Source organism: Rattus rattus, chromosome 5 (assembly GCF_011064425.1).
Source record: "Rattus rattus isolate New Zealand chromosome 5, Rrattus_CSIRO_v1, whole genome shotgun sequence".
NCBI lineage: Eukaryota > Metazoa > Chordata > Mammalia > Rodentia > Muridae > Rattus > Rattus rattus.
The window spans coordinates 92,276,409-92,420,587 of NC_046158.1; the positions used below are offsets into that span (position 1 = coordinate 92,276,409).

Sequence of the window (144,179 nt, forward strand, 5' to 3'; positions counted from 1 at the left end):
CCACATGCATGTGCACACATGTTCATGTACACATACCTATGAATGAACACATACATACACATGCCCATATACACATGTGCACATATGTTCATGCACACATGCCTATGAATGAATACAAACACATACACATGCATGTGTACACGTTTGTATGCACACACTTATGAATGAACACACACATGTATATATATATACATATATACTTGTCCATACAATCCATGTGCATACATGTCCATGTACACACATCTATGATTGAACACACACATACATGGGCACACATTTATGTACACACAACTATGAATGAACATACACATATACACATGCCCATACACATGCACGTACACACACCTATGGATGAACACATGCATACATACAAATGACCATACAAAGAAAAGGAAAATAACAGTAAATCTAAGACACAGGGTAGTCTGGCTTGGGTACAAATATAACAACCACAATAATAAACACAATACCCACATGACTGGCAGAACCCACCACCAGCTTTCTTCAGTCCTCCGCCTCAGCTGCTGACTGAGTTGTGTGAGGACATCTTGTTCGTGCTTTTTATTGTCTCAGTGATATGAGTAATTCCTCCAGGGCTGTTTTCTAGCCATCTCCACTTACAGCATTGAACAACCAGTGCTCATGTCTCAACCCCAGCAGCTCTTGTTTGCCTGCTCTGCAACAGGTTCCTTCTCCATTTCCCAAACAGCTCTCCTCATGAGTCCCTATTCTCTGACCTTCGTAAGTAAGGATTTTGTGTTTCATCATAGGACTGAAGCCATGAAGACAAGTTGACTAAACACACACACACACACACACACACACACACACACACACACACACACACGTTAAAGTACTCCCTGTGTATTTTACCATTTGATGCTTTTCTTCCAGCACCCATGAAGCCAAGTACTTTAGCAGTACTCGGTAATGCTATAAACAGATGTGCAAGTGTTCAGCTCTTTCGAATAACTTCTGCATACTCTCCATGAGAGGCATACCCATTCCTAAGCACTCTACACCAGTCCACAGGTAACTTTTTTTTATTGGATTGTTTAATTTACATTTCAAATGTTATTCCTTTTCCCAGTTTCCCAGACATAAGCCCCCTATCCCATCCCCCTCCCCTTCTTCTATAAGGGTGTTCCCCCTCCCCAACTACATCCCCTTCCTGCCCCTCCTGTATTCCCCTACACTGGGGGTCCAGCCTTGGCAGGACTAAGGGCTTCTCCTTCCATTGGTGCCCCACAAGGCCATCCTCTGCTACATATGCAGCTGGAGCCAAGGGTCAGTCCATGTACAGCTATACAGATAGCTTAAGTATATGTATAAGTATCTGGGGATCCTAATTACTGAGGGAGGCAGGGGACAATAATGTGGAGAGTTTGCCTTTTCAAGAAGTTCCTAGCTGATTTGTGTGTGTGTGTGTGTGTGTGTGTGTGTGTGTGTGTGTGTGTGTGATGTACAGTGCTGATCCAAGAACAACACTCTGAGTGTAATCATCAGATTATATATGCTGACTGGAGGCCATGGGTGCCAACCCTGTACAAATGGTCAATTTGCTAGCTGTTGTGTAAGTCTTGCTATCTTTACTCAACAACTCTGGAAATCCTAATTAAGTTACCCTCACCCTTTTTTTTTTTTTTATCTTTATTAACTTGAGTATTTCTTATTTACGTTTCAATTGTTATTCCCCTTCCCGGTTTCCAGGCCAACATCCTCCTAACCTCTCCCCTCTCCCTTCTATATGGGTGTTCCCTCCCATCCTCCCCCATTACCACCCTCCCCAACAATCACGTTCACTGGGGTTCAGTCTTGGCAGGACCAAGGGCTTCCCTTCCACTGGTGCTCTTACTAGGCTATTCATTGCTACCTATGAGGTTGGAGCCCAGGGTCAGTCCATGTATAGTCTTTGGTCAACCCCCCTTTTACCTGACTCCATTGCCATATTTTGGTTAAAATACATGATTATATCCATTCTAGCAAAGTAAACTTCTACCCCATGCTCCTCACCCAGGGTTACAAAACATTTCTCCTGCCTATATCTTCTTTCCCACAAGTCCCTTATTCCCACATCATGCCCACTTCCTAGGTTGACTGCCCCTGGGTCCTCAATCCAGTTTTAACAGATTCTTTCGCATATATGCACCTTTAATTGACTCTATTTATATGGTGTCATTTTTCTATTTGTGTTCTCATGCACATAATAGCTTCTTCCATCCTCAAGTCTTTAAGCACAGCAGTTGTGACTTTTCTCACCATCTCCCCCCTGCTCTTAGCCAGGTGTGGAACCTGCCTAAGTCAACTCAGAAAGACAACACTCATGAATCTCTCTACCTGACTCCTCTGGAGTCTGGTCCTTCCTGTTCCTCCCTAAATCCTTCCCTGACTGATGCCACCCCCTCCCCCATCGTGCTGCAACCTTTTCTTTTTTGCAGGATGCCATCAGAAAGGCCAGCATCCTTGAGCTTTTTAGAGCTAAGTTCAGCCCTGTTAAGCATGCAAAAAGAACCACATTAAGAGCCCAAAGGTGAGGCAGATCTTCCTGGTCGCTGCCACCCCGGAGAGCCCGTGGGCAGAACCCCGCGAGCGAACTTGAGCCTCGGGACCACAGGTAAGACTAACTTATCTGCTGCAAGTGACTTGCCGGGTGGAATCGGAACAACAGAGGCAGAATCCCTCTAGGACCAGGCACGTCCTGTGTTTACCGGAAGTCCCACACACGCGGATCCTGGCCCGCAGCAGCTCTCTGCTCCCAGACGCCGTGGGAGAGAGACCTCACCGCCTGGTCAGGTGGGCACTCCTGAGGTGGCAGAGCAGAAGAGATCACCAACACTGCCCACCCCTGCCCACATCCCTGACCCAAGAGGAAACTGTGCAAGGCCTCTGGGTTCCTGTGGGGGAGGGCCTAGTGGCAGCAGGAGCCCTGCCTGAGACACCGCCGGAACCTGAAGGAAACAGACCGGATAAACAGTTCTCTGCACCCAAATCCCGTGGGAGGGAGAGCTAAACCTTCAGAGAGGCAGACACGCCTGCAAAACCAGAAGAGACTGCTCTCTACACACATTGCTGATTCCAGAGGAAAACACCGGAGGCCATCTGGAACCCTGGTGCACGGAGGCTCCCGGAAGAGGCAGCGCAGATCTTCCCGGTTGCTGCCACCGCAGAGAGCCCGTGGGCAGCACCCCGCGAGCGAACTTGAGCCTCGGGACCACAGGTAAGACCAACTTTTCTGCTGCAAGTGACCTGCCTGGTGAACTCAAGACACAGGCCCGCAGGAACAGCTGAAGACCTGTAGAGGGACAAATCTACACACACGAAAGCAGAACACTCTGTCCCCATAACTGGCTGAAAGAAAACAGTAAAACAGGTCTACAGCACTCCTGACACACAGGCTTATAGGACACTCTAGCCACTGTCAGAATTAGCAGAACAAAGTAACACTAGAGATAATCTGATGGCGAGAGGCAAGCGCAGGAACACAAGCAACAGAAACCAAGACTACATGGCATCATCGGAGCCCAATTCTCCCACCAAAACAAACATGGAATATCCAAACACACCAGAAAAGCAAGATCTAGTTTCAAAATCAGATTTGATCATGATGCTGGAGGACTTCAAGAAAGACGTAAAGAACTCCCTTAGAGAACAAGTAGAAGCCTACAGAGAGGAATCGCAAAAAAATCCCTGAAAGAATTCCAGGAAAACACAATCAAACAGTTGAAGGAATTAAAAATGGAAATAGAAGCAATCAAGAAAGAACACATGGAAATAACCCTGATATAGAAAACCAAAAGAAGAGACAAGGAGCTGTAGATACAAGCTTCACCAACAGAATACAAGAGATGGAAGAGAGAATCTCAGGAGCAGAAGATTCCATAGAAATCATTGACTCAACTGTCAAAGATAATGTAAAGCGGAAAAGCTACTGGTCCAAAACATACAGGAAATCCAGGACTCAATGAGAAGATCAAACCTAAGGATAATAGGTATAGATGAGAGTGAAGACTCCCAGCTCAAAGGACCAGTAAATATCTTCAACAAAATCATAGAAGAAAACTTCCCTAACCTAAAAAAAGAGATACCCATAGGCATACAAGAAGCCTACAGAACTCCAAATAGATTGGACCAGAAAAGAAACACCTCCCGTCACATAATAGTCAAAACACTAAACGCACAAAATAAAGAAAGAATATTAAAAGCAGTAAGGGAAAAAGGTCAAGTAACATATAAAGGCAGACCTATCAGAATCACACCAGACTTCTCGCCAGAAACTATGAAGGCCAGAAGATCCTGGACTGATGTCATACAGACCCTAAGAGAACACAAATGCCAGCCCAGGTTACTGTATCCTGCAAAACTCTCAATTAATATAGATGGAGAAACCAAGATATTCCATGACAAAACCAAATTTACACAATATCTTTCTACAAATCCAGCACTACAAAGGATAATAAATGGTAAAGCCCAACATAAGGAGGCAAGCTATACCCAAGAAGAGGCAAGAAACTAATCGTCTTGGCAACAAAACAAAGAGAAGAAAAGCACACAAACACAACCTCACATCCAAATATGAATATAACAGGAAGCAATAATCACTATTCCTTAATATCTCTCAACATCAATGGCCTCAACTCCCAATAAAAAGACATAGATTAACAAACTGGATACTTAACGAGGACCCTGCATTCTGCTGCCTACAGGAAACACACCTCAGAGACAAAGACAGACACTACCTCAGAGTGAAAGGCTGGGAAACAACTTTCCAAGCAAATGGTCAGAAGAAGCAAGCTGAGTAGCCATTCTAATATCAAATAAAATCAATTTCCAACTAAAAGTCATCAAAAAAGATAAGGAAGGACACTTTATATTCATCAAAGGAAAAATCCACCAAGATGAACTCTCAATCCTAAATATCTATGCCCCAAATACAAGGGCACCTACATACGAAAAGAAACCTTACTAAAGCTCAAAACACACATTGCACCTCACACAATAATAGTAGGAGATTTCAACACCCCACTCTCATCAATGGACAGATCATGGAAACAGAAATTAAACAGAGACGAGACAGACTAAGAGAAGTCATGAGCCAAATGGACTTAACGGATATTTATAGAACGTTTCTACCCTAAAGCAAAAGGATATACCTTCTTCAGCTCCTCATGGTACTTTTCTCCAAAATTGACCATATAATTGGTCAAAAACAGGCCTCAACAGATACAGAAAGATAGAAATAATCCCATGCGTATATCGGACCACCACGCCTAAAGCTGGTCTTCAATAACAATAAGGAAGAATGCCCACATATACGTGGAAACTGAACAATGCTCTACTCAATGATAACCTGGTCAAGGAAGAAATAAAGAAAGAAATTAAAACTTTTAGAATTTAATGAAAATGAAGGTACAACATACCCAAACTTATGGGACACAATGAAAGCTGTGCTAAGAGGAAAACTCATAGCGCTGAGTGCCTGCAGAAAGAAACAGGAAAGAGCATATGTCAGCAGCTTGACAGCACACCTAAAAGCTCTAGAACAAAAAGAAGCAAATACACCCAGGAGGAGTAGAAGGCAGGAAATAATCAAACTCAGAGCTGAAATCAACCAAGTAGAAACAAAAAGGACCATAGAAAGAATCAACAGAACCAAAAGTTGGTTCTTTGAGAAAATCAACAAGATAGATAAACCCCTAGCCAGACTAACGAGAGGACACAGAGAGTGTGTCCAAATTAACAAAATCAGAAATGAAAAGGGAGACATAACTACAGATTCAGAGGAAATTCAAAAAATCATCAGATCTTACTATAAAAGCCTATATTTAAAAAAACTTGAAAATCTACAGGAAATGGACAATTTCCTAGACAGATACCAGGTACCGAAGTTAAATCAGGAAAGATAAACCAGTTAAACAACCCCATAACTCCTAAGGAAATAGAAGCAGTCATTAAAGGTCTCCCAACCAAAAAGAGCCCAGGTCCAGACGGGTTTAGTGCAGAATTCTATCAGACCTTCATAGAAGACCTCGTACCAATATTATCCAAACTATTCCACAAAATTGAAACAGATGGAGCACTACCGAATTCCTTCTATGAAGCCACAATTACTCTTATACCTAAACCACACAAAGACCCAACAAAGAAAGAGAACTTCAGACCAATTTCCCTTATGAACATTGACGCAAAAATACTCAACAAAATTCTGGCAAACCGAATCCAAGAGCACATCAAAACAATCATCCACGATGATCAAGTAGGCTTCATCCCAGGCATGCAGGGATGGTTTAATATACGGAAAACCATCAACGTGATCCATTATATAAACAAACTGAAAGAACAAAATCATTTCATTAGATGCTGAGAAAGCATTTGACAAAATTCAACACCCCTTCATGATAAAAGTCCTGGAAAGAATAGGAATACAAGGCCTATACCTAAACATAGTAAAAGCCATATACAGCAAACCAGTTGCTAACATTAAACTAAATGGAGAGAAACTTGAAGCAATCCCACTAAAATCAGGGACTAGACAAGGCTGCCCACTCTCTCCCTACTTATTCAATATAGTTCTTGAAGTTCTAGCCAGAGCAATCAGACAACAAAAGGAGATCAAGGGATACAGATCGAAAAAAGAAGAAGTCAAAATATCACTATTTGCAGATGATATGATAGTATATTTAAGTGATGCCAAAAGTTCCACCAGAGAACTACTAAAGCTGATAAACAACTTCAGCAAAGTGGCTGGGTATAAAATTAACTCAAATAAATCAGTAGCCTTCCTCTACACAAAAGAGAAACAAGCCGAGAAAGAAATTAGGGAAACGACACCCTTCATAATAGACCCAAATAATATAAAATACCTCGGTGTGACTTTAACCAAGCAAGTAAAAGATCTGTACAATAAGAACTTCAAGACACTGAAGAAAGAAATTGAAGAAGACCTCAGAAGGTGGAAAGATCTCCCATGCTCATGGATTGGCAGGATTAATATAGTAAAAATGGCCATTTTACCAAAAGCGATCTACAGATTCAATGCAATCCCCATCAAAATACCAATCCAATTCTTCAAAGAGTTAGACAGAACAATTTGCAAATTCATCTGGAATAACAAAAAACCCAGGATAGCTAAAACTATCCTCAACAATAAAAGGACTTCAGGGGAATCACTATCCCTGAACTCAAGCAGTATTACAGAGCAATAGTGATAAAAACTGCATGGTATTGGTACAGAGACAGACAGATAGACCAATGGAACAGAATTGAAGACCCAGAAATGAATCCACACACCTATGGTCACTTGATTTTTGACAAAGGAGCCAAATCCATCCAATGGAAAAAAGATAGCATTTTCAGCAAATGGTGCTGGTTCAACTGGAGGTCAACATGTAGAAGAATGCAGATCGATCCATGCTTATCACCCTGTACAAAGCTTAAGTCCAAGTGGATCAAGGACCTCCACATCAAACCAGACACACTCAAACTAATAGAAGAAAAACTAGGGAAGCATCTGGAACACATGGGCACTGGAAAAATTTCCTGAACAAAACACCAATGGCTTATGCTCTAAGATCAAGAATCGACAAATGGGATCTCATAAAACTGCAAAGCTTCTGTAATGCAAAGGACACTGTGGTTAGGACAAAACGGCAACCAACAGATTGGGAAAAGATCTTTACCAATCCTACAACAGATAGAGGCCTTATATCCAAAATATACAAAGAACTCAAAAAGTTAGACCGCAGGGAGACAAATAACCCTATTAAAAAATGGGGTTCAGAGCTAAACAAAGAATTCACAGCTGAGGAATGCGGAATGGCTGAGAAACACCTAAAGAAATGTTCAACATCTTTTAGTCATCAGGAAATGCAAATCAAAACAACCCTGAGATTTCACCTCACACCAGTGAGAATGGCTAAGATCAAAACTCAGGTGACAGCAAATGCTGGCGAGGATGTGGAGAAAGAGGAACACTCCTCCATTGTTGGTGGGATTGCAGACTGGTACAACCATTCTGGAAATCAGTCTGAGGTTCCTCAGAAAATTGGACATTGAACTGCCTGAGGATCCAGCTATACCTCTATTGGGCATATACCCAAAAGATGCCCCAACATATAAAAAAGACACGTGCTCCACTATGTTCATAGCAGCCTTATTTATAATAGCCAGAAGCTGGAAAGAACCCAGATGCCCTTCAACAGAGGAATGGATACAGAAAATGTGGTATATCTACACAATGGAATATTACTCAGCTATCAAAAACAACGAGTTTATGAAATTTGTAGGCAAATGGTTGGAACTGGAAAATATCATCCTGAGTGAGCTAACCCAATCACAGAAAGACACACATGGTATGCACTCATTGATAAGTGGCTATTAGCCCAAATGCCTGAATTACCCTAGATGCCTAGAACAAATGAAACTCAAGACGGATGATCAAAATGTGAAAGCTTCACTCCTTCTTTAAAAGGGGAACAAGAATACCCTTGGCAGGGAAGAGAGAGGCAAAGATTAAAACAGAGACTGAAGGAACATCTATTCAGAGCCTGCCCCACATGTGGTCCATATATATACAGCCACCCAATTAGACAAGATGGATGAAGCAAAGAAGTGCAGAAGTGTAGATCGCTCCTGAGAGACACAGCCAGAATACAGCAAATACAGAGGCGAATGTCAGCAGCAAACCTCTGAACTGAGAATAGGACCCCCGTTGAAGGAATCAGAGAAAGAACTGGAAGAGCTTGAAGGGGCTCGAGACCCTATATGTACAACAATGACAAGCCACCAGAGCTTCCAGGACTAAGCCACTACCTAAAGACTATACATGGACTGACCCTGGACTCTGACCTCATAGGTAGCAATGAATATCCTAGTAAGAGCACCAGTGGAAGGGGAAGCCCTTGGTCCTGCTAATACTGAACCCCCAGTGAACTAGACTGTTGCGGGGGGCGGCAATGGGGGAGGGTCGGGAGGGGAACACCCATAAGGAAGGGGAGGGGGAGGGGATATTTGCCCGAAAACTGGGAAAGGGAATAACACTAAATGTATATAAGAAATATTCAAGTTAATAAAAAAAAAAAAAAAATAAATGTAAAGAAGAAATACCCAATTTAATAAAGATAGAAAAAAAATTGCATTACGATATAAGAAAAAAAATAAATGAATGCATAAGTCGGAAAAAAAAAAAAAAAAAAAGAGCCCAAAGGTGATCCTGTCATATTTCCGATACCTTGTTCATTCCTTACGTATGTGGTTTCAGGTAGGGTGTGTTGCCTCTTGAAAGTGATTTCTTGCTCAAAAGGGGACAGTGCTGCCAAACACTGGAAACACTTGTAAGAGTTAATGAAATAATTCATGGGGAAAACCTAATAAAATTTTACTACAGAGAGCAAAGCTGTTCACACCATCCTAAGAAAGTTACATAAGCTCTGTGACTTGTGGCTTTCTCATAGACCACTGTGAACGATAACACCAAGGTACCCATTGCATAGGGCATTTGTGACAATGAAAAGAAAGTGAACTCCATATAGGAGTGTAGGAGGAATGATGCAGGGATGTCTCTCGTTCTCCCTTTGGACAGATCTCCTGAGGCCATGAGAATATTCCTAGCTGTGGCTGCTTTCACTTTGTCCACTGCCCTCAGCTCCTGTTCCTTTCCTCTTTCTTTTCCTTCTGATGCAGACCCGTTCACTCCATTGACAATATGTGTGGAGTATGGACTATCACTGACTCCCCTAAAGCAGTGGTCGATGATAGGAAAGTGTTACAGTAATGATTAATCTCAATCGGGGATTTCTACCCAGCCTTTGACCATTCAGTTCCCAGATAAAAGACACAAGGCCTTTATTGTTAAAATAAACCTTAATCAGCACTGGAGCTTGGCAGATAGCTACCCTCTAGGCTATTAGTATCTATTTCCTTATCAATAACCCCAAGCTATGACTTGCTATGTACATCTGGGCCGCTCTTACTCTGACTGGCCAGTCTCCATAGACAATCTTGTGGTCATATACCCCATGGCATCTTCTCTTTCCTCCACCTTCTTTCTTCCCACTTGTGATCCTCCTCAGACCCTAAGTCCTGGAACTGAAAACCCACTATCTCTCTTCTGCCCAGCTCTAGGCTGTCAGAATCTTTACTCAACCAATAGTTTTAAATTAAGGAGTAAGGTCGCATAGCATCACTTGGTGTATGTGAGGATTCTCTCATCCCTAAGACAGCCAGAGCTTGGGGGCCAGCATCAGCATTACAGTGCACAGCAAAAGACCAAACCTCAACAGGAAAGACCCTGAGCTACCAGGTCCAGGGGCATAAAGACAAGGTGATGGCCACTTCTACATTAGCTCCTTACTGCTGCTGAAATTACTGTGTATGGCACAGATCAAGTGATATAGACATAGGCATTCCCTCTTGATGCTAACAATTCCACAAACATGAAGACAACAAGCAAACACATAAAAAATAACAAGATACCTTACTTTATGTGAGACCATTTGGTGAAAATTCAGTCTGAAACAGAAATTCCCTGAAGTTCACTGGCCAGCCATTCTGTGCAATTAGTGAGCTCTGGGTTTACTAAGACATCCTGCCTCAAAACATATAAAGTGGAAAGTCATAGTGGAGGGGACTCGATGACAACCTTTGGTCTTCACAGACATGTGTTCCATCCTTACACACACTTACACACACACACACACACACACACACACACACACACACACACACACACACACACTGCTACATATATAATCTTTATAAAAGATGGAATTGCCCAAGCTTTTCAGATTTTCAACCCAAATGCTAAATAGAGTCTTCTGGGAAGGTTTTTTTTTTTTTTTTTTTTTAACTTAACAAAACTTAACATCCACCTTGGCTTAATTAAATCTGCATTTCTAGGTATTCACATTTTTATACAAGCCTCAGATTCTGAGATGAACTCTGAGTTCACAGTCAGTCAGTGGCAGCAGCAAACACCACCTGTTAGGTAGAAAGGAAGAGTCCATCTTTGCTCGAGGCCATGTTCTCAACCTTTCCATGTCCTTCTGCCAAGGTATTCATTAATTTCCCAATGCGTCTGGCCCTCTTACTCCTGGTTCTCACAAAGGCCTTCTACATAGAATCTTTACCTTCTTCTATTTTTTTTTTTCATCCCATTCTAGTTCATCCCCAAGGCTCAGCTCAAGGAAAACTCAAATATAACTTTTGCTAAAATAGACTATGGTGGCTATGTTATTTAAAGTAAATAACATAATTTTTGTGTGCTAATGTAATGCTTGATTAGTTCCACAGTTCCATTTTATTCAATGTTCTGCTAGAAGGAGAGATTTTCAGTATGGTACCCAGAACAACAGCAGAAACATTAGCTGGGAACTTGTTAGTGATGCAAGTTCTTCATACACACTGAACAGGACTTCCTGGGGTGGGCCTAGCATTTCTGGATTTTAATCAGTTTTTAGGATGATTCCAGAAAACATTAAAGTTTAAGTCTACCTGTGATGGAGTCCCTATCCTTTAGGAACAGTCTCTCTCTCTCTCTCTCTCTCTCTCTCTCTCTCTCTCTCTCTCTCTCTCTCTCTCTCTCCTTTTTTCCTTCCTGCTTCCCTCCCTCTCTCTCTCTCTCCCTTCCAGCTTGCTTGCTTTCTTACTGCTATACCCCAGAGTCTACCTCAATATCCTGTGAGAAGTATGTACTCTATAAATATGTCTCGGATGATTGATAGAAGGGTCTAAGAATCTGACCTGGAAAGGAGTACATTTTGCTTAGATAAGCTGGTAGAAGCAGACCTTAGGGGGCTATTTTGGAGAGCTAGGGTTAAAGAGAATCAGAGGCATCGGTCAAAATAGGAGGTCTAGGGAAATACAAGAACTATGACATTCTCCTGCAGGCATGGGATGGGGAAGACTTTGGGAAGAGTCAAAGGGGTGTGTGTGTGTGTGTGTGTGTGTGTGTGTGTGTGTGTGTGTGTGTATGCTTGTATTTGTATATATGCATGGGTGCTTGTGTGCCACCATGCACATGTATAATTCAGAAGACAATTTCTATCTTTGCATAGATTTCTGGGATAAACTCAGGCCATCAGGCTTAATAACAAGCATTCTTTTTTTTTCTAAAATGAAATTAATTTTTTTTATTAACTTGAGTATTTCTTATTTACATTTCGAATGTTATTCCCTTTCCCGGTTTCCAGGCAAACATCCCCTAATCCCTCCCCCTCCCCTTCTTTATGGGTGTTCCCCTCCCCATCCTCCCCCCATTGCCGCCCTCCCCCCAACAATCACATTCACTGGGGGTTCAGTCTTAGCAGGACCCAGGGCTTCCCCTTCCACTGGTGCTCTTACTAGGATATTCATTGCTACCTATGAGGTCAGAGTCCAGGGTCAGTCCATGTATAGTCTTTGGGTAGTGGCTTAGTCCCTGGAAGCTCTGGTGGCTTGGCATTGTTGTTCATATGGGGTCTTGAGCCCCTTCTAGCTCTTCCAGTTCTTTCTCTGATTCCTTCAACGGGGGTCCTATTCTCAGTTCAGTGGTTTGCTGCTGGCATTCGCCTCTGTATTTGCTGTATTCTGGCTGTGTCTCTCAGGAGAGATCTACATCCAGCTCCTGTCGGCCTGCACTTCTTTGCTTCATCCATCTTGTCTAATTGGGTGGCTGTATATGTATGGGCCACATGTGGGGCAGGCTCTGAATGGGTGTTCCTTCTGTGTCTGTTTTAATCTTTGCCTCTCTATTCCCTGCCAAGGGTATTCTTGTTCCCCTTTTAAAGAAGGAGTGAAGCTTTCACATTTTGATCATCCGTCTTGAGTTTCATGTGTTCTAGGCATCTAGGGTAATTCAAGCATTTGGGCTAATAGCCACTTATCAGTGAATGCATACCATGTGTGTTTTTCTGTGATTGGGTTACCTCACTCAGGATGATATTTTCCAGTTCCAACCATTTGTCTATGAATTTCATAAAGGCATTGTTTTTGATAGCTGAGTAATATTCCATTGTGTAGATGTACCACATTTTCTGTATCCATTCCTCTGTTGAAGGGCATCTGGGTTCTTTCCAGCTTCTGGCTATTATAAATAAGGCTGCTATGAACATAGTGGAGCACGTGTCTTTTTTATATGTTGGGGCATCTTTTGGGTATATGCCCAAGAGAGGTATAGCTGGATCTTTAGGTAGTTCAATGTCCAATTTTCTGAGGAACCTCCAGACTGATTTCCAGAATGGTTTTACCAGTCTGCAATCCCACCAACAATGGAGGAGTGTTCCTCTTTCTCTACATCCTCGCCAGCATTTGTTGTCACCTGAGTTTTTGATCTTAGCCATTCTCACTGGTGTGAGGTGAAATCTCAGGGTTGTTTAATAACAAGCATTTGTAACCACTGAATCATCTCACCAGCTCCCATGTGAAGAAGAATTTGTTTTAAACCAGCAACAAATAAAACCTTATATCTTTTCTTCTAGTAATAGTGCATGAATTGATCTTGATTCTTGAGCATATATAATCCAGATCCAGTAGTGGTTCTTGTCTTCTTAACTTTCTGGATGTCTCCATCCAATAATGCATCTACTCCGTGTCTGATAGTATTCTAGTAACTTGGTTTTAAAATCTCTTTTTGGGCAAGGTGGAGGTAGAAAATGCCTCTAATTCTAGTATGCAGAGGCAGAGGCAGAGGCAGAGGCAGAGGCAGAGGCAGAGGCAGAGGCAGAGGCAGAGGCAGAGGCAGAGGCAGAGGCAGAGGCAGAGGCAGAGGCAGAGGCAGAGGCAGGCAGAGGCAGAGGCAGAGGCAGAGGCAGAGGCAGAGGCAGAGGCAGAGGCAGAGGCAGAGGCAGAGGCAGAGGCAGAGGCAGATACCTGAGCTTGAGACCAGCCTGGTCTACAGAGTGAGTTCCAGAATTGCCAGGGATACCTAGAGAAACGTTGTCTCAAGACAAAATAAAACCTAAATAGATAACTAAATAAATAATAAATAAACAAATGAGATCCCTTCTTGGCTCAGATTCTTATACCCAAGTATCCTCTGTATGAAGACAGATTTCCTTAATGATAACTGTCAAGGGAGAAAATCTTGTTACCACCTGCAGAGGAGGAGTCTTTTCTAGGAACGGCAGTATCAGGATGTCAACCCACTCCATGATTCAAGGTCACCAAGAAAGACAAGACACACACAGGCAGTGGATGGATCAATGCTTTATTCATATAAAGGAGATACCCATCCAGATCAGCTTCAGCAGTAGGCGTCCGCCTCCACACTGACAGCTGGTGCAGGGTGATAATCTGTCTACATGTACTCCTCCCACACTTTGAGTAAAAGACCCAGTTCCCTGTTGCCAAAAGTCAGTGCCATCATGGGGTTGCCCCGGTACCAATTGAGGTATGGGCTACAAAGGGCAAAATCATATATAATAAGGCAGGGAATAGTAATCCCCAAACATGATAAGCCAAACATAGACTATGAAAACTCTTAACGTTGGTAAGATGAAAATTTCTTCATTAAAGCTCATTTCTGTGTCCTCACAAAGAGACCGAGAAGCTTGGAGTTGAAGGAATCCTTGGGCTCATTCCTCTTACTTCTTTCCTCATACCAATTTGTTTTCGTCTCCTGTGTGTATCTGACTAGAGGTATCGCAGGTCTTACGCTCACATCCCAGTGAATCCACCCAGTTTTCAGCCTATCCCCATATATGTTTCAAGTTGCTACAAATTTAACATTTTTTTTTCGGAGCTGAGGACTGAACCCAGGGCTTTGTGCTTGCTAGGCAAGCACTCTACCACTGAGCTAAATCCCCAACCCCCAAATTTAACATTTTTAACTGCTGAAAGACTCAATGTTTAAGTAGACAGTGGCCAGAGAATATATGACCATAAAATTCCTAACCCAGTTCTTCAGCAACTAATCTTAGAAAAAGAACCCAAGCTTCCAGCAGTAATCCCAGAACAGTAGAGAATTAGTCAATGACTATTGGATTGCATGCTTTTCTTCAATTCCTCCTTCCAACTCAAAATGAAATAAAGAAGACCAAATGCTTTCAAATCAAATAAGATCCTCTGTGTCGTATAGAAACTCCACAGGAAGACCAACAGAGTCAACTAACCTGGACCCTTGAGGCTCTCAGAGACTGAACCACAAATGAAAGAACATACACAGACTGGATCTAGGACTCCCACACGTATGTAGCAGATGTGCAGCTTGGCCTTCATGTGGGTCTCAAACAACTGTATTGGGGCTACCCCAAAACCTGTTGCCTGCACATGGGATATGTTCTTTGAGCTGGGCTGTAATGTCTGGCCTCAGTGGGAGAGGATGTGCCTAACCTCACAGAGACTTGATGTGTGAGGGTGAGGGGATATCCAGGGGAAGCCCACATGCTCAGAGAAGAAAGGGCGGGGAGGTTGGGGAGAAGGATTGTGGGAAGGGGTGACTGGGAGGAAGGACAATGAGCAGGATGTAAAGTGAATAAGTTAAAAATAAATTCCCTGTGTCTGGTGAGCCCAGCCTAAGCCTCCTGTGCCAGTAGCCTCCACACAGGGCACACCTGTCACCTTTCTTCGCTCTACTAAGACGCTTCCACAGTCCTTCACTTGCCTGTGACTGTGATAGTGGATACTCTCACTTCTCATCAGCTCTGAATAAAAAAGCTCCATTTTCATTAGGATGGCGCTTTAAAAGTAAATTTATTTATATAATTTTGTGGTTTGGGGAACACATGCCATGGCAGGCAAATGCAGGTCAGAGGACCTTAGGGAGGGAGTTCGTTTCCTCCTACCATGGACTTGAGTTGTTGGCTTGATGGCAGGTGCCTTTACCCACTGAAGGGTCTATTTTTTCCTTAGAGGGATTTTATTCTTACATCGTAGTATGAGGTAAATTAAATTTGGAGTAATCTAGATATCATGGAGTGAAATTCATAATTAGAACGTGTGAAAATGATCAAAGGGGAGAAGACTATTCTGCATAATAGAAACTGAAGAAACATTTTTAATTTTTTAAAAATGAGACCACTATTCCTGACATCAAAACTAAACAAAGACTCAACAAAAAATAAAATTATGGACTAATATCCCTTATGAATATAGATGCAAAAATTCTCATTAAAATATTTACAGATTGGTTTAAGAAGACATTAAAAACATTATCCTCAGTGATCCAATTTGTTTTATCCTAGAGATGCAAGAATAATTCAACCTATGTAAAACAATAAATGTAATATACCACATAAACAGACTGAAAGGACAGAGATATCAGGATTGGCTCAGAAAATCATTTGACAACATCCAATAGCCCTTCATTATAAACATTCTGGAGAGATCAGGTAGGTGAGGGGCGTATCTCAGCATAACAAAGGCAATTTAAAATAAGCTCAAAAACATCATTTTTTTTCAATATCGCAATTTTATTTATTATCTGGGAATTTCATGTCATATACCCTGATCATACTCATTTTCCAGACCTTCCATTTCTGCTCCCAAAAATAAAAATAAAAATTAAAATTAAAAAAAATAGGGCTGGAGAGATGGCTCAGTGGTTAGGAGCACTGACTACTCTTCCAGAGGTCCTGAGTTCAATTTCCAGCGACCACATGGTGGCTCTCAACCACCTGTAATGGGATCTGATGCCCTCTTCTGGTGTGTCTGAAGATACTGACAGTGTACTCTTACATAAAATATAATAGATGATTCTTTTAAAAAAATAAATAAAAATAGCAAAACAAGTTTGATTTGTGTTATCTATATACTCACTGGAGCATGGTCAAACTCTTGGTGTCCTGCCCCATAAATAGAAGTAAATGTAGGAGATTTCTAGGCATTTCTACTAAAATTAGAGACAAGACAAATTGGCCATCCTCTCCACATCTACTCAACACTGTGCTTGATGTCATAGCTAGAGCATAAGACAACTGAAGGAGATCAAGAGAATATGAATAGGGAAAGAAGAAGTCAAGAAATCAGGGAAACAGTGCCTTTCATAATAACGTCAAAAACTTCTCTTGGAGTATCTCTAAGGAAGAGAGCGAAAGACTTGTATGATAAACAAGAACAAAATCTTTTTTGAGGTCAGAGGATTCATTTAGGTCCACAGTGTGATGAGACACAGTCCCCCATGGGAGACAGGGGGAGGTCATGGCAGCTGGAATGTGAGTAGCTGCTCGCACTGCTTCCCTCAGTCAAGAAGCAAAGCGAGACATGTGCACTAGAGCTCTGCTTTCTTCCTCGTTGTTTACTGGGGTCTAACAATCCAGCCCCTAGGAAGATGCTATCCACACTCAGAGCAAGTCTACCCTGTTCAGCTATGCTTTTCTGCAAATATCTTCATATACACACCATGAGATGTTTCGTGATGACTCTAGATCCTGTCAAGTTGATGGTGAAGATTAACCATCTCAGACAGCAATGGTAGAAGTTTGTTTTCTAGTTTCTTAGTTCAAGACACAGATGTGACTTTCACTTTTGTGATGATGATGATGATGATGATGATGATGATGATGATGATGATGATGATATAATTAGATCATTTCCCCTGTCCCTTTCAGTTCTCCTTTATCTCTTTAAAACCCATGGCTTCTTTATCATTAATTGTTCTTACATACATATATGTCATACATATATATTCCTAAATATAACCTGTTCAGTCTGTATAATGTTACCTGAGTGTATGGTTTCAGAGATGACTATTTTCATACTGGATATTGTCTCGGGATTTCTTGGTTACTTGTAGTTCTTTGTGTACGGTTCAGGCCTTCTGGGCTTTTCCCATCCACTTCAGCATTCCAGCCCCACTCATCAACTCTTCCCTTCTTACCTGCCCTTACATTGCAATGCTGTGGAAGCTATTGTGTGTCCCACTCCTTTACCTGCAAATGTTCATTGCAATGAGGCACTGGCCTGGATCAAGGCCTCTGCTACACTATCAATACTGGATCCTCACTGGGACTCCTCTTGGATATACTGTTGTTGTCCTGTGCTGCTTCGGATCTGCAGGACCAGCCCCTTCGAATGCTTCAGCTGTTCACTGTTGGGTAGATGTTGGGGTAGGCCAACTCAAAGCCCTGGATCTGAGTCTTGGTCAACCCACCAGTTTTCCTGCACCTATACTACCAGGGTGAGCTCTCCAGCACTGCCCACTAGCTCACTCAATGATGAAGCCAGCAAGGGGCGGGGACACCTTTGACCAGCTCTACTGTGCTGTCCAAGTGAGGTATAGGCCCTGCTCTCCTGCTTTCACGACTGCAGGGCCCTCTCTCTTGAATGTTAGGGTGAAGGATGGAACCAGTTCTACACAGCGTTCAGACATCAACATAGTCCCAGCTGGCAGCCGAGACCAGGGACGTCCACCTACAGCACAAGCCAGGACCTCGTAGTTTTAGATGGCGTCGCTGGCTAGTCACATCAGGCTGTCCCTTCTGCTTTTCTTTGTCTTCTATCTCCGCACCACTTGATTTCTCATTTTAGCAGCACCCAGGGCCTCTGGGTGTCTGGAGTCATCTCAGGAATGATCTCAAGAGTGTTATGCCCTTGCCATGCCATGTGGTAGGGGACAGGGTTGGACTTAGTCATGGTCTGCCTGACTGGGCCTGTATGTCACTGGACTGGGAGTTGTCCTGGGCATTGTCTCTGGAGGCATTTTGTAATTGAGATTTTCTCTTCTCAGATGACTTTATCTTGTATTCAGAAGATATGAAACTATCCAGCACTATGTTTTTGTATTTTATGAGACAAAAATGTATTTCCTAAAGTGTCAGATGTAGCTTTTCTCTAATACAAAGCTAACCATACACTTTCAAATGTTTGTTTGTTTAAAGTGCATGAGTGTGTTGCCTGAATGTGTATCTGGGTATCACATGCTTGTAGTATTGGCGAAGACCAGAATATTGTATCCCCTGGAACTGATGTTTAAGGCAGCTGGCGTTAGCTGTCACACGGGTTTGGGGAACTGAATCTGGGTCTTTTACAAGAACTATTGATCTTAACCATAGACCCATCTCTCCAGCCCAGAAGTTTTGTTTGTGTCATATGTGGGTACAAATGCTCAAGGAGTCCAGAAACTTCTAAGAAGCAAACCTGTGTTCTCTACAAGAGTAGAACATTCTTTCAACCACCGACCCATCTCTCCAACCCTATGACATACATTCTACATGACGACTTCTCTCAGTATCTTTTCTAAATGTGTTCTAGAGTTGAAAACCTCCCAATACAAGAAGTTCCATGTTCATACATATTGGGAGGATATTTGAGAGGAAAAGTGGCACATCAGTGAGCATTTTATTAGACATAGATCACATCTATGAAAGAAATGGAAATCATTCATGAAACAGAAAAACTGTCTTCTGTTTTAATACAAATGCTTTTTGGACAACCTAAGACACCCCCCTCCCAAAAAAAGATATATATGTTTTTATAAACATATAAAAATGATAAATTTTTTATAAATTTGTTTTAATAACAAATACATTGATAAATATGTTTTAATTTTTAAAACACATTACTTGTAATGGGATTAGATTGTCCAAAGGGGTGAAAGAAGTTGGGCTAAGTGAACAAAAAATTTACCCATTTTACAGGATTCGAGAAAACAAAGACGAAAAGCCGCAGAAAACCATTGAAAAAGAAAGTGAGTGAGAGAGCTTGTATTTGTGAGTATGTAGGAGGTCCTCGGCTTAACTACAAATACCAAAGAGTTTTCTTATAAAATATAAAAAAGTGGAAATGAAGAACTCATGTTTAAACCCCAGGAAAACAAACCTAACTTGCTCATCTTGCTTGGATGATCAAGCACAGTGTCTTACATATAGTTGATATCCAAATATTTATTTAATGATTATATTTTTTAAAGATTTATTTTTATTGTTTTTAATCATGTGTATGGTGAGTGTCTATGTCTAAGTATCTTCATGTGAGTGCAAGTGCCTGTGGAGGTCAGAAGCATTAGATTTCTCTGGAGCTACAGTTACAGGTATAGACAAGTTGCCTATCATAAATACTTGGCCTTGAATTTATATCTTCTGAAAAAGCATAACATGCTCTTAACCTTTGAGCAATCTTTCCAGCCTACCATGATTATAATTTTAGTAAATCTATTTCTCTGTCAAAAAGAGAGGATAATTTCAGTGCATAAAAAAATTTAGCCTTCAAGGCTAAAAATTTGCCTAGTATGCATATGAACTGTAACATGAATAGTTTTTCTGTTTGTTTGTTTGTTTGTTTTTAAATCTTCACTTCACACCAATGACCATGACACTAATAGGCAGACAAGGTTAAAAATGCTGGAATGAATGAAGTCTGAATATTGTATGTACAAAAGATGAGATTTGACCTCCTTCCTCAATATTCACTTCTCCCCTCTGGTTAAAACAGACTGATGACATACTTGATGAGTTCACTATTCATGCATTGATTTTTAGTACTAGTTTCAGAAATTGAGTCAATGAAGAATACATAGGACAAGAGAAAATAAAATATTGTTAAGATAATGTCTAGTCAATTTAAAGCACCAACATTAAGTAAAAAATATAACTGTAGTAGAGTGTAGGTGGTGGCTTTTATTACTTCAGTTTTTAGCACTAACTGCCCAAAATATCTACCAAAATTAGCATGCCAGAAATAATATCATATGGTAAAACAACTTAGCTTCAAGCCTTACTATTTTATACCTAAATGTGGGAGATCTTTATCGTAATAGTAAATAAAAGAAAATGGGTTGTGGAATTCCCTACAAAGAGCCAAATGACTATTAGAAGCAACAGGAACAATTGCCTAGATCTATTCATCATTTCTTGTTTACAAAGGTATGTGTGGTGGTTTGAGTGACAATGGCTCCCACTGATTTGTATGTTTGATACTTGGTCTCCAGTTAGTGGAACTATTTAGGAACAATTAGGACGCAAGATCTTACTGGAAGAGGTGTATTACTGTGGTGGGATTTGAGGTCTCAAAAGATGTGTGCCATTCCCAGTGTTTCCCTCTGCTACATGGTTGTGTCTCAAAATGTGAGCTCCCAGCTACTACTCAAGTGCCATGCCTGCCTGCCTGCCTGCCTGTTGCCATGTTCCTTGCCATTGTGGCTATGGACTCTAACCCTCTGAAGTTGTAAGCTCCAGTAAACGCTTTTATAAGTTGCCTTGGTCATGGTGCTTCATCACAGCAGAACAATTAAGTATGTGTTCTCCAGTGCAATCTAAGTCAAACCATTAAGCCCAACCCATATCTTCAAAACCTTCTAATAAAGAGGTAACTCTTAGCTTTTAAGCTGGCCCAGCCCCTTGCCTGCTGCAGCACTCATGAGAGTAAGCCCTGTACCTCCCATGGGCAGCACAATGGAGCTGGCTCTGGTAGTGTAGACACAGGTGAGTCAGTTCAAGTAGGCAGCAGCAGGCCCCTCGCCTTGGGTGAGCTAGTCAGGTAGTGCTGGCGAGCTTACCCTAGTAGTATGGGTGCAGGAGAACTGGTGGGATGACCAGCTCAGATACCAGCTAGACTCAGGTACTTTGAGTTGGTCCGCCCCAACATCTACACCATCAATGAACTGCTGGAGCATGTGATGGGCAGTCCTGCAGATCCAAAGCTGCAGGATCTCCATGACACAGGAAACAATAGACTATCCAAGAGAAGTCCCAGTGAGGATCCAGTATTGATCATGTAGCAAAAGCCAGAGGTCTTAAAGCAGATCAATGACTCATTGCAATGAAGATTGGCAAGTAAAGAAATGTGGACAAAAGGGTATACTGTGGGACATGCTGTGACCTACTACTGCTTCCAAAATATTTTTTTTTCTTCTGTTGGGGAGTTCAAGGGTGGAGGGCAGGTACAAAGGGACTGTGAGACAAGTGTGATTGGGGTGCATGATATGAAATCCACAAAAAAAAAAAACAATAAAAATTTAAAAATGAAAAGAAATGCCTTCATAAAATTGGGCTGTAGGCAAGCCTGTTGGACATTTTCTTAATAAGAGATCCATGGGAAGGGGTCCCCACTCATTGTGGATGGGGTCACTCCTGGGCTGGTGGCCCTGGGTTCTAGAATAAAGCAGGCTGAGCAAGCCAGGGGGTACAAACCATAAGGAGCTCCCCTCCATGACCTCTGCAACAGCTTCTGTCCACAGGTCCTGTTTCAGTTACTCTCCTGGCTTTGTTCAATGAAGAACTACACTGTAGAAGTAAGCCAAATGAACCCTTTCTTCCCCAAGTTGCTTTTTTTCATCACAGCAAGAGTTACTTGAAGACAGACGTATACAGCATATGTCCCACCTCTGTCGTCTGTGTGGGAAACCTCTATTACAGTAAGGGTATTGCAGTGTCACTTCCCGATTCACACATGCCATCCACAGAAGCACACCTCTCACATAGGAGATGTGACTTTCACAGTTTGGGTGCCATTTTCCCTTCTTTAAATATGTATGTGCAAATGAGGATTTTAGTGTGATGATATCATGGGAAGTTTAAATTTACAACAGTCAGGAAATTCCCAAAGTAGATAAAGAGCTTCTGAACATCACATGTGCACAAGATCACTAAATATAATTAGTAGTGGGTTCTAACCCTGATTTTCCTTGGGTTTTCCATGGCATTTAAGTCATCTCACAAATTAACTTGGATCCTTTTCATGTTGGCTCTTCTGATTTTAATTATTTAGGACCAAAGCATTCTAAAATGCAATAAACAAGGTAAACATAACATTTTCAGAAGAATTCAACATGGATGCTAATCACGAGAGAAAAATATAAGGCAGAAGACAAGGATACACAGGAATAGAAGATGGCATAGCCATCTGTCAGCCTCCCAGAGGACACGCTGGTTTTCATGTCAGTGTTTGCTTTCCTTTTCAATGCCTTCCTGGGCAGCAGTCGCTCAGATAGCATTACGCAGACACTGGATTAGGACATCAACTGATGATAGTTATGTACCTTTAGACATCTCTTTCCTATAACTTGGTCTATCTACCTACAGACTTTAAACAATGGTTTCTAAAACACAGGTGTTATAATGAGAATCTCCACATAAAGAAAAAATACACATATTTTCCTTTTCTAATGTTTACTGTTCAGAAGCAAGTTAAAAGCTTCTGTAGACCAAGGCCGTAGAGGAAGTGAGGACATTTGGTTCTAGCAGACAATACACAGGATGACTTCCAATTTTGTCCTCAGTGAAGGACTACACTATCCGCATCAAAGGGAGCAAGGCACATCCTTTAATACAGTTGATGGTTGTGTCCTCTAGAGACAGCAATCCACAGATGCTGGGGAAAAGTGGGTAAACTGAGAAGCTGCAGAATGTGGACAAGAGAGAGCTGTTCTTGAAAAGGTTACCTATAGCAGCAACCAAGCACCTGAGTGGCCTTTTTCCTTTTGTACTGACACGAGGCTCTGCAAATTTTCATTCAGAATAACAAATCTGATATAGGCAGAATTTACAGATTTAACTTCCAAAAAACGAACACTCCGTGGGTGTCAGAATTTTCAGTGATGGCATTCTGGTTGGTGCATGGTGCAGTTGTTGGAACTATGCTCACTGTGGAGAGGGTGTACCAACCGAGAAAATGTCTCCATCAGCTTGACCTGTAGGCAAGCAGCCTCTGAGGATTTGTTGTTATTATTATTGTTGTTATTATCATTATTGTTATTATTACTAATGATTGATATGTGAGGACTCAGTCTGCTTGGCAGTGCCACTCTGTGCGGGTTGTATAGGAAAGCAGGCTAAAGACACTGCGAGGATCAAGCCAGTAAGTAAGCAGTGTTCTTTATCATCTTTTGTTTCCGTTCTGGCTGTGGCTTTCTCTGATACAGACTATGGGCTGTAACCCATAAGTCAAAAGAACCCATTTCTCCTCAAGTTGCTTTTCCTCGTTTTTTTTTTTTTTTTTGTTGTTTTTTTTGTTTTTTTTTTTTGTTTTTTTTTTTTTTTTTAAATCACAACAGAAACCCAAGACAGATGGTCTACACTCAGTTAGGCAGTATAACAAAAATAGATCAGATAGTTTGTGAGTAATAGAAACTTAGTTTTCACACTTCTGGAGAAATACAAGATCAAGTTTGACCCCAATAGACTCAGTGTCTAGAGAGACATCTGCTCCATAAATGGTGTTATTTTGTGCACCCTCCAGCTAGGATGCTCATTCTGAATCCTTTAAAAGAGCATTAAACACACTCTGAAGGTAGACTCTTCATGATCTCATCACCTCCCACCAGCGCCTCTATACTACTGCACTGGACATTAAGTGTCAACAGAATAACCTTGGAGGCACAACATTATTCAGGGTATAGCAAAGGAGGTGGTTCTGCATTCACCTGTAACTAGGTCAAAAAAACCATTTGTTAATTCTGGGGAAATTTAAAGATAGCAGTGAAGTAATTTTCCTGAGCATGAGAATCCACTTTTAAACTTCAAAGATAATCAAGAAAATTTGATACCAGTCTCACTTTTTGCTTCTCTACAAAACTATAAGTAACTCGTCATTCGTTGGATGAGTTACAGTAGTTATAGTGGCTTCATCTTCATGGTAAAAACCATCACTGCCCAGGTCTTGTTGGCTTTTTGCCACAGGCATCGTATTTTCAAGATTTGGTCTCTTGGGGCTGGAGAGATGGCTCAGTGGTTAAGAGCACTGACTGTTCTTCCAGAGGTCCTGAGTTCTATTCCCAGCAACCACATGGTGGTTCATACCTGTCAGTAATGGGATCTGATTCCCCCTACTGATGTTCATGAAGACTGAGAGATTATATACCTAAAGCATATGAATAAATAAAACTTTTTAAAAAGACTTTAGTCTCTCAGTATGTATTTATTTAAATGCTGTCTTCAAAGACCACATTTTACAGGCTGACAGCTTCTCGTCTTCAATGGCACTTGGATCAGGCTCTTCTCTTTCTTTGAAGCTGAGGATGTCATATATTTCATTCCATTCTCATGAGACAACGAGATGAAAGGGCTTTAACATCAATTTTCTTTGTAAAAGTCTCTCCAGCTATAGAATACCTTGCTGTTTCCCTTACACAAGTTCTGTTTAACTGATTTACTTCCAAAGCTGTGTGAGTTATCATAGATGGTAGGAAACAGAGGCGTGTTATGAAAGGAAACAAACTCTCTTCCCCCTTTTAAAGGTGATCGTATTTTAGAAACCTTTTTTTTTTTTTACTTTCCAGACATGAGAATGTATGAATTAATTGAATAAGTGAATTAATGAGTGAATTAATGAACAAATGAAAACAAACTAACCACCTCAGAGAAGCTACGGCATCTGGGTATCATGTCCCTGTCTTTAAGAGTTTGATGTGTGTGAGTGTTGGGTGATCAGTAAATGACACAGTTTTATGGTTGCCACTGAAACTCATGTCAAGTTTGCATCTCTATTGAGGAGTCAAGGACCAGGTGTAATTTCTTTTGTTGTATTGGAGATTGAAGCCAAATCAGTATATCTACCAGGCAAGGGGTCTACCACTGAGTTATATTCCCAGCCAGCCTCAAGTGTGGTTATTCAAGGTGATTAATGAGTGTTCTCTTCTTGTACGGGTTCATCTATTTGTGGATGATGAATTAGTCGATTAAGGGGTAAATGAGTTATTGTAAGATTGGGATTACTGTAAAACCCAGTTTGTGTCTGTCCCTTGTATATGATACCTCTTTCCACCTTCAGAACCTACAGAATCCCCACCACCAAGAAGACCCTCACCAGATGCTTCTGAATTGCCAGACCTCAGATGGCAAGACAATGGCATTTTGTGGTATCACTTAGTTATAGCAACAGAAAATGAGCCAAGAGACTAGATACCAACTGACGTGAACCCTGAGTAACACATAGAGCTCCAGGACAACATCCAGCAAGTGCTCTGAAACAGGAATGGGATGGGTTAACTGTCCCTGGAGAGGTGTTGACTGGGACCTTGTTAAGCCTCTAAGATGTACAGAGAAGAAAGGCAGGTGAGAAGGGCTAGAGCTGGGAGATGGGAACGATGCAGAGCACCAAGGAAGTCTTGATCTGCTCAGCAGCTAACTTTATTGATGCTGCGGTCTCCGCAATTGGTATGGCTGCATCAGGGGCTGGCACTGGCGTACTGTTTGGTAGCTTGATTATCAATTATGCCAGGAACTGGTCTCTCAAGTAGTAGATTTTCTCTGCCATTCTGGGATTTACCCTGTTTGAGGCCACGGTCTCCTCTGTTTGATGGCCATCCTCTTCATCCTCTTCACCATGAGACACTGTAGGGTTGGTTGACCAGTTGTCCCTGCTATTTTGACTCTGTGCCAGTCTCCATGCTGGCATGTGCTAAGATTTACCATTAAACACAGCATTAAAACAAACAAACTAACTAACAATACCAAAACCAAACCAAACAAGACAAAATGAAATGCAGGTGACAATACCTTGGGAAGTGGGCCACCACCTTTAGAGCTTTCTATCAGTCCCCTCCACATTCAAGTATCTTTTCCATACAGGTACAGTATGCTCTTCGCTCAGTGGTCAAATGTTGGTTGTATAAATTAGCCTCCAAGGGCTCCAAGAAGAGTTAACCGTAGCAACTTAGACTGAAAGGGCCCTAGAAGGTCTGTGCTGAAACCAGGCACAGCAGTACATGTCCTTAAAACCAGCACTTGTGGGAGGCAGGTGAGTCTGTGTAAGTTCCAGGCCAGCCTAACATACACAAGGAGGCCTTGTCTCAATAATAACAACCCCCAAAAGGTCTGGTTCAAGTCAAGGGTGCTAGGATTTAGATTGTCTTTCTTATTCTAAAATGCCATTGCTTTTCTGTAATACATATTGAGAAGGCTAGGCTGACTCCATGACAGGCTTCAAATTGGCAGTTCAGGAGTTGAGGCCTAAATCTCTTTCCAAGAACTGGGCAAGTCCAGGCAAGTCTAGGCCTCAGAAACTGCCCTATCACTTGACCAGAGGCAAGGACACTGGGTCAGCAGCAGTTTCCAGACTTCCTCAGCAGCAGTTTCCAGACCTCCCCAGCAACAGTTTCTAACCCCCATACCCTGAAAATGGAATGTCCCCAGAGATGGAACAAAATAAAGGTCACCTACCCTAAAGCTTTAAATCAGGCTTGTGAGCTCTCTTGCTTGTCTCTCTATCTTGGTAATGGGAGATCCTGGCATGCTGGGCTTCTGGAGAATAAAACACTCTTCACATGTACATACTATTTAAGTCCAGGGCGTCATTCTTCAGTGAAGCATGGATCCTTACAAAGTTAAAGAAGAAAACATCTTATTTGGGAGGTGGAAGTGATGAGAAATGGCAGATTGCTCCATTCAGGAATTCAGAAGCAGTTTCATGAGGGAGAAAAGGGTCATTGAAGACAGAGAGGGGCTTGGGGTGGCTCTGGGGTAGGCCTGCGCTGGGGTTGTACACTGAGTATTGCTGAGCACTAACAGAATAGAATGCAAAAGAGAGACTGGGTCACAAACCAGAAGCAAGAGAGGCCTTGGAGCGGTTAGAACCCTGCAGCCACCATCTTACCAGGAGGGAGCCTCAGTGCAGATGCCTGCCACGCCTCCCTCTTGGCTGGTGGCAGTCACAGCTGAGTGGTGAGTCAGCACTGGGCAGTCATTCATCCTTCCTGTTGCCAAGTCTCTAGTCATTTCTCCAACAATCAAGAAGGAGAAGCTGGGTTCTCTTACCCTTCAGAACTCACATTGGGTGAACCCATCATTTGTTTTACTAATGCCATCAGCCTGGTCTTCAGTGCACTGTGGGCCGTGTGCTAATTTACGTAACATCAGTGCTGCTGTCACCAGTGGTGGCAGAAGGCAGCTAGGGCTCGCCTGGTGGTGAAGTGTAAGGCATTGTCAGCATCCACTGTCCACTGAAAATCCATCTCCAGAAGCCAAATGAACACTTTTACTTATCTAAGAGGCCAGAGTAAGTCGGCTCACCCACCAAACATGTCTGTGACAGCTTAACGTGGTTTCTATATCATGTGTGTTGCTGCAGTGGTCACCTTTCCACACCCATAGAGCTGACATGTGGTTCTTGCACAAAATCATACACAATAGTCACCATGTCTAGTCTGCACCTTTCTGGGAAAGATCACAATGTGTGACTCAGTCTCGCAGTGGGCTCTGTGCTCAGTGATGCTGTTACAAGGTTCTACTCTTAATTGGCTGTCCAAGCCAAGATACATTCTTTACACTTGCATATTGTCATTTGTATAACAGGCACTATCACAGGGCCAGGAGATCCCTATGAGAATCAAATGTGATCATCTGTGCGAAACATGGGCCACAGTATGCAATCCTGACTAAGAGAGTAGGAAATACCATCCGTGTCACCACCATGGCCACCACCACTACCATCACGTCATCCATTACCAACATCATCATCTGTGGTCTTATTTCACTCAAAATATACCTGTTTTATATTTTCCTCCTCCTGACACTGTTCTCTAATACTGGTCTGTAAAATGTTCATGTCACAAGCAGATTTGGATATTGTCAGGACACAGAAAGAAATACTGTGGTCAATATCAATTCTTTGCTATGAGGACATTCCAAAACTCAATGGGCAGGTATAAGGACAGCACATATTTAATTCACTGTTGTTTGTTCCCAGTGCAAGGTGTGATAAGGCAGGGACATGCTAAATTTTGTTCGTTTGCTTTTGAGAAATAGAGGATTTATAAATCTTTTCTGACTGGCAAACCAAGCCAGAACTGTTTCTTCATAGAAGGTGGTTTCTAATCTGTTTGAAACACGAAACAGGACAGATACTATAATATGGAATTACTCTATTCTAATGTGGAGGCAAGAACACCCAGAGGCATCTAACCACAGAGCCCTGTGGTGCTGCTATGGTCTAGAGGTGAATGTGAGCGGCAGGGTGCACTTGACTTTACCCTAATTGATTCTCCCATTGGACATATGTTGTGTTTAGATCGACACTTCAGAAAAATTAATTTTATTTGGTATGAACAGAAGAGGAAAATAAAATAGTATCTTAGTCACTGTTCTATTGCTGTGAAGAGAGACCATGGCAACTCTTATAACAGAAAGCATTGAATTGGGGGCTTGCCTACAGTTTCAGAGACTTAGTTCATTTCCGATCTTCAGAATGTAGTCCAAGAATGGAGTCCTTCAGGAAAGTCTTGTGATCTCAGTTTCTTCAAAAACAAAGAATTGCTCTTGGAGTGTTCTTTCATGCTCCTTCTAGATGTTTTGGATGGGATTAAGCTCACTTTAGATTATGCATTCCAGCTGGCTATTGTTACTTGTTTATAAGCCTCTGTGGAAAAACATGTTTTGCCAAGTGTGGTTTGCCCTTGTGATTGAACACCTTACTCATGATTCTTTTCAACCCCCAGGGGTTGAGAAGATGCCGTGAATAAAGTTGGGTATTGCATGAGAAATTAATATGTCTCATTTTTAGGCCCCACTCCCCCAGGTTTATGCCACCAACTAGAGCAGTAAACAGTTACGAGAAGAGTGTGGCGGCCTGCAGGTAGACACTGAGGCAGTAGCTGAAAGCTACATCCTGATCCATACACAGAGAGGAACATGCTGGGCTTGGTGTAGGCTTTTGAAATCTTAAATCCCACCTCCAGTAACACACTTCTTTGGATAAAGACCTCACCTACTTCAACAGGGCCACAACTCTTAATCCTTCTAATCCAGTGGTTCTCAACCTTCCTAATGATACAACTCTCTAATATAGTTCCTCAGGTTGTGGTGACCCCACATCAGGTAAAAGGGTCCTTCGATCCCCCCAAAGGGTTGAAACCTATAGGATGCTCTAATCCTTCTTAAATAGTGCTCTACTCCTATGTCACATGTCCCAGCACTAGTGTCACCATCACCTCATTCCTAGACCTTGGTGTGTAGGACACTGCTTCCCCCTCCCTGACACCATATTCTGTCTGGTTTTGCTCTGACATGATGCCACTTGACATTTTGCATTGCCTACTGGGACCAACTCTTGGCGCTTTTCCTGGTCCTCACTGATGCCTGCGGTCTGTCCCTGTACCTAGGAACAATCAGCTCATTCAGCCTTGCTTGAGACCTAGGGCATTGTCCATGTGTCGAACAACACATTTCCAGAATGGAAATGGACTTTTGTCTCTAGGTTGTGGGTCCTTGGCTAAGAAAACAACTGTGGATAACTTCTGCGCAACCATCAAACTTTAGCATTCTCATGGAAGTATCACTGCTGAATATTTAAAATAAAATGAATCTTTCATAATAGATTGTGTACAAAAGAATTAGGGCCTTCCTGGAAGGCTAAAAAACTAGAAACAATGGGTTATCTAACTGCACATGTAACACTAGCTATGTGCAGCTCTTTAAATTATCTATAGTTAAATTCAAGTTTGCTCTCACAGTCCCAGCAGCTACCTTTCAGTTGCACGTGTGGACACGAGGCAGCGTACACAGGAGTCCATCTTTGCCAGTTTTCCTGAGTATGAGCACTGGACAACGGGAGTTGGTGAGCATGTATAGAGGAGGAAGATACAGGCAGATCGAAAAGGCTGGCTCTCATAGTAATGTAGAGGGGAGTACTGGAGAGCAAAAACCATGCTGAGTCAGCTGACCTTTGGGAGACAATGGAAAGATCACAAGTTTGATAAAGAACTCAGAACATTCGGAGGAGAACTAGAATATGGGTTTTTATTTTCAGGAAAATAAAATAAGATACCTCTCAGTTTACATATTTGTCCAGTCCTCTGGCCTCCTCTCCAGCTATCTCCTACATTCCCTTGAAAGCCCTGGGCCAGGTAGGTCTTGAACCAGGACCTACAATGCTGCCCACTCGTAGCACACTCATCTTTTACCTCCTCCAGGTGCTTGCTCATTGGGGCCTTCCCTTGCCAGCATAGTTGAGTAGGAGATGGGGAAGAGTGACTATCATAGAAACCAATATGGAGGGCATGCTTAAACTGGTTAGCTCTAGTCAACTTGACATAAACTAGAGAGACCTGGAAGAAGGAATCTCAGTTGAGAAATTGCTTCTAATCAGACTGAGTTGTGGACATGTCTCTTAGGATGTTTTCTGGATTGCTAATTGATGGAGGAGGGTCCAGGACACAGTGCCACTTCCATGCGGTGAGTCTGAGCCCTGTTGGACAGATAGCGGAATGTGGAAGTAAGCCAGTGAGGAGCACTTCTCTGGGGCCTCTTTTAGTTCCTGCCCCCAGGTTCCTGCCTGGGGTTCCTGCCTAGGCTTTCTCCTCCATGCTGGATCAATGTGCCAAACACATCCTTTCCTCTCCAAGTTGCTTTTGGTCAGTGTTTATCACAGCAATAAACAAGCCGAGACAATGCCTCAGGCAGGCTGTAGTGGTTATGTTTTTACATTATCTTTTACAACTGAATGAAACTGCTGTACTGCACCAGCCCCCAGTAAGCAATAAACTTAGGAGATGCCTACAGCGATTTTTGAAGTACATTCAGTAAGAAAGGGGTGACCAGAACAATTCTTTGTGACTAGGTTTAACTTACTCAGAAAATTAAGTAGACTAAATGTCTCATCCCTTCACCCTCTGGTCTGTTGGTTATCATAATACTACTGTATAATGCGAAAATTTTCAAACAGAACTAAACCGAGGTCTATAAATACACATGATTAAGGCTTCAAATATAGCACTGCTTTCTTTTCATGGGGGCTATTTCTGTGTGGTGATTGCCTGGCTGATATGCAATTTCAGAACACAAGTGGCTTTTCTCCATAACGAATGGGGAAGTTGGCAGGGTGCTACATGCCCAGGCCCTCTCTTAGGAGAAGTCTGTTAAACCATGCTGAGTGTTCTCCTGAATTATATAAGCAGAGTGGACAAGAGGCACTGGTGCGACCACACATCCCATTAGGATGAAATAGTGCCTGTTTGGTTTGTTTCTTATTCTAGAAGGCTACTGGCCCTTCTGGTCATAAATCACACAATGGTCAGCCACAAACATGAGCCCAGGGCCTGTTGTATTCTAAATTAAATAGACTGTAGTGCAAATTAAGAATAATTTGCCAATAAGAATAAGGATGCCAATAGAGATTTCTCTGATTCTAGATTCACAAGCACTTTAAAGTTTAAATAAGAATAATGTAACTCATTTATAACTACAGTGATTAAAATATGAAAGGAGTGGCTTCCATGGACTCATTGACTCTCATGAGCAAAGATTGTCCAATGAGTTAGGTGACCATCCCATCCCATCCAACACAGAGAGGACTGAGGACCATATGGCAAGAGCAAAGGGCCAATCTTGTGCAACAATGCCAGGCACCTAGGTTTCAAGAGACTGAAAAAATAGAAGGGACAGAGTAAAAATACTGATGGGCCACCCAGATAGTAGAATTGTCAAAGAGGCTGAAGAAAATAGATGACGAGGTAAGAGTGTCACCCAAGCAGTAGAGTTTGCTAAACACACACACACACACACACACACACACACACACACACACACCACCACCACCACCACCACCACCACCACCACCAACAACAACAACAACAACAACAACAATAATAACGGTTGGGGGATTTGGCTCAGTGGTAGAGCGCTTGCCTAGGAAGCACAAGGCCCTGGGTTCGGTCCCCAGCTCGAAAAAAAAAAGAACCAAAAAAAAAAAAAAAAAAAACAAAAACAACAATAATAACAACAACAAGAAGCCAGAATGGTAATTATGGAGAATGAGTTCTAACGTCACATAGAACAGAGTTGAAGGTGGGCATCAATGCGTGTAAGACAGGTGCATGACGCATTGAGCAGCCAATGAAAACAAACCGCATCTATAAGAAGTCATGGAAGACTGGACGCCAACTTTTCCAAAGAGAAACCGAGATAAGGAATAAGAAATTGAAATGATGTTTTCAGCACTCAAAGATAACAACCAACCCTCCAGAATTCTAGAGGCAGCGAAAACACTTTTCAACATGAAAGGTAAAATAAAGACATCTCCAGAAATACAAAAAGCAGACATTGTCAGGAGTATACATGCACCACAGGAAATAAAGAAAGGATTTAATTCCTTATAGAGAAAGTTATTTCAGTCAGGTGCACAGAAAGTGTTGGAAGGGAAGAGAGCAAGCAGTGTGGCAAGTGTGCGGCTGGGAAATGAGAATTAAGTCAGAAAGCAATAATAATAGTTACATTTTAATTGAAACATGGAAATTTTTGTAGGGATAACATTTATATGACTTCTTAGGGAGGCGGGCCAATGCAGCCAGTGTTACAAGGACTTAGCATTATCTGGGAAGTAGAATGTGGTTAATTCTTCAATAGTCAGAGTACGTCAGCAAGAGCACCTCTGGCAGTCTTTGGGATAACTAGAAGAGTATGTTGACAGTGAGGCAAGGAGAAAGGGAAATTTAAAAAGTGCTCAATATACCAGGGAACATTGAAATATTGAAAACATCTAAATTTAGTAAAGTATTTACAGTTAAGTGACTTAATCTATTTGAAATATGAACATTGTCTGTTTACATGGACTGCTTTCAGAAGAAAACTCGAATATAAGAGCACAGAGTGATCTAAGGGATTGCAAAAAAGCTACATCAGGGAGCATGCGAGCAAAGGAGAACTGGAGGGGTTAAACTGGCATTCAGTAAAGCCAGAAACTTTGCAAGACTTAAGTCTGTTTCCTGATTATAAATGCTTCTCCAGTTGGAAAGGAATTGTAATTAGAAATCTGTACAATATACATAACAGATCCTTAAAACAGGAAGAGCAAAAAAAAAAAATGACAAAATTGCAAAGAGAAACAGATGCTGTCACGGCCACAGAGGACCTTTGCATGCTTTGCTTGCAGTTCCACCTCCCCACTGTGTCTGTGTCCGTGTCCTTGTCCATGCGTGCGTGTGTGCATGTGTGCATGTGCATGTGCACATGTGTGTAACAGAAGGCTGCTCTCCACCCAGGCATTTCTCGAGAGGGTTACATTTGCAGCAGGAAACTGTGAGGGATGAGGAAATGCCTCCCTCGGGACAAGAGCAGACAGACTTGGTGCTGTGCTATAAGAATGAAGGGATTCCCTTGCTTCTCATGATCCACTATCCTCATTCCTGTGGGTCTGAGGAGTGAGAAGAACGGACCCAAACACCGAAGCTCATGCTGCTTGGCTGTGAATGACACAGCACACTTTGCTGGTCACTTGGGAGCCTTCTGCCTTTTGCCAGAAATGCACTATTTATTAGCTGAAGAAGAGTTTGTCGCTCACGATAGAAGCCCCAACAAAAACACATGGGAAGGGTATCAAGACAGTAGGGGAAAACCAGATATGGAGTACATTTATTAATATATGACAAGAAACACTTAAATTAATGGGAGAATACAAAATAGCAGAAGAAGTCTATCTATTCATTAGTAAGATATACTTTTATAGTTCTATGCTTTGAACAAAAGCTACGGAATGTTCAACGAGAAATCTGGCAGGACTAAAATAACTGATGAACAAATCTATAATCATACTGGGATTTAAAATGTACACATGTTTTGGGAACTGGGAGATGGCTCAGTTGGAAAAGTACTTGCCCCGTAGCATTCGGACTGAGCTCAGATCCCAAAACTATGATTTTTTTTAAAAGTTGGACTTAGCAGCATATCCCTGTAATCCTAGTATTAGAGACTGAGATGGGGGATCCTAGTGGCTTGCTTACAGCCAATTTTACCTAATTGGTGAGCTCTAGATTCAGTAAGAAACGCTGAGCAAAAATGAAGCTAGCAGAGAGCTGGAGAGTGGCTTAGTGCTTAAGAACACATTATTTTTCCAGAAGATCTGAGTTAGTTCCCAGCACTCCACAGCAGATGACTCACAACTGGTTACAACTCCAGCTCTAGGGGATCTAACACCCCCTTTTGGCCTCTGTGGGCATGTGCATACATGTGGCATACATTCACCCAGACACACACACACACACACACACACACACACACACACACACACACCCACACACACATAGACACATACATAAAAAAATCTTATAAATATGAGGTTGAGTGATGGGAGATACTTGAATGTTGACTTCTAGGTACTTGATAATCACCCAAACATACAGGTGTACACACACACACACACACACACACACACACACACACACACCTCTCTTCTAATAATGGAACAAGTGGATAATAAAAGATATGAGGTTAGAACAGAGCCATACAAAAATATTATGGCACACACAATCTTCATATGCACAGGAAACATAAAATTTCAAAGGATTACCACTATTCCTGACATGCCCATGCTTACAGAATGGAGGCAGGAATGCCTAATAAAATGCTGAGACACTTAAGAACCGAATAACACACTCCTTACAAAGTAAAACCTTTGGAGGGAAATCCACACAACACTAAATTAACAATGAGTGACTTGTGCACAGCTGACTTTGGAGCCAAAGGGGGTTTGCCTGTTAAAGAAGACACACTTGGGGCTGGGGAGGCAGCTCAGTTGGTAAAACGCTTGCTTGCAGAGGCTCGTGAAACTGAGTTTGGTCCACAGCATCCACATCAAAACCCAGGAGTGGTGGTGTGGCCCATAATCTTAGCATTGGGAAGTGGAAAAAAATGAAGGTGGAGAGGGAGGTATCAAGTATCAATCTCTGGCCTCTTGTCATAGCTACACTTCCTCTTCGGTGAAGAAACAGCATGACAAACACAACTTATAGAAAAAAGTTTATTGGGGGCTTAGAGTTTCAGAAGGTTAGTCCAAGGTCATCACTGGGAGGAACATGGCAGCAGGCAGATATGACAATGGAGCAGTAGGCAAGAGATTACATGTTGAGACTCCAACCATGAGGCAGAGAGAGCTTGCTGGGCATGGTGTGGGGTTTTGAAACCCCAAAGCTCACTGCCACTGACACACCTCCTCCGACAGGGCCAGACTTTCCAGACTCTTCCACATACTCTGTAGCCAAGCATTCAAACCTGAGCCTATGTGGGCCTTTCTCAATCAAACCACATCACCTCTACAGGCATACACATGGACATCCCCCCATAAACATGTGCAAACACAAACATACACACGTTCATATCTTAAAGGGTTACTCATAAACCCTTTGCCTCGATTTCTGGGAGTGATACATGGGAGTTTTATGTGTTGCATTTTTCTTGCATGCACAGTGACATATGAAAATCATTATATTGAAATGTAAAGAACAATGTCTAGAATTTTCTTTAGAATTCTTTAGTATATATAATTTTTTACATAATGTGTTTATATATGTGGTGTGTGTGTGTGTGTGTGTGTGTGTGTGTGTCTGCATGAGTTCATGAGTATCATTTGCATATAGGAGACCCAGGAGGCCAGCCAAGAGCATCAGATGCCCTGGAGCTGGAGTTGTAGGAAGTTGTGAGCTGTCATGTGATCTTCGAGAGCAGGAAGCACGCTTAACTGCTGAGCCATCTCTGTAGCCCCTGAATTCTTTTTAAACAAGTTCATTGTGGCCATCTATTTTCATCGCTCGAAGTCAGTGTTTGATCCTTTTTCTTTGGGAAATTATCCAAAAAAAACATAGAGAAGCTAGAAGATGAAAACACAGATGCCATTTTCAGCAACACCAGAAAAGAGCTAACATCTGTAGACTCCAAAATAAGCAAGAAGAGCTGTCGGAAGCTGGGATGTGGCACGGGGTAGCAGGAGCACCAAGAGAGGTTTGGAGATGGGATTGGGACATGGAGACAAGATGCACGAGAGGAGTAGACTCAGCGCATCAGGTATCAGGAGAGCCAGAAGACACATGCTTGCTGCAAATGTGGGCTGCCCTACTTAGTGGTCGGACCGGAGAGGTCTCCTATACTCCCTTTGATTCTAATCAGCAGGGAGGCTGAAAACTAAATGGAGACACACATGCGTAAGTCATTTGTCCAGGAACTTGTGGCTACAGATGTCCTTATCTAGTGTCTTTTACAGCTACCTTCCAGGAACTCTCTAGGAAGAGCCAATCTCCTTCAAAGTTGAGTGATTCAAAAGGAAAGAAGTTGAGTGGGAGACAGATTGGCAGCAGCGGCCGCCTCAGAATTTATTTTTGTAGCTGAGAAAGATCATCTTGCTGGGAATTGTTTTACAAAGCTCTTGGGAGCTTTAAGGCACACTGACATACTTTTCAGTTAGCACACAAAGGGGTTGGGTTCGAGACTGAAGGTTGACCGTCAGCTGAAACAGTAAATGTTCAAGGGTAGTTGAAACCATAGATCTTGGTGAATGCTAATTGTCTCCTTAGTAGAACTCACACTCAGTTTGTTTTGTAACCCGCTCTGCCACTGCTTAAACAGAGCACGACTTTTACATAATTAATTAGCATGTTGGAAGCACAGAGGATGGCTTCGTAGGGCTTCTGTCCATTATGTGCTTCTCATGTCTGTCTTGAACCAAAACAAACACTAATTTGGCCTTTACCTATTAGTATAAACACTATTGATATCAGACCATCTTTCCTTCAGATGCATTAGTTCCTTCTGGTCTTTGTAACCCAGGCTCCTCTGGTATGCTAACCATGACAGCAAAACGTTAGTCCTTGTCTACTTAGGTGCAAAGGTAGAGTGCTGCCTTTTCTACTTGGAATTGTCTCAAGCAAGTGCATCTATACTGGGGTGTTTGCCTAGGTCTCAGTTCAGTTAATCACTCAAGGCCTTGGAGCGCTTATTTACAAACCACTGGCATTGCTACTGCTATTGTTGCCTGACACTCACAGGCAGCCAAAGAGAAACCTCTATCATCTTAGCTGAGACAAGGACAAAGGACTGTTAAGTCAGTCAAGGAAAAAGAATCACGAGAGCAGTTATCAACCGTGGGACTTCAACATGCCGCGTGCTATGTGTTAAAAATATTTATGAAAGGAGATTATATTCATCTCCATCAATTTTTTTTGACTAAACCCTACTAGTTGAATAATTAATTTTTATGTTTTTGGAATTTAAACTTCTTAAGGAAAAAGGAATGGAGTTGGTAACATGAGCTCTCATGGTAGGAATTAGGAAGAAAGCGTTGGTGTGAAAATTTGGAGCTCCAAATTAAAATGTAAACAGACTGCTCGGTGACCTTCTTCTGGAAAACTCACGTGAAGGAATATCATGGTACACTGGCTAAATTTTCATTAAAGTTGCATATTCAGGATGTTGCTAGTAATGTCACATGATAATGATATTGGATTATAACATTTTATACAAACCATTTCACCTCACTAAAAAGTATACTTGGGCTTTATTATGTACGAGTTCTACTGATACAGAGATAATGGTTCCCAAGCCACAGATTGAGGAAGTAGCTATATAAGGTAGCTTATTAAACAAACAAAAGCAAAAGTCCTTTGCTCTAATCTCAAGCTTGAGAAATGCTAGGTTAGAAGAAGTTAAATATGATTCTTTATAGCAGGTCTTTTCTGAACATATAATTAGCTACTAATGCATTGTGATCCTGTAAAAGGGGAATAATTAATTTTGATGCCCGAGTGAGTTTGACCATGGAACATGCTGTTCATAGTATTTTGTAAGGGTAGCATTTTCTGTAGTGTATGCTGAGAAATAGTGAGATCAGATATCATTGTATATATGGGCAAACATGGAACGTGCCACGGAAATGAATAAACCAAACAGTAGAGTGCTAACTGAGTAAAGCTGACTCGCTACCAGCCTTCACCATGGTGTGATCTGAGGCATGTTCTGGGGCACTGAGCTAGGGTTTCTTCTGAGGAAGAAAAACTAGAGCATCCACAGCTCCCATTTAATTAAAGCCCTCTGGGATGCTAACGAGCACAGTGGATGAAGAGAAAAGTCTCACATGTCTTCATTCCCATCCTCAGCTCAGCACAGCTCCAGTTCCATTATCCTTAAACATCTATTAACATGATTGCTTCATAATTACCCAGGCTAACCACCAAGCACTTTGCCAGGAAGCACGACACTGCTTATCTTTAAATGCTCCTCTGGCTTGTGCAAAATGGTCAGTCTTAGTGTTTTTTAAATCCTTTTGTATGCTCTTAATTGAAGAAACATCTCTAAAAATACTATGTGGGTGACTACAAGATAAGAAGAAACTAGCACGTGAAAGGCCCAAATCAAAGCAAATGAACAATAAATCCACTCCAAGGGCGGGGCAATACATTGTCCTTAGACTTAGAATCTTCAGCAATTACCCTGACCAAAAGCTCCATGTATCAGAAGCACAGTGGGACCTATCGATTTCCTTCTGGTCACACTGTGCTACTAGAATTTTAACTGCAGGACAGTCTATCCCATATGTTATGACGGACTCACACAGTTGTATCTAGTCAGTAGACAAATCTCGGATGAGTCTCAAAGGTCAACTGTCACTGTGTGTCTGCCTTCTCACCCACCCTCAGTGCTCCTCCGACTGGGGTTCAGACACCAGCAGCAGTCAGAGCTTAACTGGCACCAGCCCACAAGACACAAGGCTTTCAGAGAACTTGAGTTCATTTACCAAGTGAGTGGCATTTGCCAAGCATGTAAGTTACCAGATATTTTCATATCCACTATACAAAAACTATCAGAAACTCCTGAAAAACTTGTCATGGTTTGGTAGATTAAAAAAAAAATATCAGGGCTTAGAGAGATTGTATTTGCCTAAGGTCAGGCCAATGGCTAATTAACTACTAGGTAATAATATGACTCTGTTCTCAATGCGTTCAGTCTGTTTTACATGACCTATGCTTGCTCTAATCATAAACTAACTGCTTTTTATAGATTGAAAATGAGGCATTGATAGTGTTTCAGTATCCAGTAAAACATCTCAATGTCTATCATCACACTAACTCAAAAGTCCTGGTAATATTAAGATCTTTTCAGCCATTTGCCAAAATCAATGGGGGTCTTTACTCTCTGTTGTCGTAAAGAGCTTTTGCAATTTAGCATTTGATGAGGAAAAAACAAACGAGACAACAACAAAAAAATCCAACAGATCACTACCTTAACCGCTTAGTTTCACGGTCACTCTCTGGGCACACATATTCCGGGTCTGTTTTAAAAATAGATTTCCAAGCTACGACATGTTCAAATCTGACAGACGGTCTGGAGAGCTGGGGGAACACTGACCACATGGCTTCAGGACCTGTCTGCCACCGTTCCAAACCAAGCGGGAAACCCGAGCTTGTGCAGTTTTGCCCACTCGTTCTCATTTTAGAACATAATCCAAACATCTTTAGGATTCTACCCACTGTCCTCAAGGAGGCCTCCCAAGTTTCTCTATCTGTTCAGTCATTCTTAGAGAGAGGGAAAAAGAGGAGAGGGGCGAGGGCAGATCTCTTTTAACTGCTACTCAAATTCCCCAGTTCTCCATCAACTCTTTCTCTCTGGCCTTCACAGCGAATGAACAACGTAAAATTGAAACCTGTTTCAATTCATCATCCTCTTTTATTTCCTTTGATTAAATACTTAGTCAGTGTCCACCTTGATTTGAATTTTAGTGTGATAGAAAGAGCCAACTCCCCATACCCGAAAAACAAACAAACAAACAAACAAAACAAAAACCCCAAACCAAGCAAACAAACCATGGCCACCCAGGCAGACAATGACAATCCAGACCTGAGCTGGTTCTCATTGCTGGTGTCGTAATTCATATCTACTAACAGGTGGTGGGAAAAGTCTTTTCCAGGAATCACCCTAATACAGCAAATCTGCTTTCCTTCTCTCATAGCCTGCTACTGTACAAGCAAAATGAAAATAATTTCATGAGTGCTGTTCCCCATACGCATGCCCTCACCTGTTTTCAAACTCTCGTACTGGAGAAATTATGTAAGGGACTATCTGGCTTGATCCTTACTCTGATAAGAAAATAGGTCAGGGTTTTATGCTGGGCATTTCCATCCCTTCATCCTCTCCACACTCAACATTTATACAAGTGTTCGGTGCATGCTGGGAGCTGAGAGTGGGGATCCTGTAGCCTGGGAGCTGAACACTTACTTATTCAACATACAACTGACTTGACTTTTTGGGTTACAAGTCCATCATTTCTTTGCACTGCCAGGGTTAAGAGGGGGTCTCTGTGTGGTTCTGTCTTTAAAGGTTCTTTGGATAAGGTCAAATCCATAGGGAGAGGCACTAGAGGGGAGACACTATGTAAATGTTTCCTCTACAACTCTAGCAGATCAAGGAGGAGCAAATAAAACCAGTGTGCAATTCCTGCTTCCCATGTGCACACAGACAGCCCTGTCTTCCACACTCACTGCCATGCTCAGGGTCCTCATCAGAAGAGGTCACTTGTCAGAAAACATTAGTCCCATTTATTGCTAATTCCAGCACCACAGCCTTTCACAAGGACAGACCGTAATCTGTGCAGAGAGCCTCTCAAGCCACAAAGTGCAAAGTCAACAGGGGACCCAGCGGAATTGCACATTTAGATGAACAGGGAGTCTGAACTTCTATATCTCTGACCAACTTTACTACACCACTATAGCTGCTGGCTGGCTGACCACACTCTGTAACAAAGTCTTAAGAATCTATCCATTTGACTGAGGAAGTTCAACAGGGCATAGAACTCAGAACAGCATTCCCTCTGCACACGGGAACTAAGTTCAATCACTATCACTGCCCAGACGCCGGTCCTACAACAGTCCTCCTGTTCAACTGGATGACGACCCTAGTTCTGTTCCAGTAGTCTTACCTGAGAACACTGCGGTGTGGAGAACCTGCCCTATGTCTAAGGTTTTAACTCCTCAGGCCTAAAGTGGGCCCTACCAGTAAACAAGACTCCCGGAAAAACAGACATGTCCAACTTTTTAAAAATTGCAAAACGTTTGAAAGTTTTAAATAAGTTTACGATTTTGCATTGGGCTGTATTAATAGCTGTTCTTGGCTGTGCGCTGGCCATGGGCCACATGTCCATGGGTGATGAAATCATTTTCAGAGGCAGAGAAGAGAAGATGTGGAGGTTCTCTGATAGACTGCAAAGGGTTTCCTCCTGTGGCTGCTTATGTCCTTACAGAAAGAAAGGCGAGAGAAAAGGCAACCAGGCTTGAGAATCTGACAGTGTGGGCAGAGAACGCCCCACCCAGAACTCCGAGGGTTAATTCTAGTGTCTTGTGGATGGTGCTCACCACCCGGAACTCCGAGGGTTAATTTTAGTGTCTTATGCCCCCCTTTTTTAGAGACGTTTACTAAGTGTGAAGTATATGCTGGATGAAGCTCGGCTGTAGGGGGCTTGCCTAGGATTTAGCAGACCCTGGGTTTGATCTCCAGTGGAGTACATGATAGAGTTTGGCAGAGTGCATGCAATCCCAGCATTAGAGAGGTGGGAGCAGGAGGTTAGGAGTTTGATGTCATCTTGAGCTGCACAGGGAGCTCAAGGCCAGTTTGAGCTACATGAGACCCTGAAAAGAAAAAAAGAAAAAAGGGCAAGCATGCCTTACATATTCCATAGAAAACAATTTTAATGAAGGTATTACCTCAGATACAGTCAGCAATCAAATTAGTTTCTCTTCTGAATAAACAAATGAAACTAGAGTTGTTTTTATATTTACAAATAAAAAATATACAAAACAAGGAAGCCAGCTAATAAACATAAGGACTGAACATTAGCTGGTGTCATTAAAGCCGTGCAGTGAGTATGAAATCCAAAAGGCAACCTCACTTAGACTTTATAAATGGAATGTCCCAGGCTGTGCTCCAGATAGGCTACTTGGTCTCTGCGGGAACAGAAGGCCCATCCTGTGGGGTGGCAGCTTCTGCCGCTGCAGAGGCAGGCTTGGCTGCAGTAGTAACGTCACACAGAGCAGAGGTGTCTTCCGTGTGACTGGAGGCAGCCTCCGTCTGACTGGAGCAGTCAGGCTGAGAGGCTGGGGTCTCTTGACTCAGGCTGGCATCCGTTGGACTGGGTGTGAGGTTAGCTTGAACAGACCCAGTTTCCTCTTCTGCTTCCATTTCTGTTTCTTGGCTCTGAACCTCCTCACCTTCTTCCACCATGGCAGGCGGTAGTTGTAAGAAAGTCTAATTAAAAAATACCAGATGGATGTGAGTGTTAAGAACTGGCTTCTGAAGCTGACCAAGCTCTCATACTACACCAATTTGTTAATGCACTGCTTATGCTACGGTTTTCAAACACTGTGAGCCATCTGATAGGACCAATTTGCCACCTCTGAAACAATGACCTTGGTTCGGCTAATGCCAAAGAATATGCCTACATGATGCAAATCAATAAAAACCCACATGAAAAGTTATCAGTTTTAAACAAAGGAATTTTTGGTAGCGCTTCCAAGGGAGTGGAGTGGTTGGTTAGGGTTAACTGCGTCATAAGTTAACCATAAGTGCTCCACTGAAGCAGCCTGCGAGGAGAGTCGAGTCTCAAGCCCAGGAGAAGGGGAGCTCAAGCCTCCAGTCTTTCTCGGTGCCATGACAGCCTGGAACGGAGCCATGGCTTCCTTCCTCCTGGATTTTGTTAGCTAGTCAGAAATTTGAAAATATTTTTAAAGTACCACTCAGAATAGCAATGGGCTCTCAGAGCAGAGCTAAGAGATGGAGACATAATGTTCACAAAGAGACAGACTTGAAATTGGTAAGGTGCTAATTTTCCCAAATTGACCACAAACAATTTCACTGTTGGAGTCATTCTATCTCAATCACAGCGGGTTTTTATAGGGCTGGAAAGCAGCCGGCTGAGTCTAGGTAGAAAAAGGATGGAACTAAAACATTCATTCTGTCTAATTTTAAGATCTGCTATGCTAACCACTGCAATGCAGGCAGCATGGAGATGGGGGAGGAACAGAGAGGCACAGCGGACAGTGTGTGTTTGCTTTTTAACTAAGGTCACAACTAGTAGTTTGAAGGAGAATAAACTAGTCTACTGAGGAAACAGCAGTTGAACTGCAGAAGAGCCACATATGGGCAAATAATTACAGCACTGCATGGAACCATGCCAGAAACGAGCTCAAATCTACTCTACGTGTAAACACCACAACCCAAACTGTAACTGGAGGAGGGTAGTCTTCGTCAACTGGGGCTAAAGTACCTATTTTTAGGACATACAAGTAATGAATTAAAGAAAAGTAATTTCAAATATTAGACACCAAAATCCAAAACTCTACTAAAGCTGCTTTAAAAAAAACCCACAACTTAGAATTTAGGAAAGAAAATTTGTAAAACATTATGTTTGATAAGGAACCTGCCCCTGGAATACAGAAAAGCTCTCAGAGCTCATTACATTAAGAAATGTGAACAGAATCATCCTCAGAAAGTATATAAAGGGGGCAAATAATGAAGCAGAAATGATGCTCTAAGGAGGAAAAATGAATTCCAGATACAAACCAAATCAACAACAGAGCCGGCTCAGCTCTACTCTTCCTGCTAAATACAAGGCTTACTGTGGCCAGTGTGGCTGAGGATGCAGGGTGATCACACTTGCACAGGCCTTGAGAGAATAACATTCTATTTGAAAAACTACTTTGAAAACTAGGCTGCCACTTTAAAAGGTTAAGTGTGCATGCAACTGATCAGCCAGCCACTTTCCTCCGAGGTAGAAGTGCAAAGGGTTCACAACAATTACTTTGTAACATCCCCCAATGGAAACAATCACAATCTAGCAACCAACCCAGAAGAATGCAACAACATGAATGGCTTTAGAAAACGCTGAGTAACAGCTCACTGAAAAGTAAGCGTGCACTTGGATGCTGCATTAGTGGACGTATCCAGAAAGCAGAGACTAATCTATCATGGCAGAAATCACACCCCAGTGGGCTTCGAGAAGGGCAGGAAGTACAAAGTGACACAAGAAAACTGGGGACAAAGGCTCTGACCATTATCTACATTAAGGTGATAGTTTTAGGAACACATACAGATGATAAATACAGAATGCATCAAATCATACATTTTGAGCATGTGTACTTGATGCCAATTTATATCTACAAAGGCATTAAAATATGAATCTACATAAATAATAATATCCAACTGTGGATTCTCATAACATACTAGTCTACAGAGGAGTTTCTTTGGACAGCTAGAGAAGTGAGTCAGTCCTGAGCAAACTCACCTGATGATAATGGTGGGTCGTCTGTATCAAATGCATGTACATATTGTACACAAAATTCGCCATCTGGGGCATGTTCTTTATTACCTGTACTTCATGAGGAGGTCTCTCTCCATTCTAGAAGACAGTAATACGAGAGTGAAGCCCCTAGTGAATACAAGCCAGAAGCTATCATTTCAGCATAAGCCCAGTTCTGAATCTGTAACAACTGTCAAAGTACGGAGGTCATGGACACAATGACAGAGTCCAGAAACTACCTCATGAAATCGAGAAAATGGAAGACAACACCTTTCAGAGTCATTAGGCTTTAACCCAACTTTGGGCTGGTAAGTAAGTATGTGAACCAATATCAAAGAATAAGGTGAAACCTCATGAATAGAGGGAATAAATCAACAAGGTCGAAAAGCAACAATTTCCTTCAGTGTCTAGAACCCAGAGAGGATCTACAATGTTTCAGAATGAAAATACAAGAACTATTTTTCCTATTTATATTTCTGAAGCATAAGACGTTAACATTTATTACTATTAACATGTACTATCAGCCATGGATGTAATATTCAAATCCGTGTTTTAAGCTCTGCGACATCTGTCATTCTGCTGAGACACTGTAGCAGCACAGACCCCTCACCTGCAGCACCCTGAGAGCTGGACTCTAGGTCTGCAGTGGGACGAGGGGACTTTCATGGATTTAAAGTTGCTGAGAAAGATCTCTGTAGCAGAAAAACAGCAAAGCAACCGTAGAAAACACGGATCTGTCTCTCTCTTTCAGCAACCTTGACAATCGATAACTTTCCTATTTGGAATCACTGATCATACATAAAACCTTATCCTTTCCTACTGCAGGGATTGATGTAGAAGTCTATTAATATAAAAACAGGTTTTCCAGGAAAAAGGACCCCACCTTCCAGTAGCTAGTGGGTACCAGTAGCTAGCATGTAATGGTAAGTCTATAAAGAACCAACGGAGAGCTTCAGGGCAGGCATCCCAGGAGCGGCAGGGTTTTCATGACCAGGGATGCTGTTCACACCCATCCCCCCCTCCTGTTTTCTCATAGTGGCGTCTCTAAACAAATAAACAAGCAAACAGAAATGTCTTTAAAGAGAAGTAGCTAGCATCACCATAGAACAAACACATCAAACCTATTTTGCTTGTTTTAGAGGAGTGAAAAATAGGTTTACTGAGCATATTTATAAAACGTTTTTAAAAAGAATTTCCTAGACCTCTGAGACATTTCATTAAGTGGAAAAAGCAAATTGGCCAAGTCTGCAGCTGAAAGAAAACAAAGTCACACTGAGAACATTATCCAGTGTCTGTGCCTTTGTGTGAAAGAACGTAAGAATAAAGTACCCTCTAGCTTCCCTACAGACAGGAGTGGAAGCAGAAGTCAGAGAAGGAATAGCCTGCAGAGGAGGAGGAACAGTGAGAAGGGAGAGAAGGAGAGGGAGTGCAGCCCAGAGGTTTTATGTGTCTTCCCTGCCCCACCTCCCCAGAATGCAAGAACTGAACCAGATTACTCAGTTAGGTTCCAGGCTGATGGGTGAGAGGCGGTGCTGTGGTCTGATTAGTACACGGACTCTCGCTGACTGCCTGCTTCTACCTACCTGAGGTATGGCAAACGCTTTAACCTTTCCTACCCTCAGAAAGCCTCCCAAGCAGATCTGCTGCTGAGATCAAAGGAGATAATGAGCGTGTGCAGCTGGTTCCAGACACACTAAGCCTCAGGAAGTGTCAGCAGCCATTACTTTGTATAAGTCAGTTCACTGTGTAAAGAGCATTTCACATCAGTGACTGTATTCTCCCTAAAGTGGTCAACGGTGAGAGAACCCACTGCCCCTCTGGGGCATACTGCTCTACACAGGGACGAAAGGCCTACCTTTCTGGAGGTTGGGAAAGGTTCTGTTGGAATAATATGCAAATGCAGTGGGCGGGCAGTGAGCTGGCTGAAAGCAGGAGTCAGTTCAAAGCAATTTTGGAAGAGGGATACTCTAGCGAAGATATACAGGCCAAGCCTGGCTCTCGACATGGCTACCACCAAGCGACGCACATCCCTTTAGGAAACAAAGCATTAGTTTGAAATTAATAATGTACACATGCAGTCTCTTTCCTTGTTTTACATAATCTATTAAATAGTCTCATTAAACTATTGTACTAAAATCCTTAAGGACTTAATAACCATAAAGCAAATCAATATATCGATCAGTAAACCAAGTGAGCGTTTCATTGCTAACACCTTGCTAGTTATTGGGCCTGTGTTCCCATATAGGAGACAAAATAACCAATGTACTGGTTTAAAAGATCCAAGTAGTCCTAGCAGAATCACATGGCTCAGGTGACAGCCACTGCTTACTGTGTTATGGTCACTATGACAATCACCTTCTTTAACTTTTCTGCCAACAAATTTCCAGGCTCTATCAAGGAAAAACTTTCCTTCCTAGAAAATTTACCAGTTTTACATTAGAGTAGAAATTTCTTTTGTTTCTTTTCAAATTCCTAATATAGAGTTGTGCAGAGATCCCAACTGGCAGTGTGCTAGCTTCTGCATATATCTGTGTGTGTGTGTGTGTGTGTGTGTGTGTGTGTGTGTGTGTGTGTGTGTGTATGTATGTATGCATGTATATTCCTAGCTGGTAAGTGCTAGAATTCCTTCACATTAGTTCTTCCACAGAAGAAGAAAACATGTACCCAGGGCTGTCTAGGAAACAATGGAGTGGTGGAAGAAGGATGTGCCTTAAGGTGCTTTTGAGGACTCACTTTCCTACTGTGGCTTCCTCCTCACATCCAGGAGGCCCCACCTGTAGCTCTAGCACATACCCAGCACTGTCTGGGTCCCTATGAGCTGGCATTTTCCGGTCTTTGGTCCTGTGGTGGCTAACGGGCTTTTACAAGCGTGGTTCCCACAGCACAGCAGACGAGTGGAATTGACCTTTGGGTATATTCAGGTAAAGGCATGTTCCCAGGATATTCAAATGTGTCTCACACTGGGTTCCAACTGATTCCTGCATATCCAGAAGCTAGCACACTAACAAATAACAGAAGAAAAAAGGTGTTTTTAATTAGAAAACCTGGAGATGTGTGGTGAAATCACCCTTTGAGTCACCTCCTAGTCAGAAGCATTTTTAGTTTTCTGGAAATTAGGCAGAGATCACTACAGGACTCAAGTTGCTGAATTACAAATAGGTTTATTTTCCTTTGGGTGTTTGGGTGTTTGATCTGAATGTATCTAAGTGTATGTCTCGTACCTGCAAAGAAGAAGAGGACACAGCATTCAAGCATTCACACTTGAAGCTGAGAGGTCTTATGCCAGCAATGATGACCGTTCAGACAGTGGTTAAGGTCAGTTAGGAAAGGCTGACAGTATGCTGAGACTTCAATAAGCAAGAATAGGTTAATTTATTGCTATCATTTTGTAAAAATTTCTTAAATCACTGTTGTCTTTGGTTACTCTTACATAAAGACTATCTGTCTAATAGAATTTGACCTACGCTCCAAAGAGATCTGGACTTAATGACAATTTATGGGAGTTTGGAGAACCTTTTCTTTATACCCATCGAATAAATTAAGACAATGAACTCTGGCTCTCCTGAGTTTTGCTAGTAAGTCACATGAGATGAAGATTTATATAAAACCAAACGGCTGCTTTGTAATAAGAAGATATTACTCCCATAAATCTCTAGTACATAAATACATCACAAAAATGATAAAAATAGGTTATTGTTTGTTTGGACCATTCTTAATCCTGGGAGAACAAATGGCTCCTTTATCCTCTCATGAAGCTGAAAGACAGTGGGGAGGGAAAAACCAGAAGCCTTACGTGCTTAGACATGTCCCATAGAAGCCCCTTCCCCTTTAGCTAACAGCTCCAAGACTACCAAGATCCTACGGTGGAAAGTTCTCTCCGCATGCCGCTGACTGTGAGAGAGCTGCACTTACTACATTATGAGTCAAACATTCAGTAGTAAGGGCACTGATAAACCACATAAGGGATCCGGTGTTATTCCTACAAAAGGTACCACAACCTGACATAATGATTAATTATAGCAATCAATTGAACAAATCTAGGGCTACTTTGTCACTGAAGCTCAAAACTGAAGCAGACAGTAACCTTTAGTAGGAGTATAAGTTTGTACCCCTCGTACCTCAAATGGCCCACGGCCCTGGTCCGCACTAGAGAAAGGAGGATGTAATCATTCTGTTGACCTTGGAACCTATCAACAGTTGTCACCTAGGAAAAGAAGGTGGGGAACGTGGTATATTTTCAAAAGCACAGTAAGACATTATGCTAACAAAGTGCTAAAGACAAGCACCTTCCCTTTAAACTGATCTCAGAAGAAACCCAATCATATCAACCCTAACAAGTCAGTGAGTGCCACTCACGCAAGGTAAGCGTCCTGGAGCCTGTCCTCCTGCACAGCTCACACTCACATCTAGAGACTTGTCACTGTTGCTAACAACTACAGACCTATCCTGACCCACTGCCTTCCTCCACTGCACATGTCCTGCTTCAGAAGGCAGGCTGTGCTCAGCTTGTTCTGTGGAGTCCTAAATACTCAAAAATACAGCAGAGTATGTACCCATTTAATCAACGTATGTCCCTACCGTGTGTCCACAGCATTCTTGTCAAAGTGAAAAGAAAAATAAACTTTATAGCACTTTTTACTATGAAGGAAGGGAGGTTCATTAAGATTCTAGCCACTAATATTAACTCTTAGACCTTCATCCTTGCCCTATGTATTCAACAAAGCTTACTGCTTCTGTTACATATGTCACCACTTATGATCCCTCTGCTGTGAGGAAGTCTAGAGAAACACTTCTTTGGAAGAAGTGGACTTCACAGAGGTATAATTTATGCACAGTGAGTTTTGGCAACATATACTCCATACACTCCCACACACCCACCACCTTCACAATGCCCCCACCTTATGCCCCACTGTAAACAGGCAGACGACTTCCAGCTCCAGGCAGTGCCTCATTTACTCTCCTTATTTTCTGCAGGCTCTGCACACGCACGCACGCAGAACCAAAGTCTTCCACTCCGTTTCTGTCAATAGCACGGGGCTTCTGAGGCTTTTTCACACTGCCCTGAGATGCTCACTCCGTCCTGGTGCTGGGCAGCCAGGCCCCCATCACTGCACGTGCCCGTTAGTGGACACTAGCTGCCCTTTTACTGTAGGGGTACTTAAAGCTGCATCGAATATTGCAGTGTATTTTGTGGACGTGTTTTTATTGCAGAGAGCAGAACTGTGAGGCTTTGTTAAGTGTATGCATGACGTCATGAACTGTTAAACTATGTCCCAAAGTTTGTGAATCAATTTATATACTCACCAATGATATCCCCATCCCCAAGTTCCAGCTGCTCCATTGCCTGACACTTTTACAATTCTTTTACAGTAGAATTTACCCATTCTCTTGATGTATACAACTGTCATATTGCAGTTTTTTAAAAAAAATTATTTTATCTCATTCAGGATCTCATGTAGTGCAAGCTGCATCAAATTTGAAAATAACTGGGGATGGCCTTGAACTTCTGGTGTTTTTGCCTCCACCTCACCAGAGTTGGGATTCCAGGCAAGCTCCACAGCGCTGAGGATGGACCCAGCGCTTTAGGACTGCTAAGCAAGCACAAGACGGAACTGTACATCTTCCCGTACTCTGTTTCCATTTACAGCTTTCTGACAGCTAGTGATGAGAGAGACAACTAATTACAGGAAAGGGATGCTTTATGTCTCCTTGTAGGTCTTGTATGAAATATGTCCAATTCACTTGCCCAGTTTATATTAGTCTGTTTTACTTAACATGGTCTTCTACAATTTATAAAAACTGACATTCATAAGACTACCTTGTTGGGCCTCCCAATGAGTGGATTATTCCCACAGCGCCTATTGATGATGTCCCGGATCAGGTGCTTCTGTCCATTGTAGGTCGTCAGAATGCTGATCTTGTCCGCAGGGTAGCCAAGCAAGCACATGTACATGAAGAGTGCTACTACGTACTCCGCCTCTCCAAGGTTCTGCAACGCAAGCACAGCCCGTCACACAGTAGTCCCCTCTGGTTCTACTTCACAAAGTGGCTTACCTATCCGCCACCTACTTATTTTGAGTACACCTTAAGTGAAAAGTTAATAGGTAGATATTTTTGAGAAGTTGAAGGATAGTCTTATTCTAGGTTAATACTGATAAAACCTTGATGTTTGTAATATTGGACATAGAATTATCAACTAAGAGGTTAACATTCCTGGGACCACAATAATCATGATATATAGTCTGTATAATGTACTATAGCTGCAGCTGTTCCAACAAATATAACATGGAGGGCAAATTATCCAAGGAGTCTGTACAATATCCAGTCTAACTGGATGGAGATCTAGCAGTGTTACAGCACCGTGCACAGAACTTTCCTAGCCTCTTACACTTCCTGATGTTTCTGTGATTTTGTTTCTGCCATCTTCCTGTTGCCACCCTAACTGGACTCACCTAGGTGAGAAGATGAGCTCTCAAACTGGTAATCTGGCTTACTGCTAAATCGGAGATTCTGCTTAAAGATGGATGACAGAAAGCTTAAAAGCAAGGGCTTTGCTGAACTTCAAAGTGAGACATCTGATCCCGAGCTGTTTAATCCAGTTCAGGTCTGTGTTCAGGCATCAGATGGGAAAGTAAAGCAAGAACACAGCACATCATGAAAAGCAAAACACAAAGATAAGAAGAAGCTAGATTCTAGGCAGGGGCAAGAGGAAAATTACTGGACGAACTTCAGAGACACCATTTATATCCAGGTTCCTGGTGACAGACAGTCTCAATTATCTCTTTCATTTAAATTCTCTAGTTCTTTGGAAGACAGGAGACAAAAGAAGCCACATGACTGTGTAAATCTCCATTTTCTATATTGGTAGCAAAACACATTTATCCAAGGATCAGCTCTAATATAGATAAAAGAACAAACCAGGGACCATGAAAATGACCTTATATAATAAATGCTAAGGCCGAATAAAGCCAGTTTTGAGGATTCAGGTATTTTGGGCAAGATTAATGTACTGAGTTATCAGCAAATAGAAAGCAGTTCTTTACTTATGTGAGCAATGAAGACTGCTTAATTCAGCACTCTGCCTGAGTCAGATGTGAAGTTTAACAGGAAAAAGCATATTTTGATAAACTCTTTAGAAGCTGGGGCATGTCAGTCAACATTGCTTCAACTTAGGGACTTTCGATTAACTTTCCATCTATTCTCTTCTCAGATACTAATTTTTAAACATGTATTACTTAAATGTAAAATCATATTTGGGCGGGTAAGGTTTTTAATACTTTAGAAATACATTTAACAAGAACAATCACCATTTGAGAATGCCCTTATTTCTTGATATACTGAAACCTCACCCAGAGACAAAATTAACAAATAAGAAAAGAAATGAGTAACTTGGATATTGTTTCAGGTCAATACCATCATGTGGGTCAGGCAAGGACTCGGAAACACTACGTAATGAAGTCATCAGGAGACAACACTCAACTTCCAAACCGCCTTCAAAGGCAGCTATCAGGAAACGTGTCTACTTTGAATAAGACTGTAAACAACTTACCACTTATAGGTCATATTTTTTCCCAGGCTGCAAGTATATGAGAGAGTAACTTAAATATTTCAATCAGAACAAGAAAAATTTAATCTGATAGCTATCTAAATTATTATTTCCAAAATCATGTGCAACGAAAATATTTCAGTATACTGTCTTTATAAACTCATCCAACTTCTTGTTTGAAACTACCAGGAGAGAGAATAGTGTTTGAGTACATATGACGATTAATGTAGCAAATTATTTTCCTACTAGAATTGCAGGAGTACAGGAATCTATACTCCTCACGTCTGCTCCACCATCAAGTACCGTCTGATTTAGTGATTTATTACTGCTAGGAATTTATTCATTATTCTCGAGATGAAGTATTTTCTGTTACTGTGTTTTCCTGCTGGGATAATAGTTTTAGTTTACTTTTAAAGGTTTAATTTGTATGTATGTTCTCTGTGTGTGTGTGTGTGTGTGTGTGTGTGTGTGTGTGTGTGTGTGTGTGTGTGTGTGTGTGTGTGTTACTTATAGAGCCTAGAAGAAGGCACCAAATCCTCTAGAATTAGCATTATGGGTCACTGTTTTTGTTTTTTTTTCCTTTTTATAATTATTTATTTATACACTGTAGCTGTCTGCAGACACACCAGAAGAGGGCATCAGGTCTCACTACAGATGGCTGTGAGCCATCATGTGGTGGCTGGGATTCGAACTCAGGACCTCTGGAAGAGCAGTCAGTGCTTTTAACCGCTGAGCCATCTCTCCAGCTGTGCGTCACTGTTAAGCTGGCTCGCAGGTGACCTGGTCCTCAGCGAGATCAGCAAGTGCATCTAACGGCTGAGCCACCTCTCTACTTCCTGGAGTTTTTTTGTTTTTTTGTTTTTTGTTTTTTTTGTAGAACAACTAAATTCTCTATATAGATTTTAGTAAGAATTTTCAGTACATTGTTTTTATTTATTTACATGTTTTTCTCAAATTAAGTTTTTTTATTATTTCTAATTCAACGAGGAAGCCCTGTCTTATTATAAACTTGTCAGTACTACTTTTCCTACATTCTACCCAGTTTAGTTATTCTCTGCGTCTCTTTGATCCATCGGAAAACGACTGCTTCTGTGTCGTAAGGAAAGGCTGCAATTTCTCTTTTTCTTGGTGGCGGTCACACGGCTCAGCACTGCTGAATTCCACAGTACCTCAGCCAGGCAAATCCAAGATGAACTCCAAGGCCGCACACTGTCTTACCTGGTAGAAGTAAGGGTTAGGCTCCGACTCTCCCACTCCCTGGAAGTCTTCCACATTGATGAGCTGGAAGTCGTACAGCAGGCCTGCGTTGGCTGTGCTGAACTCTGGCAGGAGCTGCACGTGTGGCAAGTTCCCTAGGTTTTTGTAACGCCAGTTGTAAAGGTTACACAAGCTGTCCCAAGACAAAACCCCCGAACACAAAGATTAACCAAGTGGGACCCTTCAGTACACAAAGGGACACTCTAAGGGAGCAGACTGGTTCAACTTTAGTGGCCAAGCGTAGTCATCTTTTTTGAGCAACAATACTTTGGAAGCCTGGGTGTCCTTCCAAGGCTGACAGCTCTCCTGCTGTCCTGTGTAAACTACTACTACGTCATAAACTACAGAGCCGGGAGGGCCTGTACTCGGGACACCAGGAGGACTGTGGAGTGGCTGGCTTTCCTTGTGAGGAACCAGTGCTCTCCCCTTGATTACTTTTGCTTTAGGTTTTATTACAGTAAGGTCCTGTCTTGGGGAGAGGATAAAGTGAATCCTTTCCAGTCACTTAATATCAATTTAATGAAGAAAACAATTCATTTGGTCAATATACAGATTTGTAGAGGACAGACCCTAGATCTCTAGAGGAGGCTAAGACTTTATGCAAACGACCTTTCAGGGAGCCTATATCCTTAACTCGGAGTGAATCTTCACCTTGCCCTGGCTCTCCCTTGAGCATCAAGGTCCACAGTAGGAACTCCAACCCGGACAAAGCGAGTAAAAAGAGACTGCTCCATATTGGAATACTTCTGAAAGGCCATGTTCTTAATGACTGGAGGCAATTGGTGGTGATCACCAATCATAATCCATCGTTTCAATCGGCTGAATCCATCTTGAGGATTCTAGAAACAAAGTGAGGAAGCACCAAAGTAGTTCAATTAACATCACACACAAGAACTGTTCATCAGACGACATCATTCACTTACAGATTCGCAACCTTCACCAGCTCTATAAAGAAGCCTAGTGAATTTACAAAATGGACTGGCACTGAAGCAAGGTGCCAGTGCTCCTGACTGAAGTATAAGAGGAGTGGGTGAAGAGTGGGTGAAGGCTTTTAACAGGACAATCAGAAGACACCTTGAAGGTTACGGTCAGCGTTAAGCAAATGTAAGTAGGAAGAAGCATGCCCAGGGACAGAAGTGGAAAGATACCAAAGCAAACGCTGGTTTTAGAAGCATGCCAAGAAGTTTTGAGGGAGAGCTCTAGAGTAAAAACCATTAATAGCTTCACATAATACTAACTTCAATTTCTTACTCTACATGGCCTCTTGTCCAGAAAATATATCTTACATTGAATATAATAAACATTAACTTTTATATGATTGCTTATTATAAAAGCAATTTTGATAACTAACTTTATCTGAACTAATTCCATATTTTATCTGTAATGCTTCAATAGTAAAGAATATTATATAACAAGCATTCTCAAAATAACACTACTTGGTTTTAATTTTTAATTTAGTTACACAATTACAAAAAGCAATGTATCCAAGGAACATCAGAAACATCTGTAGAAACAACTCTAACAAAAGAAAAGACAAAGCAACTCATCTTCCCTCCAAATTACCTCATGATGTAATTTTCCTGATTAAAAGTCGTCTTTTAAAAACTATGTTGTAGATATAAACCATGGACATTTATCTTCACTTTTTTGTTTGTTTGTTTGTTTTGGTTTGTTTTTTTTTTCCTGGAGACAGGGTTTCACTATGTGGCTCTGACTGTCCTGGAACTCGCTATGTAGACCAGGCTGGTCTTGAACTCACAGAGTTCCACCCACTTTTGCTTCCTGAGTTCTGGGATTAAAGTCACTATGCCTGGCTTAAGCCATGGATTTTTAAATAGTATGCCCAAAGTGAATACAAAACCATCGACGGACTAGAGAAAGAGTTGGCAGGCTGCAACCAGAAGAGCAGAGAGAGAGATATCAGGAGGACATGGAGGAAGGACAATCGGTACCCAAGTGCAGCTAGAATGCCTTTGGGTTCTTAGTCATGTCTCTGACCTTTAGTTGTTCTTACCTGCAGAAGTAGTGGGATAAAGGTTTCTATCTCCAGAATCTGAGCAGCCTCTTCCATTAAAATGTTGTCATACTGAGAAAGAAAAGCCAAGCAATTAGTACCATAAGCAAAACAATGGTCAAAAAGCCTTAATAATTTCATATCAAGACAGTAACGTATAAAATATGCAAACAAGTTCGCAGCCTAATTGATCTCCAGTCATGTCCTCAACCTCAGGTGTCCCAACATAATCTATGGTGAGAGGAGCTCAATGTAATTTACATTTGCTATTTCCAATTTAGTTTTCCACATTCTTTACAGGTTACTCAGATTGTACATGTGGTCATTTTCATTAGTACTGTTACCCTTAGGAAGCTTATTCACCACAATAATCCACTTCCACCTCAAACCTGGCTCTCAGACATTGCCAAAGTTTACCATATTACCTTCAAGCTGGCTCTGAGTTTATTCTGTAGGGTCCACTCTCCAGAACCGCCATTACTAATGGTTCGAGAATCTCTACCATTCCCTTCCTGCTCTAAGCCACTCACAGCAAAGGATTATCATGTTGTTTCAACTCTTCTTTTAATGGAAAAAAAGAATCCTTAAACATGCCCTACTCAAAGGAGTTGTGGTCTGTAAATCTATCTACAAGACTTTAAAATTAAAGTTTGTGTTTGCAGCACACACCTTTAATTCCAGTCTTCTGGACACAGAGACAGGTGGATCTCTATGACGTTCAGGTTAGCCTGGTGCATACACAGCAAGCTCCAGGCCAGCTAAGGCTACACAGCAAGGCCTTGTCTCAACAAACAAACATCGAAAAGTAAAACACCAAAATTAAAAATATTTTTAAAAAAACTACCTGCAGGGTGTAACTTTAGAGCTTATCACTTTAAGTACGAAAAAGTTCAGCAAAATTTTGATAAGCAATATTTTTAAGACCTCATCCAAAGCTATACACAATAGCAGCTAAAAATTCTAGTATTGACTATACTGATATCCTTTGTTATAAAATTCATATAATTTTATATTAAATTTTCTATACCCACAGATATATATTAGTCCCAAGAAGTCCCAAAATATTCAGGTGAAAAATTCTCACGAGTATTTTGCAAAAAAGACAAGGTCACACTTGGGTAAATTCACCCTATGCATTACCCAGCTATTATATCTGCCCTGCCCTGCAGCTGAGGAATCTTCCCTCTAAGATAACCAGAGTTCTATCGCCTTGCATTTACTTGGTACTATCTTTCAGTGAGTTTATGTATCTTAAAACTGTTAGCTATTTTCCTCAACAAATAAACTGCTATCATTACATTCAAACCTGTACACATACCAACATACCAACATACCAAGTACAGGTTTACAGATCTGTACTCACGGGAAAGTCTTGGTTAGTTACTGGCTGGCTAATAGTGACAAAGACTGAAAATTCAAACTTATTACTCAATTGTTATGTTCCACTTTAACTGAGTCATAAACACCAATCCTGCTCATATATATCAGACTGTAAGTTATTTTAATATCTCACTTGATGGTATAAATAAAATCATTCTACTACAGACAGACAATGGGGATTGAACACATGTTTACTTTGTGAATAATGTTTGTAGATAAATGTCTTGGGTGAAAGGTTTGTGAAATATACTTTCATAGCTTTAAGATCTGTTTAAACATGTTTTTAAACAAGTGATACTCAGTAAAGATAAAACCTTAATAATGGTCTTGTCAGACAATCAAATTCTTGATATTAACTGATAAACATATTACTCAAAAATTAAATTAGATTTAACTTCATTAATCATATAAATGTTACATTTCCATCTTCTTTTAAAAGAGACCATTAAAGCAATTAATTATACATGAAACCTTTCATAAGAAGTGAACCAATCTAGATCATGACAAAAAGAAAAAAGTAAAAAAAACAGAAACCCAATAAGGAGATGAACTAAGAATTTAATTCTTTACCTTGAAACCCAACTTGACCAAGTCATGTCGTTTCAAGGCAGCATGAGTACACGTCATAGCAATGATTTTGGCTTCTTTCACCAAGAGGTATTTAGATCTGTCCAGTCCACTGCGAAGAAGTTCCGAAGCTCTGAATTCCTGTGGAGTGAGCCCCAGCGAGATGACTTTAGGATAGCAATAGTTCATGTGTATACAAGCATGATCCACACAGTCAGACAATTCTTGAAAATATATATACATAATATATTATATCATTATTATGCAATTATGCATTATTAACATAGCACATTAATGAACCATAAGAAAATACTAAGCTAAGGCGAATGATTTACAATTCTTTTTGTTATTGGTCCACCTGAGTTCAGATAAGAGGTGATATTCAAGCTACAATCTACTATAAACTATTTTCATTATAAAAAAAGCACACCGAATAAAACACCAACCACCAATAGCTGCATTATTCAGATTCCTCTAAGTAAAGAAAAACTATTTCACATATTCCTATCAAATAGTAAACAACTGGTTGTACAAATGCCAGGCCTAAAGAGCCAGCCAGGGGATAAACCAATGTAGACACTGGCAACAGCAAGAAAGTCACTGCACTCCTACTAGGAAGGATCAGGAGATGTGGTGTTGTCAGAGCCCATGGACTTGGGTTATCCCCCCTGCTGGAGCTGTGGAGGGCCAGTCTAATAGAAGCAGCAGGGACCGAAGCAGAGGGAACTTTGCTTTGTCAAACTCTGGTTTGTCTCTTCTCAACTCCTACTACATCTCTCAGGATATGCCGAATCCAGGTAAAAGTCAGCGGACATAGAATATAGGGAGGGCCCTTGGATCTGTGAGGGCCAGTCGGAAGCTCAGCTGTGGTGGAGGATGGACGGGTACAACAATATCGGGTTTCCCCAGACGTGAACATTACAGGCACCTACTTCAATTTTTTTTTAAAACATTTCGTTGTGTTTCTCAAATAATTTAAGCATTACTGATTCAGGTAAGATTGTACGTACCTCCTGCTCTGTACTCCCCAAGAAGGCAGCTACTACTACACATTGAGCAGTATAATTGTGATACTATAAAAGGTGTAATAGGTATGAAAACACCATTATCCTATATAGTCATCTACCTACCCATAAGTTGTCAATATTTACCCATCTATGAGCCAGAAACTAGGGGACGGGATGAAAGCATATTTAGGAACTAGAAAAGATACAAAGTCCCCCTTCTCTGTGCCTAGAGGGACACCTTGTACACATTCCTACTAAGGTAACAAGCCTGAAGACGACTGCGAAAGGAACGTTTGCCCCGGGGCTCCCTCCTGGGTCTCCAGCACGGCCTTCTCTATCTGTTTAGTGGTGATCCTTACTTCACTCTCACATCAGGATCAAGCCTCCTGGTTAACACAGGACCCTTACTTTGTGTCTACTGATCAACTATGAAACAGCTTATCTCGAATTCCCACTGGAAGAGCTCTTGCTGAGGTTGCTGACGGAGGACTGTGGTGCACCTCCATTGGCAGAGTGCCTGAGCGCAGTGCCTGGGGGCTTGAGCCTTACTGCGTACGAGCCCGGTGTGGTGGACACCGGCATACTCCTGCAATCCCATTACTCAGGAGGCAGAGAGCGAGGCTTAGGGTCATGCTCAGCTACACAGTTAACGTGTACAAAGAGAAAAATGATCCCTGATAGGAACATTACTTTCTTAAATAGTAGTATCTTTTAGACTTAAAAAAGGCAGAATAACAGAGATGTGACTCATTTTAATTCTTGCTTATTCCTTAACTAAAACTGTGTCTGGCTGAGTGTGACAGTGCATGCCAGTACTTGGAAGGCAGAAGCGGGAAGATTTCTGTGAGTTTAAGCTAACCTGGGCTAGGTAGAAAGTCCTATGCTAGGACCGACATAGTAACACTGTGCAGTCTGTCTATCTGTCTGTCTCTCTTGCTCTCTCACACACACAGTAAATATTTTCAAAGCTTTTTCTTAAATTAACAATTTGATTTACAATATCTTACTATTTAATTTACCTCATTAAAAAAAAAAAAAAAAACCCAAAAACTTTTAAGGAAAGATGGAAATAAGTTGAGAAACCTTACCTCAAGCTGAGTGAAGATTTTCTTAATATGCCTGAAGCACCCTTCAGCGATTTCCATGTCTTCTTCATAAGATCTGCCTTTAAAGATGGGCTGAGGAGCATTGGCAAAATACTCATGGAAGGGGAAGAACGTGGCGACCTCTGCAGCGTCTGGGCTGGCGCTCCCTGTGTTCTTCACTCTGCTCATGTATTCTTCCCAGCGCGACATTACCTACAGGAAAAACTAAGGTTGTACCTTCCTGGCTGGAGTATGCTTTGAATAAAGCGAGGGGAATCTAGAGAAGATGAACTAAGTAGTCTGAATCTAAGACAGACTACTTTAGTCAGGACAGTGCACGTCTTGCTTGCTTCACAAAACCCATAAAATCTCATTTTGAATGCACTCCAGTGGTTTGCACAGCCATTGATGAAATTAAGCCCATTCTCTCTATTCATTAAAATTTTCATTTTTAGATCATTTCTAAAATAGACAAAAGGCATTACTACAATGAGAGCAAGTTACATAAAGTCTGCACTATTTGATTATATCTTAATTCACTAGAAATTATTAGTAATGCAAAGGACTTACCAATTATTCACTTATGTGGTTTCCTGTTTCTCAATAGTTTTCACGATCAGAAAATTAATCTTAACAAAGTCACAGCCTTAAATTGAAATCAATTAATCCTAAGAGATACTTTATTTCTGGGTATTAGAACAATATGCTTTCCCTTGTTAGTTGATAAATGACATAATAAAATGATGTCTTTGTACTCTGCTCTGACTGAGTGGGTAGAATATTTAGTTACATTCTTATAATAAGGTAGAGAGAGCGAAGATGAAAATAGCAAGGAAGAAGGAAAATGACTTCAAAAGCAGCAATATTGGCTTTAACTTGGAGTTGCTTACAAAGAAAACAGAACCATAAAACAAAAACACAGGGCCTGGTAAAATGACTCAGGGTGAAGGGTGTTTGTCACTAAGCCTACGACCTGAGCTTGATTGCTGGAGTCCACAGTGTGAAAAGGGGAACCGACTCCACAAAACTCATAAAATATGCACACATAAAATAAATAGGGAAAGGCTAAAACCGTTGAAATAATAATAACAAAATGTATTCATAATAGTTTTGGAAATGCTATATATTTTAAAGTACTAAAGCAACAATAACCTCTCAAGAATGATCTCTAGAACCGGAACTATTCTCCTTCCAAGAAAAGTACGAGGAAGTCTCACTTTAAAGCCCTCCAGCCATACCTGATATAAGAAGAAATAGCCTGCAGTTTCACAGGTATACGAAGCATCTCCCGGAACCCCCAGACTCTTTTGTAATCGTTTGACTTCTTCTAAAAGTTCTATTCTTCGAGCCAGGACATAATTAACTCTTCCATACCTAGAATTGTTAGACAGGTAAGAAGGCAAATCTTTAATGAATAGTCTTTGATAAAATTTATCAACAGAATTCAAGAGAGCATAATAGAAACTATAAATGTTCAGAGAAAGAAAAAGGTAGGAAGTCCAATTTAATTTACATTTAGTTATGAGTGGTTGAAGTGGTGTATGTTGGGTTACACCACAAAAAGTTATTTAAAGTATAATTAAAGGTCCAGTGCTTATATGCAAACATGTTAACAGTCTGAGTAGAGAGAAAAAGCAATCAAGCAAACTGTCAGTTTTTGTACATATAAAACTTCCCAAATGTTACAGTGCATTCTGGAGCAGACCAATAGGCTAGGAACAGAGTAGACAGACTGGGTACTTTGTACAGCACTGTCCTGCTTACACTATCATAAAAGCAGAATGCTTCAAAGTTTGAAAATGCATTCTACGTTATCTGCAGTTTGTAGTGTATGGTCTAGCACTCAAACCTAGCAGGATCACAGACACTGCTGAATGAGGGAGAACAGAGGTGCATCTGCAGGCGGGAGTCACCGGGGCCCCATCTCCACTGCTCCTGCTCTCTCCTCATCAGCAGCCTTAACAGGAGGAATCCCCTATGGGAAGAGTGCACATCTATCACCAGGTTATCCAACCCAAGAAGTTAGAGCCTCACTGGCTTACACTGTGTTGTTCTCTCTGTGTCACATGCTAGCCTTTTATATGCTATTTGGTGATTGCTGTAATAAGTGAACTCTGAATGCACCACGCACAGTAATATAACATCCTTCTGATGCCTGTGTTCACATTAGGTCGAAGGTCTATTTACGAAATGAATGGTATGTTAAGTATGCCCACCTATTAATTGTGCTTATTATCTGAATTGCTATGTAAATGAAATGTTATTATAATTTTGAAGAAACAAACTATTAATGGTAGGGAAGCTTAGACGTGTCCCACTCACAACAAGTGACAGTAAATGCAGGGGTAACCACCAAGTACGCCATGCCTACACTTTTAGTTCTACAGGAAGACTCAGCAGGTGACAGCAGAGCTGTTTGAAGTAAATTTGATTATTCAAGCCTTTTCTCTTGGAATTTCTTACTAAGGGGTAAAAGGTTAAAAATTCTTTTGTGCACGTGTCATCGTCCACGGGCAGTCTTACCTGCTAAAGTCTTTCTCTGTCTCTAGCTCTTCCTCTCCATGACCCAGACGCAGGAGATGGCGCTCATCAATGTCTAAAGCCATGATTTTCTCAAACAACTGGTTCAGAGCCTGGTCAGCGAGGCAAACGGATGGCAGTGAGTTTAACAGACATGAAATTTATTGAAATACAACAAAGACTAGTTCCTAGGACAGAGGAATGTACAGTTACACAAGAGTCAGAAGAAAGCAGGTTTAATATTAGGCCACTTAGAAACTTTAACAAGATTATATTTAATATTACATATTTGCATTATGTATACTTGGCCCAGACTAACGTGAAACTATAAAACCACCTATGACTTAAAATCCTATGTCTAATTTGTAGAATGCAAGGCACTGGTTCACAGGCTAGTTTCTCCAAGTGGTGACAGCCCTTAAAGTAATAAACCATACTGAGTTTCATTTCACCCAGCACTATTCCAAGGGTTGGAGAGAATGGGAAATAATCCAGCAACTGCGAATGGCAGTGAGACAGTGGAGCACAGACCGTGAGGGTAGATTCGCGGAGAGGACCAGAGAGAGAGAAAGCGCATTCTCAACTCTCCGGCCCAAAGCCTGGTTCTCTCTGTACAGTGAGCAGACAGCACTTGCCACAGCCTGCTCTGACAGAACCATTTGAAACTCACTTCTCTCTACCTCTGAAATGTTCATTTTAAGGGTTCTCTCAAATTCTAATATTTATTCTTCAACCTCTGTGGTTAGGAGAAAGTTTTATAGAAAAGCAAAAATTTTGAAAGAAGGTAAAAGTCTTACAACTTGGGAAGACACACTAAATAAAGGCACCATTTACACTATTACCCCCTGGTCAGCATCCATTCTCACCAATTACAGTCCAACTCTGCCCTAAGCTAACATACACACTCAGGATCCAGAATGTTCCATGTCTCCTCTGGTGCCAACATTCTAGCAGATGTAAGATATGGAAGGCACTACTTTTTTAAAATTTAAATTTCTCATTATTTAGCTTGTCACTATATAGGACCCATCAACTGGATTGCATAGAATTATTTACTATGTATACTAAAAATTGAAGCAGAAAACTTATATATTGTTATGTAAGAAAAACTTATATATTGTTATATATCAGAAAAACGTCAAGATTTTCTTTGGAGATGGAAAGTTGCTGGGGGCATACTTGGGCAAGGCAGTTGACACGTCAAATGAAAATGGGCTACGTGACTGCAACTCCACATGTCACCACACTGACCGACACTGAGGGTCATCTGAATGTCCAAGGACAACTTGGGCTTCAGCAACAAGGCCTTCTACAGCTATTTCTGCCACAGAGTCTCTCTAGGACGGCCACACAATCCCATCCTAAGTAGTATGCACTGTAAAGGTTCTACCAAGGCATGAGACAAAACTCAGGCAGATCCTGTGAGATAAGGCATGACTGACAGTTTGGGCATCTTAAGAGCTAACTAAAAGCTTTGATGTACAATAAAGTTTATTAAATAGAAAGAAGAAAAATGTCTTAGCACTTTGTCTTATTGCATTTATTCAGGGGAAGAACAAATTAACTTTCTTCCTAAATCAATAGGTCAACAACAAAAATTTGGCATGTTGTACAAGCTACCACTATTTATAAATTCCAAAACCACTGTAAATCATTCCAGATAAATAAACTGTAGTATTGCTAAAAATAAATAAAACTGCAAATTAAAGAAAGCAAATAACAGAATGACTTACAATCTAAGAACTGAAGTGCATTGCAAACCAAGATTTCTAAAGATACATCAACTGCAGTCACTGAGAATAAGCTTTTCCCGGTTTACCGGAAAGCAATTTCACCACGGGTTGGGATGCTCTGGGAGTTGCTGGTCACATTGTATGCCAGAGCTAATAAAGCATACTCATTCTTTAGTTTCGGACACCCTCAGAAGGATTAGCACAGTCCACAATGATCCTTTATGTAACGGATTTACATGGAGCCTTACAAGGATTTAAACTCAACCAGGTACTAATGCACCTTAGATCTCTGTGTCTGAGGAATACCCAATCTACTAAATAAGGAAATGGCTACTGATAAGGGTTAATGCTTTTAATCTCAGAATATAAAGTTCTGAGTATGGGCATATGTATACACACATATACACACAGATAGACAGACAGACAGACAGACAGGCAGGCAGGCAGGCAGAAAGATAGATAGACATAGACACAGAGTCATTTACCTGATTGGAATGAGTAACAATTAAAGTCCTCTGTTCTGGAAAATTGTGGTAGATGTTGGAAATGATCTGGACTGCAACATCTGTTTTTCCTGTACCAGGTGGTCCCACAACCTATCAAATGGCGAACACATATCAAACACTAAGTTATTATGTTATCAGAAAATAGAAATAAAAGACTTAGAAAATAAACAACTAAAAAACTCCTGTGGGTGAACTCAGGAGACAGGACAAAGAACCCAATCTCAGAAACTTATACACCTATGAGAGAACACCAAAAAGTCATGCCTTTGACCTCCTCGGAGAAAAAACATACACAGAAAAGAAAGATTTGATCGATGGCTAAAATTGGTAAGTCTCAAAAATTCTGTTCAGGAAAAACTCAATTAAAATAAACAAAACAAAATCATAAAAAAAAAACTAAACAAGAAAAGTTGAAATGATGAAAAAGATTATATAAATGCAACTCGTGTGTATATTCTTCAGTGTGTTTACTGTCATATGCATACTCCTCAGTGTGTGCAGCCTCATATGTACACTCTTCAATGTATGTACTGTCATATGTACACTCCTCAGTGTGTGCACCCTCATATGTACACTTTTCAGTATGTGTACTGTCATATGTACACTCTTCAGTGTGTGCATCCTCATATGTACTCTTCAGTGTGTGTACTCATGTATACTTCTCAGTGTGTGTACTGTCATATGTATACTCCTCAAGTGTGTGCATCCTCATATGTACACTCCAGTGTGTGGAGTCATGTATACTCCTCAGTGTGCATTCTCATATGTACTCTTCAGTGTGTGTACTCATGTATACTCCTCAGTGTGTGCACCCTCATATGCACACTCTTCAGTGTGTGTACTGACATATACTCTTCAGTGTATGCATACTCTTAGACTCTAACAGATTAGACTCAAGAAAACAACTGAAAGTAAGAGAAACATTTCCACATACTTGAAAATTAAACATACTCAAGGCAGAACTTTCTCTGTAAAGGACCAGTGAGTAAACATTATAGACTTTGCTCAACAAAATCTGCTGCAAAAGTAGGACAGGTGACATAAGCAATGGCCACTGTCTACCAAGTGTCTGAACACTAGCAGCACCATCTCCTCATGCACACGGTGCTGCAATTACTGAAAGACCCATAAGATCAGTTGGTTTTGCTTACCATAGTCAGTCCAGGCTGCATTCCGGCCCGGATGGCCTCTATCTGTGTATGAGTGAACTGGATTGTATTACTGCAAATAGTCGGTAAATTCAAGATGGTTAGAAATGCAGCAAAATGGCATCCAGTGCAGACACACATAGCCATGACCAGCTCAAACATCCACTGTACTCATTCCCCAGCCCTCTTCTACCTTAATCCTGCTGCTCCCACCCACACCTCAAAAATAGAACGAGTCTTATGAAGAAAGCAGTGTTACCAATACACTTAGCTTATTTTAGATCTACAGCGGAAGTTCTGGTTCTCAAATGCACTGCCCTGTAGCCCCAGCACACACTCAAAGACCACAGTTAACCAGGAGCTCCATCAGGGCTGGAGAGATGGCTCAGTGGTTAAGAGAGGTGACTGCTTTTCCAGAGGTTCTGAGTTCAGTTCCCAGCAACCACATGGGATTCTCACAACCATATGTAATAGGATCTGATGCCCTCTTCTGGTGTGTCTGAAGACAGCAACAGTGTACTCTTATAAATAAATCTTAAAAACCAAAAGAACAAAAAACAAACCAACCCAGGAGCTCCATGCTTATGTGCCGGTAGCTGTGTAATGTTGACTTAGCAGTGTCAGGAAACCTTCCCTTTTGAAATGTAACTATAGAGTGATCTAAAGTTTCCCAGCTATTGACAAACCAAAGGGAAAAAACCTAAGGACTGAAACAAAACTATCCCAAGGCTTTAAAAGATTAAGAGAATTTAAAAACAAGTTTGTAGTTAACGCAGGCAGGCAAGTTACCGTTTGGGCTGGTTGTAAGGATAAGGACCTCTATTAGGAATAACGTGAGGTTCCACAATTAAGGTCTTTGCTTCTTCCGTGTCCTCTTCTTCCCCATCTGCATCTTTTCTTTTCTTCCCCTTTCCACTTCTTACTGGGAAAGTTATTCTACAAAAGCAAAACCTACATTAATTTTCAAAATAAGAAATAGATGGGATGCTGGAGCCCAGAAGGGAAGTGGACATGAGGCCCCAGCCCTAACCTACAAGCTATCTCCAATTGTCAAGCACTTCAAAAGGAAAAATTAGTTTTCTCCAATGTAGTCCACTGAGTATACAAGCTTCACTCAAGGGTGGACCCCATGCCCAGCAGTGAACGCCTCCACAAATCAAATTCAATGATAATTCTGGATTTTTTTTCATAATGCTTTATTTGGGCTTTTTTTTTTTTTTTTTAACTTATTGATCTTTTGCTTTTATATGTGGTTTCGACTTTGTGTTTTTATGGAATATGCATGCACATTTGTATGTGTGTATTTCATCCTTTTTCCTTTTTTTCTGTTTGTTTCTTATGGAGAGGGAGGGAGAAAAGGAGGAAGGAGGGAGGGAGGGGGGGGGGGGGGGAGAGGGAGAGGAGAGAGAGAGAGAGAGAGAGAGAGAGAAGGCACGGAGTTGGAAAGGTAGGGAGGTTCTGGGAAGAGATGAGGGAAGGGAGACTGGAATAAATTGTAAGAAAAAAATTTAACTTTCAATAATAAAAAAAGAACTACTATCTCATATATGAAATTGTATAGAGAATAGACAGATGTTTAAGAAAGATCTGTGATTTATCCCTACATAAATTTTGAAATAAAAGTACATTTACAACTACTACAATGGGCGTTAAGTCTTCCATCTGGGGAAAAAGTCATCAGCTGCTGGACAAATCAAGGAAACATTAACTTCTGTCACATGCACTGTAAGTGCTTCACTCATGTTCACTGACAGAGAAGACGTAAAGAGACGGTCTCAAAGAACAGCCAGAAAGAAAAGACTTCCCCAAAGAAAGAAGGAGCAGCAGAGACCACACACAGCCAAGCCAGAGCACAGAGGACACTGGAGAAAAGGAAGGACAGACAGCCTGCATCTTGTGGGCAATTCAGACAAGAGGTTCTTAGTCTGGATAAGAAGCTAATGTTTTCAATAAATTTCGTAAAATTAAAACAAAAATAATTCTCTATGTATATTTTAACAATCTTCTTTCTCATTCTTAAAGTACAAACAGAGCCAAGAGGTGCCTAGAGCTAAAGTGGTGAAGAAGTCACCTTACTACCAGGCAGAGGCACTCGCTTCTCCAGCTAGGGAGTAAATGGCTCTATCCAGTAACGGCATCTGAGTGGTCACGAAATAAACCACCAGAGAAACGAAGGGCCTAAAGAAGCAGAAGTCAGGAGGGACAAAGACTGTTCTTAACAGAGTCTATGCTACAGAAAAGTCAGGAGAATAAACAGATAAATAAAATCAGGAGCAAGAGCGCGTTTGTAATAAACAGGATTCAGAGATGAAGGGGGGAAGACTCTGTGGGTATTAGGATGCGCTGAAAGTATGCTGATCTACCATGTGTATATCTCATAGGTTTGTGGACGTTGTATGCTCTGGGTTCCAGCTAAGGAAGCAGGATCTGAACTCTACCAAAGGGCATCTTGATGTATAGCTTCTGATGTTTATAAACTCCCGAAGCATCCGGAAGCATCCGAAGGCTGCAGGCACCTCACTTCGTTCCCATGTAACAGCTAAAGCCGCCTGACATTAACATAACTGTTTTGAATACATATTGAATATCCACGATTTGAAACATGAAATTGAAAATACTCCAGAATCTAAAAGATTTGTGATACTCAGACAATCCTTACAACACTTTGAATTTTGAAACATCTTGGCTTTAGGACTTTAAGATTAGGAATGTCCAACTGGTGAGGTCTATGGAAAAATTTCAAAATCTGTAAAAACTCCAAATTTAAAATATCTCTGGCAGCAAACATTTTAAATAAAGGATTCTCAACCTGTATTTAAAACCTGCACGAGGCAGGCAGAGTTGAAGGAAAACTGAGCTTAAAATCAAAACGAAGTTCCACCAAGCACGCCTGTATGGCCACAGTTAGGGACACACTGGGCTGTGTGTGAGACGTACAGCCATCTTTCTTCAGTCAGCTACTACAGTTCTTTCCAAATCACAGACACTGATCTCTTTTGAGACATGAAGCTACTTTTAATGTAGTCTTAAAAATAGCTTCTGTACTAAGAGTCAGGAATAGATTCAAATATAATAGTCTTATCCCAGTGATTATTCCAGAAAAGCTAAGGACTGCCAAAATGAAATCCAGACACAATGCTTAAAACTCACTTAGTCACCAGTGCTGATGCTAATATAGACAGACTACAGACTGGCTGCCAAGAGCAGACCCATTCCGATTTTACCTGAAAGGGGGTATTTGTAGAGCTGGGTCATTCACGGTCACTTTGACATTATGACCAGGAAAACTGGCTTTCAAATGTTCAATGGAGAGAAAAGTGTCATTGAAATCCAGCGTAGCAATCTGATTGGGCATTTTGGAATAATGGGCACTACTTGGGTCCCCATAACCTAAAATGATGTCATGCAGCCAGTCTGGGACCACGCAGTCGGTATTCATCAGATTTCGAATAGTCTCCAACACGGCCTGTCAGTAAAGGGACAGAAAAGGATCGTGTCAGTAGACATCTCGAACATTTGCACTTCACTGGAACGCAGGGCTGACGGCACCGATCTGGAATGCCCATGTGTTTCAAGGCAAGAAGCTATTTTCTGCTGACAGGTGCTTGGCAAGACTGAATCAACAGCTATATTTTCAGTTGATACCATATACTGAGTCAAACAAAAGAACTAAGTTAGTAAGAACAGTTTATCCACTAAGAATTCGTTTAGATAGAATGACATAAATAAACTTGCCACTTGACTTCTATTGAGCCGGATGAAAATAATTCATGTCAACCCAATACAGGAAAAAAAAAGATAAAGAAAATTTCAGAACAGGCCCTAAAAAACAAATGCTTCCTTATAAACTTGAGTTTTTTTCCTCTCCATAGTGCATAGCTGTTTGGTGACATTGCAGCATAATTTATAAACACTAAAGTCAGCATGGGAAGAAATAAAAAAGCAAGCACACTGATAAGAGTGTCAAAAACATGAATAAGTAAGAACTGGTTCTACAATAAAAGGGTATTTCAGTACCAGCACATCCCTGTCAGAAGGAATTAACAGAGCCAAGATCATGTTTTAAAATATTCAAAACCATTCTGATAAAGTAACAAATCTCAATATGTAAATTAGGAGGCAAGGCCTAATTTCTAAGAACACAGTGACCAAATCAACGTTTTTTTAAACTCAGGATCCGAGCACAGATTAAATAAGGGATAGGAGAGAGTGATGAGCCCATTCACCTAACGCTGATGAGTAGGAGAGTTCTGGATCTAAGGAAACCTTAAATCTAGTACAGATGAAGGAAGGCACAGACCATGACAAGAAGCACCAGAATGTGACAATTAGTAAAGAATCTTACAAAATTCCACGGAATTCACCACAGGAGATGTGAGATAGTGGGGGGGACAGACTTGGTATTACAAAAAGCTTCAAGGAGGAAGGTGGCATTTTACTTTAGTGCAACAAAGAATTTCTGACTTATTTAATCATTAAATGGATAGTTACAGAAATGTTTTAAGGAGCAGAATAAAAGCATCAGTGTTCAAGAAAATTCGGAAACATGTATCAACAGGACTAAGAAGAAACTGGAGAAAGGGGGCCATCCCAAGGGTCCAGGCAAGAAATGGAAGATCCAGATTAGAACTCACTGCAAATGCAACTGAAGCAGTAAAACACACGAGGGATGCAGCAAAGTACACAGGAAACAGCAAACACACAGCACAGGCGGCTAGCTCACTGCTCTCCCTGCATCGGGACCAGAATGCCTCCTTCACGTCCCTTAAGATGAATGCTTGGCACCTGCTAACCTTTGATGGTGATTACTTACACTTCTTTCTTTCTTGATTAACCGTTAAGGGATGAACTGTGTCTAATTCACCTCTACAGCTCCCACAGAACTAAGCACAACGTCATGCACACGACAGACAGACGGTAAACAGAATGGCAAACAAAGCAACATTCAGTAGACTTCAGCTACGTGCTTGAGACTCACTTATTGAAAAGCAAATGTGAGACTAGAGAGGTCCTGTACAACCTGGAAACAGACTCCCTTAAGTGACACAAACTGAGTTGCTTATGTGAAGTGGAAGGACAAATTGTGAATATACCCGAGGAAAATCATCTGAGGGACGGTGTAAAGTCTTTTCTAGAGAACAGGTGTGTGGTCAGCGTGCCTACATGAGGAGAGGAAGGAAAGGGAGGACATGAAGGGGAAGCCACAGCAAAGGATGGCATAGCAACGGTGTCCTGGATAATTAAACACTCTTCGACGTGATGAGAAACTAAAGGGTGCATGTAGGACAGGGGCGCTGAAGGATTCACACATTGGAAAGAACGACACAGAGGCTGTAGAGAGGAATGTAAAGGAGAAGTGGTGAGGAAAGGAACCAGGGACATGAAATGAGGGTGTCTGGATACGGCATGGCGGTGGTGTCGACCCACTCAGTACTAACAGATGCTTGTAGAGTGGGAGAGAAAGAAGGCAGGGACTCCTCCACTGCACTTGTCTTCAGTAAAACAAGAGCTGGAGCATCAACTTCTGCATTGAGAGCTTCTGATTTCTTATACACCGCTACAGCGTGGAAATGCTGGGAGAGTTAGGATTGGACAAGCGACGCGGCATGGAGCAGAGAGGGGAAAGGCGCCCTGCAAACAGTAGGTGTCTCCAATGTAAAAACAACTTCCAATAACAGTGTGGCTCATAGTCCCTACAAGAGCCTCATAGGTGACCACAGGACGGGTACTTTCAAATCTTCTGTTTCTAAAACACTTCTCCTTCTAAACTACGAAAGCAAACGCTAGAAGCCCCAGTGTCTCCCTGAGCGAAGTGTGTCAATACACTGAATCAGAGAATCATTAGTGTGATGTCCCACATCTGTCTTTTAAAGACAGCTGGAATACACCTACGTTTGACTTACAAAAGAGGATCCAGTAAATGAATGAGCTCAGCTCGTCCTGAGCATAAACAGCACCTCATGTAAAAAGGAGCTGACCTTCAGAGGAGAACCTGAATTCATCTATAAATTTCCCATTTCTTCAAAAGCCAGAACAGATCTAGCACATGGATTTCCTTAAATGTCATATTTAATCAATATGCTGTGAAGGGAAGACTGAAGTCAATGTCCGCTTAAACCCCTCTACCCAGCATGTATGTACACCTTCTTTGGATTTCATTACTAGGATATACGGACTTTTAGTTACAGAACTGAACATTACCTTGAAGTTATTCTCCTTCGGTTTCCTCCTCATTATGACATTGAAAGTGTCGTACACATCTTCGGCTCCGTTTTGTATAGTATTGGTCATATCCTGTTGATACTGGTTTGGATCCAAAAATACTCGAAATGTCCTTGACTCTCCTCTAAGATTGGGTCTGGGTTCAGGTCCTAGATATTTTTTAAGAGTTTGTTAAATGAAATATGTATTTTTTAACTATGAAAGTAAGTTATATGTCTTTCTTTCATAGAAATGGTAAGCCACTAAACTCACCTCCAATATTTCCCCATGACTGAACTATTCTGTACTTAGACATATCAGACTCAAAGTCGAAAGTATATCCCCGCTTTCCTAAACTTTTATCACTTCTTACGACTCATGTCCTATGCTGATCAAATTCCCCAAACTGACCATGTGCAGATGCGAGTACTTAGCGGTCAAAAGCCTTTGCTCATGGTCCCTGTTAGTGACTCACATGTGGGCATGGATCAAGTGTTTTTCAGACTAAGCACACATGAAGTTACATGCCCGCAGACGTGTGTCTTGTTTTAGGAATTAAGAAAGTAGCCTTTCTACTTCTTAATTTGACAGTGGGTTTATTACTTTTCTCAACTTTCCAGAGTCTACCTAAGAGCACCAGTTGGAAAAAGAATTTCACATACAGAGAAATGTGAAAAAAAGAGCATTCATTTTCTTCCGTTTCCTTAAACTCTGGAATGGAACAGCCTAAGCAGCACAGTCCAACGATGTCCTGACTCAAGGCATTCGGGTTTTAAGAAGCTCCCACCAAACTCTGAAAGAAGCCATCAGAGTTCTAACTTATCAGGGTGTGCGCTGTAAGAGTCAGGACGGATCGACAGTTTCAGATGTCACCAGGAATCCCAGGAGGAGTAAACTGACCCCACGACACAGCTTTTGTTTGCGTGGTGTGCGTGCGTGTGTGTGTGTGTGTGTGTACCAGAAGGATTATACGTGTGTCTGCTACCGTGCCTGGTATGCTTAGAAATATTAAAAATCTTGTCTTGGAAAATTCAATACATTTTAATGGCTTTTTTTTTCCAGTGCTAGGGATGAAACCTATGGTGTATGTTCACAGCACATGCGTAAAGTAAGGACCTTACACACAATCCTTTGTGTCTACTACATACAACACCTCAAAGTTTTACCAAGTCAGCAGTCCCTCCTCCCTCCTCCCTCCCTCCCTCCTCCCTCCGTCAAGTCCCTGCTGTACCGTCTTGATGGCCAGCGCCCTTTGTCGTCCAGCATGCCCTGGATCTCACAGCCTCTGACGTACACCAGACCAACTTGCTCAATAAAAGGCCTCCTCCTGTCAAACTTAGTGCCGTAAGGTTTTGTGTGACGCACAGTAATTAAAAAGCACACATCGTGTTTGCGAAGACCTAGTAAAACATAAAGACATTTTTACTTATTAGAATTATATTCTTTTTGGTCATTCACTGGCAAATTCTTAATGTTTTTAAAGGGGAGATTTAAAAAAAAAAGCATTAAAAACAAAAGGGATGACCAATAATATATTTTGCATTAGAACATAGTTATGTTTCCTATAGTTTTTAATATTCAATACTTTATAGCAGTAATTAAAAGGAAGATCTTTTTATATTAAAATTAGAAACTTCTGTGTCATGAATTAATTACTGAGTAAGACTTCCAAGTCATGTTACAGATCCAAAATTGGACATTCATCACCATTCTTATTTTTAATTCTTATTAAGTAACTGAAAATATGGCTGGCATATAATTCATAATCATCAAGTTTCTACCGTGGGTTGCAGTTATCCATCAGTGTCATTCCAAACAGCCTTAGCGCACTGTCCTAGAACAGGTTTACCCAAGAGTAACTCATCAAAGCACAGGAGTGCTAGCCACAGACTTTTACCCACAGCCTATGGCTCAATGTACAGTTCCGGTCAGCAAACAGGGAAATCCGTCTAAGTGAATTTTAAGAGGCAAGATATTGGTGTCAAGATCCAAAGCTTCTCTGGCTTCCTCGGTAACACTGACACAGAAAGGCTAGGGGCACTCAAGTGTTGGCTACACTTACAACACGGAAGGTCACATCACTTCATCTTTGTTCCTTCCCAATCTATTATTTTTACCACTTTATGACAGAAATGAAAATTTATATAGTCTGTCTGCTTATAGCCTTGAAGAAAGAACATACAGCTAGATTAAGACACCAATGTTAGTGTGCGGCTAATAGGACTGGAGACTTCACGGCTCTCCGTTGTGTGAGTTTAAGTAAAGCTAAAAGAACTCACATCTGCATGAGCAAAGTAGGTGAAGGGCCAGAAGAGGCAATGAGAACCTGAAGAACGATGTTCTGCTGAGTTCCGCTGCCATACAGCCTAGAGTCTGTACAAGTCACACTTCTAGGCTCTAGTGACAGAGGTCCTGAGAAGACCCCATGAATGCAGGAGTCAGCTTCTGACGTCGGTAGGGATGGCTGCCTGAGGAGCCCTCCAAATCCAGACCATTACAGGAGACACCGTAGGTCTGCACTTAAAGAGTTGTGCTACGATGAGCTTGCCTTTCTTCTCAAGCACGGTGGCCACCCACCTTTTCATAGGGTGCTTTTAGAAGCAAAACTCAATGTCGCTTCCATATGGGGTAACAACAGAGCTAAGAACCCAAGCTCCAAGTCTCAAGGGGATGGGAGGACAGTTCTATAATTTTTAGTTGAAGCATTTCAAAGCTATTGCTTGACAGACAACATTTGTTACCATTTACAGCCCTCCTCTCAGTTTCTGCTCCCATCCCTAATCAGTAGAGGGGCTGAACTTGGGCCCTGCCATAGGAAAAGCACTTCTCTTTCCACTGCATGCCAGTGACTCACTCATCCCTAAGTACTCACGGCACCCTGTCCTGCTCATCAGAGCACTCCATCTCTTACTCTACCAGAGGCCTATGGTGACGGAGGGAGTGAGGGAAGAGAAGAAATAGGAAGGGGGCTGGGGATGGGGAGAAAGGGAGAGAAGACAAATTAAGAACACTTAAAAAAAATCCCTTCGGGCATTTCAGGGAGCAGTCCCCAAAGCAACGGAGAGGGCTCTGCCAGGAGAGCTCCCTCTCTCCTCTTAACTTTACAAGGGAGACTTGTCATCTCCTGCAAGAGACTTTAAACTTCTGGGGTGCCAATAAGTTACTCCGTTTTAATGCCCAATGTATAAAATAGTGTTGGATACCTCTGTAAGTTCCCAGGGGTAATAAATATAAGACCTTCCCCAGCAACTTCTCAGGGCACAGCAATCATAAAGGTGCACAATGTTCTAAACGTATAATGCAACAGACTGGAGCTCAGGGAAAGAGACAGGACTCAGAACAACCTGTCAATCACCAAAGCAGCCATTGTCAAACACTTGGCCAACTGCATTGCTGGGCTCCTTTCGAATTCCCTTTTAAGTCTAACATATGTTCTCATGGTTACTGCTATGCGGGGGCTATAATTTCTGAAAACCGATCCCTTCCCTTCTGGCATTTGAAGAAGGTAGCAGGAGATTAAACCTCCTGGCTACTATCTCTCACCACAGGGCAGCAAGGGGGAAACTCTTAGACAGCTGGGAACGGGGTGTGTGCATGTGCATGTGCGTGTGCGTGTGCGTACGTGTGTGCACATGTGTGATGATGCAAAAGTGCCCACTGCCTGTTGCTTCAGAGGTGTTAGCCAAGTTTTAACTCTTTTTCACTTAATATTTTAGAACACGGCTTCTCAAAAAGTTAATTATGATATACAACTCTAATTGCTAAAACTTTAGGTAGTAAGAAAAAAAATAAGGAAAACAACTGTTTACTTTTTTGTCAATTCCTATCCGCCTTCCCTTCTGGTAAAGCACACAGTTTCCTGTGGAGCTGCTTCACTCCGAGTCTCCTCACTGGATTCCCCATGCATTCTCCATGAGGCGCATGCGTCTCTTTCCTACCTGGGCTGCTCTCCTCTTCAGAGTGCAGCTGTCTCTGCTTATGCTGCAAATGTGTCTGAGTTACATATGAGTCTCCTTTAGGGCACACGGTTGCTTTTATGTTGATCTACAAATCTAGCAAACACTCTACCAACTTAACAGTTTCTCCTCAGTTTGCTTTGCAAACTGCAATCTTCAGAATATTCTGAGAGTTATGGTCTTGTTATTAAAATATTGAGATACTTAAAGTACTCTTGTATGATTCTTAATACTTTTACTACTAATTACAAACACAACTACAATGCTTTAAATTGAATTTTAAGAATAAAACTGAATAAGAATTTAAAAGGACAATATTTAGTAAAAGTACTTGACCAATGCTCTAAATGGAAAGCTACAAATTAAAGAGGCAAAAGGTAGCATTACTTTCGAAATGCCAAGTTACCTTCCCACTCATCCTTGATGTGGTCTCTGACATTCAGATTGATGGTGACATCTGCACGAACTCGGGTTGGCCAGTTTTCACCAATGTTGGGTTTGGCAACCTCGACTACAGTGAAAGCCACAATGGGCTGAGCCATTCGTGCCCAACCACCAAACACGACACCGCCATACTCAGATTGCCTGAAAATCCAAAGCAGTGGATGATTACACAAACAAGAACCCTACAACTTTACACAAGCACGATGTGCAGAGTACTTGTTTAGCTCATAGTTAAGCTCTGGCTAGCACTGGCTATCCAAGGTAAGGGCCCTTTCTTCTTAAAGGCTGGATAGTCTGCTATATTGGACAGGCAGCCACACATTTTCTTTACTTGTTCATCTCCACACAGACACAGGCTGTGTCTCCATCTTGGCTGTTGACAGCAGAGCTGCACTGGGCACGGAGTGCAGGCGTCTCTTTCAAGACAGGGGCTTAGTTCCTATTAACATCCATCCACAAGCAGGGTTACTGCACAGTTCCCTTTTGGGGAGTGTCTGTATTTTCTTCTGTAATGGTTGAAGAATCACATGCCCAACTAAAATGCACAGGGCTTCCATTTTCCTCACTAGCCTTGCTGCTACTTAGCTTCCCTCTTAACAAGAAGAGTGACGAGTTAGTGCTGGGTCTCCCTCTCCACATGATTACAGGCCTGAGCCCCTGGTTGACAGCTGCTGGCTACCTTTACCTCTTCCTTGCAAGCATCCATTTAGGATGTTCCACATTGTTTTTCTAATTACTTTTTTGTTTTCCTTATCCTTCTGACATCACTCTAATTAGACACCAGTCACAAGTGTCTCTCAGGCTGCACAGCTGTACAGAGGCTCGCTACTTTCATGCACTCCTCCATTTTTCTCTTTGCTTCCTCTACTTTGGTGTCAAAATCCAAGACAAAAAAGCAAACACAAAATAAAAGTGCTAAGAGCAATGTCATGGTAACCTTTCCTCTGCTTTCTTGCAAGAACCTCATGTCTCAAGACTTAAGTTTAATCTGTTTAAGTTCATGTCTTACTCTAAAGCAGTGATCTTTGGCAGGCAGGTCTGGCTTTCCTCTACTGGAAACGCTCTTCTTACTTCACAGCACAAGTGCCACATATGCACAGCTTGATTCCTGCTTTCTATTGTGCCTGTGTGTGTGTGTGTGTGTGTGTGTGTGTGTGTGTGTGTGTGTGTGTGTGCCTGTGTGTGTGTGTGTGTGTGTGTGCCTGTGTGTGTGTGTATGTGTGTCCTGGTGTGTGTGTTGCTTTTTTCTTTTTCTTTTGTTTTGCTCTTTTTTCAAGACAGGGTGTTTTGTGTATCCCTGGCTGTCCTAGAACTCACTCTCTAGTAGACTAGGCTGGCCTTGAATCAGAGATCCACCTCCTTTGTCTCCAGAGGGTTGGTATTAAGGGTACCCGCCATCACTGTTGTGCGTTCCTGTTTTTATGTCTACTGAGCACTGTTTGGATCACAGCAGCTTTGTAACACAATTGGAAATCAGGATATGCAATGTCTCCAGTTTCACTGTCTCCCATGGAAACTGTTCAGCTACTCTCTTTCATTTACTGACAGGAATCTCCACTCCCTGGAGCACTCCTCTTAGAGAAGAGTGTTCGTGTGGCTTCTCCTTCATTTTAAAGGACAGTTCTACTTAGGTTTATTTTATCCTTTTCCTCTCTCAAATAGTTTCAACTACTACCACTTTTATATTTTATTCTTTATGTTCTTAGATCACACTTAAAATACATTTTCAGAACAAGCTATTATTTTAAACACTTAAAAACATGCAAGAATCCTCATTGAACTATACTACCTTAAATCCCTTAAAATAACTAATCACTTAAAAAAGATCAGAGGGGAAATTAAGTAAAAAGTAGCAGCAACGCCCAAATAATCTTTCTTATTTACTTTACTTCAACTTGCATTAAAAATTTAATTTTTACTTTAAGCGGTATAGTTTGGAACACAAACTAAAGCAACACTTTGAACTTAAAAGTTAATCCTAAAAATGACACTGCAAAAAATGTAAATTACCTCTAATACAATGATTCTGTGCTATAACTAAAAACTATACAATTTTATAACATCAAGGCAAAACTAAGAAATCCTATACTGCAGAACTCGGTTAGCAGCTTCTGAGCAGCATAACAGTGTGCTGAACCCTCGTAAAGGGTCACTGTCACTTCCTCCACTCTCGCTGCCTTACCTGAGGGCAGCTCATCCTGTCTGTGGAACTCGTGACTGTAAACGCACAATTGAGGAGTTCTAGTAAGCGCACCCAATGTGTGTGCTCCACCACAGCCCACCTTTAGAACATCTGCACTGTCCCTGAGGAGGGAATTCCAGCAGCAGTCAATCTCCGACTACCCCGCAGCCTCTCCTCTGGTCCCTTAACTCTTTGTTTTCTTACAGAACGAAATATGAAGCGTCAAGAAAGACAGACTTCTGCCACTTGGAAGCACATCATCTTTTACTGCTGTCCCAGTGGCTTTAGCCATGGGAAACATGGCCCGAAGCATGTAATTTACAAGAGTGCTTGGGCTCCTTTCTGCCCTTACGGTGTGGACCCGCTCCCGCAGAAATCCCTTCATGGGCACCAGTGCAAAAACTTTAGAAGGATTTATTATTTCAAATGTAAACAAATTAACTCCAAAAGTTAACATTTTCTTTCAGCTTCAAAAAAAAAAAAAAAGTAATTTTAAAAAATCCTCTATTAATAGAGACTAAAAACCATGAGTAACTGTTTGTTTTCTTTGTATGTGTGCTTGACATTTAAATTAAATGTACAAGTGAATTCTATTTATTTAAGTGCTAGTTAATAAATCCCTATTTTGCAAAATGGCCCAAATTAGGCTCTAAATCTAGACACATAAGTGCAAGGTAACCACAAATTGTAAAGGAGTTTCGGGATCGCGCGCTCCCACGGGGTCCGAACAATGGGTAATAATTTCAGCAGCGCTGTGGGCAGGGAAGAGCAGCCAGTGGATACACAAATCTCACAGTCCTAGCCTACTTACTGACTCAACTGATTATTAAGTCAAAAATACTCTCTGTTGGGTTTTATAGTCTCATCCAGAATAACTTCTCACATAATAATTAAAAAAATAGAACTGAATATAAAATAAAATATGGAAGTGAAAAATAGACCATAACTGCAGAGCCTGTGGTCGTCTCCATGGTTAGGGAAGAGAGAGAAGGCTGAAGGACACCAAGGGAGGTTCAGACTCCAGAAACTGCCGGGCTTCCCACACAGTCAGTCTCACCATGTGTGTCTACCTACTATGCCTGAAAGGTAATGACTCACTTCTCAAATAAAGTTTACGCATCTGCAATCCCTTGAGTGTTTGTAACCGTCTACTCAGAAACAGTGAATAAAAAGAATTTACCCAGTCACTCACAGGTAAAATTCCAAAATTAACCTTCACACATCTCATAAGGCAACCCTGTCTACAAAAGGATTTTCTTAAAGAAAACTCCACATGAAGCCAGGAGGTGGAGTCAAGTTTAAACTGAAAGAAATTCTCAAATAAATGAATCCAGCCAACGCAGTTGAGTTCCAATGTGCTGCTCACAGAACGTTCTGCAACATCCCAAGCCTGCAGTTCGCTGGGCACTGACTCACACTTCTAGCTACAGCCACGGAACAACAGTGTAGAGCATCACTCCTGGCTGATAAACCTCACCCAAGACCACACGGAGTCTAACCTGCCCTAGTCCTGGACTACTGGCCCCTCTTTATCCTGTTATTGATGTCTATTTATTTCTCCTCTTCCTAGTCTAACATGACTCTTCTCCCTTCTTCCCAGGTCCCCAACCATACCTCCAAGATACTCAAATACATATTTTATATTTTATCATGTCTGAAGTGAATTCACATTATACAAATCTTCAAGTAGTTGGTATCTTTGGCAGATATCTTCACATTGCTAAACGCACTGATTTCCCTAACACAGTGTATCGGATACTGTACACACATTTCTTCCTTAAAGACGGCATCATTTTACTGACCACGGCTTCATTCTGCTGACGCTGTCCTCGATGTCTTGTCTAATTTCATAAGTTGATTCTAAGCGGAAGAGATTAAAGTTCCTCAGGAGATAGTCGTGTAGAGTTAAAAACTGCAAATTCAACTTGGGGAGAGCAAGACAGCCTGAAAAGGAAAACAGCATCGATGACTTCTAATCAACCATCTGGTCTATAGGAAAGCACGCCAGCAGCTGGAGAAGCAGCGACTGATGTCTGTGGGACAGATACCTGTCCGCATTTCCACTTGCACGGACTGCACAGGCTATCCTGTGAGAGAGGATGTAGAGATGCGACTACTCATGCAAGCAATGTACATGCAGCATTTCACAGGTCAGCAGTGTTTCTTAAATGTTTCCAAAAATACTTCACACTAGCACAGGCCTTAGTAACTTAGAAACTCCTTCCTCTCGCACCCAAGTCAAGCCATCTGAATTCTCAAGAACCCAACATTAGCATAAACTCACCCTGTGGCAAAACAAACAACACAAAAGTAAATCTGATGATGTTCTGTTGCCTAAAGAGAACTCCGCACATGCCTCTGGCTAGGCTTTGGGGTCAAGGCACTGTCTTTCAGTCACTTCCGCTCTTCTCTTCTGTCACTGAGCAGTCTTACCAGTCTTTAGAGACCAAGCAGTCGACAGCACTATCAAAGCCACAGTATGCTTACTTGACAAATCACATTTTTATACATTATCTACAGTGCCACAGCAGTAATAAGAGAACTTAGAGACAAGAAATGGTGTGCCAAATATTCACATTGTTTTTATTAGTAAACAATGACTTGCACTCTGAGTCACTGTCTCTGAGGCATATAGGCTGAAAGGAAAGGTGTCTCGTTTTCATTTAAAAACAAAAACAAAACCCTGTTAGCACCTGGCAACCCTCACTTGAATTAAAAAAGGCTACATAGACAGGAATGGGTTCCTCATGACGTCTTCTCTTCTCATATAGTTCACAGCTTGTTCTCATTAGGTGTCCTCCCTTTGTCTTCCTAACAGTCCTTCCTGCCAGCTAGTTCTCCTCCTTCCCTAGTTAGACCCACCTCTGCTTTATTACATGGATTCTACTTCCTTATTTCTCACCTTCCTTAAAGTCTCTTCCTCCTGTCTCCTCCTGATCTCTGACTGTCCTGACAGACACACAGACACACACACACACACACACACACACACACACAGATACACACACACACACACACACATACACACACACACAGATACACACACACACACACACACACACACACACACACACACACATACAGAGATACACACACACACACACACACACAGATATACTCACACACAGACACACACACACACACACACACAGATACACACACACACACACAGATACACACAGATATACACACACACACACACACACACACACACACACAGATATACTCACACACAGATACACACAGACACAGCTACATATAATTTCATTTCCATGTTCTGGATACAGAGAAGAACACTCCAGGCTTGTCTTTCTGACTCTGGCTTATGCTGTTTAACCCAATGGTTTCCAATGGCACATACTTCCTATGGGTGGATTTCAGGAGAAATTCCAGGAAATCCTTGGATTGGTAACCATCAAAATAACTGTGACTTTAAAGACATAATTGGTACATTTGAGCCAAGTTCTCTTCAAAAACAAGTAGTTTTCAATCAAAGGTACAGGCGCAATAGCTGGTAAGGACATGTGGAAGGTACCTCTAAGCATTTGCTACCAACTGCTGGGGATGTTTTTTTTTTTTTTTTTTGTCATCGGTCCTGGCTTCATAAAGAACTTTAAAAAGGCTCTAACAGTTTTTGAAGGGCAAACAGCCTATCACAGTGATCAATGAAAGCTACACTTTCTGAATTCTTAAGCCTCTTCAGAAACAGCACTGTGGTTTAATAATCATATTTTCCACAGGGTAACACATCCTAACATATATTTAGTTTAATATAAGTCATTTTGCTAAGTATTCAAAATCCTCACTCTTTTCTAGCTTCTACATCCAAGAGCACAGAACAGTAGCCTACTGTGGAGAGGAGACACGGATGCGTTTGAGCTGTGTGAGATGAACCTGAGTTCCTGTTGCCCGTGAGCTCTGTGTTCCTTACCTACCTTCCCCAGAATAGTACTCGGTAGGGACGATGTTTTCATCCCATATAATTTTCTCAGTTGGATACAAAGGCATCTGATTCAACTGCTGAATCTGAGAGATGCGGCGTTCATGGCGAGACACCTAGGGGAAGGAAACAGTACCAAGAGTTACAGTAGGAATATGAATGACACCACCGGTCACTCAGAGCCAACAGGAGAGAGCCCGCCTTTACTGCCATTACACACGGAGAGAGAAATTCCTGGGCTTTAGTCTCTGTGGCAGTTTGATAAGATTTGATTTTTTTTCCCCTTCCTGTTTTTCCTCATAAATCATAAAAAACGAGGTATCAACCAAACGCACTAGAATTGAATCCCAGCTCCTCCATCTATAAGGAAATTACTATAAGCTTCTTAGTCTGTTTCTTTCTACTAAAACAGGTCACGTGTCAGTCTCTAATCAGGGATCTACGGTAACGAGGAGGAACACTATAAAACTGTATCAATCTCCCCGGCACATGCCAAGAGTTTAAGAACTGTAGCATCTATGGAAGAACCAAACAAACTCCCCACACAGAAGTTATGAGTCATGGATTTCGTTCAGTCCTGAATCTCCTGTGATCTAAGAAACTTAATAGTCCCTGGAGTCAGAATCTTCGCTACTGAAGTGAGAGCCTGGGTGAGCTATACTTCCCCTCATTGATAATCTCTACACATGCTTGATATCCCAGTAGTGCGTCTCACAGAAACTGTGATTTCTAGTTAACAATGCCGAAACAGGGCTAGAGAGATGGCTCAGAGGTTAAGAGCGATGACTGTTCTTCCAGAGGTCCTGAGTTCAAATCCCAGCAACCACATGGTGGCTCACAACCATCTGTAATGAGATCTGATGCCCTCTTCTGGTGTGTCTGAAGACAGCTACTTATATATAATAAATAAATATTTTAAAAAATGATGTCGAAATGACACATGGCTTTTCTATGAGAACAAACCTGGGGAAAGGTTTGTATTTCTTTTGTTCATAAAGACTTAGTATTGGTACCAACAGCCTGACTTAGAAGAGATTTTCTTGTCAGAGAAGAGCTCAGGGAATTTTTAGGAAGCGTTTGCAGTTACAGACAGTGACAAGTGACTTGTAGGAGGACAGGCAAAGATAGAAATCATACTTAGAGCAAATAAAAAAGTAGTTTCCATACTGGAACTAATTTAAAATGCTCCCCAGGCTTTCTCCCCGAATGACACGCGAACACCTGTCAGTGGGCATTAGACACCTGTTACAAACGGCCTGGCTCTGCCCCCAGACTCGGCACACAGCAGCATCTTTCCTATGCACGGGAGGGACTATGCTCTCTACCATGTGGTAAAATGCAAGCTTGGAAAGCCAACCCCAGAATGGCATGCCTGCCGGTTCAACGTGTGTAAGAAAAATCAACAGATACATAAGCCTGCTTACTTATTTACTGATTAGTTTGTATTGCTTAGCAATGAAAATGTCTGAAGTAGATGAAAAGCTACTTAATCATAACAGAAAAAAAAATCTGAGAAAAGCCAAAGCCAGTGTGAAGGCAGCGCACACTCGTCAGAGTTGGTTATGCAGGTTAACCAGGCAGCCATGAGCACACACAATAAAATAACAGGTTCCTGGCTCTGATTAAATGCTCACATGTGGCTATGTGCACACACACACACACACACACACACACACACACACACACACACACACCCACACACACACACGCACAACCACTATCTGTAGAGGTGAAAACTGTCAACACTTAAAGAGACACTGGTTAGTGACATGGCTAAATATTTGACATAAATAGTCATCTGTTTCAGAAAATGTGGTGCTGAGAGGCAGAAGGTGCTCCTACACTATGCAGAGAACTAAATCCCCAAACAAGGTGAAATGAAGACAATAAACATGGAGTTACTTGAATCTCTGGCCCGTGGCGCTGGAGATCAATGCACAGTACTCAGTATATTGAGTAAGTGAGCACTCTTTATCACTGCGCTACAGTTCTCCCTTCAACTGTAACCTAGATAGCTCTGAATTAGTAACAATAAATGTACTTCATTAACATTCACATATTTAAATCTAATAGATAAGAGGAGTCTTCTGAGAGCTCTAGAGGGGTCAGGTGAAGAAATACCGTTAGTCCTGGGCAACAGGAGAAGCCCACTTGGATGACTTCTTCACTCCTAATTTTAATTACTGTGCAGTTGTGTGTTATGTACGAAGTAAACCAAACCCATCCCAAAACCCAAACAACAGCAAAAAAGTCACCACACCCAACAAAAACTATGTTTCTAAAAAGAAAAAAAGAAACTAGTTTAGAAAATAAAGTCTCTCATTACCAAAGCTGACTGAAAAATTGCTTAGAATTCTTAAGCCACTTAGGAATAATTTACTGTATTTCTAAGTGACTGAACTTACTGTATGTATCAAGGCTGTGGCCTAATACTGAATACATTAGTTTTGAATAACCACCATTAAGATAACGAACGGCCACAGTTATTCACATGCACTGCTAACTGTGGCCTCCTTCGAATCCCCCAAGCGGGGATTAAAGGTTTGGAAGATGTGAGAAAAGAAACCACAGACATGGAAAAGCAAGCCTGACCCACCCCCACCAAATCAGGTAACTCAAGGACAAGAGGCAAAATACTGAGCCTGAACTCTAGAAGTCAGTACTGTTTATATTATTATGAGTGACTCAGAGAGGTGGGAAAAGCCATAAGAAAGATTATCAGACAGTTAAATATTAATATTTACCAGCAATTCTAGAAGAAACTCTTTATCAAAAGTTGTATCTTCATTTTTAGGGAGCGTTGGCAAGAGGCAGAGGTATGATGCCACCTGGTGGAGTGTGTTTGAACTGCAGAATGGAAAAGATTTTATTCAGATCAATTACCTTTACTATTTGAACCATGTTTTCCTATTGATATTTTAAAAAGGAAACATATGGCACAGCAGCAAAACAAAGGAAAAAAACCCCAATAAAAACAAAATTAAAAACAGGAATGAAAACTTTTGAAGTAGTTTCTGCTAAGCCTTTCATGGTACCTGAAATCCACTGACAGACGCACAGAGCATCTACAACTGAAGGTCCCAAAGCAGAGGTGAGGAACACTGCAAGCACCCACAGGCCGAGGCCAGCAGCTCGTGTAGTCCCTCCTCACTCCCACATGCAGACTATCCAAAGCCAGGTTCACTTAAGAACAACTTCAGTGAAACAGAACATGTTCCTACTGATAAAAGTTACCAACACTGGACTCTCAGAGACATTTTAAAAAGGATATAACAAAATGTGAAGTATGCATTTGCATATAATTTATTATGTGAAAGAATAAATTATCCTTCTTTTGTCTTTTATTAGTAGCATTTTCTTTCCTAACACAGTGTTTTCTCTAATGCTGTTTTATATCAAGCCCCTCTTTCCTAACCCAAACCCTAGAACTGCTAATCTATTTTCAATCTCTTTGTTTTTTCCAGGCCAAGGAAACAGCTTTTGACTATGTAGTGCATTGAAAATTCAATAGGAAAGTAATCAGGACAGTGAACAAACAACAGCAGCGCCTTGCTCATACTTTGAAGATCCATGGCTGTTTAAGTACAGAAGAAGGAAGTAATGAAGCTACTGACTACTATTATTTTCCCAAAAATACACTAGTAGATATGTAGTAGATAGTAGTATTGATATACGTTAAGAACATAAAATTTTCCTAGGTCTTATCTCTAATATTAAACGTGAAGCTTTACTGGTTTCTGTTATACGCTGTTTATGGCAGTGAGATTAGGCCAGGTCAATGTTCTGCTCAAAGAATAATGGCCTGAGTTATTAAAAATCCTTTCACCACTTCCCGAGGAAAGATGGGTAGTTCTGTCTAAGTGAGTCAAGAATTTCGAACTGCCAGAGAGGAGCTCCAGCCGTGAGGTTGACAAAGGGCCATACCACAGCCCTCAGTGCTAGGGAAGAAAGAAAAGTCCACAGCAAGATCCCAGGAGAGAATGCTCTTCTTTTCATGTCTCTTACCTGAGAGGCCCAAAAAACTTGACCAAGGAATCCCGGGCATCTACTTCTGCCACATTGGAGAGGGCAAAGTCATAGAGCTCAGGGAAATGCGCAAACGCAGCTCTCTAGGAAAGCAAGGCCATCAAGAGTTAATGTCCTAGGCCACACAGGGCGAATATGTTCAAATGTATGCTGTTCAGTCTCCGGAGTTTGTGTGCTTTCATTTCCCTTCCTGCTGTCTAGCTTTATCCCACTGTGGTCAGAAAACACACACTGTATTATTTTGCTTTCACATATTTACTGAGGCTTGCTTTTTTTCTTAATATGTGAAATATTTTGGAAAAGGTTCCCTGCGCTGCTGAAACGAATGTGCTTTAGTGTTTGGGTGAATGCTTTATGGATGTCTATTAAATCCATCTGATTTGTGACTTCAATCCCACTTCTTATGTTTATCTCCCATGCGCTCCCTGCTTCATTAGACCGGAGGCGTGTCGTGCGGTAGGGAAGGCAGAAATTGTTCTGCTTAGTGCCCTCCTTGCCACTGCTGGGGATTGAACCACGGCTTTGGCCATAAGGAAATACTCTATCAGAGCTACATCCCAGGTTTCTGTGGGCCCCACAAAGTTGACATGAAAATGGCAGGTATGCAGCTTCCTTGGCATGAGTGCCCCCAAAATGGCATTTTATAACCAAAAACTAGCCAAAGAATACTAAAAGAAAGCCCCAAGGGGCAGTTACTGGAGATTACAGAGGAACTAGCTGAAAATGCAGCGCATTCCTGCTCTGCTGTTGTCTGGATCTCTGTAAAGTTAAGTCCTGGCAAGGGTTGCCCAGCCAACCAAGAGTAAATGAAGACAGCCACTGAGAACACAAGGACCCCATGCCCTCTAATAGGCATGAAATACTGCCACTAACTCAGATTTTAGAGAATCAAATACCAGCACATAGATTCGCAGGTTTCAGATGGACTATGAAAGTCACTTATTTCATAAATTCATCAAATTAAAAAATATTAAAAAAAATGGGAGGATGAATCAATATGAATATGTGATGGTCTGCATATACTCAGCCCGGGGAGCGGCACTGGTGGGAGGTGTGGCCCTGCTGGAGTAGATGTGTGGGCTTTAATACCCTGGTCCTAGCTGCCTGGAAGCCAGTCTTCTGCTAGCAGCCTTCAGAGGAAGATGTAGAACTCTCAGCTCCTCCTGCACCATGCCTGCCTGGAAGTTGCCATGCTCCTACCCAGATGATAATGGACTGAACCTCTGAACCTGTAAGCCAGGCCCAATTAAATGTTGTCCTTATATGAGATGCCTCCTTGGTCATGGTATCATCTCTTTACAGCAGTAAATCCCTAACTAAGACAATAGTATTTTTATTTGCATATTACAAAACCTAAGTTCCAGGCTGACTCAACAAGGAGCACGAGGAATGGTATACTGCATTTATTTACCTGCAGAGATGTGATTCTGTCATAGTGAATCGTGGTCATCTCGTTCTCTGTCAGGGCATTTCCAGTCTGATCGTTAATTTCAAAGCCCGTATAGAACTTCAGCATGTCTAATAGCTGGAAAGATTGATTTAAATTAATAAACCACGTGAACATGAGACCAACAAAGTATAAAATACTATTTATTAAAAGTAATAAAAGATCTACGTGTTTCTCCAGGGTTGAAAATTTTAGAATTAAGCATTACACATCCTATACTTGAGAGCATATCCAAACATATTTAAGTTATATGAAAATAAAATATGTATTTTATAAGTAAATTGAGCCTACTTGATAGACACAGTCCACTGCTCTAGAGAATATCAACTGTAATCCCAAAACAATTCAGGAATTTTCCACATTAGACTGTCCTGTGCCCTGGTCTGTGATAGACTGTCCTGGCTGGTGCTTCACATCCCTAGGAAGATGGTCCCTAGGAAGAAAGGCCACCATGCCTTTCCCCGTGGTTGCACTTTGATTTCCTGTTTAAGCTCCTGCCCTGTCTCTGAGGATGGACTGTGACTTGAAAGTGTAAGCCAAACAGATGCTTTCCTCTCCAAGCTGCTTTCCTCAGAGTACACTGTCACAGCAACAGAAAGGCGAACTACAGGAGTGTATCCACTATCCCTCTTATGACCCTCCATGCCACCCGACCTCGCTTAAGCTTCGACTGCGTATGAAGAGGCCTTGCTTTCTGCACATGGACATGGAATATTCTGGCTGTGGTCACTTATTTAGTATCTTTAGTCCTAACCCGGGACACATTACAGTCAATTTCTACGAGTTAATATATATGGCCAATCACTTGACAGATTTTTTTTTTGAATGAAAACAGAGAAGTGTTTAGTAAGACACGAGCTAGAGGGGTTGGGGATTTAGCTCAGTGGTAGAGCGCTTGCCTAGCAAGCGCAAGGACCTGCGTTCGGTCCCCAGCTCTGAAAAAAAGAAAAAAAAAAGACACGAGCTAGAGTATGTCACAAACATAAGACCTGCATCTCCAATTAACTCTCCCTGGAAAACACAATTACACACGTTAGACATTTTCTTTCACTTGACAATACAGGAAATCTGAAATAGCAATAAAGTAAAGTACATTTGCCTTCCTACTCTAAGTTCCACACTATCAACTGCCTGTCACTGCTGTCACAGGCAAGAGTGAGCCATGGCACAGGGGTACAACTCACTGGCAGTCAATGTTCTCGCCTGTTATGTCCCACGGGGGTTTTGCACACACAAGTGAAAGACGTGAACACCTGGCACTATACTTGTAAAGTGATACTTTAGCTCAATAATGAAGGAACGTATAGTTAACATACAACCTCGGTGATTACTAGGGTTAAGTAGGTGCATTCTAGTACGAATTCAGTTTATAAATTCTGGTTTTATTTTAAACTGACCAGGAATCTACAGCATACAGGTCCATATTTAAGACTTTTACTTTGGCTACATGGCAAGGCAAAGACCAACTTAAGAGATGACAGCATTAAATGTGTCTGATCCACTAGGCTCACCTGGGAAAACAGATGGCCATCCTCTTCCCTGTGGACAAGACTGGAAAGGTAACAGTGCACCAAGAGGTGGGAGTCATCCAGGATGGTGTTGAACCAGCGCCTTGTGGGGAGCAGAGCCTGAAATGCAAGCACAACAGGTCCATGTTTCAGGTATTCCCTGCAGCTAGAGATCAAACCAACTGTTTCACACAAAGTGGACACCACCAAACACCCTCCTGCTGCCCAAAGATGCATGGTATATAAAACAAAGGGTCTCATCCACGCTGTACAACAAGTAAAACAAGAAACTCAGGGGCAATGCTTTTCCTTTTACAAAGGATCACACGAAAGAGTCTCCAAAAACATCTCGTCTAGTGGTTGGTTTGTTTGTTTGTTTGTTGGTTTGGTTTTTCAAGGCAGATTTTCTCTGTGTACACCTGGATGCCCTGGAATTCCTTCTGTAGACCAGGCTGGCCTTGAACTCAGAGACAAGCCTCCCTCTGTCTTTTGAGTAGTGTAATTAAAGGCATGCACCATCACTGCCTGTCTTTGTTTAGTAGTTTTTACACAAAATCCCTGTGAAACTCAAGTACATGCTGTATATTTAGCGGTAAAAGCAAAGCTCTTTTCCATTTCCTGTCCCTACTTCCCTTATTGTAGTAAGACAGACAGACAGCGAGACAGTTGGATAACTACTTATCTAATTAATGACATCATCTAATAGACAGAGTTACTCAGGTCTGACACAGTGAGAGGATATAAATTAGTCACTGGTAGAGAAATTATACGAACAAAATTCTCATGAATGATTGTTAGTCTAATAGTTTTAACACTCACTTCAAACCATGGGACAGATTTTCTTTCAATTTCCTATATTAGGGAGGAGGAGGAAATGGATTACTCTGAACTCCATCAATTTTGGATCTGAACTATCCATAAGAATCCCATATCTAATTGTATGAAATCTTCTTTAGAAATCGTAATTCTAAAAGGCAATAAGAACCCATGCCAGTAGGACAGTTAGTCCCAAACTTCAAGGAGTCAAACCCTGAGATTTCCTTGTCTATAAGCAGACCAAGGGCCATTTCAAGTAGGTGGTCACGGCTTCATCTGAGACTGTTGAAGAATATACAAGTCACTACGTATTTCTTACCTCTAGATCAATCATAAGTTCGATGAATCTTTCACAGTAATGAACTTTGTCCATAGTGACAGGTTCTAGACATGAGAGAAACATGTTAGAATTTTACCAAGCCATTTGGTATGCTATTTCTTAAAATTGAGTTATTTAATAATTTAAACAAAATTATTTGTCTTGTTCTTGGTGGCTGAATAAGAATCTCATATTTTTTCAAAGGCAGGCCATCATTATTTAGTTCTACTATTATGAGGAGATGAAATATTTAGATGGGTCAGAACTGTGTTTAATTACTCTGATGTTCAAAAAATGATGCCTACATTATTTTTTAGACTTACATCTATTTTATGTGTATGAGTGTACATGTATATATGTATGTATGTACACCATGGCCTGTGAGGACAGAAGGCTCCAGATCCTCTAGACCCAGTCATAGAACATGAGCTGCCATATATGTATTAGGAACACAATCTGGGGCTTTGCCAAGAGCTGCAAGTCTAACGAGCCTCTCTCCAGGCTTCATAAATACAGTGTTTTTAAAGGTCAAAGGTAGTTAACTTTTTAATAAAAGACAGCTTTCTATCTAGAGTTTATTACTTTCCTCAGTATTATGATATACCAAACTCCTAAATATTCTCATGAGTAAACACATGTACATGCCTGTATGATTGTGCTTATTCATGATACATACAAAGACAGACAGACAGACAGACAGACACACACACAACCCTGATGTATATAGCTAACTTTGACGTAGTAAATATATACACCACAGAAAGAAGTTCTCCACTGTCCATGCATGGATTTTTTTAATCTTAAAAGGGGATTATATTGGCTTAGATAGAGTGTTTGAACTTTTATATGAAAATATCAAGGATGTATTACAAAACATAAATTTTTAAAGAATCCTAAGACTGACATATGGTATTCACAAACACAATGTACTATTTTTTAAAATTCATTTTAAGATAATTACAGCCTTGTGAAATAAAATACTTTCAGGACATAAGTTTTGATTCTTCTTAATACCAGGAAATGGCCTACCACTTACCCCCTAAATTCATGGTGTCAACACTCTTTCAATTGATACACAATTCTTTTTTATCCATTGCTTACCTAAGACTCTAAGCAGTAACTAACCCAATACCACATCTATAAAAACCAGCCCACAAATACTTCAGAATACATTTATTTATGTGTAATACACAGGAAAATGGAAGGTCCAATGTTACAGAAATCGGAAGGCTTCTATCTACTATAAGAAAATGCTAACTGTACTTTTCCTCCCAGACTTTCCCGGCTGCCATACATGCTACCCAGATGCTGAAACAATAGGACCAACGGAAGAGACATTAAATGTCTCCTTTAGACATTCATTCCCTAAGTGATAAACTGAGGAAGAGAAAGCAAGCAGCTGAGGATGGAGAATTAGAACATGGTTTTCTGACCTTATCCTAGGCCAAGGGGCTGTTAGGAATGAAACCAGGGAGGTCAGCTCATACAGTCTCAGCACTCTGGGTGATATAGCAAGAGAAGCACGAGTTCAGGGCTAGCCTGGGCTAGATAGTGAGTTCTAGGCCACTATGTTTTACACAGCAAGACCTAATCTAAAATAAACAAATAAATAAGTATATAAAATGAATGAATAACTCACTAACTAAATGCATAAATGCACACAATGGAACGCCCGTGGCTGCGTATCGTTGGCAGGGGCACAGCTGCATCAAGGACTCCCACACCTCAGATTCATGGGAGTTGCCAAGTCTCCCTGGTGAGGCTCCGAAGCCTGGTAAAGCTTTCCTCAGGTCTTTACTTCCTGGATGTTTACACCCTAGAGACTGCACCCCGCCTCACCACCACCACCCCACAAGAATGCTCCTTCCAAGGAGGTTAACCTGCCTCCTTGATCCAATTATACACCATAACCTCAGCCTCCTTGTAAACTGTTTATTAAAACACACTGAGCTTCTGGGTACTGTGGCTTCTCCATCAGAAAGCCAAGGCTGCCCAATTTTAGTTTTACTTTGTGTCCATGCGTCTGTCTTCTCTTCATTCCCTTGCACCCCAGTCGGGTTAGTCCCTAGAGCCATGCTGGACAAGGTACTACACGAACAAACAAACAAAGAAGTGTATGTTTTTACTACTTAGGGAACATGGAAACTGCCACGGCCACTAGGAAGTCAGTGTGGAGGTTTCCCAAGACTACAAAGAGAACTACCATAACTTAGCCAATCTCAGGCAATATCCAAAGGACGGGTAAGGCTCACTGCTGAGACACTTACAAATGGATGTTACAGCTGCACTAATCACAACAGCTAAGAAATGCAACCAACGATACCCATCAACAGATGAACGGATGAAGAAAATGTAATAAATATGCACATCAGGCCTGTATTTGGGAATAAGAAAAATGCAATCACAACATCTCCAAGAAAATGGATAAAACTAGAAGTTGTTACGTGGACTAAGCCAGATGTAGAAAGACAAGGAAGACAAATACCATGTTTTCTTTCATATGCAGAACCTAAGTTTAAACTCGTATATATACACATATATACATACATGCATGCATACATGTATGCGTGAATACATGTGAGCATGAATCTTATGTGTGTTCTGGACGTGAGAATAAAAAGGTGAACTTGAGAAGGGAAATGATCTTTGGAGGGGTGGGGCCAACTGAATACATAGGACATGAGATCCGAAGGGAAGATACTTGTGGGGTGGAAGATCGGTCAGCAAGCTAGGGACAGGAGGAATGGGGACCGAATGAGGGAGGGGAGGAGAGTGCCAGGAGGGAGATGGATGAGAATAAAGTATAAATGATCAGTCCATGATGAGACCCATTACTTTGTATGCTAACTTAAAAACATGATCTATCAGGACATGCGGGTAAAGGTGGACTCCACCCATCTAACGTCGTAGATAACTGATCCTCTACCCAGCTCATACCACTTGAAAACACTCTTCAGTGTTGTATTATAGAGTAGCAAATGAGACCATAAACACCTAATGCACTATTGTCCCCAGCCTCCTGCAGAGAACTCAGACCTGGTAAGCAAATATAAACATTTACTAACTAAACAAATATTTCCATAACTGTGCTGTGCTTTAATAACCCTTCTAGGCTGAAACAACCCTCGGGCCGGCAATATACAGGAAATGGAAAGGACACACGTCTGTTACTAGAGTTTTAAATCATTCTGGCAGCGGGGCTCAAAGTGGAAGTGAGGGAACCCCAGGAGGGCAGCGACATAATGACACACAGAGAGCGGAGCGAAGGTGGCCGGTTACCAGAAAGTGGGATGGACTTCAACACGGAGATGAACTTCTGGATGAGCTGGGAAAGAAATCTCCTTTCTTGGTAGGCCCTAAGAATCAAACAATAGTCCAATTATTTCTCCAACAGTTATAAAAAGCAAATTTAATCACTGAGATGTTCAAATGTTCTGTGTTGCATATTGAGTATTCAGTGTCTTCCTCATAAATTCACAGGAATAAAGAAACAGCCTCATCACTGGCCTGATTTGCATGCTAAGGACTTCTTCCAGTTATTATAAGTTTCTACCTAAATTCAGGGGTCAGGGTGGCAGAGGTCATTTAAAAATTTCATCTATACTGTTACTAGCCTTAAAAGTCTAATGTTTAGGGACTGGAGAGATGGCTTATCAGTTAAGAGCACTTGCTGCCCTTCCAGAGGATCAGGGTTCAGTTTCCAGAACCTACATGGTGGTTCAAAACTGTCTGTAACTCCAGCTTCAGGAAATTGGATGTGCTCTTCCAGCAATTGCTTCCATGCAATGCGTGCATGTGGTATACTTAAATACATACAGGCAAATACATACACACTCATAACATTTTAAAAATCTCATGTTTAACCAGGTATAGTGGCACGTGCCTTTAATCTCTGTACTTTGAAAGCAAAAGCAGGAAGAACTCTGTGAGTTCCAGGCCAGCCTGGTCTACATAGTGAGACTACACTAAAAACAAACAAACAAACAAACAAACAAACAAACCCTGATGTAGTTAAATTAGGTAGCAAACACAGGGAGAGTATTACAATGGCTAGAAACTTAACTATCAGTTTAAAAGTCCATTTCTCACTGCTCCCTGAATTAGCCATCAATTAATAAAATATCAGGTAACAGATATCTTGCAAATGATCGCGTAAGCCCTGCTAGAAACACACAGTACAGTGAGTGATCAGCGTGGGGCTAGAGATGCATCAACAGGGAACGTAGAGCTTGTACAACAAGCTCGAAGACCCAAGCTTGGTCCCTAGCACCCAGGTTAGAGCTTGGCGTGGGGCTGTGCATCTATAATAGCACAGGAGGATCCAGGGCTACACATTCCGTGAAAGCTACTCAAAAAATAAGGAGTGCAATAGAGAAAGACGCCTGACACAGCCTCTGGCCTCCAAGCACACACTGCAGACCTCTGGAAAAATACTCATGTTAATCCAAGTGAGAGCATCTGCTGATAACTTATGTGGATTCGGCCCTACGTAAAAGGAAGCAATAAATCAGTGTCCTGACCCACAGCCGAATGGGAAAGAAAGCTTTGTCCACGTACTGCTCTCTTGCTTCTGGGTCCATCTTTTCATCATTCTTTTTAATCAAGTTCCAGAATTTCCTGAGCTTTGGTGTCTTTTTTAATTCTAATTCCAATCGTGCCTAAAAGAAAAAAAGATTAAACAGCAATTAGTAACACTAACAGATATGATACTTAGATTGAACGTTACCTAGTCTCTTTGTATATAATGACATATAATCTGAAATCAAAGTATGAAAACTATGGAATGACTTGTATTATAAAAACACTATTCCACTTTATATTTTGATGAAAATAAGATGGAAAAAATTACCTTTAATGATCATTATTATGGGCTAATAATAATAATTTCTAAACTAAGATTTTAAGCCTAAAAATCTGAAAAATAAGCATAAATGCTTTAAGCATTGCTGAAAAAATCTCAGTCTCCAACAATAAACAATAAAACAGTTGTCAAGTCTGGCCCTGGAGTTTAGTGACATATGCTCTGCTTAGCATGGCAAATGTCTGGGTTCACTCCCTAGGGCTGGGGTGGGGGGTGGGAGGTGGGAGAGAGAAACTTCTGCCAGAAAGAAATAAGGACGAGGTGTCTGAGCAAGGTGCGTGCCCGTGTTCAGTGCTGATAAAAGGAACACAAGTTCCAGGCCAGTGTAGGCTACACAAGATCCCATCTCATCAAACACACGAAAGAAACAAAAGGTGCTCACAGCAGAACACTGCCTCCTCTCGGACCTTTCCTATTACTATTGTTTTCATGTGTCCCACTCTGCACATCTGGGCATGGGCAGAGACAAGAGCAGGAAGCAGAATGCTGTATAAAGCATTTCATTTAAAAGTGGTCACTTTTAGTTGATACAGGAAATGTGCTCATCATTCAATAAAAAGTGAATGAAAATCAGAAGTGGTTGATATTCAGTATACTCCAGACCCTCCGCAGCTGTATACACAGCCAGGAAAAGAAAATCCAGGGTTGCATTTGGCCTCATGCAAATACATACATAAGGAGAGCAATCATACTTTGCTAAGCTATCTCTTTCCTCTCCAAGTTCAATAATAGCTCATTTCACATTACGGTGTTAAAGTGGAGCAAACATTAGGATGCATACAACAATCCTTAAAACTAAAAGCTCCCTTTATAGAAGTTATTACAAAGTAAACTCCTACGGAGGAAGCAGAGTTCAGCTGACACACTTTTGTGTTCATGATAAAATCACTGGGTCTGAACCTGTCTGTATCATGTGTAACAGATACAAGGAGACATTCTGAAATGGGCACTTACCGGCTGCAAGCCCATCCACATAGGAAGGGAGATAAGCTGCTGTACTTGACTCCTTATCAAGTCTACTTCCTGTCAAAGCACAAAGAAAACAAGCTTATAGTTCATATACATTTCTGTATCTTTACCTGCATTCCTACATACATGGTTTATGTCCTTTTAGAGGCCTGGGAGGAACTGGTGATACTTTTTACTACTTAGAAGTTCAACAAGGAACTAGAGATGATGGTTCAATGCTAACAATGGTTAAGAGCACTTGCTGCTTTTAGTGAGGACCAGGGTTTGGTTCCAAGAATGAACCTTGAGAGGATCACAACAGTGTGTAAGTCCAACTCCAGGTCTCTGGCCTCTGTTGGTACCCATATACACACACACACACACACACACACACACACACACACACACACACACACACACACACACAAACACACACACACACACACACAGAGTGTCTTTTAAAAAATTTCACATTTAAATGGCAGTTTTCACTATTTTCAGATATATTTAAAAATTCACTTTTCACAAAATTATATTTTTAACCTCCAAACTAATACTCCCTGCAGTAATTACAGAAAGCACAAAACATGTGAAATTTTCAGTCATGTGTCTCCCGAGGCTGAGTTAGCTCTCTGCTGCAGTTTCAGCCGCCAGCAAGCATCCTTTCTGAGATGTGCTGGTCTATGTTTATCATATTTTGTTGGTGATTTTACCCTTTTAATATGGATCCCCTGAACAAGGCTGAAGTGCTACTTGAAGTTCATGGGTATAATACATTTAATACTTGTGCCTTCTTTTAGATTTATTATTTGTATATTTTTTGTGTGTGCGCATGCATGTGCACGTGTGTGTGCATGCACGTGCACCTGAGAATGCCAGAAGAGGACATAAGATCCTCTGGACCTGAAGTTACAGATAATTATAAGTTGCCCTACATGGGTACTGGGAAGAGAACTCGGGTGCTGAGCTCATAGATGACTGTGTATTAAGTAAGATGTCTTTAAGCAGAAACAAACACGATAAAGGTTATGAACTGAGGAAGGAGCCATAGGCCTGTACTATCCCAGCACTAATGAGGCTGAGGCAGAAACATGAGTACAAGGCTAGTGTGGGCTACACTCAAGAAGATCTTTTTAAAGTAATAGTGACAGTTTGACAAAAATATCATGACCAGACCTAGACATCTATCTCTGGGGTACATTATGGTCATACCCAGCATAAAAACTAATACTAATTATAACAACAACAATAATAATAACAACAACAACAATAACAACTAGGGGTTTGCAGGAATGTCTTCCTTCCAGGAGACAGGGTGTACAAAGCTGTGTGGCAGAATGGTATATCCAGTTCAGAGAAAATTGGAAAAAATAAAAGATACAATATTTCAATAATAAAGTAGGTTTTAAGGTTTTTAAACAAAGCACCAAACTATTAATAATACTAAGTAAATCTTGTCATTATTCAATGTCTGATAAGGAATTACATATTCTTTCCTGTTGAGTTTTCTTTTTTTTTTTTTTTTTTTTTGTTCTTTTTTTTTGGAGCTGGGATCGAACCCCGGCCTTAAGCCTTCCTAGGCAAGCTTTTCTGCCACTGAGCCAAATCCCCAACCCCCCTGTTGAGTTTTCTAACTATTAATTTATAACTATTAGTGAGATAACAGTAGTATCTAGTGGGGAACATCATAGACTTTCTTACATGTCTTTGTAAGACCCAAGCCATCAGGTAGTAGATAGAAACCCAGTAACCACTCATCTAACAGTATCTGGTCTTCGGGTTAAGAATGGACTCCATATTTCCCTCCATAAGTCTAAGGAAATGATTAATTCAGAAGCATCTGTCTTTAAATAAGTATGTATACACTTTCAGATATGCATAGGGAGGAAGCTGAGGTGAAATATTTGTTACTGAAAATATTTCATTCTTAACAAGATGATTTCATGAAGGATGAAAACATATCACAACAAAACAAGACACTTCAAAGACCATCCAGTCAACTTACAACACAGCTCTCCTGCTGACTAGCTGGCCTGTGTATGAGGCATCACAAAATACGACTCCATATTTTACCATGAAGACTCTGCAGACTTCACAGTTCAAAGTATTTATTAACCAGACCCATGGCTCCTCCTCACATTCGTGCTCTCGCTTCCCCCTCTCACTTTCATTTTCTAAGTTCAGTAGGAGACCAGTAATCAAGCCCAACCTTCTAAAGGAAACGGCTTATAAAGCCGTCAGAGATGCTGAACCAAAGTTTCCAGCATCTGCTTTACTCCCTACTACTACGCAGGAGGTGACATCCGTAAGGCGCTCATCTAAACTCACTCTGAAGACCTGAGCACAAAGCAAAATTACCAAGCTATTGAAGCAATGATCCAGGAAAAGCAGGAGCACGGTCTGCTCGTGGAGGGAGAACTCGCCGTCAGTCTCAGCTAGTGCTGCTTTCAAGATGCGTTTAAAGAAGAAGGGGAAGTGGTCTGGCTTCTTCTTAAAGGTCTGCAAAGAGTAAAAATTCACTTTGAGCTAGGCGGTGGTGGCATGCGCCTTTAATCCCCACACCATGGGAGGCAGAGGCAGGCAGATGTCTGAGTTTGAGGCTAGCCTGGTCTATAGCATGAGTTCCAGGACAGCCAGCGGTACATTCTGTCTTGAGAAACCATAAACAAGCAATTAAAAATTCATTTTGAGCTCTTGCTTGCATTTTTCTTTTTCTTTTTCGATTTATTTATTTTATGTATGTGAGTACGCTGTCGCTGCTGTCTTCAGACACACCAGAAGAGGGCATCAGATACCCATTACAGATGGTTGTGAGCCACTATGTGGTTGCTGGGAATTGAACTCAGGACCTCTGGAAGAGCAGTCAGTGTTCTTAACTGCTGAGCCATCTCTTCAGCCCCATTTTTCTTTATTAAACAAATCCTGGTGGGGGTTTTAGGGATGGATTAGCACAAACCATTACACGAACATCTGTATATGTGATTTAAGAGAAGCTCTGCACACTTCTCATCAGTGACAGAAAGTCAATGAGTTTCTGTCAGGACTATGAGAGGCCTAAAGCTAACAGAATAAAGGCTTCAATCCTCTTACTTGTTCTTGTGTTGGGTTATACTTTATTTAGATAAAGCTTTTTTTTCTTATTAAGTTTTTGGAGTATCTTAATTCCTTGATTTAAACAAAACAACTCTATCTTCGGCAAAAACTATAGTTTCCATGCTGCAATTAATCTCAGGACAGCTTCTCCTGCCCAATAGCGCTCTTGGCTCTTAAAATGCATATATATATGTATGTATATATTCAAGGTCCTGCTGCATCCTGCAGCAACAAGTGAAAGAGATGTGTGGTTACTGTAGGTGCTTCTACTCATCTCTCTACATCAGCCTCTACCAACAACATACCCATGACACTAAGCCTACAGGACCCGTCCCCTCCCATTCCTTTCTTTTTGTGCTGAGTGCTCACTGAATGACATCTAGCCCCCAGCTGCTGGCTCTCACAGTGACTTGTAGCTCATGAGGCAGTCTGTTCTGGCTACGCTAATGACTCTGGAGTAGCCACCTGTAGTCAGGTCCTTGGCACTGGAACCTTGCTTTTGTCTGTGTTACTACTCATCACCAGGCAACTGAAACTCCAAGCCTACACAAAAGGCCTTCTGCAGGGTCCCTCCACTCCTCTCTTACCTTTGTGGTAAATGGCACCATCATTTATAGTTTTCAGTTGCCCACGTATGGTAAGTTATTGACACCACACACTTCCCTAACGCTACTGCAGTAAACCAATCCAGTCATTGTTTACTTTTAAATCTTATATGTCCTTTGACTCCATGATAGCTGCACTTTATCCATAACTTTGCTCTCTGTAATTGCAGTTACCTGCACCAACTACAATCTAAAATTATTAAAGGGAAAATTCTAGAAAGAAACAATTTTATGTGTTTTCAACTGTACAGGGTTTTGAGGAACGTGATGAAATCATGTTTGATTTGGCCTGGGATATCCCACCCTCATATCCAACATATACAAGCTATTTGTCATCTAGACACTTTATCTCAGCAGGCAAACCAATTTAACTTTTATTTTCCATAATAATCACTCCATAATAAAAGAAAAGTAATCCTGACAATTTAAGTCCAGTATAGTAAAATTCTATTTAATTATTAATTGCTGTTGATTTGTTATTCTGCTCAATTTATATAGAACTTTGTCCTAATGCTTATACATGAACAATTTATGAACATATATTATATAATATATATGTCCATATATTGTATATGTGTGTATATAATATATATACGTATAATAAAATGATGGAATAACATACACACATATGGTTATCTACTGGGGTCTTGGAATGTATTCCTATACAAAATGGGGGAATTCCTGCATTGTCATTCCTGTTTCAACTCCTAATCACTAAAGTGGTCTCTAGAATATATGAATTGGTGAAATTATTACCTGCTTTAAAGTAAATCCCTCTTCTTTTCTATAATGGCTTGAAGCAACTTCCTGAGATCCAGAGGATGTCTCAGTAAGGTTACAGCCCGTTGTTTAACCGGAGCTCAAATGTGCCTTGAGATGACAGTCACTTAACATCTGAGTGAAGTGTCATGCTTCAATCTGGACAGCTCTAAACTCTATCTTAAACACTATCACTCCACTTCATCAAGAAGATGGCAACTCCCATGCTTTTTCATTATTTAAAAAGTAGGTTTGGAAGGAAACTGTTAGTGAGCTGGCCATCTTATGGAGGGCACCACACTGTGGGTAAAGAAGTTCTCTAAAGAAACGGTCAGTTCATTAGAAATTTTCAAATAGCAAAAGCAGTTCCAAATTGAAAAGGGGAAAAATTTTGAGCAGAAAGTACAGCATGAAACGCCTGTCAACGTGTACGCATCGTCTCTTATAGTTGCCTATGTAACTTGTACTTTGCCAACTGCAAATTTAAGTCATCATAATCCGCATCATTCCTTCTCTCAGTCACAACACAGAAAAACAACTCCACCTTCTTATCACCTAAGTCCTAGAAAATCAGCTGGAAGGAATACAATCAACCTTTTACACATGAATTCTTCACTAACACTGCCTTTTACACATCCATTCTTTGTCTCACAAAGCTTTACCCTCGGGTTAACATTCCCACTAAGAGGACACAGGCTATCAGGAAAAGACTCTGCTACTCTTAATGCCTTAAGAGGGGCCCGTGTGAAAACTATGAAGTAGTTTAGTTTTTTTACCTCCCAGGCTGGGACATTTTCTCTGAACTTCTCATTCACCATACAGCAGATGGACATTAAATAGGCTTTGCTGGAAACTTCTGGCGAATAATTCATCCAAAGATAATTTTCAAGATATTGGCTGTAAAGGGTGTTTTTAAAAAGGCACAGAATATTTCATTAGTTATCACAACACATTGTACTGCATTACTCACCTGAAACATGGAAGTATTTCTATTTTTCTAGAATCCTTATTTATTATGACTTGCACATCTTTCTCAATTTCCCTGTACTCTGCCCTGTGCCTCCACTGGACACTTAGATGTAGAAACTGTGGCTCAGAGAGTGACACAGCCACACTTCCGAGCGAGAAGATATCAAAGGAGGGTTAGGGTTGGACCTTTATGGGTAACGTGAATGAATTTATTCACTCAGGGGAAATACCTCTGGGTCTGTCTGTGAGACTGATAGTAGATACACCTTAATGAGGGAGGAAGTTCAACCCTGAATGCAGACTTCCGAGCGTGACGAGAAAGGGAAATAGTACACTGGGAGCTGAGCACCAGCCCTCACACTCTGTGCTTCCTAACAGTGGGGTGATGTGACCAGTCAGTCACCTAGGTTCCTACTGCCACCGCTCCAGCTGCTTTTACCTCCACACCTCCTCTACCATGATATGGAGAACTGTACCTTCAACTGTGACCCCAACTAAACCCTTCTGTTCTTAAATGGCATGACAAGTACTCATGACAAGTATTCAACAAGAGAAGTCACTAATCCACTATCATACAAATCTCTAGCCGTGAAGTTCTCTTTCCTGAAAGTTCACAGAAGTAAAAATAAATTAATTTAACATATATTAACTTTAAACCAAGACTTTATAATAGGTGTTTTCACAAACAAATAAAACTCAGACATTTGCACTAGTTCTTATCAGAAAAAAATGACTTGTAACAATTATAAATCAAAAAGAGGCTTTACAACTCAGGTTAAAAGGTAACTCAACATAATTCAGTTTTTAAAGTAAGTGACATTTGTCTCTCTGGATACTAAAATTCTTAATTTAGACTTAGAGAAATGTGAACAAATAAAATTTACGTGTCTCTGACCTTACAAACGTAAGTTAGTCAGTTTTTATTAAAGAAAACAGAACACGAATTATTATATTGGGCTACCACATCCTGTGAAGCATTAATGAATGAAGAAGAGCGCTGCTCCTGCACATTAGATCACTACTCGTGTGACTTTCCACACGCTTGTGCCCACACAGGGGGTTATACCCTTCTACTTCTGTGTTCTTCTGTACCTCAGGGGCTCACTGAGCTGGTATTTACCTCATGAGCCCAGGACTAGACTGCCTTCCTGGTGAGTCTGCAATAACATAGGAGCCCGGTGAGATTTTAAACAAATGCTGGTCAAAAGAATCAAGTCAGAGACAAAGTGCTATCCAGTACAAGAGCGAGGACGTGCTTCATCCCTTACGTGAATATTCTTCTTAAATCATGTCTTAGAGTTTCTGTCAGCTATAATGTGGTGCAGATCATTCTTTAGCTGGCATTTACTTCGTGACAAGTTAGCTGGGTGTAGAATTCTAGGTTCCACTGACTTTAGTCTGAAGATTTTAAAATCTTCATTCTATGTTAGTTCTTTGTGGTGGTGCTGTTATTTATGTTCTGTGTTTCTAGAATTTAATGAAATTGTGCACTTCTAGAAAACTCTCAAGATTCTGTCTGCTATACTGCCCCTTTTCCATCGTCGATCGAGATTCCTGAATGTCCCATAAGGCTTTGTCAGTCTAGACACCATATTGCCTGCTTTCTTATTGTCCATGCTTACTATTTTCTAATTAACTTCCTCGGATGAAATGTCTTCAATTCATTGTCACAATCAGGACAGGATGATGGATGCCAGTGCCTTCTCCATCTTCCACATCTGGCCCCGCCCTAAGACGGTTCTTCCCACACCAACTGATACTTGCCCAAAAGAATCCCTGGAACACATTCCCAAAGTTAATCCTAGTCAGAACAAGCCCTCGCAGGAGACCCAGTGGCCTATCTCCCAGGAGTTTCTAAATCCTATCACACTGACAATTAACACTTTTCAGTAATTAAAAATGTTTCGCTATCTTTAATTCAGTCATTAAACATTTTGATTTCTTGACACTAAGAAACTAATTAACCTTAACTGCATAGCAACATCTTGTTTTTCATCTGTCTTTGCCATAGTAAGGCTCTTGAGGGCCACCCAGAGGATGATGTATTAAAGGCCTGATCCCTGGCTCGTTGTGCTACTGGAAGGTAAAAGAGTCGTCAGGAAATGGAGACTAATAATAGAAGAAGAGTCCCTAGGCATATGCACTTGAAAGGAATTCTGGGGCTCTGGCCCTTCCTGAATTTTCTTTGCCATGAGATGAACAGTGCTCACTATGATGCACTGTGCTATCGTAGGCCAAAGCAACCAATTACCACTGACTGATCCCTCTGAAACCACTTGCCAAAAACAAAGCTTTTCTGATACTACTTCAGGTATGTTGTTAGGGTAATGAAAACCTAGTGGTCTTCTTGAAAAGTGGCCTGGTATAGTAGAAAATATATACTTATCCCAGGACAAGAAAGGACTCGTTCCCAGATTCAGTTTTCTCCTAGATAATCCAGAAAAACCTTTCTAAGATTATTATGAGAATAAAACTGAATTCTGTTAGAGTTCTTATGATATACTAGTTAATTTACAACCACAAACTCCACACTTTCCCTCTAAAAGAGGATCAGTTACTTAATGTCATGTTTTTAATGAAGATTGAATTAGTTTACATTGCTGTCCTATGTAGTTCTCTGACAATTTGACACAAGTGACAATGATTTTGGAGCCAGTTTCAATAGTTTCATTATCCCACATTACTTTTTCAGGGTATTATGAGTGCCATGCATACAAAACATTCAGTACTGTTTACGACATGCTCAGCCTATGCTGAACACTATTGCTGTTCTTATTTTTATATCCGAGACAAACCTGGATGAGGCATGGTCTCTTATACCTTTATAGTTAAACGTTGTGTGTGAACAGGGCATAGTGGTACACGCCTTTCATCCCAGCACTCAGGAACAGAGGCAGGTGAATCTCTGAGTTACCAGTCATCCTGGTCTATATAGTGAGTTTCAGGCCAGCCAAAGCATCATAGAGAAACCTTTCCTCAAACAAACAAACAAACTCAACAACAACAACAACAACAACAAAATCCAAAAATCACCACCACCAACAAAAACCCTGTTTTCAGGCTGGGAGTACAGGTGAGAAGGGTGGCACATGCCCAACGTGTGACATGGCCTTGGGAAGAACCATACACTTTCTTATGTTTAAAACATTTAGGTTATAAGTAGGTTGGAACAATGATGAATTAGTAACAAAAATCTACTAAGAAGGAAGAAAACTAGTTATAGAGTATATCCTGATTTATTCCCACACTCCACTTATAAGTATTGAGAAACAACTAAATAAATACAACCTGTATCCCTAAGCTGCTGCTGAAGCCTAGCAAACTATGTTCTTTATTGGAAATTAACACTTTACTCACAGTCGAGGTCATCAACCATCCATGCAATGGCTTCACTCACCTAAATTCCAGCAGCATTATTTTTCTGATGGCAAACCTAAAAACATGAATAAATAAATAAGTAAATAATAAATAACTTTGAAATAGAAAATAGAAACATTTCAGAGATCTTAATTCTCATTCATTTGGAATCTTTTATAATCAAATTAAACAGAGTGGATGTGACGGCTTGAGTGACACTCCGGGCAGCAACCTAACTAACGTGTATGTGTAAGACAGAGCAACCACTGGCCACAGTCCTTGGATTGAAGGGTTTTGGAGATATGAACAGCTACAAATAATTATCATGACTGATTAAATCCCTGGGGTAGACTGTATGCTTTTGTAAGATACTAATATTGACTGACAACATTTATTATGCATGACGCTGTGCTCAAAACATAACATACGTTTCATTAATCCATCAAATTGTGTATAAAACCTAGGTGCACTGACTCCATCAGCACCCACATCCCCATAGCTGATAAGGAAACAGGAGGCAGAGATGTAAGCTGCTCTACCACCATACAACTTCCCAGGATGCAGCTGGGCGGAAACCACACTGAGAACTACATAAGGAGAAAAAGGTACCTTCAAATGCTAAAAAGGGCTGTGTCGTTATGAATACATGATACGTGTGGACACACACACACACAGCATGGTGTATGTGGAGGTCAGAAGGCTGAACTCAAGCCTCCATGTCTGTGTGGCAAGTGTTTTACCTGGTGGGGCATCTGGCTGGCCTGCCTGCTTATTTAAAGTCAAAAACCATGCAAGCCTATCCTCTTTACTTTTTCATCTCATCCAGTTTTCACTTATGAATGTTAGAGGAAGCAACAAACAGCGACCTCTGGAGTATGGACAAAATCCAAGGTCTCTGTTTCTAACCAGGTATAGCACACTAATCTATAAGGGTTACTACACTCAGTGTCAAATAAACATAAACACAAAGTAGTGAGACAAAGTTCTTTATAAGTCACTGTAGGATTTAGAATAATGCCAAAGGGTATAAGTATAGTGGGCCCTGTAAGAAAATGGAGGCTATGCCTGCTAAAAACCAAAGTGGCAGACAAGAGCCAAGGGAACAACTATTGGGCAGTGCCCTAATCGCCTTCCTAGACCGTATGCAGGAAGAGTATCTCAGGGGATGGGTAAATGTACTCATGTATGTAAAATGCTTAGAGAAAGCCAGTATGTGGGAAACAGACGATAACAACTCCTATTTTAAAGGAAAGCTGAATAAAATGCAGTCAAGGAAGCTTTCCAAAACTGACATTCCAAGAAATAGCAAAAATGAGCCAATTGTGTAACAGGCCTTACTACTCATTTGACTAGGCAAAACAGGCTTTTAAAAATTAATTTTGAAATCCTGGAAGAATCTATTTTTATACTATAAGTATATTAAGATCTGAATAAATAAGTACTGTGATATTAAAAGTATCTCAAGACTATAAAACAGCCTATTTTGGGAGTGTATTATAACCATTTAATAAATATTACATCAAGCCATTCCCTAGATACTGAAGATGATACATTGCTCTGCAAACTAATTTCCTCAGGCACCAGTCTAAAACACTGTTTTAAAGCTGTTAAAGTATATTGCAATTTTTGTTATAAAAATTCTTACCAGGCATATAAGTCAACCATAAAACATTCACTCCCCTATTTTGATACTGCCTCCTCCTCCTCCTCTTCCTCCTCCTCACCACCACCACCACCACCACCACCATCACCACCACCACCACCATCATCACCACCACCATCATCACCACCACCACCATCATCACCACCATCATCACCACCATCATCACCACCACCACCATCATCACCACCATCATCACCATCATCATCATCACCACCACCATCACCATCATCATCATCATCATCATCATCATCATCATCATCATCATCATAGCTTTTTGAGAAAGGGTTGCTCTGTATAACAGCCCTGGCTGTTCTGGAACTCACTGTGTGGACCAGGCTGACCCTGAACTCACAGAGGACTGCCTGTCTCTGTCTTCTGAGTGCTGGGATTAAAGGTGTATGCAACCAACTGCCTTAGTTTTCCCTTCAAATTACTTAGTAAAATTTACTTCTTGAACATGTAATACATTAAAATACCAAACAAAGGACTCTACAAAATTTGAGCTTGCATAGTGGTACACACATGTAATCCCGGTACATAAGAAGCTGAAGGCAGGAGGATTCAAGGCCAGTCTTCAACTCTGCAAGACTGTATCTCCAAAAAAAAAAAAAAAAAAAAACCAACAACAACAACAAAAAAAAACAAAAACAAAAAACCATTATCTACAAGTAAATATATGAAACGATGACCAATACACACAGTTAATTTCTTTTAAGGTATCTCATGACAGAATGAGGGGTCTAATCCCTTCCATGTGAGTGGTGAAGGGAAGATAAAACTGCATATGCTGACGGACACCCTGGTGTCTAGCAACAGTGAAGGGGATTTTTAAAGTCACCCCTTTAGGTACATTATTAAAAATAACTAATTATGTCTTAATTTTATGTAATATATAGATATAGGCATTTTATTTTATATCTTGGTTCTACAATTTCAAGAGTGTTTTTTAGAAGATTTATCAGAAATAGTAAGAAAATAATTAGTGAACATGAAATAAACATATGCTCACTCTGCTCTATCATCCATCCGTCATCCATCCATCATCCATCCATCAACCATCCATCAACCATCCATCATCCATCCATCCATCATCCATCATCCATCCATCATCCATCTATCATCCATCCATCCATCCATCATCCATCCATCATCCATCTATCATCCATCCATCCATCATCCATCATCCATCCATCCATCCATCCATCCATCCATCCATCCATCCATATCTTGGTTCTTCACAAACCAAATAAGGCATGTGAGTTTAATTCCTCTGATGTGACTCTGAAACTAGAAGACACAAGAGAAACCATGCAACTAATCAATACCAGCACCATAACTTTGCATAGAAAATAAAAAGATCCTTTCAAGACTGGAACCAGTCATTCAGACACACCCCACGTGGTCTACATAACCCCAAGGTACCACAATTAAACTCACTCCTACCGTGATTTGACGATCTCTTTTTCATATATTTCTTCAATCACCTATTGCCAAAAATATAAAAGTGTTTAATATGTTAATCACCTTGATTTTCAATCTAAACTGAGGGTTTCAATTACTGAGATTACATGAAATAAGATCAAATATTCAAAGAACAAGAGACTTTCTAGTAATGACATTATATGTCTCAAGTATAAAACAACAGAACGTAAAGTAGTAGAAGTAATAAATCCATCCACATAAAAACTAATCTTCTTTATATAATCCATAATATTCTTTAAACAGGATGTGTTTATAACATTTCTAGACAAGCAAACCTCATAAGTCATATTTTCAAAAATTAATTTTAAATGATTTTAAATGTTATTAGACTTTACTAATCATTCTAAAAGCCAGACAGACAGTAAATTGAAAGTGTGAATGTGGATATTACAGAAACAAAGAATGACTGCTATATCCAAATGAACATGGTAACATCATACTTTCTGGAAGACTGCTTCAAACCATCTGTTCAGGCTCTGGCCCTGCTACAAGTGTCTGACCTTGCTAATGTCGGTTTCCTCACTTAAGAAATGGCGCACGAGTCCAGATGTGGCAGAGGCAGAACTCACGCTGTGCAGCTTTAACAAAGACACCTAAAGCATCCAGCTCGGTGCACACTGCAGAGCCTAAGGTCGGAGTCTCCATCACTCGTCCAGTGCTCTGCAGTGTCAACATTCACTCTGCAGCAAGGCCTAGCGAGCACGCTAGGAGACTTCCAGGAAGAAGCTTCCGTTTAGAAAGTCCGTCACGCATTTATGTTTGACAACTGTCTTGATGAAACCCTCAGAGCACTGAACATTCCCCGCCTTTAGTCGTCTCTTCTACCCAGATCACCTTCCAGCCTTTCTACTTCCTTCTCTCAGTCTAGCAGCCTAAGATCCATCGGAAACAGAAGCCTCTATTTCTAAGGAACAGCCAAGAATCTTCTGTAAAAAACTGCATATATTAGTAGAAATATTTGGTGAATGCTCATCTGTAATAATAAAATCTTTACATCATCTAAGAATCCACAGAGGGGAAATCATTGCACGCACATTTTTTTTGGAAAGGATTAAAAGAAATAAAACAAGATGAAAATGTACGTTATATCTAAGTAATGATTTCTGTTCTTATGTGTAACTTCTAAAGATTCCAAACTTTCTAACATAAGCAATTATTAGTTTGATAATGAAAAATAGTAATTTCAGTTTTTTTTTTAAAAAAGCTAAACAGGTAGGAAGGCCTAAGTGAGGATGCTTGAATTTCATCTAGACAGGGGGATAAAACAGTCACAGGAAGCAGATGGAGGGAGGGAGTTGGGTGGGAGAGAGGACAGGGAGGAGAATGGAGGGTTCAGGAACAGATGTGGGGAGGGACAGGAGAGATGGCCATGAGAATGAATGGAAATCTGCAACTCATCCACAAAACTTTCAACCCAAAATTTATCCTGTCTACAAGAAATGCAGGGATGGGGGATGGAGCACAGACTAAGGGAACGGCCAACCAATAGCTGGCCCAACTAGTGACCTATCCCATGGGTAAGCACCAATCTCTAATACTATTAATGATACTCTGTTATGCTTGCAGACAGGAGTCTAGCACCGCTGTCCTCTGGGAGGCTCTGCCCAGCAGCTGACTCAGAAGGATGCAGAGACCCACAGCCAAACAGTAGAAGGAGCTTGAGGACTCTTAGGGAAGAGCTGGGGGAAGGACTGTGGGCCCTGAAGGAGATAGGAACTCCACAGGAAGACCAACAGAGTCAACTAACCTGGAACCCTGGGGCTCTCAGAATGAACCACCAACCAAAGAGCATATATGGGCTGGACTTACACCCTGCAAATACGTAGCAGATGTGCAGCTTGGTCTTCACAAGGGTCCTGAACAACTGGAGTGGAAGCTATCCCAAAAGCTGTTGCCTGTCTGTGGGATATGTTCTTCTAGCAGGGCTGCCTTGGCTGGCCTCAGTGGGAGAGGATGTGCCTGGCTCTGTAGAGACTTGATGTTCGAGGGTTGGGGGATACCCAGGGAGGAAGGGCAGTGAATATAAAGTGAATAAATAAAAAAATGTATTGAAAGCTTTTGTTGAATTAATCTTTAAAACAATACCGAGAGCACAGCTGTTTGCAAGTATATCATAAAACAAAGCTACTTACTTTTATATCAAAAGGTGATTTCTTCTTGATATGAGGAGCCCAGTATTTACATGCCAGCTGCAAGAGTGAACAGTGAAAATGTAAGTTCCAGGTTCACACCACTGTACCACTTAGACATGTGAAGCTGCTTCTTAAAGCAGACCTAGGACTGGAGAACTGGGCAACTTTAAAGGTACCATAAGACACACAATTTAGTTATCATCCTTGGCAACAATCCAACAAATACCAGTGACGCTTTCTATGGTAACGAGCCACCGGGACGTTCAAAACACCCAGACATCCAAGCCCCTGGCCAACAGTATGGCTTGTTTATAATCAGAGTAAACCATTTTTGGATCGGTCATAAGAAAATCCAGAGCTCAAGAGATTTAGCAAACTTCCCAGGAGTGGTTAGTCATCAGCTGAATAAGTATTAAAAATCAGTTTTAAAATATAAATGAATTTTGATCTGTAAAAAAATAAGCCTTTAAATGACTACTATTTCCAGACATAAGTAGACAAAAACCATTCAGAAACCGTAGTATAAAGACTGATTATAACAAAGAACATAGAAGTCGGTGATTTACATTGGAGCAGGTTAAGCTTCACTTAGAAATTTGAATACACATATATAATCTCTCCAGAAATTGAAGTGGATTATAGAGTTGTCAAGGAACATGGACTGGGGGTGGAGAAGTGGCTCAGCCATTATGAGCACCTGGTCTTCCAGAGGCCCTGACTGCATTCCCAGTACCACGCTGAGTGGCTTACGACTCCCTCCAAATGCAGTTCTGCGGGTCTGACAGCTCTTCTGTCCTCCATAGGTAACCGCTCTCATAAGCACATACCGCCCCACCCCAAACATAGAATCAAACATTCAAACTGAAAAACAGAATAGTTCTTACTGATTTTTAAAAACCAAAACAAAATCTCTTTAAAACAAAAACAAAAACCAGAAACTCTAGCAAGCACATTTTTTAAACAGGTAACTGCACTGTCTGGTACACTTCAATAGTGTATAGCTAGACAAACACACCACGGAAAGATGAACGGACAAAGAAGCCAAGTCGGAAGTGTTACTTTGCTTTAAGCCTTTGCGACACTACCCGACAACTACCGCTTCTGTCTTTTCAGTTTGTAAATAACTTTGATATATTTGTATATTTCTGTATTATATTTCACTGATTATTCATCCTCACTGAGCTAAAACATAGAAGATGGTAGCTGTGTTCTTTGCATTCACAGCCCAACCCTAACAATCAACCTACTTTAAGAGACCTTCTAAAATGCGAAACGTTCCTGTGTACCCTATGCTGGCCTCAAAACAGACAAGGCTAGCCCTGAACTCCATTCCTCCTGTCTGCACATCCCACATGCTGGGAATAAAAGACAGGTACCACCTCTCCTCCTCCATTTTCCCTCTCAGTTCATATGTTCCACCATTCTAGCTCTCTTTACCCTCAAACTTTAAGGTATCAGCACTTGCCTGGATTGTTTCCGTGTTCTTTCCCAAATCATCTTTTTATCTGCATTTAGCTTTAATGTAGCTTAAGAAGTCAGGGATAGCCTCTCTAATGTTGTGTAAGAGGATGACAATAAAGGAAGCCAGGTTAAAATGGATCCACTTTTTAGTTACCATGGCATATTCAAGTAACTGCAGCTAGAGTTGTGAAAGCATAAAGTTATTAGGACAAGAGGCGGTGGGGGGAGACAGAGACAGAGACAGAGAGACAGGGAGAGAATAAAGGGGAATGAATGAATATGGGAGAGATATTGAGCACTTTGGGTAAAAGCATAGTCCACATCACAGCACTTTCAAAGGTTCCAGTCATTATCTCAAGGACAATCAGAACTGTTTTACAGGACATTTTAGGAAAACGGGTAATGTGAGCAGTTTTGCACCCGTGAGCACTCTGGAGCAACCTGAAGAGCAGGCTGCAGGAGGACAGAAGAAATATGACAGATAAAGAAGTCTTAGCGAGGAGGGCAACGTTGGACGAGAGAGGTCCAGAAATACAGACAAACACGTGTAGACATACAGGGGCTAAGCGAATGGAAATAGCTTCTAGGCCTTGACAAATCTGCTGAGATCGGAGAGAAGGGGGAGGGCTTGAATTTTCCCGCACTTATACTCTCAATAATTTTCGAAGAATTAACAAGGATGTGAAAGGCTAAAGGCCCAGAATTGGCTTTGCTGTGTCCAAATGAAAGTTCCATAATGACAGACAATTAACGGCCACAGAGCGATCTACTTTTAGACAGAGTCTTGTCAGATTAATACAACTCAGAAGCATGTTTTGTAGTCCAACGTGGAGCGGCCTCTTTCACTGTAGCCTTTCCAATGTTTACCTAGTAACTTGCATGTACACAAGATATCAAAGACAATCCCAACGCCGGGCTCTGGGGTCTCGGCATCCCTCCTTTCACAAGTGGGCACGCCGGGGCTCACCTGGGTGACGAACTCTGCGTTGATCTGGGACACGGTGGGGGCCACGATTTTCTTGGGCTGCGCAGGAGCCGCCATCGCAGCGGTCACCTCCGAAGCAGACCAGAGGCTCGTAGCGGCGATTCTCCAAAGCTTTTAGGCAGCGGCTGCGAGCTAGCGCCAGGGTGCCACAGCGCCGGGCACAAGGGAGCCTAAGTTCTCATGGTTCCTCCCGGAACCTGAGAAGTCCCGGAGTTCCCCGGAAGAAGAACTAGTGGGCCGGGAAGTTAAGGCAAGAGCTAAGCTTGAGCTAGAGAGTCAGCAGCCTTCACCTATCTCTTTATTGCCCCCTAATGGAAGGAGGAGAAATAACATTCAGCGTGCAGGATTAGGTGGTGTTGAATGTGGTTACTAAGGTGGGAATTGGAAGAATAGGTTGTAGGAGTTTACTTGAACGTATGAACTGAAAGGGAAAATTGGGGAGGAGAGATGGTACCTGTCTTTCAGTCCCAGCACGTGGAGTGTGAAGACTGGAGGAATGGCCTTGTCTGCTTTGAGGCCAGCATAGGGTACACGCGAACGTTTTCACATTTTAGAAGGTCTCTTAAAGTATGTTGATTGTTAGGGTTGAGCTCTGAATGCAAAGATGTAGTAAGAAACAAAACCCATACTCTTGGAATTTGAGGTACCATGTGACTTCCAAAGCTTCCTGGAAGTACTGATTGCCACACATAAACGTACACAGAGTGTAAAACTTAATACACGTTGAAATAGTTGTATGTCTATTAAAGCCTCACCAGAACCATGGCACCGAGATTACCCAAAGCCATTAGAAGTTACTATGTTTCCTTGGGCCTTCAACCTGTCATCCCTTTTTCTCACACAACCTTCACTGGTCGCTGTTTACTAGAGAATTTTATATAAACTTTATATAAATTTTTAGAGGAAAAAAAATTTGCTCAGCAGTAACTAGCACTGGCTGCTGTTCCAGAGAACCTGGGTTCAATTCCGAGAACCCGCATGGCAGTTCACAATTGTCTGTAACTCTAGTTCCAGAGGCTCTGACGTCCTCACACAGACATACATGGAGGCAAAACACAAATGCACATGAAATAAAAATAAAAATAAAATTTAAAAAGAAACTCTTTTCCATAAGATTTTAGAATATGTTCTTTTTTTTTTTTTGCTCACTCAGAATTATTTTGAGATGCGTCTGTGTTGTTGGTCCGATCAGTCACTGATTTTATTGTATTGCTAAATAATGGTCAACATTTCAGCCATATTACAATCCACTGACTTAGTACTAAGTTGATAGGCATTTAGAATGTTTTTAGTTGTTGACTACTAAAAGAAAGTCCTCTACAGGTAATTCTAAGTCATTTCGTAGAGATACATTTCCTCTGAAGTAACACATTCAATGGCAAGGTCATAGGATAGGTGTATGTTTACCGTTTTAAGAAACTTCTGTCTTTCCAAAGTATCTGTACCTCTCTAACATTTGAGACTCGTACTGTCCTCTTTCCCTCACTGACTGTTAATATGGACAGTTTTTAAAGTCGTTTCAGTCATTTTAATAGGGACGTGGCATGTCCCATTAAAGACACGATTCATGTTTCTGCAATGACTGATGCCGTTGAACATCTTTTTGTGAGTTTTACATTTATATCCTCACCAGGGAAATAACTGTTTAAAACGTTTACCTGGATTTTTATTTGACGACTTATGTTATAATCCTTGGGTTTGCACACCCTTACCATTTTCAAATTCAAACACAGATTAAACAGTTATCTCTAGTAAGTTCTCTCTGGAGGAATGTAGGCAATTCTCTCTTAATTTTATGATATATCCATCGGCCCAAAATGAGTACTGTGAGAGAAAATAGCATAGGCCTGGTAATTAAGTACATACATGCAGTTTTTTGTCCCTCCATCTTTTATGGTTTGTGAATGTTTAGTTAAAAATCACTTGATTGCAATTTTAAATGTAAAACATTTTGAATAGTTAATAACCATGTCGTCTTATTGCCAAATATGGCATCTATAAAACAGTAGGGCAGATTTTCTGATGGCTTTGATGATGAATCGTGATAGGCTGAAATTGCTACTTCTATACTTCACCATAGACAGCCCATAAAGCCTTGAAAGCAGGTCACGGTGGAAGGACATTAGGAATTAGGAACGAGGCTTGAGTTACTGAGTTGTAAAATCTACAAGGAAGACCTTGTAAAGACATTGTGGAACCAGGGGTTGGACATTATTTTGGGATGATGCCTTTTGAGTAGTGGTTTAGGGAGGTTGGAATAGGTAACATGTGGGTGAAGATGTCTGCTAGAAGTACCAAGATCAAAGGGTGAAAAGATCCAATGGTGAGCTCTAGCAGATTTAAGGAAAGAAGCAAACAGGGAAGACACTTGGCAAACAGTACAAGCACGAATCTCTTCTGAGTGGTTGAAAGACGTACAGAACCACACATCATGGAGAATAGAGAGCTGGGGTGAGTTTTAAAGGGAAAAAATGGTTCCGCTGAATAGAAAATAAATCTGAGGTAGCAGAAAAAAAAGAAGGTGAAAATTTCCAGCTTAGCTATTTGTTAAATTCAGTTTATCTCAAGATCAGGTGGCCAGAAGGATATTAAACCAATGAGCTCAGGTCATATGCCTCTTTCTAGAGATCGGAGGGACCAGCTGTAATTTTTAATGCTCAACTGATCTATGACAAAAATGTAATATCATAATCTCTCTCTTTTCTGCCTCCATATATATATATATATATATATATATATATATATATATATATATATGTCCCCCAAGCCCTTGCCTGCTAGGTTCCTTTTTAGGCACACCCTAAAAGCAGTAAAACTGCACTTGGTCCCTTAATCTATTTTCAAGCTCACAGATCTGCCTGCATTCCCTGGGACCTGTGGGTACCACATAAAACCAGGTGAGACTCCTACCCCCAATTTCCTGCTTGCTAGGTCCCCCAGGGCACAGCCAGAAGTGGTAAACTGCACCTTGTCCTTTGCCCTCCATTTTCTGGCCCAAAGCTCTGCCTCTCAGAGGCCTGCCTGCAGGAGAGACAACCAGTTGGCTGAAGGTCAGGCTAAGAACACAGCCAACAAGAGTCATGAGGATCTGGTACTACAGAGCCCTGATAGCCCACTACCCTGCATATCCTAACACAGTTGAAGCACAAGAAAAAACCTTAAATCCTCTCTTATGAGATAATGAGAGGCCTTTAAAGAGGAAATGAAAAAATTCCTTAAATACAAAAAAATGCAATTAAAAAGATGAAGGAAGTGAATAAAACTGTTTAAGATCTGACCGTGGAAATGGAAGCAATAAAGAAAACACAAACAGGCAATCCTGGAGATGGAAAACCTACAGAGGAGAACAGGAACTACAGAGGCTAGCATCACCAACACAGGGGATAGAAGAAAGCATCTCAGACATAAAGGATGATAGAAGAAATAGATACATCGATCGAAAATGTTAAATCTAAAAAGTTTCTGGCCCAAAACATCCAGGAAATATGGGAAATTATAAAAAAAGAACAAACCGCCCTTTTGGTCTCCATCTGCACCCAGAGCCAGGACTATTCCATAGCCCTTGGACACAAAACCTGCCTGCAGAGAGCTGCTCTGCCAGAAGCTCTATCCCTCCTAAGCCCACAGCCCACAGGTGAGACCCTCACCTTCTCCCTATTAATTGTCCAAGGAGAGACATCCTGGGAGCATATGGGGTGCGGAGCCACAGGGCAGCCTAGAACAGGACCCTTCTGATCTCCATCTGTGCCCAGAGCAGGGGCTGTCCCACAGCTCTATGACTGAAAACCTGCCAACAGACAGCTAGTTTGCCAGGAATGCTCTCACTCCAAAGATCACAAGCTCACAGGCCTATAGGAAAGACAAGCTCCAGTCAGAGACAGCAAGACCAACTAACATCAGAAATAACCAGATGGCGAGAGGCAAGCACAAGAACCTAACAGAAAAGGGGTTGGGGATTTAGCTCAGTGGTAGAGCGCTTGCCTAGCAGGCCCTGGGTTCGGTCTCCAGCTCGAAAAAAAAAAAAAAAAAAAAAAACCTAACAGAAACCAAGAATACTTGGTATCATCAGAATCCAGTTCTTCCACCACAGCAAATACTGGAGATCCCAACACACTGGAAAAGGAAGATTTGGATTTAAAATCACATCTCATGATGATAATAGAGGACTTTAATAAGGATATAAATAACTCCCTTAAAGAAATACAGGACAACACAGGTAAACAAGTAGAAACCCTTAAAGAGGAAATACAGAAACCCCTTAAAGAATTACAGGAAAACACAACCAAACAGGTGAAGGAATTGAACAAAACCATCCAGTATCTAAAAATGGAAATAGACATACAACAAAGAAATATGCTCCACTATGTTCACAGTAGCCTTATTTATAATAACCAGAAGCTGGAAAGATCCCAGATGCCCTTCTACAGAGGAATGGATTTAAAAAATGCGGTACATTTACACAATGGAGTACTACTCAGCTATCAAAAACAATGACTTCATGAAATTCATAGGCAAATGGAATGAGCTGGAAAATATCATCCTGAGTGAGGTAACCCAGTCACAGAAAAACACACATGGTATGCACTCATTGATAATTGGATATTAGCCCAAAAGCTTGAATTACCCAAGATGCAATCCACAGACCACAGGAAGCTCAAGAAGAAGGATGACCAAAATGTGGATGCTTCCACTCCTTCTTAAAAGGGGGAACAAAAATATCCATAAGAGGGGATATGCAGGCAAAGTTTATAGCAGAGACTGAAGGAACGGCCATTCAGAGCCTGCCCAACATGTGACATATATATATATATATATATATATATATATATATATATATATATATGTATGTACACACACACACACACACACACACACACACACACACACACACACACACACAGCCACCAAAACTAAATAAGATTGATGAAGCTAAAAAGTGCATGCTGAAAGGGACCGGATATAGATCTCTCCTGAGAGACACAACCAGAGCATGTCCAATACAGAGGTCAATGCTTGCAGCAAACCACTGAACTGAGAACGGGTCCCCTTTTGGGGGAATTAGAGGAAGGACTGAAAGAGCTGAAGGGGCTTGCAACCCCATAAGAACAACAATGCCAAACAACCAGAGCTTCCAGGGACTAAACCACTACCCAAAGAGTATACCTGGACTGACCCAGGGCTCCAACTGCATATGTAGCAGAGAATAGCCTTGTTGGGGCACCAGTGGAAGGGGAAGCTCTTGGTCCTACCAAGGTTGGACCCCCAGTGCAAGGGAATATCAGGGGGGTGGTAAGGGTGGGGTGGATGGGGGGTAACACCCTTATGGGGGAGGGGGAGGGGGAGGGGGGTTATGGACAGGAAACTGGGAAAAGGAATAACATTTGAAATATAAATAAAGAACTATATCCAATAAAAAATATATAACAAAAAAGACATACAATAGTGAAGAAAATACAGTATTGGATTAAGATATTTTTAGTGCAAAAGAATAAAACTGGAGTTCAGAAAAAAATGGAAATAAAAACAATAAAGAAAACACAAAGGGAGACAACCCTGGATATAGAAAACCTAGGAAAGAGATCAGAAGTCATAGACATAAGCATCACCAACAGAATACAAGAGATTGAAGAGAGAGTCTCAGGGGCAGAAGATTCCATAGAAAACATTGACACGATAGTTAAAAAAAAATTGCAAAAAGCAAAAATCTCCTAACCCGAAACACCCACAAAATCCAGGACACAATGAGAAAACAAAACCTAAAAATAACAGGTATAGAAGAGAGGGAAGACTCACAACTTAAAGGGCCAGTAAATATCTTCAACAAAATTATAGAAGAAAACTTCCCTAATCTAAAGAAAGAGAAGCTCATGAACAGACAAGAAACCTACAGAACTCCAAACAGATTGGCAAAGAAATTCCTCCTGTCACACAATAGTCAAAACACCAAATACACAAAACAAAAAAATCTTAAAAGCAGTAAGGGAAAAAGGTCAAGTAGCATAGATAGCAGCCCTATAAGAATTACACCAGACTTCTCACCAGAGACTATGAAAGCCAGAAGATCCTGGACAGATGTCATACAGACCCAAAGAGAACACAAATGCCAGCCCAGGCTACTATATCCAGCAAAACTCTCAATTACCATAGATGGAGAAACCAAGATATTCCATGACAAAAACAAATTTACACAATATCTTTCTACAAACACAGCCCTACAAAGGATAATAGATGGAAAACTCCAACACAAGGAGGGAAACTACACCCTAGAAAAAGCAAGAGCATAATCTTGCAACAAACCCAAAAGAAGATAGCCACACAAACATAATTCCACCTCTAACAACAAAAATAACAGGAAATAATCACTATTCCTTAATATCTTTTAACATCAATGGACTCAATTCCTCAATAAAAAGACATAGACTGGTGTGCAGAAATTATTCCATCGTCTGAGAGCTTCTGTCATAAGAGCTGTAACACTGCCACTTGGGGAAGAAATCTGCTCTCTCAAAATTGCTACCAGAAGCTCCCTTGCACCCCTCGCCAGCTAGTCAGTCTTCTGCTGGTTCAACCTGGCCTGAACAACTGAAGTGGCATCAGTAGAAAGGAGCAGAACCAGCAGCTGAAGCAGCAAAAGCTGTTCCCCCTCGCTGCCTGAGTTCTCTCCCCCTCACCTAAACCTGAGCACCTAACTGAACCAGAGATCTCCATGGGGAGCCCCCAGCATGCAACCCCACAACTGGTGCCCACCACATGGGGCTCAAACAGCGACACAACTACATCAACAGATACTTCGGAAAGGATCATAACGCAGACTATGATGTGCTCCCTAGCAAACTAACATAGGTTAACACATGCCAAACATCTTGTGCAGACATCCCCCTGCTGGGGCTCTGCTCCTTTGTTGTGATCACCCTATAGCTTTTCTACAGTGCTGTTACCACAGAATCAGCAGAGACTGAGCGTCATCTCCTCAGACCTGCCTGGGACAATAAAGCTTCCTTCCTCCAGACACCTCATCTGGACTCCAGAGACACACGCTGAGATCCACAGAAGGCAGCTGAGACCCAGAGAGGACAGACTTGGGACCTTCCAGCTACAGATGAACTCTCTTACCAAAGCCAAATGGCTACTGAACTTGGGGAAGTTGCAATGATAGTAAGGAAAACATGTCTAGCTAGATTAATCTAATGTTGATAATACCCTCAAACCCATGAAACAATTACTTGGTTCAATGATTCCTTGTCCTCCCAACCCCCACCTTGATCCTTCATTACCACTCTAACTTAGTTGCACTACCCCTCTGACCTATTTAGCGTTTTCTTTTGATACTTCAATATCACCCAAAATTTTCACTACAAATGACACCTCACAATTTAAAAAAAGTAAACAGGGGAATTGTAAGGCAGCGGGCTGTGAAAGGTACCCTGATTCCTGGTTGAGATAGGTCGAGTCCTCAGCGGATCCTAAGGGATGGCAGGCACATTCCCAATCTCCCAGGAGATCGGGGTCTTCTCATGTAGCTGCAGGCCCCACAGCCCCCTGTAGAGAGGTTTGAGACAAATCAGTCTCAATACCCTAAGCCTCTCCTCCACAGGTGAGGATGTGACCACAGGTCACATAAGTCCAAGGCAGATCAATAGCAGACACAAGACCATGTCCCCGAATATGTAGATGAGGTATTTCCAAGCTCTCAGGTCAAACTAATAGGAAGTACCTGCTATCAGACGCTGACCCATCGGAAAACTGTGTTTACAAGTCATGTTCAGGAGCATGTCCAATACAGAGGTCAATGCTAGCAGCAAACCTCTGAACTGAGAACAGGACACCCTTGGGGGGAAATTAGAGGAAGGATTGAAAGAGTTGGAGGAGCTTGCAACCCCATAAGAACAACAATGCCAAACAACCAGAGCTTCCAGGGACTAAACCACTACCCAAAGAGTATACCTGGACTGACCCAGGGCTCCAACTGCATATGTAGCAGAGAATAGCCTTGTTGGGGCACCAGTGGAAAGGGAAGCTCTTGGTCCTGCCAAGGTTGGGCCCCCAGTTCGGGGGAATATGGTGGGGGCAGTAAGGGGGATGTATGTATGGGGTGAATAAATGTATGGGGGAGGTGGAGGGGAGGGGAATGAGGGCTTACAGACAGGAAACCGGGAAGGGGAATAACACTTGAAATGTAAGTAAAGAAATATATCTAATAAAATAAGAAATTTAAAAAAGAGACATAAACTAACAGACTGGATATGTAAACAGGACCCAGCATTTTGCTGCATACAAGAAATGCACCTCAGTGACAAAGGCAGACACTACCTAAGAGTAAAAGGCTAGCAAAAAATGTTTCAAGCAAATGGTCCCAAGAAATAAGCTGGAGTTGCCATTCTAATATAGACTTTCAACCAAAAGTCAACAAAAATATCAAAGGAAAAATACACTAAGATAAACTCTCAATTCTGAATATCCATGCTCCAAACAAGGACACCCACATTCATAAAAGAAACTTTACTAAAGATCAAAGCATACATTGCACCACACACAGTAATAGTAGGAGACTTTTCAATACACCACTTCCATCAGTGGACGGATGTGGAAACAGAAACTAAACAGAGTCATAGAGAAAGTAACATAGTTATGAACCAAATAGATTTAACAGATATTTATAGAACATTTCATCCTAAAACAAAAGAATATACCTTCTTCTCAACACCTTATGGTACCTTCTCCAAAATTGACCATATAATTGGTCACAAAACAGTCCTCAGCAGACACAAGAAGATTGAAATAATCCCATGCATCCTATCAGATCACTACAGACTAAGACTGGTCTTCAATAACAACGACGACTGAAAGTCCACATACACATGGAGGCTGATCAACTCTCTACTCAACGATAACTTGGTCAAGGTAGAAATAAAGAAAGAAATTAAAGACTTTTTAGGATTTAGTGAAAATGAAGGCACAACATACACAATGAAAGCTGTGCTAAGAGGAAAACTCATAGCGCTGAGTGCCTGCAGAAAGAAACAGGAAAGAGCATATGTCAGCAGCTTGACAGCACACCTAAAAGCTCTAGAACAAAAGGAAGCAAATACACCCAGGAGGAGTAGAAGGCAGGAAATAATCAAACTCAGGGCTGAAATCAACAACGTAGAAACACAAAGAACTATACAAAGAATTAACAAAACCAGGAGCTGGTTCTTTGAGAAAATCAACAAGATAGATAAACCCTTAGTCAGACTAACCAGAGGTCACAGAGAGTGTGTCCAAATTAACAAAATCAGAAATGAAAAGGGAGACATAACAACAGAATCTGAAGAAATTAAAAAATCATCAGATCCTACTACAAAAGCCTATATTCAGCAAAACTGGAAAATCTGGAGGAAATGGACGATTTTCTAGACAGATACCAGGTACCAAAGTTAAATCAGGATCTCATAACCCCTAAAGAAATAAAAGCAGTCATTAAAAGTCTCCCAACCAAAAAAAAAAAAAAGAGCCCAGGACTAGATGGGTTTAGTGCTGAATTCTATCAGACCTTCATAGAAGACCTCATACCAATATTATCCAAACTATTCCACAAAATAGAAACAGAGGGAACACTACCCAATTCGTCCTTTGAAGCCACAATTAGCTTATACCTAAACAACACAAAGACTGTACAAAGAAAGAGAACTTCTGACCAATTTCCCTCATGAATATTAATGCAAAAATACTTAATAAAATTCTCACAAATCGAATCCAAGAACACATCAAAACAATCATGCACCATGATCAAGTAAGCTTCATACCAGGGATGCAGGGATGGTTCAATAACCATCAACGTAATCCATTGTATACAAACTCAAGGGAAAAAACCCACATGATCATATCATTAGATGCTGAGAAATGATTTGACAAAATTCAACACTCCTTCATGATAAAAGTCTTGAATCAGGAATTCAAGGCTCATACTTAAATATAGCAAAAGCAATATACAGCAAACCAGTAGCCACCATCAAACTAAATGGAGAGAAACTTGAAGCAATCCCATTAAAATCAGGGATTAGACAAGGCTGCCCATTCTCTCCTTACCTATTCAATATAGTACTTGAAGTCCTAGCCAGAGCAATTAGACAACAAAAAGAGGCCAAAGAGATACAAATTGGAAAGGAAGAAGTCAAAATATAACTATTTGCAGATGATATGACAGTGTACTTAAGTGACCCCAAACGTTCTACTAGAGAATTCATAAAACTGATAAACAATTTCAGCAAAGTGACTGGGTATAAAATTAGCTCAAACAAATCAGTAGCCTTCCTCTACACAAAAGAGAAACAAACTGAAAAAGAAGTTAGGGAAATGACACCCTTCATAATAGTCCCAAATAATATAAAATACCTCAGTGTGACTTTAACCAAGCAAGCGAAAGATCTGTATGATAAGAACTTCAAGCCTCTGAAGAAAGAAATTGAAGATCTCAGAAGATGTAAAGATCTCCCATGCTCATGGATTGGCAGAATTAATATAGTAAAAATGGCCATTTTGCCAAAAGCAATCTACAGATTCAATGCAATCCCCATCAAAATTCCAACTCAATTCTTCATAAAATTAGAAAGAGCAATTTGCAAATTCATTTTAAGTAACAAAAGACCCAGGATAACCAAAACTATTCTCAACAATAAAAGAACTTCTGGGGGAATCACCATCCCTAACTTCAAGCAGTACTACAGAGCAATCGTGATAAAAAACAACAACAACAACAAAAAAAAACTGCATGGTATTGGTACAGAGACAGGCAGGTAGACTAGTGGAATAGAATTGAAGACCCAGAAATGAACCCACACACCTATGGTCACTGGATCTTGACAAAGGAGCTAAAACCATCCAATGGAAAAATGACAGCATTTTCAGCAAATGGTGCTGTTTGAACTGCAGGTCAGCATGTAGAAGAATGCAAATTGAACCATTCTTATCTCCTTGTGCAAAGCTCAAATCCAAGTGGATCAAGGACTGCCACATAAAACCAGATACACTCAAACTAATAGAAGAGAAATTGGGAAAGAGCCTCGTACATATAGGCACAGGGGAAATTTTCCTAAACAGAACAACAACGGCTTATGTTCTAATATCAAGAGTCAACAAATGGGACTTTATAAAATTGCAAAGCTTCTGTTAATAGGACAAAATGGCAACTAACAGATTGGGAAACGGTCTTTCCAATCTTACATCCAATAGAGGGATAATATACAATATATACAAGCAACTCAAGTTAGACTCCAGAGAATCAAATAATCCTATTAAAAAAATGTGCTACAGAGCTAAACAAAGAATTCTCAGCTGAGGCATATCGGATGGCTGAGAAACACCTAAGGAAATGTTCAACATCCTCAGTCGTCAGGGAAATGCAAATCAAAACAACCCTGAGATTCCACCTCACATCAGTCAGAATGGCTAAGATCAAAAACTCAGGTGACAGTAAATACTTGTGAGGATGTGGAGAAAGAGAAACACTCCTCCATTTTTGGTGGGATTGCAAACTGGTACAACACTCTGGAAATCATTCTGGTGGTTCTTCAAAAATTTGGACATAGTACTGTTGGTTGATGTCAAGGTGATACATGATTGGACAGTACAAAAGTGGGGGCGGGGACAAAGTTTTTGTAAGTCAAGAGGGAAGAGGAAGGGGCTAGATCAAGATGGAGTCTATGGAGGATGGTTCAGATTTAGGTGAACTAGATCGGTTTTATCTTGTCTAGGTGGGCAGTTTATATCTTTATCAGTTGGCAGTGAATTTATTGTGTGAATGAACTGTGGATTGAGAACTTAATATGTAAATCTAATTGCTAAATTACAAGTTTCTGGAACTTTGATTTTATCAGGCTAAAAGGGGACAGTGTAAGAAAGAAATGGCTGAGAGGCAGTTGGAGCATGTGGTTCTGGTTCTGTTGCCTACTAGGAGTGAGAATTCTCAGGGCTGTGAGTGTCAGATGTGGTTACCACCGCCTAGGGGACTGCATGGAGAGGGTGGCTAAAAGGGAGACAGGAGTGGATGACTTGCAGACTGTGTGGCAAAGTAGCACCTGGAGCAAGCAGATCTGGCTTGTGGGAACTGTTAGAAAATGCATTCCTTTTCAATTTTTACTGCCACATAGTACTACTTGAGGACCCAGCTATACCACTCCTGGGCATCCACCCAAAAGATGCTTCCAACATATAACAAGGACACATGCTCCACTGTTCATAGCAACCTTATTTATAATAGCCAGAAGCTGGAAAGAACCCAGATGCCTTTCAACAGAGGAATGGATGCAGAATATATGATACATCTACACAATGGAATATTACTCAGCTATCAAAAACAATGACTACGTGAAATTCTTAGGCAAATGGATGGAACTGGCAAATAGCATCCTGAGTGAGGTAACCCAGCCACAAAAGAACACACATGGAATGTACTCACTAATAAGCCCAAAAGCTTGGAATACCAAGAAATAATTCACAGACCAGATGAAGCTCAAGAAGAAGGAAGACCAAAATGTGGATGATTCAGTCCTTCTTAGAAGGGAGAACAAAATACTCACAGGAGGAAATACAGGGACAAAGACTGGAGCGGGGAATGAAGAAAGGTCATCCAGAGAGTGCCCCACCTGGAGATCCATCCCATATACAGCCACCAAACCCAGTTACTATTGCTGATGCCAAGAAGTGCTTGCTGACAGGAATATGATATGGATGTCTCCTGAGAGGCTCTGCCAGAGCCTTACTGATACAGATTAAGATGCTTGCAGCTAGAGCATGGGGACCCCAATGGAGGAGTTAGAGAAAGGACTGAAGGAGTTTTCAACCCCATAGGAAGAACAACACTATCAACCAACAAGACCCCACCAGAACTCCCAGGGACTAAACCACCAACCAAAGAGTACACATGGAGAGACCCATGGCTCCAGTTGCTTATGTAGCAGAGGACAGCCTTGTCTGATATCAATAGGGGGAGAAGACCTTGGTCATGTAAAGGTTCTATTCCCCGTTGTAGGGGAATGCCAGAAGGTTGAGGTAGGAATGGATGGGTAGGAGTAGGAGCATCTTCACAGAAGGAGGGGGAGAGGGGAGGGAACATAGGAGAGGGGAAAAGAGGATAACATTTGAAATGTAAATACATAAAATATCCAATAAAAATTAAAGAAAGAATAAAAATCACATGGTACTGGCATAAAAACAGACAGGTTGATCAATGGAATTGAATTGAATCTAAAAGCTGTAAGGGTCCATGATTCACTGAAGAATGACACCCTAGACTCAAATTATATGTGTTTTATTCCAGAATGCTGCGGTTCCCCTATTACCAAGCTAGAGAGACACCCAAGTGAGCTCGTTGCTTGATTTAAAGAGCATTAGGGAATTCCCGGGTAGGTGACCTCTATGTTAATCTGTTGGGTCCATCTCTATGGACATTCCATTACCAGGATGTGGGGGTTGGAAACTTGCTGGTGAGGTCTGGGAACTGTTCCTGAGGAGGTAGCTGAGGAAGTCTGCTGACCTGTTGTCTTTGCTTCAGGCTAGGCTGCTGTGACATTCCATTACCTGGGTGTGAAGGCCAGCGCCTGGGCTTTTTTCTATTAGTAATTGACTTTCCTGGACTTGCTTGGGCTTGCCCAGTTTTTAGGCAATTTGTGTCCTTAACTGCCAATTTGAAGTTTGTCATGGAATCAGCCTAGTCTTCTCAGAACCAGAAGTAAACCCACACACCCATGGACACTTGATTTTTGACAAAGAAGCCAAAACTGTACAATGGAAAAAAAGAATCTTCAACAAATGGTACTGGTCTAATTGGTTGTCTGCATGAAAGGTATGCAAATAGACCTATATCTATCACCCTGCCCAATGTCAGGTTCAAGTGAATAAAAGACCTCAACATAAAACTGGATACACTAAGTCTGATAGAAGAGAAAGTGGGGAGTAACCTTGGATGCATTAACATAGGAGACAACTTCCTAGGCAGAACACCAACAGCTCAGGCACTAAGATCAACAATTAATAAATGTGATCTCATGAAACTGAAAAGCTTCTGGAGGCAAAGGACACCATCAAAAGGACAAAATGGCAGTCTACAGAATGGGAAAAGATTTCTACCACATCCTCATCTGAGAGAGGGCTGATGTACAAAATATATAAAGAACTCAAGAAACTAGACATCCAAAAACCCAAATAATCCAATTAAAAAACTGGGTACAGACTAAACAGAGAATTTACAACAGAGAAATCTCTAATGGTCAAGACGTACTTCAAGAAATGTTCAACGTCCTTAGTCATTAGGAAAAAGAAAATCAAAACAACTTTGAGATTCTATCTTATACCTGTCAGAATGGCTAAGATAAAAAATGTAAACAACAGTTCATGCTGGCAAGGATGTGGGAGCACAGGGAACACTCCTCCATTGCTGGTGAGAGTACAAACTTGTACAACCACTTTGAAAATCAATGTTGCAGTTTCTCAGAAAATTGGGAATAGATCTACCTCAAGACCCAGCTATCCTCCTGGGCATATACCCAGAAGAAGGCCCACCATATCCCAAGGACACGTGCTCGACTGTGTCCTTAGCAGCTTTATTCACAATAGACAGAAACTGGGAACAACCTAGATGTCCCTCAACTGAAGAATGGATAAAGGAAACATAATACACAGTAGAGTATTACTCAGCCATTAAAAGCAATGACATCATAAATTTTTCAGACAAATGGATGGAACTAGAAAATATCAACCTGAGTGAGGTAACTCAGACTCAGAAAGACAAATATGGTATGTACTCAGTTATAAGTAGATATTAGTCATAATGTACAAGATAACCATGCTATAAATCACAGGCCTAAAGAAGCTAAGTAGCAAGGAGGGCCCAAGATGGAACACTTGAATCTCTCACTGACTGGGAAATAGATAAGATATTGGAGTGGCTGGAAGGAGGGAACTGGGTGGGGGAGAGAATGGGTATAGGAGTAGGAGGGATGAAATGGAGGGAGGTGGAGGGAGAGTATACTGGATGAGAGAAAACTGGATTGAGGAATGCATCTCTGGGATGAGCTAGAAACCTAGGACAATGGAAACTCCCAGGAATCTAAGAGAGTGACCCTACTAAGACTCCCAACAGTGGGGGATATGGAGCCTGAACTGGCCATCTCCTATAACCAGGCAAGACTCCCAGTGGAGAGACTGGGACGCCAACTCAGCCACAAAACCTTAGACTCACAAATTTGTTCTGCCTACAAAATGTGCGTGAGTAAAAGATGGAGCAGAATTTGAGGGGAGGACTAACCAGTGACTGGCTCAGCTTGAGACTCAAGTCATGAGCGAGAGCTCACTCCTGACACCATTAAAGATATTCTACTATAATTGCTGACAGGAGCCTAGCATAAATGCCATCAGAGAGGCTTTGCCTAGCAACTGATGGAAACCGACGCAGAGACACACTGTCCAACAGTAAGTGGGACGTGGGGAATCCTGTGAAACATGGGGAGGATGGATTGAAGGAGCCAGAGGGTCAAGGACACTACAAGAAAACCTACAGAATCAACTAACCTGGGTCCATAGGAGCTCAGAGACTGAACTGCCAACCAGAGAGCACCAATGAGATGGACCTAGGCCCTCCGCACATATATGTAATGGTTGTGCAGCTGGGTGTTCATGTGGGACTCCTAAAGCAGAGCAAGGGCTGTCACTAACTACAATGCTTGCCACTGGATCCTTTTCCCCTAACTGGGCTGCTTTGTCTAGCCTCAATAGAAGATGTGCCTAATCGTACTGCAACTTGATAAGCCAAGGCTGGTTAATATCCACAGGAGGCCTCCCCTTTTTTGCGAAGGGAAAGAGGTGTTGGGGGAGGAGTGGTGAGAGGGAGGGACTGAGAGGTTGGAGGGGAAGCTGGGATTCATATGTAATGTAAATAAATAACAATAAAAAAGTAAAATAATATTTATCCGTATGTATGTGTGTATGTATGTATGTATGTGTATATACGTACATACGTACATATATAAGAATGTGTGTGTCCAAGTCCCTGTTGAAGCTAGAAGAGGTGGCCAGCTTCCCTGGAGCTGGACTTATGAAAGAACAAAAGAAAGAACCCCAAATTGGGACTCTCTCTCCAGTCTCGGATGGCGGCATGCCCAAGGAAGCTCGAGAAGCCGTTCATGGTGGAATTACAAGAGGCAGCTTTATTAACAAGAACTCAGGCCGACACCGAGGTCTCGGGCCGACATGCCACGCATCTCACGCAGGAGATAGAGGGCCGACGAACCACGAGCCTCTAAAGGTGGGGGTTTATATAGGGAAAGCCATGGAATTTCGCGCGGTTACACAGGATTGGCTGATTCAAATGGTGTAGTTACTTTTGGCGCGGAGTTACATCAGTAAAGCATTTGTGCAACCTAGCGGCTCAGCAATGTGGGGTGGGATGATCCATCACACTCAGCAGGGGGATGTAGCCGCTCAGCAATGTGGGGTGGGATGATCCATCACACTCAGTAGGGGGATGACTCACCTCTAGGGAGTGAAGGAAGGGGAGGGGGTGGCTCCAAATGGTCTGGCAAGCCCTATAGTCTCCCTCAGGTACGTCCGGACCTTGTTTATGACTAACTTTTTGAAACTTAACTCTTCACTTACAGGGGTTTGGGAAACATCTGAGATGTTGCTGGAACTAAAACTCAAGTCTTTGGAAGAGCAGCAAGGGCTTTTAACTGCAGAGCCATCTTTAGCTCTCCTTGTCCAGTCTCACTTGTCTAAATTTTGACAAAAGGTAATGTAAAATATAATGTATAATAAATCTTACCCTTTGTTTTACAATTTTTCTATAACATGTTCTCAAATTAAAAAAACAACAACAACAACAACAAAAATAAATCAAACCAAAACAACAACAACAACAACAACAAAACAGAGTCAAGAAAGAAGCACTTCAAGGGCAAAGATGTCATGGTATTAAAGACTTCCATGAGATAATAAAACAAGAATTTCACAAAGACCACCAACTGGGCAATAAAGAATTTCAGAGATCAACATATGTCGGGATATCTTGTAGGAAAAATAAAACTAAAGATGACTTAAAATTCAAGATTAAATGAATGAATGAAAAGACAAGTGCCAACCTAGACATCAGGCACCTAGTTTATGATGGTTCTGGTTCCACTTCCTTATGACTCTCTGGTTTAGTATCTTTTCCATTTCTGTTTGGACTTAATGACCAGTTCACAGAACTGTAGTTCACGACACTAAAATGGAGAATCTGTGTGTACCGTGTTCTTCAATCTGAGTGAAGTACAAGCACGGACTCTGATCGCTTCCTTAGGTCGGGGTTTACCCCTGAGTCAATCTGTGCGATTCAAATGAGAGACAGAATATGCTAACCAGGTCGGAGAGAAGATGCCTGATTCGTGGGCTGCAAAGAGAACCAGTTTGCCCCAGATAACAGTGCAGGAGAGAATGTCGTTACAAACGACACCAACTCAGTAGCTATTGAGAGGGCAGATCACAAGGAATATAGTGAGGATGGGAGACAGTAGGCAATATTAAGACTAATGAGTGAATGAGTGAGGAGGCACAGGAGGCATAGGGATGGGATACATTCTACCAATTCTGACCATAAAGTAAGAAGGGTGAAGTATGTAGTAGCTAGAATAACCAGGTCTTCATAACCTGTTTTCCCCCTTGCATGTTTGCATGTATGTTACACATACTATGCATGTGAGGGTGTACGCTGTGACCATATAGGTGCATGTGAAGACTAGTAATCAACATTGGGTGTCTTTATCATGTTCTACCATATTTTTTGAAACAGTATCTCCTATTGAATCTGGAGTTTGCTGTTTGAACTGCACTGGCTAGACAGTGATTTAGTCCCCAGGATGCAGCTCTCTCTACTCCTCAGGGCTGGGGGCTACCCAAGTATGTATGCCCAGCTTTTGTGGCCGCTAGAGATCCAAACTCAGATCTTTTTATCCACCTTTTACCCATCGAACTATCTTCCCCTCCCCACAACCTGTTTTTAAGCTAGGTCCAAGGATGATGCTGTCTATTCATTTCTTTTCTCCAAATACACCTTCAGATTTCACAAGTATCCATACCATCCTTATATGTGCAATGTTAGTAGAGATGGGGCAATCCTGACAGGTCTTTCTGTGTCTGTGGATGGTTCATAAACATGCCTAGGAGGCAGATGGCAGAGGTAAGGTAGGCTGGGATTCTGAGAAAGTTGTGCTTTGCTCTGTGAGTAGGATCCATCACTCATCCTACCTCACCCTCCCTACCATGAAGGGAGCCGAGGTATATTACAAAGCATTCTAAAATTACAGGGAAAATAGTCCATCACCATGAAAGGTGGAGCAGATAGAAGGAAGCAGAACTGATTCAAGTGTATGATTAGACAGCTTTAAAGTTGTCTAAGTCAGGGAATTCAAGTCATGGAAATCAGTAAGTCTTATTGTTAAAGCAGGTTGAGGCAGGGGACCTGTTACCTCCAGCCAGAATCATCATAAGATTGATGGATTTTTAAAAAGTCTGTTATTTGGAGGTAAAAGAACCAATGGAGAAGTGAAAAACTAGACATCAAGAAAAAGGGAAGTTTCTAGAAAAGGATGAGGCAGAAGGTGGAGGAACATTCTGAGAAAGATGTTCAAAGGCAAATACATCTTGTGAGAGTATATGAAAGGATCTAAATGAGACCACAGATTTAAAAAGAATTTATCTGCCCATTGTTTGGTCAGATCAAGCAGTTTCTTTTGGGGCTGGCTGCAGCATGTACATACACAGGCTCCACACACGCCGAGCTGAAGTATGCCCCAGGGGCAGGGCAGCAGTAGAGGTAGGAAGCCCAGAGGCCTCCATCCTGCCACTTTGCCCACCCTGTTCTCTCCTGTTGATGAGCATACCCCACCAATTCTATCTGAAGACTGTCAAACCACCTGCAAACCCGAGGAAAAGGAACTGAACCACAAGACAGTGTTCTCCCAGTCCCCTCTTCAGTCTCTACCACTGGTTTCCCAAGATGAACTACATGGGCCTTTTCTCCTCCACCAAGGATGTTTTTTATGAGTACAATATATGTGGGCATTTTTCTTTTTGAGACAATTTGACTTGCTTTAGAAATCTCTGCTGCCTGTATTGTATATTATAGGTGCCTCTTCAGTAAAAAGAAAACAATCAAAATATCTTGGGACTATTAAATGCTTGAGGTAAATTCTTCACTTCCTTCTTATACACTCAAGCTGCATTTGAGAATGTGTTTTCCAGGTACAGTATTAGGCATTAAGAAGATATTCCTTGGGTTGGAGAGATGGCTCAGTGGTTAAGAGCAGTGCCTGCTCTTCCAGAGGTCCTGCGTTCAATTCCCAGCACCCACATGGCAGCTTGCAACTGTAACTGCTGCTTCAGGGGGCCCAACATCCTTACACAGGCATACATGCAGGCAAAACACCAATGTATATAAAATAAATAAATTATTTAAAAAAAAAAGATAATTTCCAGAAGCAGTTTACCTCTGTATTTCTAAAATATAGACTCAGGACAGTAGCAGGTAACCTATGTAAACTTAGAAATACTGATGTACATGCACCAATTCTAACAAGACCAATGCGCATGAAAGCTTGACTACTGTAGTGTCACTAACAGTGACAAGAGTCTAGACCCAGAATATTGCTCCAAGGCCTAGGTATTAACAGCAGGTCCTCGGCTTGGTGCTCTTAGAAGGTGACAGGAACCTTCAAGAGATGGGGTCTAGTATGACACTTTAGGTCGAGTTGGGCCTATGTATGACTGTAGGACACTGTCTCTTGTGCTTACTCTCTTTACTTTGCACCAGCCCAACAGTGAGACATTTGTCCCACCACATTCTTTCTGCCATTATGTATCATCTTCTCAGAGGTCCAAAGACAAGCAGCTAACTGAGCACAATACATACATAGGGATAAAACCTCCAAGACTCAGGGCCACAATCAACTTCCTTCTGTGAAGGTGATGACTTCAGGCATTTATTAAACAGTAACAGAGTTAACATGCCTTATAAGCAGTGGAAGCACAGGGACTGGAAAGCCTGGGTCAATCAAAAAGCTCCCAGGGAAACTAAGCTCAACTTTGAGAACTGCAGCTGTTTGCCAGTGTGTATCCTAGTTAATACCAGTGCTCCACTGTTCTTTCCAGTTGTTTCCTTGTTTCCCCTAGTGTGAACAGAATTCTACACAGTATGGAAAGTCTAAGCTCTTCTAACTGACAAGATATCACAAGATAGGGATTAGCCGTTCTCTCTTCCTGCAGCTTCTAAAGGTAGACATGATTCAACATCATAAAACAGACCCTGCAAGTATTTCTAACAAAGGATTCTTGTAAGATCCCTTGACTTCAAAGCCTAAAGCCTGTTGATCTGCCCTGAAAGATCTTTCATTCTGATGGGCTGTTTTACATAACACATAATAGAATCTACATTTTCCTGCATTAATTTTAAGGGCTTTTCTCCCACAACTGTTAAGGAAAAGGAAAGGAATAAAGCTGACTCAGCTCTTTCTTTGAAGAGAATGAATATGTGCCTACTTTAAGCTAACACTGGTCAGGCAAGAAAGATGCAGAAAGAATTATGGTATTATACTGAAAAAGGCAATTTTGTTAGTACAAAGTCAAGAAAAGGGTATAGAGTCATAGGACAAAGTCAAAGAACAGGTAGGTCATATGACAAGTAATGGAATAACATATTCTTTCAGAAGTGATAAAGAGATATCACAAATAAATGTAAATGAGGTTGGAGAGATGGTGGAGTTAAGACCATGCTACCTGGAAATCCAGCTCCAGAGGGCCTGATGCCCTTCTGTCCTCCATGTTTACCTGCACTCACATGCACAAAACCACATACACAAACATACATAATTAAGAAGAAATCTTTTTTAAAATAATGAAGCATATGTTTAGAGAGGCACGTAAGCTCAGTGTAGGAAGTGTTTGGCACTGGAAGCTTATTCCAAATATGTGATTTTTTCTTTTAAAAAACAAAGTGCAAACTGTGTAACTTTAAACTTTATTTTCAAATTACTTTGCAATTTGAGACTTTCAAGAACGTTAACCATCATCTACTTTCCATTAACATGTAACATATATACGGAAATCAGACACTATTGCTGTATGAAACATGGAGCAGTAATTGTCCTAACTCAGCTAATCAAACTCTTTCAGTAAATGATCATGCTAAAACCTGGAATCACCAAACAAAATTTCTAGTTCTCTTAAAAGATATTTATAAAGTTTATTTTTTTTCCAAAAAAAAAAAAAATCCCAAAATAATTGACTCAATAAGTACAGTTCTAGCATGCAGCAAACCATCATTTAACATGTTTATCTTAACAGAAATTTACACTTTATTTTCACTCCTACAATTCCCATAAGAAGATTGCAATGGTAATAAAGTTAAGTATTTTGTTACAGGTACTTCAAATAGCACTACAATAAATCTCTTGACAAAATCTTTACAATATTTCAACTTTCAATATGAAACAGCTTCAAAAGGCATGAGCCAAAACAAAACAGTATCTTATCACTCAGGCAAAGACTCATGGTCATACAAGCACAACATTCAGAACTTTCCCTGTTTAGGTGGGAAAGAAACACATCAGACATTTCCTTTCAAATAAAATTATATAAATCACTTAGAGAAATGCCCAAACCCACAATTTCACACATTAAATAACTCTTGAACTCTTACTTTTAGAAAACATGAACTATTTATGCTTTTCTTTTAACCAACAGACACATCCCTTTAAGAGTTCTGTGCAAATCCAATTTTGTGAGCCACATGTTGTGCTGGAAATACACATCCCAAGTCTCACAGAAACAGAAGTTACTCCCTGGAGCTCGGGGTTCTCCTCTTTAGACAGTATCTCTACTTCAGAATAGGCACATTTGTTTACCATTTGGAAATTTTACTTATACCATCACATTTTCTCTGTAAATTATACCAAAGTTTCTTAAGGCTCACCTGGGATGAAAGCTGTCCTCTTTCCTTCCCCTCACAAAGTACAGCTCTTACACCATGATCAAAACTTACAATTACTCCATTGCCCATACTTCCAACAGAGGACTTTTCACTATTATTTATAAGTGTGCTAAATATCCACCTGTTTCTTTTCACCTTATAAACAAAATAGTTAACCTTTTTATTGCTAGAAAATGTTAAAGATTTTACATACTGCCATAAATGTGAAGGACAATCTGTGACTATTTAAGTCATTTCTTTCTCAGATTAGGATTAAATGAAATATTTTTTATCAAGTCATGACAATACTGTTTAGAAAAAAATGATGCCTTGAGCTCTATAAGCACCTTATTTCTATATGGGGAAACATTCTTACTAACTGAAGTAACAACAAAGGTCAAAGTAATACTGTAGCATTAGTGTCTTTCACAGAGATGTGAAGTCTGAAACTACATAGCTAATGTCATTTGACTAAATTTAGCAGAATAGATTTACTTAAGTCACAGGGCCAAAGAGTTATTAAAGCAGTCTTGTCCCTGACCACTGTTGTCTGCTGTCAACCATCAATGGGCAAACAGGTGCATTGCATTTAACGGTCTAAAGATACAACTGCAGACATGTAAGAAAAACTCATGGCACCTGGAAAATACCATGCAAATGTAAACATTAGTGGATGGTAAATACACATGGGTACAACCCAGCTTCCTCCTTTTAAATTCCTTAGGAAAAAGTAATAGTAACCTAGACTGGGATGGGGGTTGGGGGTACTTTTGTCTAGGAAGGTAAAATTACAAGTCTCAAAAAAAAAAAAAAGAGGCAAAAAATACCATGGAAAAGTAAAATGCTATAATCTCCCCAACCCATTTCCATACCTATTATTCTTTTATCTTTTAACCTATAAGAAAAAAGTTTTGCAATTTAAGTTCTCATGTAGAAGAAAACAGGACAGAGCGGTTTGCTGCAGCTGAATGGCAATTCTGGCCTCATTTTGGGAGGCATGCATATATAAAGACACACAATGTCTTAAGGAGTAATTCAATAAATGAGGTCAAATTGAACATGAGGAATTCCTAACTTTTAATACAACCAGAGTCATATGCTGACAACCTTAGATTCCTATTGATGGCAACAAGCCATGCTATTCCTCCTCAAGTCATTCAACTGTGTCTAAAACACTCTAATTTTATTTAGCTTACTCTTTTTTATGCAAGAAAAGCAATTGCCTATGAAGTCACCTAATGTAGGCCTTTGGCAAAAATGTCTTAAGGGGTATTATATCAGCAGAGATCATAAACACATCAGTGGTTTTATGTTACAGTTGAATTTAGAACCACTTTCTCCTGAGGTCGTTCCTTAAAGTGAGTGAGCTGATGTCTCTTCCAGTGAGGAGCTTGTCTGAACGTTTTGCCACAGACTGAGCACTCAAATGGTTTCTGCCCCGCATGAATTAAATAGTGTCTTTCTAGTTTGGATGGAGATCGGAAATGTTTACAACAAACACTGCACTGGTAAAGGAGCCCGTCACTTCTTTCAGGACGGCCTAAGTAAGTGTAGCAATGACGGCTCTGCTCTGATTCCAGAAGTGTGTTGGCAAGGTAAGACTGCCTGTTCCTACAGTGGTCACCAAGAATAAACTCCTCCGATTCTTCCTTGACTTCAGTTTCTGACACCTGATTGGACTCTGAACTCTCATACCTTTGGGAACCAAGCCCCTCACACTGTTGGGAAGCACTATAACTAACATCATCATTAGGATGAATGAAAAGTTTGTTCACATTTCCAAAGTCTACTTGCCAAAAAGAACTATAAGGAATCTTTTCAATATGAGTTAGTTTATGTCTTTTTAAGTGAGCTGACTGTCTGAAAGATTTTCCACAAACATTACAGCCGAAAGGTCTCTGTCCAGTATGAATTAAATAGTGCCTTTGTAGCTTAGAAATAGAAGGAAACACTTTGTCACATTTATCACAGGGACACATTTTTTGTCCAGTATGTATATTTTCACTTGAATCTGAAAAACCACACTGAAGCATGTCACAGTTATTAAAGTATTCCTCACCTGATGAACCATAGATTGACAGGTCTTTATTACTGACTGAACCATCCATAGTTAATATGCTTCCCGTCTTAAGGATGCCTTGCAAACTCTTACCTATATTTTGGCTCTGGAATTGCTTTTGCCAAGAAAATGGTAAAGTCAGTGTTTTCTTCTTTTTGCTAACTGTCTTGTAAGACCCATGTCTGCTAAGAGAACCCACAAATGTTCTCTGAGTTTGTTCCATGTTCGCCTTACCAGAAGTACATTCGCAATTTTTCAAGCAGTTGCTTTTAAATGTTCTTTTCTCTGATTGGAGGTTATCTGATTTTTTACCCCCAGCACGTTTAAGTTTAGCCAAGAGCTTTTTAACAATGGTCTTATAGTTACAGCTTCTTTTGAGTCTGCCTGGAATTCTGCCACCTCTGGCAGGAAGACACTTGTGTCCATTGAGAATCTGCTCTGACTCAAAACATTCTTCACACTCTGAACACTGGAAAGGAACAATATAAATAGAGTGGACATCAAGAGGATTATTCTCCTCAGATTCACCCATATCACCACTTTCAAAAGCGTCCTGCTTTGCATTTAATTTATTAGGTAGGGGACATGATTCAGGACTCTTTACTTTTAAAGGAAGATTCTGAAAAGTCTTATTCCTAGTGTGGATTTGTTTATGCTTCAGAAGTTTGCTTTGAATCTTAAATCCTTTTTGACAAAAACAACATTGAAAAGGTCTTTCTTCTGAATGTGTGAGTTGGTGGATTTTTAAGTGGGTTGACTGTCGGAAAGATTTACTGCAGAGGACACATTTAAAAGGCCTCTGCCCAGTATGAATAAGGGCATGCCTATCAAGTTTTGACTGCGATGGAAACATTTTACCACAGATTGTACATGCATGAATATTCTTTCTTCTCTCCGTGGTGCTGTACGTGGGATCAGACTTAGAGCATGGGTGTAGTGCCCGTCTCTCGTCTGCAGTAAAAGCACCATACACAGGCTTCTCTTGCTTGGTCTCAAGCAGTCTTCTGACTTTAATATCACTGTGACAGGACTCATTGTGAAGCTGTTGATGCCTCACAAATGTCTTCAGATTTTTAAAATGGCGCTGGCAAATATTACAGCTAAAAGGCAGATTGTGAGTTAACTGGTGCCTCTCCAGATGAACAAGCTGTCTAAAGTTTTTATGACATGCATCACATTCGAATGGCTTTTGACCGGTATGAATCAGATAATGCCTAGCTAACTTGGACGGTGTTTCAAAGTGCTTGAAGCAGATATTGCAAATATAAGGCCTGTTCCTAGGTAGTTTGCTGGCTACACACTGCTGGATCTTCAGCATTTTAAAGCTGTTTTCAGCCATCGTAGTCTTTGGTGGCACACGCTGATGCGCTCCAAGGCATTCTTAAGTTCTGCACATTTCTAAAAATTAAACAAACAAAAACAACAAAGCATTAATTTTAAGATTTGTATAAACACAAGTAATTTAGTTATCTTTAGGCTAAAGATTAAAAGTAAAGTAGAATTTGGACTTTTCTTGTGTTTTCAAGTACTTGAACAACCATCTTAGATGAATTCTTCATCATGGAACTAATTTTAGATAGAGTTAAGTCTTGAAAATATCTAAAATTCTACATGTTTTTAAACTACATTTTTACTTGATAAGCTATGCTTAAAGATGACCAAACTTTATTTCTTAACATTAAATAATCCTTTTAGTTCCAACTTTCTTCCTCCATTATACATATAGATATGTCAACAAGTTGCTTTGTCATTAAAAAAAATCTGCTATTGTGGTGCACCTCTATAAAGTTACCCTTAAGTTAGACACAGAAAAGATCATGAGTTTGAGGTCAATACGGGATATTCGACAATTTCAGGCCAGGCTCAGCTAGTGAGACTCTGCCCTAACAATAAATAAAAATATGTAAATAAAAAAGGTAAAAGTGTAAAATACTAAGAACAAGACATATCTTTGAATTATAGCAATACTGCAGATATGCTCTGAGCACAAAACATTTCATTTAATTATATTTAGATGGCTGATAAAACTATTCTCAATGGGCTCGATGGTGCATGCCTTTGATCCTAGCACTGGGGAGGCAGAGGCAAGTGAATCTCAGTGAGTTTAAGACCACCCCGGCAGCTGAATTCCAGGACAGCCAGAGCTATAAAATGAGATCCTGTCTCCAAAAAACAAAGCACTCTCCTCCTCTCTCTCTCTCTTCAAATATTTAAGATCAACAAGCAGAATATTCCAAGACCTGAATTTTAATCCTAGATATTTTTATTGTATAATTTGTGTGTCAAGAAAAAGGGGGAATTTGAGGTTATTTAAACTGGGAGTAACTGTGCAAGTTAATAGCAATAATGTATGTGCACATGTCAGAAAACGCTGAAGCAACATGAGATGCCACTGAGCTCAACATCAACCAAATTTTATGTTGTGATTCTTATCTCTGTAATAATATTTTGGGTTCCTTAGATACTAACAGACAAACTTTAGTTCTTTTTTCCCTTCTGATCTGTTAAAACAGACAAAAACAAGTACAGAAGAATGAGGTTGACAAACTACATTCTCACATATGTATTTGTGAATAAAGAACAGAATGTCCAATGTGGTTCTTTTGTCAGGCAGTATTCAAAATAGGCCATTCTGGTCTAAGAGGTGCTCATTACACATATCTTTGAGACAAACTAAACCTTAACAAACATTTCACAATTCTCATGTATCATCATCCAGAAAAGGCAAGTTTCTTCTCTATTACTATTCCATTAGCCTTAAATAAGCCAGCAACTAAAAGAAAAACTAACTGATGCTACGCCAGTTCTTTGATTCCAGTATACATAACATGTAACTATGCAAGAAACTCAGAATTCTTTTGTCTACAAAAGTTTTGTCTAAACTTTGCAAACAGTCAACTTATATGTTGCTTATTATCTCTCCTAGGAGGCACTTTAAACACAACACCAAATATACTCACTGTGCAATCTGACTAAGAAACAAATAACATTTGAGAGACTACCTTGTACTAGTTGCTTATAACAGTGTTTTCCAATGTACAGATGCAGACTCAGTGTTCGCCTGTGACGTCAACTCAGTGGATCACGGTCAGTTGAATATTTAGATTAATATCACACGATTTGTTTAATAGAGAATAAGTACCAGAATATATAGCATGTAGTAAGGGGCCACAGGCAAGAGCTTTAAGGAAAACAATAGAGTCCTGTTTTCTTCCCATTGGTACTATTATTTTAAATATGTGTGTAAAATTATCTTATTAGTAGTCAAATGAAATTTTTCATCTAAATAATGAAATAAAACAATTACACCATAAAGCACTTTACTAATTTATAAAACACACCAAATAACCCAGCAACAAACACCTAACACCTGTTGGGGTCATGGGTATTTCTACTTCACAAATAAACAAACAAACAAAGCAACAAAAACAAACAAACAACAACAACAACATCAAAAACCTAAAAATTAACAACTTGCAAACTTGTTGGCAAAGAGTTAAGAGCTAAGTGGATTAAAATGATCATAAACCCAGCAAACTGCAAAGAACTCAGAAATGTACTTAGTTCTTGTCAGGCAATTCACCGAATTCCTCCTGCTCAGCAACAATTGTCAAGACGGTCAATCAGGACTGCGAGCTAAGCTTAAATAAGCAAACCTTTATTCACCTGTTGCAACAGTGTAAGAGAGACAAAGGAGCTGGTTCAACCATGCTCTCGTAAACAGAAAGACACCAAGTGAGTGGTAAATGGATACAGTGCACAAGAGGAAACGTCTAACAAAGGGCTTCGACTCCTGTGGGTTAATGTGCTAGGGGAGGACTGGTGAAAGGCTGAGGGGAGAAGTAAACTGTACTTCACTGACTCCTACTAAGTACGGAATGGGAGGGCGGCTTCTCCCCATGAAGCTGGTGGGCAAAACCTTGTAATTACCTACAGTCAAGCTACAGGGTTTGGGCTTGGATCAGGAACTTCTCCATTCTTTTTGTATACTTCTCCTTTCACTTACTGTTTCTACAGGATACCACCCACTCTCACAGAGAAAGTCCCGCACTGAAACAACCCAGGGCAACTATAAGATTATAAATATCTTTCCTGAACAAAACGCCAATGGCTTATGCTCTAAGATCAAGAATCGACAAATGGGATCTCATAAAACTGCAAAGCTTTTGTAAGGCAAAGGACACTGTGGTTGGGACAAAACGGCAACCAACAGATTGGGAAAAGATCTTTACCAATCCTACTACAGATAGAGGCCTTATATCCAAAATATACAAAGAACTCAAAAAGTTAGACCGCAGGGAGACAAATAACCCTATTAAAAAATGGGGTTCAGAGCTAAACAAAGAATTCACAGCTGAGGAATGCCGAATGGCTGAGAAACACCTAAAGAAATGTTCAGCATCTTTAGTCATAAGGGAAATGCAAATCAAAACAACCCTGAGATTTCACCTCACACCAGTGAGAATGGCTAAGATCAAAAACTCAGGTGACAGCAGATGCTGGCAAGGATGCGGAGAAAGAGGAACACTCCTCCATTGTTGGTGGGATTGCAGACTGGTACAACCATTCTGGAAATCAGTCTGGAGGTTCCTCAGAAAATTGGACATTGAACTGCCTGAGGATCCAGCTATACCTCTCTTGGGCATATACCCAAAAGATGCCCCAACATATAAAAAAAAAAGACACGTGCTCCACTATGTTCATCGTAGCCTTATTTATAATAGCCAGAAGCTGGAAAGAACCCAGATGCCCTTCAACAGAGGAATGGATACAGAAAATGTGGTACATCTACACAATGGAATATTACTCAGCTATCAAAAAAATGACTTTATGAAATTCGCAGGCAAATGGTCGAACTGGAAAATATCATCCTGAGTGAGGTAACCCAATCACAGAAAAACACACATGGTATGCACTCACTGATAAGTGGCTATTAGCCCAATTGCTTGAATTACCCTAGATGCCTAGAACAAATGAAACTCAAGACGGATGATCAAAATGTGAATGCTTCACTCCTTCTTTAAAAGGGGAACAAGAATACCCTTGGCAGGGAATAGAGAGGCAAAGATTAAAACAGACACTGAAGGAACACCCATTCAGAGCCTGCCCCACATGTGGCCCATGCATATACAGCCATCCAATTAGACAAGATGGATGAAACAAAGAAGTGCAGGCCGATAGGAGTCGGATGTAGATCTCTCCCCAGAGACACAGCCAGAATACAGCAAACACAGAGGCGTATGCCAGCAGCAAACCACTGATTTGAGAATAGGACCCCTGCTGAAGGAATCAGAGAAAGAACTGAAGAGCTTGAAGGGGCTCGAGACCCCATATGTACAACAATGCCAAGCAACCAGAGCTTCCAGGACTAAGCCACTACCTAAAGACTATACATGGACTGACCCTGGACTCTGACCTCATAGGTAGCAATGAATAGCCTAGTAAGGGCACCAGTGGAAGGGGAAGCCCTGGGTCCTGCTAAGACTGAACCCCCAGTGAACTAGACTGTTGGGGGGAGGGCGGCAAGGGGGGGAGGGTTGGGAGGGGAACACCCATAGGGAAGGGGAGAGGGGAGGGGGATGTTTGCCCGAAACCGAAAGGAATAACACTCAAATGTATATAAGAAATACCAAGTTAATAAAAAAAAAAAAAAGATTATAAATATCAGGCGCTGGCTACCTATAGCTCCTGTATCCCAAAGGGTCTGTGGTCAAGCAGCCATCACTAGTATTAAGACTGGATATGCCTGTCACTTGCTTTGGGAAAGCACTTACTGTGAACTTTACCTTGTCAGAATCATTTGTGGCAAGTGGTGATCTCACTTCCTATTTATAAGTAAAAGGTCAGGGATTTCCACACTCCAAGCACAATCCCCCTGTGCAATTAGAGGTTTAAAATCCCATTTCAACTGATTTTCTTTTCTTTCCACTGAATCTGTAAACATTTAAAAAAATACAAAAACTAATTTTTACATTAAAGTGAAACATTACAAACCAATGTGCTCAATGACTCTATCCAGATATTATCATGACAGGAGCTCACATAACATTAAGTCAAGTAACTATAAAAACTGACATCGATAAAATCCAATGTTGTTTCAAGGTTGAAAGAAGCATTGTTTTAGAAACATACCTCTAAAAAAAAAAATCACAAAATACAAAATAAATTACAAGAAACAAAATACCTGAGAGAAACGTAGGCTTCCAGTTGGAGAATTATCTATGGTGACATTTACAACAGTCTTTGCCTCTTTCTAATTTCTTCTGTTCATGGCCCACTCTCTTGGCCTTGAACCATCACCTTTCCCTAGACGTGAGCTATGTGTTCAGCCTCATCTCCTGCGCGAGCAATGAGTATGCAGGGGTCGAGCCGCGTTCAGGACTGTAATATCCCATGCCTAGAAAAGAAGAACAAGGGTGAAAGCTCCACTGACTGCAGCCAGAAGATAAGGTGCAGAGGAAGAGCTGAGTGAAAGGTGGAAAATAAGTGATTCGACCCCAGGAAATTGGGCGCGGGGCTCAGCTCTTTTGAGTTTACCGCTCTGACGAAGCACATGCAAGGAGCTAAGGTCGTGGCACCGTTCGGATCCCCGGGAACCTCGGCGGGACTTGGGCAGGCCTGACCCTCCCGGGATTCATTCCACCTCGCACGCAGCCTCCCGGGGTCCTCCGCACTCACCTGGAGCTGGCAAGCGACAGACAGGGACGCATCTCAGTGCCAGAGTTTCACCAAGACCGAAAGGTAAGCGAAAGTCCGCAGGGTCGGCACGGCGACTGGCTAAGTGCGCAGGCGCGGCGCTCCAGCGCTCTCTGATTGCGGTCCGGCTGGAAACAGCTTCTCGCGATCTTTGGGCCGGTGCTCGAGTCTTATGCACCCAGTGTTGCTATTTCCAAGGAGAGAAAAGGGAAGGCTCAAAAAGGGTGCACTTTCTATCCTACTGTTACCGACCTTTCATTGTGGAAATCCCCAAAAGGACTGTAAAACTACGGCTCTTATTGGAATCCAGGATTAGGGGGGTTGGGGATTTAGCTCAGTGGTAGAGCGCTTGCCTAGGAAGCGCAAGGCCCTGGGTTCGGTCCCCAGCTCCGAAAAAAAAGAACAACAACAACAACAAAAAAAACAAAAAACCAAAAAACTGGAATCCAGGATTAGAGTTCAAAGCCCACTCATAATTTTTTGTAAGGTCGGGGCTGTTGATTAAACTCTCAGTATTATGTACATTCTGGATCAGGACTGTTCTCAGCATTTCATATTTCAGTAAATACGACGAAGTGAAGGCACACAGAATCAGCTCCTCTCAGGGGTCCTCTCCATTGTCCTGCCAGAGGCTGGTCTTGCTGATTTCAC

At 41.1% G+C, this 144,179-nt stretch overlaps 2 protein-coding genes across 2 annotated transcripts; both read right to left on the reverse strand.

The window, feature by feature from the left end:
- Positions 1–42,252: 42,252 nt before the first annotated feature.
- Aqr (aquarius intron-binding spliceosomal factor) lies at positions 42,253–113,005 on the reverse strand. The gene is made up of 35 exons (XM_032902591.1): positions 112,783–113,005; positions 110,355–110,411; positions 108,184–108,224; positions 105,118–105,153; positions 101,528–101,648; positions 98,653–98,793; positions 96,301–96,369; positions 95,043–95,143; positions 93,765–93,841; positions 90,486–90,550; positions 89,354–89,470; positions 87,807–87,920; positions 86,375–86,478; positions 85,114–85,216; positions 82,365–82,485; positions 80,232–80,373; positions 76,210–76,388; positions 73,079–73,247; positions 71,848–72,025; positions 68,871–69,112; positions 66,436–66,582; positions 65,650–65,719; positions 64,478–64,588; positions 62,263–62,372; positions 60,978–61,113; positions 59,743–59,952; positions 57,651–57,788; positions 55,701–55,772; positions 54,338–54,525; positions 53,648–53,819; positions 50,702–50,872; positions 49,002–49,087; positions 46,739–46,913; positions 44,869–44,982; positions 42,253–42,833 (listed from the first exon to the last, which is right to left on the reverse strand). Exons 1-35 carry the CDS (start codon positions 112,855–112,857, stop codon positions 42,522–42,524), a joined length of 4,464 nt encoding a protein of 1,487 aa, XP_032758482.1. The 5' UTR covers positions 112,858–113,005; the 3' UTR covers positions 42,253–42,521.
- Positions 113,006–136,047: 23,042 nt separating this feature from the next.
- On the reverse strand, positions 136,048–143,623 carry Znf770 (zinc finger protein 770). The gene is made up of 3 exons (XM_032903899.1): positions 143,511–143,623; positions 143,017–143,229; positions 136,048–138,230 (listed from the first exon to the last, which is right to left on the reverse strand). The coding sequence occupies exon 3, from the start codon at positions 138,169–138,171 to the stop codon at positions 136,081–136,083; it is 2,091 nt and encodes a 696-aa protein (XP_032759790.1). The 5' UTR covers positions 138,172–138,230; positions 143,017–143,229; positions 143,511–143,623; the 3' UTR covers positions 136,048–136,080.
- Between the last annotated feature and the right edge of the window lie 556 nt (positions 143,624–144,179).

What these genes read in the sequence shown, in the direction of transcription:
- Aqr (XM_032902591.1), bottom strand. Translation starts at nt 112,857, where the DNA reads ATGGCGGCTCCTGCGCAGCCCAAGAAAATCGTGGCCCCCACCGTGTCC. An exon ending in AAAGAGATCGTCAAATCACG is followed by an intron (nt 105,154 to 108,183) that starts GTAGGAGTGAGT and finishes TCATGTTTTTAG; the next exon opens with GTTTGCCATCAGAAAAATAA. An exon ending in AGTTTCTTCTAGAATTGCTG is followed by an intron (nt 82,486 to 85,113) that starts GTAAATATTAAT and finishes TCCTTCCCCTAG; the next exon opens with GTGTCTCGCCATGAACGCCG.
- Znf770 (XM_032903899.1), bottom strand. Translation starts at nt 138,171, where the DNA reads ATGGCTGAAAACAGCTTTAAAATGCTGAAGATCCAGCAGTGTGTAGCC.